The sequence below is a fragment of the Caloenas nicobarica genome, chromosome 6, assembly GCF_036013445.1.
Source record: "Caloenas nicobarica isolate bCalNic1 chromosome 6, bCalNic1.hap1, whole genome shotgun sequence".
Lineage (NCBI taxonomy): Eukaryota > Metazoa > Chordata > Aves > Columbiformes > Columbidae > Caloenas > Caloenas nicobarica.
The window spans coordinates 5,096,898-5,215,708 of NC_088250.1; the positions used below are offsets into that span (position 1 = coordinate 5,096,898).

Consider the following 118,811-nt stretch of genomic DNA (forward strand, 5'->3'; position numbering starts at 1 on the left):
GCCACAAAAAATGTTACCTCTTTAACGAATAAAATCAGTGTCAATGATGAAGCCACTTCAAACTTCTGACTAACGGCACCTAAATTTACTCTTGAGAAAAACTCCAAATATGCCCCTGGTGGCAGAATTGCTCGCATATGACAACTAGTAGACAAGGAGAGATAAGAAAACTTCTTCACTAAAGAAAGACAGAACAGTTCTAATAAGGAACTGCAGTTTCTCACGCCTTCTAGTGGAAGCAGAAAGCTGCGGAGATAAAAAAGAACACACACTCACCCCATTTACACTAAGGCCAAAATACACCAGCGATTCAAAAGGCCTTAATAAACAAGGTCCCTACACGCTGCTGAAATGGGATGAGAAGATCTAGCAATAAGAATTAAACCTCTAAGCGCTAAGACCTAGAGATCTGCCACACAGTAGTAAAACCAGAACAGGAATACGACCCATTTGATGACAAGCAGGGAAACAAAACATACTGCATGGCTTGCATGCCACAAAAATAATCACCTAACATCAGGTTTATCAAAAAGAGATTAGAACTAGAAATCCTGTAAAAAATTAGATGGGCTTTGGCCTGATTTTCTTATATGAAACTAACTGCAGCACCAGCCCCCAGCAAAGATCTGTACAGACGTTTCTCCGAGTACAAAAGCAACTACCAGTTAGTAGTAACTGGCAAAACCCAATGATACTCCAGACAAATACCACAAATGCTTGCTCATAACTCAAGCTGTGTTCTAAACTTAAGTGTCACAAAAATCTATGCATTCAAATCGTCTATAAATTAAACAGGAAATTAGGCTTCACATTCTAGGCATTAACAGCAATGAGAACATTGCCTTTTAAAGTTACAGGCAAGGACAATAGCTTAGAATCATAGAATGAATCATAGAATAGCTTGCTATAGCATGCACCAGGAAAGAAATACCAGAATGTTGCAGTTTATCACTGACTAGAGTTTAGCCAAAGAAGGTAACCAGTTGGAGGCACCAGCAAGCTCTGTTAGGTGAGATACTGAAGCCTTTTGACAATGGTGTTTCTATATGTTCTCACGGGGCCAAACAACAGCCGGCAACCAAGATCGGCTCTTGCTACCTCATGAAGACAGATTGAGGTAACTTGGTTTGTTGGGCCTGGTAAAGAGGTGGCTAAGGGATGATCTAAAAAACAACCAGAACTTCCCTTCAAAGAATTGCAAAGATAACAGAGCCAAAATCTTCTTAGGAGAGACATACAGGGGGTAATAGCCACAAATTAGGAAACTCAAGCTAGATAGGAAAAAAATTTCCACCAGGAGTCCAGCCACAGCTGACTTCATCTAGTGTTGCTTCAAGCAGCAGTTTGAACTCCAGGCCTCCATAGGACTGTTTTCACAAACAATTCTCAAATTCCATGAAACTCAAGAGCGCACAGAAGCACATCCTGGCAGAGGAAAGCAGCAGGAGCAGAGCACCACAAAGCCTGGTAAATCATCAGGGGCTGGCAGCCACAGGGTCCAGCTCCTGACCCAGAACTACCCTTCTCCTGCCTGTCCAACATCATCTTCTAGCTCCATGAAGGTGTTTCAGGTCATCACCAACAGTGTATAGCACTGAAGATTTCTATATTTAAGCAAGTCTATTTCTCCACACTTAGAACTGGTTAAGCTATTGTCCACTGACTTTCCTGCTGGCCATTTCAACAGAGAATAGATCCAGAGGGTTGTTTAGAGCAGTGTGGGGTCAAACACTTTGTGGCTGCAGATTCAATCCACCAGGAAAAAAAAAAAAAAATCCAAACCAACAAAATATTGAAGACTTAACATCAAAAGTGTAAAAGAAAAAAAGTTTTGATACCGGGACTTTGATATAGAGTACTTATCAAGAGTTACACAAGCCATCCTGGATGCAGGAGTATGGGTGTGATCAAAACATTTGGTGAAGAATTTGCTTAATTTTGGCCCTATTTCTACTTACAAAACATCAGTTTCCTGCTAATTCGATACAGATTGCTCACTATCCTATACGATTTCTTAGTGGGTTTTTTTTCCCCCTCAATACTCTATTTTTCAAACAAGTTCTGCGTTCAGAGGCTTTCATTGTTTTTTACTAGGCAGTGGTGTAACTCTGAGTCCACTCGGATTCCCAACTCAAAGCCCACATTTATCATTTTAAAAATTAATAAAAAATACCCACAAACAGACTTTGGAACAAGCATAAGTATTTCATTTCCAAGAAGCTCTTAGGTATATTTGTCATGGAGCCAATTTTAAGTATAGTTTAATCTCCTGCTTAAAAGAGAATTTGCAAAGGTATAAATGGGAGTCACATTCTCTGCTTTGCCTATGTGGATTTTGATGAAAAATCAAGTCTCTGCCATGTACTACAAATTTAGTTTTGCCTTTGCTGTCAGCCAGATTTCAGACAAGGCTGGGGTAATTTGTAACCCAATTCAGCAAAACAGAAACTTTCAGCTAAGAATGTCTCTGAAGTATTTTCTGGGTTAAGGCTTAAACAGGCTTCTTTCATCATACAGATCACTGTACGAAGCTTAACACTGGGTTCAGGAGTGGCTGCTTATGGAGGTACAGGCAAGCACTAAGTACCAATGTCACTTTTTTCTGTTTGCAAATGCTTAACTAGCCCAAGCAATCATAAGCCATTGCCTCGTATCTGCTGATGTTAAACCACATTTGGGGGTCTCCAGGGAGCAAATGCAGGAAGCAATGCTGCATATAGGTGTTCATGCCTTAAAACTATTCAAGATACAAATACCAATGAGATGGCCTCCTACTTTTCTCTCTTCCCATCCCCTACTCCTATAGCCTGATCATTTTAACATTTGCTTGTGGTTTATTTTTATGTTTTTCCTGGAAGAAATAACATCATTTCTGTAGCATTACGTGATCTGAAATCTCTTATCTAGGAGTTAAAGAATCAACTTTTTGGATAAAAATTTCCTTTTGCAAATGACTCTCTTCATATAGCCCAACTAAATTAAATTCATTCATAAGATATGGAGACCCACTGAAGATGTGAACATTGGCTGTCAGGGGAATAATACATTGTGCAGTGCAATGAAAGAAAGATTATTGATAGCCTAAAAAGGGCACAGAAAGCTTTACTGAGGGAGAGCACATGGAACTGAATGAGATGGCAAATCTTGCTATGTTTCTTCTCCACTAGGAGGTTAAGGTGATGAATCCAATCATCAAAAACCTCTTTCCCAGAAATAGAATGTGAGTGCTCTGGTTCAGAGGGAACAGAGTGTAGTAGGCTCAGGAAGTATTTGTGGAGCCAAGTATTCTATCCATAGCAGTATCTCCCTTGAGCAGTGTCTCCCATTTCCCTGAGAACCCCTGGTTCAGCACCCTTGAGTCTACCAGAAGGATTCTGAGTGGAATGAAACGAATGATGTTCTTGATCCAAAACCAGATAAAGTGCTCCCCCCAGAAGGGGACTCTATTAAATAAACTCACTTCTTAACAATGAATCCAGAAAGGTTCCAGGTCTGCAAGCCAAGGGGACTCCAGATAGCACACAGGCCAAGAATCAGCTCCTACAGAGCAGATTTTTTTAGGAAAAAAATGCACTTCAGGATCATTTTAGCCCTAGAACCAGGGAGAAGAAAGTCTACTGGAATAGTGTGTATTTGATAGCACAGAGAAGAAATATTGAAGATCCTACATGCAAGGAGAGGCTTCCTCCTGCCACATTGCAAGGGCTCCTTGCAAGGCATTGCACGGGCTCCTTGCAAGGCATTGCACTCTCCAGTTCCTCTTGAGGTCTGTTTCAGCAGCTGGTGCTCACTGTTCCCCAATTCCCAACTTCTTGGGAAATGGAAATTTAGCAAATTTGCCAAAGTCCTACAATAAAGTTACCTACATTGGTTCTAGTCAGATGTCCTCTCGCTCCTAAAAAGTACTTTTCACTTTTGTTAAAAAGTAACATTACTTACACAAAATACACTTTCACATGGATTGCTCACTGAGAAGAAAAACAAAAGAACGACAGCGTTTATTGTCATAGATGCATTGTAGGACCATGGGTTAGGAAAGGAACACTATTCTCCATGTACATGGACTGGACGCACATTTTGGAGGGTGCACAGCCCTCCAAGGTAGCTCTCTTTTACTTAAAGTTGTGTGAGTTGAGCTGCGCTGAGCAGCTCAGCCCCATTGCTGCAGTTAATGCCTTTACTGGCTTTCTTCTGAGACTCTGCTTTTCTCAGGGTCTCTGCTTCAGTTCCCAGGAGAGCTGGACGCGCTGCTGTCTGGCCTGAGCGCTAGCGAGCAAATAGCTCTAGTCGTGCCACACAGATTCCTGCTCTGGGGTGGAGGGACCTCCAGCAGCCAAGCACAGCAAAGCAACATGCCTGGGGGCTGAGCTAGGTCCGGACAACTTGAGCTCCAAGGAGGGGACTTGCTTTCTACCCTTGCCCCCCCTCCCCCGCTGCAGCACAGCTAGGAGAGGGAGCAAGGGGAGGGCTGCAGCTTTCCCAGGTGCCCAGGTCTGGTACTGTTCCACGGCCCCAGCGCACAGAGGCAACGCTGCTGCTAAGCTGGCCCCCAGGAGCGGGGAGGGATAGGGATAGGAGGATATGCGGGGTAGAGGAGCGGAGCACGCTTGCAGCGGGGGCAGCTCCGCAAAGGGAGAGAGTGAGCGCCGGGCGGCCGGGAGCAGCGGCCGGAGCCCCGGGGGTGGGGGCTTCTCACCCGAGCCCTGACGTAAAAACTAAGCGGGGCTGCCCGCTCCGGCTTCTTAAGGAGCGTAGCGGTGGCGGCGGGCGCGGAGAGCCCTGCCCGGCCCGCCCTGCACGCCGGAGCACCGAGGTAAGGGCTGGGGCTGCGGGCGGGGGCGGCGGAGCGGAGCGGGCGGGCCGGGCGCGGGGCCGGGGGGCCGAGCGGCGGCGCTGCCCGGGGCCGAGCGGCGCGGACCCGCCGAGCTCCCAGCGGACGCTCCGCAAACGCCGCCCAGGCGGGGACCCGCCGCTCCCTGAGACCGGCCGCGGCAGCTTTAGGGTCTAGGCGGGAGTGACTGGTGATAGTGAATGGGCTAATTAACTTTTTCAATTATTATTGTAAGGCACTATTCATGAGAGGGAGTGGAACGGCGGGTTAAATTGCTAGGAGAATTAAAAGTCAGAGCCAGAAGGTGTAATTAGTGCACACACACAAACTTCAATTTATGGACAGAGAGACCTAAATATTGAAGGGCAAAGGAGGGAAACAGATGGAAACATTAACCACAAGCACAGGTAAAACATTAACAAAAAAAGTCCTGGACCTTGTAGAAGACTAACAGCAAAATGCTGCCTGACTTTGACCAGAACATAAGGACTGGTGATCTTGGCTACTGGTCCTGACCAATACCATTCACAGCACACCTTAAATGGCGCCCAGCCTCATATTAATGTCCTGCCAGCTCCCAGCCCAGGGGAGTCCCTTTGCTTACACCTCTGAAAAATCCAGGACGCTCGCCTTGTCTTAGCCAGTTTTGTAACTTAGAAAGTTTCCAAAGGGTCGAGGGGGCAGAGAAAGCAAAGCAACCAGTTCAGTTGATACCCACGGCAAAACAGATAGCTCCTGCCCAAATGACAGAACCACCCTTAAAAGCCAATTTTAGTACTACTGCTTTATTTGAATTATCTGTTGTTGGTGAGATTTTTGGTTTGGTGGTGTATTTTCTTATTATTTATTTTTTATTCCGGTGGTCATATCTGAGATTACTGAATTGTTTTAAAAACTAGAGGCTTGATAAACAAAGTTAATTATGTCCCTTGAAAAAGTCTCAGTAAACAGATAGATACATGCATATCGCATAGCATATATGCACAGGTGTCTGCTGCCCAGTGGAAAGGCTCTGATGCACAAACAAGTAAGAATGGAGTAGTGACTCACAGGATGTCTTCGGTTTTGCTTCTACGAAAGCAATCAAAATCTGTCTTCTGCAGTAGGGTACAGAAGAATGATGCTTCTGGAGATCTTGGGAGCAGCATGAGGACAATCCCATTACTACCACCACTGTCATAAGTGACATCCCACCAGGCAGAGCTGTGAGGGAAGGGTGTGCTGTCCCTCTCCTATTCATTAAATCCAACATTCAAATCCAAGGCTGTCAAGCCAGTTCTCCTCATGAGATCCCAACTCAAAAAGTGACTGTAATCAGTTGGAGAGTAAAGTCTGAGTACCTCCAAAATGTTCCCAGAACCTGATGAGGTAGCCAGATAGAGGGCTAGGTAAGAATATCACTGCCAGGACTGAAATCTCTGAAGAGTCCTTTAGCTCTGCAATGAAATATGTTCCACAGAGCAGCCTGCCCTTCCCTGGTCTTGCACACTGGCTGTGGCTGGGCTACGTTTCACATGCAATCTGGCTGCACACACTTATCCTGCCTTTGGCATTTTTCTTCAGATAGAGAAATGTTGCTTGTGCTCTTGATGATCACTCATGGAAGGTGCTTTCTATACAAAAAGCCAGTTGACTATTAGGTTAAGCTCAGTAAGAGAGGTAGCTTTTCCCCCACCCCCAACACCCTCCAACAATCAAACCAAAAACATGACAGCATGAATACTCAACAGATCAGCACACACATTAAACAGAACTGTTTGTCCTAAAAGCTGATCTCAAATGTTGATTTCCACAAACAGGAGGTTCTCCATATGCCTAAAAACAACCCCCAAACCTGTTACAGGTTAGAAATGTAACACTAGAAATGTGTTAGAAACTGCACAACTGAAGGACATACTAGAAATGAAATCTGATGGAGACAGCTGAGCCTTTCTGTCCCCAAAAAGTTCTCATTCTTAGGACTTTTCCCCACTATGGCTGCTACTTATCAAGTTTCACAATTTTAACATAACAGATAATTGTTACAGTGACCTGCAATAAACGTGTACTTTTATATAAATCTCAGTACAGACAAGACATGGACCTGTTGGAGAGGGTCTTGAGGAGTGCCACAAAAACGATTAGAGGGGCTGGACCAGCTTTCTTATGAGGAAAGGCTGAGAGTTGGGGTTGTTCAGCCTGGAGAAGAAAAGGCTCCAGGAAGACCTTATTGTGGCCTTTCAATACTTAAAGGGAGCTTACAGAAAGATGGGGACAGACTTTTTAGCAGGGCCTGTTACAATAGGACAAGGGGTAACGGTTTTAAACTGAAAGAGGGGAGATTCTGACCAGATATGAGGAATAAACTTTTTATGATGAGAGTGGTGAAATACTGGAACACATTGCCCAGCGAGGTGGTAGATGCCCCATCCCTGGAAATATTCAAGGCCAGGTTGAACGGGGCTCTGAGCAATGTGATCTGGTTGAAGATGTCCCTGCTCATTGCAGGGAGGTTGGACTCGATGACCTTTAAAGGTCTCTTTTGACCCAAACTATTCTATGATTCTATATGCACGTATACATGCTGTACAAAACAGCTGCTATGCTGTGGCTTTACTATACCCTGTTTTCAGAGCTATTCTGCATTTTAGCAGGTAAAACACTCCTATTCAGTGGATGATTTTGCAACTTACCGTTAATTAATTAGAACACACTTTCAACAAATAGTTTTTCAGTTGCACTCTGCAGATCCCTCTAAGTCTGCAGACTATTTTAAAGGGCTCATAGAATTTTGAGGAAAGTAAGTCTGCCTAAAGACTTAAATTCCCTGTAAGAAGGAATGGAATTTTCTGAAAAAAGTTAGGGATCTGTAAATCAAGAATGTCCAAAAACATTCAGTAATAAGAAATTCCAGATAAGAGAGTTCATCATATGGACTTGAGGGTCAGTAACACATTTGAACAGGCGCTTCTGCTGCACAGAGTAATGCAACTCCACTAGCATTTATATTCATACATGCAAAAAAGCATACACAGAGTTTTAAAGAGCAGGAAAATAATTATCAATATCTGAAGTGCCTTCTATATCATTTAAGATACCAACGAGGGCTTTCTTCCTGCATCCAACAGTAAGTTTTTCAGCTTTTGGTTTTGTTACATTTCAGTGACACAATGGACCTTGGGAGCAGAGGAAGAATCCACTGCAACATGAGACTCACCTGCTCTCTGCTGATCATGGGAGCATTCTGTGTGACACCTTTCCTATGCCATAGCCAAATTGATCCACTAGCTCTTGGGCGAGCAGACCCCCAGTGTTGGGAATCCTCCTCAGCTGTCTTACTGGAGATGAGGAAGCCTCGCATTTCTGACTCTGTCAGTGGCTTTTGGGACTTCATGATCTTCCTGAAGTCATCAGAGAACTTGAAACATGGGGCCCTGTTCTGGGACTTAGCTCAGATCTTCTGGGATATCTACGTGGACTGCATGCTCTCCAGAACCCATGGCCTAGGGAGAAGACAGCTAGCAGAAGCTGAACAGAAGATCGCTACTCTACATTCTCAGTTCACAGGGAGAAACCAAGGTTACTACTCCTTTAATACATGTTTCATGGCCAATAGCTAGAGTCTAGTAGGAAAGAAAAGAGCTACAGGCTTATGGTGTTATGTGGTAATAATACAAAAACAGAGGACTGTGCTGCAACCGCCCCTCACTCCCCCACCAATCCAATATGGAGATATATTTATGTTCAAAGTGATCTCAGTAAAAATTTGACCTCCAAATAACTTGAACTCTAATGGCAGCTTTTAAGTTTCAGTTTGGTGGGGGAGGAGGGGCAGCAGAAAGTGAAACACAGGAGAATTCAAACAACAAAGGCAGCTCATCAACTGAACATACACAGATATTCTTCCACACCAGCATCTTTACCACAATTGTGCCATGGACAGGCTGGTTCTGAATTCCCCGTTCCAAGAGGTGCATCACCATGGGAATGTGTTGCACTGGTGCTGCTGGAGAGAGCGGCAGTCTTTCAGCAGAAGAGTAAGGATATATTTACTTGCCATCTAGCAGTCAACCACTAGATATTTCTTATTTCCATACTGGTAAGTTTACCCAACACCCAACAGAAACAGACCTAGGACTCAGATGTGTGCAGGCTTTCAGGCACAGCTACAGCTTCAGGATGAAGAACACTACCTGTGACACTAAGTGCTGCAACTCCTAATCTCCAGGTTCTAAGCCCCAGAGGAGAGTACCCAGGCTTAAAGTAAGCATCTCACACTTAGACTCCTCATCCCCAGGAGGAATATACAGCATAGCTTTTTCTAAATCGCAGTCTCTTCCAAGGCTTCAGTTCTGATACTGCTACCAACAGAAGCATCCTTCCCTTGATAATGTCCACTTTGAGAAAGGGGCAGGTGCTGTAACTTAACAGAGGGGTAGAACTGTTGCTGCCATCACCAACAGTGTAGCACATGGGGCCCACAGGGAGAAGGCAGAACCACCTTTCCAATTGAATATTTTCAGACTCTTATCTCCACTTCCTAGACCAGTGTCTCAGTTATTAAGATGTTTGGGGGGAATGTCCACAGAATAATGAAGAACCTCTCTGGGCAGTTATCCATTAGAGCATCTCTAAAAAAAGGACTTGAACTCAGGATTCTTCCACCCCAGGGACACTACACCACCAGTCCAGCTCTTGCCCACAAACCTTAAAATGTTTTGGTACACCAATATGTATTGAACGATAGGATTTGAGATAGGAAGGATCAAGAGGTCTTCGCCCCCATTACCTGCAGAGAGTCTCCTAGCCATTAAGCCAGGAGATAGGAGTTGTGTTTGAACCAACCCCTTCAGACTGAGGAACTCCTCACATACACAGGGCCAGATTCTAAACTCTGAGCCAAACAACCACTGTCTGCATTTTGAAAGCAAGGAGTGGCTCCTATCCTGCTCTGCAAAGCATGTGGGCTGTCACATAGATCCAAGAAGATCTTTGCTCTGTTAAGATACACTGATGGCAGGCAGCACAGAACACCCTTCTGGTTCCCAAATGGCCTTAAACATCACAAAAGCAAAAAGTTGCTCAGTTCTGACCAGACTGATGCACTTTCGGGTGCAAACGGAATGCAGCTTTAGACGCGTAAGGCAGCGGTAGTAGCAAAAGCTGAGATGCTCATCAGGCTAAAGCACTAGATGAATTTTTGTTTTCATGATTGCAGCTTTGAATGGGACTAAATTCCCTCTTAGCCTTTTGTTTACATCTAGCTCTTCATACCTATATCACACTGGGATTTTCCTAAACAAAGAGCTTTTGTTCCAGGCAAGATTAAGAGTAACATTATGGGTTTTGTGATTAATACTGACTTTTGTTTACTCCTATAGAGATATTAAGACACTACTAAGCATTCACACTGTAAGACAAACAAGGATTCATCCCCTTCTCTTTTACCCCTTTGTTTTGCAAATTGTAATCAGTTAATCTGTTTTCTCTGTGCAATTGATTAACATCAGTCACTAGCAGGCAGCTTATGGCATGACTGCCTAAGTTTTAGTTTTCGGAGGAGCTATCTAACCTCTCATCCAAGTCTCCCAGTTTCTTAACAAAGCCAGCTGGTTTAATCTTTGTAACCCTTGGCCCCACTACCTTGTTTGGCCAGTGAAAACAGAAATCAATTGTTAATAATTGCAGATAGAAATCACATCCTAGCAAATGATGGAGAATAGAATTACTGCTTCTTATGCATGAAGAGATGTACAAGCCTGCTTTCTCAGCCCAAAGAGCAGAACTAATGGCATTTGAATGACCTTTTGTACTTCACTCCATATCTACACAGGCAAGTATGAATAGCTTTCAGTAGAGTTGTTTTAGAAGTCAAACAATAAGGCACAATGTTTTGCTTTATACTGTTATTTTGTAACTGTTGATAAAGTCTTTATTACTCCATACTGAAGTTTTTCACTTTATTCCTCTTAAATATTCACATTTTTTAAATTGCAAACAAGATCACATATCAGGAGAAATCTGTAAGCTGCATTCACTGTAATTCCTTAAACATATCATTGAATTAGAAAAGAAGGACAGAGATCTGAACTTGGCACAGAAATGCTGATGTTAAGATGTCATTATTCCAGTATCAGACTTCAGAAGTAAAGGATAAATCCCATGAGATAATTATGAAAACTGAGGATCAGTAATTGAGCTTTTCTAAGAAAAAAAGTCCTCCAAGCCAAAATACTTAATGAAGTCCTTGGTAAAGCTTCTTAGTACTGAACAGAACTACTCCACCACACCTAAGAAGCACTTCCACAGTTCCCCATATCTCACCCTCCTGGGAAACAAGTCTGTTTGATTGTACACCAAGACAGCACTAGAAGTAGCCCACATCCAGACTTATAGCTTCAAGCACTGTTTTCTGAACCAATCCAGTCCTGCCACATTCCCCGTGGTAGTTACTGACATGGTCTGAAGAGATTCTTCAAACTCCACGCAAGCCATGAAAAACACAACAAAATCAGAACAGCTGTATATGAGTTCTCTAACAAACTGCCTCCATCCTGCTAGTATCCTGCTTAACTCAGCAACTTCACAACTTCCCTGGCTATCCAGCAGAGAAGCATTAGTCAGCTTTAAAGTGAGACAAGTAGGTAGAGGTAGCCAAGGTATCTTTAGCAACTCATCCCTTTCCTCTAATAAAACGCAAACACTATGAAAAAGCAGGTTTCATAAAAACCATTTCCAATATATTACAACATTGCAATTAGATACATTATGGATGTAACAACTCTTAATGAAGCAAAATAAGACTCAAGAACCACAAGGAAAACATAGCTTTTGTACTTACAGCAAATGTTCCTGAAGAGCAGCTGTCTAAGAAGACCCTCCTCACAAAGCCATATGGCACACTCTCAGTATGAACATCTGAGGAATACAAACACAAAACCCTCTGTGCCTCTTTTCTTCTCATCCAGCAGTCCCCCTGCTACCTCATCACTCAGAGTGGCCCCAGCTGTGCACACCTCTGGCACAGGTGAAGGTAATTGGGCTCAGATCAGCACTTGCTCTCCCAGCTCTGCTGGGCTGTACAGTAGTGCTGCTGGATTATGCATCTGAGGTCTGGTAAATAAACAGATGCTGTGTTAACCAGTTACTTTCTCAGAAGACAAATGTGTTTAAAAAGAAATAAAGCCAGTCTGCTCACTTTTGGAGATCATTGCAAAGAAAATGCCCTATAGTTCTTCAAGGAAATAACAAATGTGCTACTAAACAGTGTGAGAAATCTCAGCCACTGTGCAGGGAGGTTGATGACAAGCTGGTGAGTTGGTAAGAGTGTGAGGACACTCGAGTGCTTTGACACTGCTAATTACAAGTGGAAGAGTTTTATAGGAAGATTGAAGGAAAAGGTTCATGCTGGGGGAAGGATCAAAGTAACTTGTCACTGAAAGGCAACTTGCAAATGGAGGGATGTGGCTATTACCAAAACAAAAGTTTTGAGGGCAATGCTGCTAAAATGGGAGCCGGTAGCAGCTAAAGATGGAGTATTCAGCTGCTCTTTGCTGTTTGGAAAATTTTTACTTATATGCAATTTTATGTCACTTTTCAGGGATGTTTTCTCATATTCAGAGGTCACCAGTTCTGAAGAAGAAAGACTTATTCGAAGATTTAACAAGTATCCACATGCATAAGAGTAGATCTACATTACTTGGAAGAATTGTTGGAGAGCTAGGGAAGAAGAGGAAACAACACATCTAATCCAAGATCTTAACTACTTCTCTTTAATTTTTTGCATTTTAACTCATTGATGGTGGAAGAAGGCCTATAACTACAAGCGCTGTATCTCTGATTAACTTGGACTTGTGGGTTTTTTTAATTACCTATGAATTCAGTCTCCTTAATAAACTGCATGATTTATAAGCAGTTGCCTACTTTAATCTGTGTGTACAGCAGGTTTTTCGTAATGCACGTGGCCTATTCAAACTATTGTCTTTTGGGTGCCATACTGGGAAATAACAGATCCTTCAATAAGACATGGACAAGAAGAGCAGGAAGTTGCCAAAAAGCTCCACTGGCTCCAAGACAGGATTAGAGTTGAGATGATGATGTTCTATCGAATGCGTAGCTCTACACTGCTGAAAGACATCATCCTACTAAAGTAGTACATATTTTTATATTTAAAATACCTTCCAAAAAATCTCCAGTTTTCCAGCAAGAGTAAAAGGGTTAACAGGTTTTACTAGCTCTTCTGTTTGCTTTCACATATTTTTACAGTATTTTCCCTAAATTAATTCTTAAAACTGTCACTTAAAATGTTACACATTCTCACTTAAAGTGTTTAATCAAAATAATTCTCATACATAATTTGAATTTGCTTCTTTAGTTTGCAAGTGTAGACAAATCAGTTTTCTCTGACTGTTACTGATCACTCTAACAGGCAATTTGATATTAAACTAATACAGCATAACTTTGGGCAGGCAACATTTGATGCTTTGATGAAATGAAATATTTCTGTTGCCTGGCTGGCTGAATGCAACTACAAAATTCAGCTTTCCAGGGCAATGACATTTAGTTGCTCATTCAAAGTTTCTTTCCTTGAGCATGTAGCTCACTGGTTGCCTTTTTTTTTTTTTTTTCAAATGCCCAAAGAAAAAACTAATTTGCTGGATATTCATTAGCTTGCAGAAACAGGTTCAAATAGCAAAATGTGTAAATCAAATCTTAAAATGGTTATTGGGCCTGAACAAAATATAGCTTAAACATAGTTCCTATTGGGTGAAATCCTGATCTTATAGAAGCAAACAAAAAATTATAAGACGGTAATCAGCTTCGATGGCACTGAATTTGTGCATGCAACAAGCCACTTAAATGTTCAGATAGCAACAGAGATGGTGAAATTCCACTGTGGGCCAAGCTGATGTTAGGCTGAAACAAATTTGCAATACTTCTCTGCTTCAGCAGGCTTCTTAATTAACAAGCTATAGCATCATTTGGCCTTTGAGGAAATGGGCAGGAAAGGATTAGTAGGTGGAAGAATGAGTGAGAATACAGATGAATCTCAAGCATAGGTCACACTATGGAGAACATTTAGAAATCGGTGATGTAAAGGAGACAACCTGTGTTATTAATTGTGCTGAAATTAAAAAAGGAATTCAATTAATTACATGTAAACCTGCAAGTGATAAGAGTTCCTAAAGGAACTCCTACCTCAGGCAATTTCTTCTTTCTGAAGTTCTCGGAGGTCAATTCTATTTTATAACTCAGGTCTTGCTTGCTTTTAATCCAGGTCTCAACAATTTGGGATGAAAACACAATCGGATGGTGCTGATGTTTGCTATTGATTCACTCACTATAAATTGGGGCCTTCTAGCATGGCTGTGTTAAGAAAAAGCAAGTGGTGTATGAGATGCAAGTAGATCTGCTGTACAGGAATAATTCAAAGTGTCGCTGTGGTTACAGGCAGGATATTGCCTCCCACCACTCTCCTCTGAAAACTTCATGGCAGATCTTGGGGTGAGCTACGACTGTTTTTGCAGATACTGTTCCTGGCTTACTGTTTCTTAGTCTGAGTATGTCTGAAGAAGATTGGGATGAACATGAATGTCAGAAGTTGCTTCTTTGTCAGCTGAACTGAGTAACGACAAAATAAAGGCCTTAGGATTTTGTCTTTTTCATTTTATAGGGACCTGGCAGCTAAACAACTGCTTAATAGCAAGGGAAAACACTTCCTTGAGTTTTTCCATGCTGCCGTTAATTAAGAGTTCATGATGGTTCAGGAATATCTATTTGTAAGAATTTGTGTTCCAGACCTGCTCTATGTTGCGTTGGACCAAGCCAGTATTTGTTAGCTGTCACTGTTTCAAATCAATTTTATTTCAGATGCACTCACTTTGAAGGAGATTTAAAGCCTCATGAGAAACTGATGGATGTCTTCCCATAATCAACAGTTATGGTCCTTGGTTTGTTGTTCGTAGCTGTTGGCACTGGTATATTCCAAAAGCTCCTAAGCTTCTATCTCACACTCGATGTGATAATATTAGTGTATCCACATTCTAGTGACCTCATCACTGTTTGTCTTGTAGGGTCGTCCTCCCTCAATTAATTTCTTTTCACCCTCTTCACTCTTCCTTTGCTAGAGACAAACTGCTTGTTATCTTCCAGTTGCATACAATTATTTTTTGCTGTAATTGAGTGTTTGCATTATCTGTAATTAAGGCCCTCTGTGACCAAAACTAGCAGAAACATTCATTACTATCACTACCACAGTGTAAGGTCTTTCAAGAAGGTACTTGATGTGCTACCAACAGAAGATAAGTTTTCTAGCTATTTTAATAAGTCAGACAATCCCTTTATCTTGGTGATTATAATTCATTCTGAAAAATACAAGACCATGAAAATCTAGCTGGAAAATGAAGTGTTCTGATGAGCAGCTTTTCTTAAGTACTGCACTTTTCATTGGCCTTTTCAATCGCATCAGCCTAAACCTTGTTTGAATATACAGGAAACAAAGCTTCAGAATATGTAGTTTACCTGCCTTTTCTCCAAAAGCTTCCAAAAAGATTTTGCTTTTACCCAAACTAAATTTATCTTATTAGTAATCATAGAAAAATTCCTGTTAAAAATAGGACTATTTTCTCTCTTGGAAAGCTGGCATAATTCTAGTGATTCAACGAAAATCCTTAAAAGTATGCAAATTGTCTTGAACCATCACTGGTCTAGAGCCCACACGCACATACTCATTCACTACTTTTTATGTACCTCCTGCAGAACAATGATAGTAAGTGGCTGAATCTATGATTTTTTTCTCTGAAGTGGTGCTGAATCATTTCAATTTCTCAGATCTTTAAAATACTGCTGTGCGTTATCAGAAAAAAATGTTTTCCTTGTTACTGTCATCAACAAGAGAGCACAACTCCAAGGAAAACTTGACCATGGCGTATCGACAGTTAAGGAGAGAGAAACAGGCAATGATTTGCACTGCTGAGGAATCACAGTTGGTAAATTTGCCATTAGGTTACACTGTCACTTAACAAATAGTTAACAATCCAAAGAAGTACAACATCTGATAATATCATGCGAAGCATTAACATGCCATGTCTCAACTCTTTATCTCAACTTTCAGAGCTGCGGTCACTAAACCAATATGCATTTGATGACTCTCCCTATCATCACAGATTATACCAATGTATCTCATTGAGTTGTACTGCTGTAGGAAACAGGCAGCAAACAAGAAGTAATGAAAGGAAAGCAGTGAGCATCTATTATTTTTCTTCTAAGAATGATCTAAATTCTTTCTAAGGCCTTCACTCACCCATCATTATAAGAAATGAAGCTAGACCTTACGAATGGATCAAAGCAGTATGCAATGTTTCTTTTGTGTGATATCTTCCTTTCTTTTTAAATCCCAGCCTGTTTCCCTGCTGATGCCTAATAGATGCTTTCTAATCAACTTCAAGTACAACCTGCTACCTATAGGAATAATCTGTGTTTACAAACTTCTGCGCGGCTTATGTTTACTTACATGCATATATATGCCTGTATGTGTGTGTACAGGCTTGATAAGTATTTTTAACACTCTGGAAGTTTTAGATATGTTCCATCAAATACGAAGTACTAGTAACTAAGGAAAAATTTACTTTTCTCACATTTTAGATGCTGTAGGTAAAACTGTATTCTTATTAACCATTCTCTACTGAACATTACAATCTTATTAACCATTCTATACTAATATATAAGTTGATAAAGGAAAGGCTCTTCTAAAGTAATCAAATTCCTTTAAATGTTCAAAGCATCTTTTTCTTTAAATGTGAATTCAGTAGTTTGGAAAAATATGAATATGTAAATATCAAGTATTGAGAAGTCTAGCAGTTGAGAACTTAGTCCTTCCTTTAGTCTAAGAAACAACGATGGGATAGAAAATACATCACTGAAACCAGTTGACTCAAGCCAACTCTCATATAAAAAAATAAATGTTTCTGAAACACAAGTCATTACCAATTATATAGCAGTAAGAAAAGAGGACAGGGCAGGACAGTTGTGAAAGACAGTGCAATATTAATGAAGACATGCTGATTTTTTATCAGCTGGGCCAACATCTACCACGCAGGAGCTGGAAACCACCAATAGAAAAAGAACATTGTTCTCTAACACTATTTATGGTTCATGGTGAAGTTAGTAAATGCAGAAATCTGTTATGCTGGGTTATTACAATGCAACATTTGAGACACTTTACAGAATCTGACATGGCATCAATTACCTTCAGTAGTTCAGTTTCATCATTTCCATGTTGGTGAAGTTACTTGGTTGATGAGGTCACAAAAGGATCTGCAAACCCGTTCAGCTGTAGAGAAGAACTCCTGCTGCAAAGCAGACTCTTGAGCTGAAAAGTAGAACAGATCTTAAGTCTTTCAGTGCATTTGGATGCTGCCAGAGTCCTCAAAAACACTTTACAAATCTCTAATTTAAGATAACTCTGTAGAAACAGCAGCTTTTTCCATCACTCTCTTTATTACACTCTCATTATAAAAAGTGAGGCATCCTGAGTGTTGAACAAAGCTCTGCTGTGTATGGCCATTGATTACAAAGGGATTTTGTACTGCTGGAAGTCTGCCTGGGACTAGAGTCACAGTTACAGTGTCACAGAAGTGGCAATGGAAAAGATCTCCAGTGGTCTCATCAGTATGTTTGTTCCTTCATTGACTGGAGACTGATTTCCTCTTATGCGCTTTGACTCATCCTGTTTCAAGTTACTCCAAGATTAGGGGCTAGAGTCCACCTTACAGTATAGAGCTGGAATACTTCCACAATGGCAAAGGCAAGATTCTGAGTTTCCTCTGAGGATTAAATTATTATGAACAATATTACAGAGTCATGAAGGTGAGAAGACAGTGTCAAGATAACTGGGAGAACTTATACCTGATTGGGCTTGGAGAGACAATGCATCCTTCAGTTTCATCACTAGCTGCTGCAGTTCCACCTCCTCACTGACTTCTTTCTCATCGGGTGGTATCTGCACTGCAGTGGGAGTAAGAACTGTTTTTCTCTCAATGCCACTGAGGGAGTTTTCTGTCAATTCAGGCAGATACGTTTGATTCTCTTTTGCTTTTTTATACTGTCCCATAAAAGGCCTGTCACTCTGCAGGGACACTGTCTTCAGTGGGTCTTCTGAGAACATAAAGTTCACTGCAGTGGGAACCTCGGGTGTCTGTAAAGGCTGTGTTCTATCTGGAGAGTTGGGGGGATTCAAAGATCTCCAGTCTGCACATGTTCTGGAAGCAGGCCTTATCCTGGCAGGACTTAATCCACCCTGCATTCTCCTTTCCAGCTGGACATGTGGATTTCTTGGCATCACATTCTGACACTGTGTAAAAGGATGCTCTGATGACTGTAACATTGTCTACAATAGACAAAACACAGAAACTATGTTGTGAAAATAATTGATATTTTGGTTTGGTGATAGTACTAAAATAGGTAAGAAAATAATTTTGGTTCAGATTTTTTTTAAATTTCCACTGAACTAAACCAATTCTTTTCAGAAATAAAACAAAAAACTTTGAGTTTGGACAAACCTACATGGCCATTTTCCCCACAATTCCAATCTGAAGACATTGGCTTTACTGCCATTGAAAAGTGGGAATAATAATATTCCAAGAGAAATTTGCAGGAAAATGGTTCTAAAAATATTAAACGAAGGGAAAAATATGTGTATATTAAGCACATATCAGACACCTCACACCCAAATTCCAAAACTAGGTCAGTTGTCAGTGCCACAAATGTACTTCACATTTTCTGGACAGAACTATGATGGCAAATACCATCCAGTGTGTGAATGCTGAGTGCGATGTAACCGGAATGCACTGGGCAGTTAATGGTGTGTGCGCAGCCAGTCCCACGTGCCGTGGACACGTCAGTGTCACAGCACACACACAGGATGGTATGACATGCAGCTCATACTGAACACCATGTGTAAGTGGTATTAAGCTGACCAAGTGTGCACCGCAGACATATCTGGCTTTTCTCTATGTTTGACTATCCCTGAAAAACACTCTAAAAGCAGCATCGCAGAAAATGCTCCAAAAATGCTGTAGGTGGCAAATATGTATGAATTCCATGTGAAATAAGGCCTTTTTAGAACCTCAGAGATACTTGAAATTAACAAGAGCCAATAAAAGAAGAAATTAAAGAAATTAAATATTTTCTGTAAGAGGTCTACATTACATCCCAGTACAAGACAGCAATTAGGAATGACAAAAGAGTATTTTATCTATTCAATGCCAACACAGGATCCTTCTTTAAAGAAAAGACTGAAATGAAGTATCTAACAGTTCTGTTGGAAAGCATTTTCTCATTCTTATTGGAAAACCCTCTCATTATTTTCATTGCAGTAGTATCTAAACATCCCAGACGTGGATCTCTGTGCTAAATGCAAAATATATACAGAATGACAAGACAATCCATGCTGCAAAGAGCCTGTCTGCTTTCTCTGGAGACAAGAACCTAAGATGACGGAGCAGACAAGTGGAAGGTGCACAAAATAGTATCAAGAGTGCTTGTCTGCAGGACAAGGAGTAGCTAGTGTTTAGTAACTGCCCATAGCTGTGAAGATTCTTGGTATATTTATCACTATACCTTTACTTCTTGCTTCACTTGCTGCAGCTTCATTTGCAGGTTTTCATGGCTTGCTCGCAGGTTTTGGAGCTTTGCCTCTATTTCGCATCTTTTGTCTTCCTGGCAGCTGTGAAGAACTTGCATTTTATCCTTCCATTGGTTGAACTGCTTCTTCATGTACCTGCCAGGGACACAGAAGCATGGGAATTTTGCTGGATCACGCACACACAAATTTGTGCAGTCATGGAAAAGAGTAAACACTGTAGCACAAACCTTCTCTGTCAGTTCAGGAAAGTTTTGTCAGCTTTTGGGTTAGAGGCCAGTATTTCAGGAACGGGGCTGTATTCATGGAATGAGCAACAATGGGAGTGTTCTAGATGAGGAAGGATATGAGCTGAGAGGAACTCTTGGGAGTTTTCCCTTTCTCACAAAGGTGGCTGCAACAGGAAAGACACTATAGTGGTCCCTCTGTGTAGAAGCAAACTACTTACGGCAACACCTTGACCTGCAAATTATTCCCATCATTTCCCCCTGGCAACAAAGGAGTAAAAGCAGCCTCTCTGCCCCTTGGACTGAGTTGCTACTGGTATTCTGTGCAGCTCGTTTGATGATACCAATAGTTTCTGCACAGGTCACTTGTCCTTGAACGGAAACTGTGAGTTTTGCAATGAGAAATGCCACCCTTGCACGCACACCAGAGATTTAGAGAATACCTACTCAGAGCATAGTACGACAAAACTCCCACCTATTTCTCTGTTCTAGAGTTCTATCTAAGAAGTCAGGGTAGAAATACAGTTTTGTCTTCCTCACATCTGAGGTGGAGACAGAAAATCTTGTTAACACTACAGTAATAAACCAAATGCTTCATATCAGGCAGCTGAAATAGTTCTCTCCCTTGCTTAGTTACATTCAGAAGTTCATCTGATCCACTTTATTTTGGGTATGCATTGGCTGACAGACAAGAGCCCCATCAGTTTCACTGGAATTATGCAATATTTGTCTGAATAGGATAACAAGTCAGACCATTTAAAATTAAAATTAATATTACAGTGCTCCCTTATAACAGCATTTAATGGGTCTTTACTGTAAAATGCAACTACCTTCAACAAATTCAGAGCCCAGTTCTCTGAACAGGCACATAAATGCTGGAAGTTAGTCGACAAAGAAGAACAAAGAGCTTCCCATGAGTAATGTCATTCATTCATTCATTATATGATAAGCAGCAGGTCAGAGGATGACGCAGTATTTCAGGAGCAGATATCCCAGATATCCTCTCACCTATTGCTAATCTAAACTAAAGCTGAAGATCTTTGCCATATCTCTTTATTTTCCCATGTGAAAACAGAGAGTGAGGTAAGGACACAGACTTACAATGAAACTGCAGTTGCTTTGCCCTTGTCTCAGAGTGCAGTTGTGTGAATTTGGATCAGCAATTGTACATTGACTTTTTAGAATGAAACTAAACGGGAACAGAGGGAACTGAACATACTGAAGGAAAAGAAGAGAGTATATTCAGGATCACATTCTACACTTTGCTGTAATTCCGTTGGTTTCAGTGGTCACAGACATTATTATATCTACAGCACATTCATATATTCACAAAAATGAAGGAGGGGAAAGCAAAAGTGAACGAAAAAGGCAAGCATGGTTGCCCATACACCACCCCCTCCTCCCCGCAACAAACCATCCAAGAAATTTGTAGTTTAGGAATTCATATTTTCTTGTGTCAAAGGTTTGATGATCTAAGTCGTGGAATTTTTACCAATAGTTACTGTATTAAGCTTTTAATATCTATTTGACTTACAGGATGTTTATAGAAAGATATCCTACCTTGATCTAAAAACTTCCTCTGAATTATGAAATTTGTTTTGATTAAGCCCTTTTCAGAGAAAAATTTGAAAAAGCACATTATTCTGGTTTTTTTATGTGAATGAACATTCTTTCCCTTAAAAATTACTTTCACAAATATAATCTAACAATTGCAGAAATGCCAATGAAAGCAAACCAGAATGTTTTGCTTGCCAGAATTTTTTTTTCCAGTGATCTCCATTTACAGTTTTTGTTGCTGAGTTTTTATTGTTCATCCCTATTTGACAGGATTTTAAAAAAACCAAACAAACCAACACCTCAAAAACTCTGAAGTACAGAAAAATAATTTGTTTTCTAGCTCTTCACTGGAGCAGCATTGCCCACCAGTCTTCAGTCATTATCCTACTGCATTTACCTACCTGCTCTCATTGTGAATGCTTTTGATGGATTCATGCATTTTTAACACATCTGCTTCAAAAGAGGCTATTGCCTATAAAAAAAAAGAGAAAAGTATCTGTTTGTAACGTTATCAGCAATAGCATTTCATTTTCTAAGCAAATTTTGCTATAAGAGGGCACAGCACATTTGGGATTTGGTCTGTTTTACAGTTTTACCAGTTAACTTTTTTATTGAACTGACTGCAATCAATTGATGCATTAAAGTATTTCTAATGGCTATTAGAATGGACTGGAAAATTTACTCTAGAGTACAAATTCTTTGTTCTGCGGCAAATTCTAAGTGTATGAGAATTAGTTTTGTTTTCGATTAGGACAAAAACCTCATTCCCTAGAATTTCTGCAAAATAGAATATTCTGATTTGGGACCACTCTCTCCCAAGTCACACAACTGCTTTGGGACAAGAAGATGGAGGGAGACTGGATGTAAAAGAGAGAAGAAAATTCCTGGTCTTCGGATGGAAGGAAATAGCAGTCTGTGGGCCATGCAGGGGACAGTAGCCCAGAAGTCAGGGAGACAAACACTTTCCAGGTAGCTGCCTTAGAGCCATGGTATAAGGTGGGCTGGAATCAGGGCTGCCACGAAATTATGAGACTAGTAGCTGGGTCCCTGGGACGTTCAAGCTCATGGATTCTATTAAAAGCTATAACTGGACTGACAGTCTGCACCTTTTTAAGCAACATTGAAATAATCTGCAACATAAATGTTGGAAATCAGTATAAAACTGCTCAGAAAGAATTCTTAGTCCAGAAAGAAAATGAAGAAGAGAGCAACACATGTGACAGAATCCTACTACAGGGATGCAAGTCCTGTCTTGCTGTCCTCTAAACCAACAAATGCCAGCCATCAAAATGACATGCTTAAGCAATGTCTGCCCACAACTTCTTCTACGGATATGTGCTGGCTGGCACTATACCTCAAGCTGGGCAGCAGAGTCCTAAAAGACAGGTCTTCCAAAGGGCAGCACAGGAGTAGCAGTCAAAGGAGTGACTTGACATGCACAGGCTAGTCCTTAGTTACTGCACCCTTGGCTTCTGGGAAGAACAAGGTAAGTAGATGACACGAACTGGTTTGAATACAACCCAGTCTTCTCTATATTCCAAGTACGTGCAGAGCTACCAATCTCTCAAATGAATACAGAAAAAAAAAACCTGCTATGTAATTATTTTTATCTATACTCTTCTACCCACTCCTCTAGCATTGTTTCTATATAGGGAATCTGGAAATGGATTAGTGGAGAGCTTTTATGCATGAGATATTTTAGTTGGAGTGGACACCACTCTGGGTTTATCCTTAAGAAGGACCCATTCTGTCCTCTTGCTATTGCCATGGTGACAAAAATGGCCTGAACATAATAAGAAATAAGGCATTCTTCCTTGACATTTGCTTGCAGTAGGAGGACATGACAGCATATTTTACTGTCAGAATAGAGCAATGAATCCGGTCTTAGCCAGGCTTTAATGTGCTACTCTCAAACAACTCGTAAAGAAAAAAGTAAGAGAGCAAATATTCTTACAAATACTTCTACAAGTCACGGAATTCAAGGAGTTAGTCACTAATCTTGGGAGGGTATAAAAATCAAGCTTCATTAAGTTTTCAGATTGCACAGTTTTTTCGGTAAGTGAGAAATTAACAAGAAGGTGAAACTGCCCATTAAATTTATTTTTCATTGGTAATTAGAAGGCAATTAGATAGTTAATTTGGTAGCTCTTCCTCACAGCTTTAGCACTATTACAGCTTCATGTTTTGCTCACCTGAGCTTTTGGCTTGCCTTGCTCTGGTGTCCTGCTGTTTTTCTCACTCTTTTGCATTACAGATCTGTTTACAGATGTGAACTTGGGTGACTCCACGACAGGTCGGTCCACTCGGAAGGATGGGTTCTCAGGTCCAGGTGGTGGTGAAGCACTGAGTTCTGCAGGGAGACTGTGCACCAACAGAGAAATAATGAGTAGAGAAAGGTTTGAGCCCTATATGGCTTTGGTACCCAGAAAGATCAAAGCAAAACTAATGCACTGTAAGCAGACAGGCAGCTGTGCTCTTGACCAAGCAGGAAGTATGGTATAGCAATACCTGCTGGCATATTTGGGCTGAAAGAATGAAATTCCTTAAAACAAATTCCACTCTTTCAACAGAATCTCAACAACAGGTTCTTCTTTCCACCCGTGTAGTACCATTGCAATTTGCTGCTTCTCTTTTTTGCTTCTTTAAGCAATATCTTGGGAAATTCAACTACAAAAAGATAGCAAATGGCCAGACATCCAGCTGTTCAGTCCATGCTATGCTGGGAAAAGCCTAGATACCCATCTCCACAGTGATACCTGTAACAGCAAGCCCAAGTTCTCCTTTCTCTCATTGCTACCCAAGCATTAGGTAAGCAAACCCCCAGAGAATATCAGAAAAATCTTGGTTGCTCACAGAAGGATTAAATTACAGTAAAAATGAAGAAAGATTTTTCTTGTTGAATACAAGCGAGGAAATATTAGCAATGGAAAATGTTTTGCATTCCACCACATTGTAAAAAACTAACACTGAAATAATATTATCTGTGAGAATCACTGTAACTACCATCCATTGGTCTTACTGTACATGAAAAAATGGTTTCTAATAGCAATGTACTCACTTAGCAGTGTAGCACAATCAAGTTTTAGAAACAGATTTTTCTCCTCCTTCACACAAGAATGAAATTTATTCTCTTAGACAGGAGTGACCCTTTTTTCCTATTTCAGTCTCACTGAATCCTCATTTAGAGAACAAATGTGAGATGCAATAGAGTTGCTAGGTCTTCATACAACTAGGAAGGAATCTCACCCTTCATACGTTTGTAGTGCTTATCTCGCATAAGCATTCCTTTGAGTTTCTACACCTAAATATCAACCAAAATCTCAGACCAAGGAAGGAACAACTATAGGGAAAAAAATCACAAAACGATCTCCAATGCTCATTATTAACCACTGTGATCAGTGGAAATACAGTAGTGAATTTACACATTAACTAAAGGCACACAAAACGGAACTGATCTGAAAGAACTGGAATGGTGTGATCAGCTAGTCACTATTGCAAGTAGTCCCACAGGACTGCAATTCAGTGGGACTTGAGTAGAATAACTGTCAATGAACGCACTGTGGGTCACATGTGGAAAGTATTCACAGTTAATTTCCAGTGAATTTGTCACAGAGGAGGTGCTTAAAAACCCATGAAATTGTGACAAGTACAATATTTGCAATGCCTCACCCTAGACTGAGCATAGAAAATGGCATGGAGATAAAGAGATCACATACGGAAGGAGGGAAGGCACAAGCATGTTGTATTTTATAAGACAACTGGTCATTAGGTTGTCAGCATGGTAAATCAGAGTTAAGCTACAGAACAATGTGCAGCAACTTCCCATTTATGCTTTCCTTTTTTAATGGAAAAATCATTACACGGTGTCTGTCATAACAAAATCACTTACTCAAAGGACACAATCAAGGAATATCCCACAGCCTGACGTATTATTCAGAGACTATAAATGCATTGGAAACAGAAACTCACAAACTCTTTTTGTGAGTAGGGAAGTGCCTTTCCTCCACTATCTCCAGAGCCCTCCTTCTCTGAGCCTCTTTTCTTCTGCAACGCTCTTGAAACAGGTTGTTCCTGATGGTGCGAAGAAAGTACTTTGCATTCGCCTTTGGTGACATCTATTGGAATGAAAGATAATAAAGAAGGGAGTGAATTTTCAAACAGGTTGTGCCCGGAAGTAGACACAGTTCAAGGCAACGGCAAGACTTAAGACAAAGGTCCACCTATTCAACAACTGAAGAGGTTAACGGCTGCTGTCTGATCCCAGAAAGGGAGCTGAAGTGGATGATGATACAGGACCACAGGCAAGAATGGCTCTAATTCTGCTAAGTAAGCAAAACACCCTGCCTGGGCCAAATTCATGCAGCCTGGAAATGCTGAATGCAGGATTTTGTCAGTTGCAATGGTTAAGCTCACAACCATAATGATAATTCTGCCTGACTAGTATCTAAGTTCCCTTTTGACCAAAGGGAAGAAATACTTTTATACTTGTATGAAGTATTAATAGATGGAGCCTTCTGTGCCTCACATCCTCCTCTAATACAATACAGTAAAAAACACACTTCCATTTGTCACAGCAGTGTCAGGCTCAGGTACAACAACTAAGCTCAGTAGCTATATTACGGGAGGACACAAACCAATTCTGCCCCAGGACTGCCACAGAACATGGGGTGAGTCCTGACAGACTGAACAGGAAAAAACAAAGAAAACATACAGCATGCCTCCTGGTAATTTCACAACGTGGTAATAACATTACCACAAGGTGTCAGCACGGTAAGGAAAAACAGTGCTGATATTCCAAATCCCCACTCAGCAGCCCACTCTCTGATAAAAACAATGTGACAACTTACTCAGCCAAGGACAGCATCTGCTAAGAGTGGAAGGTATGGGAAAAGTGGCTTACTACTGATTCTTTTATGTCCCACACAAAGGATATCAAAATGGTATCTGTCATAGTGAGTAGCTTATCTTTTTGATCTTGGTATAGATTTTGGCCACAAAAGTAAAATTTACAGGGTTAGAGTAGGGCTTCACAAAGGAAACTGACGTTGGGTGATCCAGTTGCAATATTGCAGCAACAATGTGGGAAAGCTCAATGTCAAACAGTACAGGAGAAGAAGGGGACTTCATTTTAAAACAAAACCAATTTCACTCACTCATAAGCACTAACATCCATGTGTCCAAATCGTCTTTCCAGCATTCACACACCAAGGTGTATGTATACATATGGTGTGGCCATGATGACTTACAGTGACATGGAGGACAGGAGATGCCAGCTCTCCCTAAGCCCTCTGAGTTCCTCTCAGTGTGACCATGTGCTGGTTTTTGTATGTGCCTTTAGCTCCTTTAGGATCTGGCAGTGATTGTGATCTTTCGTCTCCTTATTTGAGTGTCTTATAGGTATAGGTCTAGTTCTGTATGTTCACATCATCATCTCGTGATGGTATCTTCAAACGGCACTTTGTCCTTTGTTTCAGGCTACCTTTTGTTTTCCTGATTTGGTTGTCCTGAGCGGCTGTGTGTGGAAGTGCTGTGATCTTGCTGACCAGCTAATCTAGGCTGCATCATCTCCTGCCTTGTTATATCCCTCCTGCCCTTCTTTCTGGTGCTTCCACATTCACATACTCCCATTTACTCTCCATTCACACTGATTTTAATGTCTCCATTAGAAATTTCTACATGAGATCAGTTGCCATTTGATTCTCCTACTTTCTCACAGACGGAGGGTGATAAAGACTATTTGGAGGAATTAACATCTATCTGTTATTTTTAATGCAGATATTGAGCATCCAGATACAGTTTCTCGCAGTTATAGCAACAGGATTTGGTTTTCAGAGAGGAGTGAAATGGCTACAGTTTAATGTTCCCCCAGACAAGAGCAGTCTGACTAATATTCTTTAGTTTTGGTGCAGACACTGGCTACCCAGATATCCTTCATGTTTAGTGCAGGTTTTCAGGATGGAGGCAATGAAGTACAGCTTACTAGGGGAAATTTCATGGGTACTTTTCAGCTCATTTACTGGAACAGAAGGAGATCCTGTTATATATATCCACAAAAAAGCCTGTCTGCTGCAGTGTGTAAGATCTGGACTCTCCTGCTCAAAGGAGAAGCTGATCTTCCAAACACAAATTCCCAGTGTTGGACTTTGTCATTAGTGTGATGAAAGCACAAGTTGTCCCTGTAATGGAGCCCAGGTAGGTAAGCTTAGCTGGGGCCATGCTGCCTCTGTGCTGCATCCCTAACTGACAGAGATAAATGACTCTAAAAGGTTTACAATAAAGTGGAAAAGATCTGGAATAAAAGAAGTTTCATGCAGGAGTTTTTACAACTTAAGGATGAATTAACTTCTGAATGAGTCTGCATTGGGGCTGGGAGGAAGGAGAACTGGGACACTCTGAGGGCTCTTTCCACAGTTTTAAGGATGATCTACAAATGGCAAACTTGCCATAAAACTCCTTGGGAAGAGGACTTACACTATGACATTTCATGGCTCTATTCAGTTATTTCAGAACAAAACAAAACACTCCTTCTAAAGCCAGAAGCCCCCTGTTTCCCTTTGCCTGACTCATTGTTCCCAGATTAATAATACTAATATGTCACGGCCATTATGGCTAACACACACATAATTTCATAATCAATGTAGTTCAAGAGTCTACTGCCTACGTGCTTACATGAAAAACCTGAACAGGGAAATGAATCAGTACAATGGGATCCTACCTGCACACAGTGTTCCACAACAGGATGTGAACTCTTATGTGGTTTGCTGAGACGGCCAGTGAAAAAGCAGACTTGGCAAAGGTCATAACTGAGGCACTTCAGACAGCGATACCTGTGAGGGAAAACAAGATTAAGTTACTTCTCTACAAGGAAAAACTTGGTGTGAGCTTGATTACTGGAAATCCAGATCCCTGGATTCAGAAATGCAGTGAAGCACCTCTGTTAGAATAGTTACTTTCCTCAGCATTCTCTGAGTGTAAGAGATTTTTTGTCCAAATGACAGTGGACTATTCTCCACATCTCTCTAATGATTTTTTAATTATTTATTTGCCGCATTGAAATTCAATCCAAGGAAGAAACAGTTGTTCTAGCACCATTTTTGAGATTACAGTTACATCTTCATATGCTTCTTATGCACCAGCTCATCTCTATTTGCTGCTCTCATGAAACTGTAATATCACTATATTATTGACATAGGATTTGCAACTTTGCAAAAACCTAAAAATGCAAAAAATAAACCTGCAAGCTTTCTATTAGTGAGAAGAGAGTAACAGCAAAATGCTTTTCTGAGCATTCTAGTCAGTAATGGATAGCGTTCCTTTTATACCATTAGGCCATTTTATACCATTACTTAGACGAATAAGATGCTAGGTGGATAACTTAACTAGCCAATTAATATACCTGCTTATGGGACAAAGAACTAAGAAATGAGATACACAGGTTTAATTGGTTTTACCACTGAACTGCCAGTTTATTTTCAGTAAGTCTCCATAATCATGTCTCTGCTAGTGAACTAAAGAGAAACAGGATGCAGACCTGAGCACTGGCCTGTGATGACTCTCTCCCTATCTTACTTGTTAAATGAGATTATGTCCAAAGTTTGTTGCTTAATACAGCAGCTGGAGCCTGTAAGGTATGCAAACAATGGTAAGAACTATTTATGTGGATGCTATAGAACTATTTATGTGGACTATAGCAGTTACTGACGCACCTGAGGCCTGTAATGGGGAAAATTTTGCAAACTCTACATCTAGCTTGGTGAGAAACCATTTCTGTGGCTGATAATCTGTAACATGTAGGGAGCCAAAGGAGAACAGCAGGCTCTGATCTCAGCCAAGACAGGAATTTTTCTTCAACGATTGCTGAATTCAAAACCTGGAAAAAATACATCTCAAGTTCAGCCATTTACTTGAAAAGAACTGGTGTCTCACCTACAATTCCTAATAAAAGCTCTGGTATCAGACTCTGCTAGCATAGATTCTCCATTCATGTAAAATGTTACTGGGTTCCAAAGGTTTTGGAATAAATGCAAGAATCTTCAGGAGTATCTTACTGAGCATCTTTTCTATAAGTATAAATCCTCCTATACTGTGAGACTAATGAACAGTCCTGCCCCTTAAAAAGTAGATACTGCTGGATGTTATATGGTGATACACTTGCAATTTTAATCAACAAGCAACATGCAAAATAATTTCCCAGGACACCAGAATTTCACTCACCCCATGGAAACAGTTGTGAGTTGCAATTTCCACACAAGACAGAGCGCAGCTTTCTCCCACAATGGCTGGGATCTGTATCAGGAAGAAAGGCTCAGAAACACCTCAGTAAAAACCAGATGTTCCCATAATGCTCTGCTGAGACAATGACAGCACACAGATGGTGAAGCATCTATAGAAATGCCATTTCACATACTGTTCTGAGGAAAACATGTTCATATTCATACCATCAGTATGCAATTTCATAGCTCAGTATGTGTCAGAATGATTTGCTTCCAGCTCAGTTATTGAAATGGATTAACATACTACGTTGCCATACTAGAATACTGAAGGATACCAGGTTTGAACCTCAGGGTTTGTTTTGAGATCCCATTTTCAATACCAGTTCAGCTGGAAATACCTGTACACTAAGACATTTTTCTGCAATTGCAAGCTATTCTAGTGCGTACAGACACCTGAAGTTTGGAGTCGCTTTAGGAATAGCTGTATGCAGCTGTTCCTACGACCTGTAAGCTCAGGCAAAAAAAAAAAAAAATGCACAGAGGCACTGATTGGAGGGGTTATTCTGACTAAGAAAAGCTATAGAATTTGATTCTTCTACCTACTTTGCATGATAGCTCCCTATGTCCACAGAGTGCCCTACTGACTTCAGTCCCACAGTGTAATCAAACATAAAATATATCAACCATGTATTTTTTTTTCTCCTAAATTAGGGTACTCCTACAAGATCTGCTTTGTAACAGCAATGCAGTGGCATTACCTGATTTAAGTCTGTTAGGAGGCTTCTCAGGTTACTACGGGTAATCAAGGCCACCTTCCCATCAGGGACAGCATAAAACTGAAAGAAAGCTGAAAAGAACCAGAGGAAAGAAATTAGAATCCTGGCAGAGCTTGAAGTGTTTTCTAGCTACTTATTCTCATACTATCTACATGACTGCAGCCTACCAAATGAACCTTTCAAGAAAGTTCCCCTTTCTTGTCTATCTAACAGGCACTCAGTGACTGACTGCTGTGACAATAGTTTCTTCCTACAGGCGGCGGGGGGGAAAGAGAAGGAAAGCAAGAAAATAATGGCAGTTCCTGATTCCTGGCATTTAAGACAGGTAAGGATGAAGGAAACAATGAGCTCATTTCCATTTCTACAAGGTATGCCCTATTTAAATTGTGAATTGTTACTTCCAAATTATAATGTGGAAGGAAATACGCAAAGTGCAATGGGAATGTACGAGGCCAATATGCCACTTGTGGTCCATTTGTTCTCCACTTTGAGCATTTAATTCAGGCAGAAATCTTTGTGCTGCACATTACACTGGACTACCTTTATCTGTTATACTTAGTTCTTTAAGCATTTTTGTCTAATGTTAAAATGCCTCTAAAAGCTTCCTGGATCCAATATAAAATTGTTTCCTAATCCAAGTAAGTTTAAAACTAGGGGTAATCTGTTATTTTCTGCTAGGCAAATGGGACTCAGCCTTCATTTTTAAGTCCTACTTATCTTAAACTTTACTGTGACTTCTTCTGAGACTGTTTATGCAAATACGGTTATGGACATTGAAGGAAAAGTATTCTTCTGCATCAGCCTTTCTCTGCAACTGAGGAGTCAAGAAAATTTACTTTTTGCATGGCAGAACTATATTCTGGTTTAAAGTAAAAAAAATCCAATGGAGATTTTTCTCAACATTCAGTATCTTAGGCAGTGTATAAAATCATGCATTTCCCACCTCTGTATTTAGCTAGTAGTGTGTCTCCTGAAAGGGCAATTAAGGCAGCTGCAGCAGATCTAGTTTTGATACAACCTGTTCCAGATCTAGGAAAATAAAGTAAGTTACATTACCTTCACTGATAATGTAAAAACTGAAACCTCTAAAGAAAAAAACATTGCTGTGTTGGAAGACAATTTAAAAACTCATGTCCTTTGATATGTATATAACTGATGTCGCATTTTAGTGATATTTTATACCTAGGACACTTTGTCACTGAACAAAAACTACAGAGTTAACTGTTCAAGATACCACGCAATCATAAATAAAAAACCCCACAGCATCTCCTTCAAAGACCTCACATTCCAAGTAAAATATAATTTTACATTTACAATATATGTCCTAAAAACTTTCTGCTCTTCATTTGTGGAAAGCCTTCCCAAATATGGAAGAACAAGCAGGATTACAATCTGGTTTTTGCATTATATCATCAGGCAGCTTCACTGCATCTGCAGATCTGCACTGAGCTCCTCTTGGGCTGATTCCCTTTAATTCTGCTGCAGGTCAATTTAATCAAAAGGATAAATGCAGGGCTAAGACTTTAGTTTTGACATAAAGAATGTAGCTTAATTTAGAACCCAAGTTTGTGACATAGGCACCCCATGAAAAAACATTTCTTTATATGAAGACAAAGCAGACGTCAATCAGAAACCAAAAATCATGAAAGCCTGGAATTCTATATTTAAAATATCACTTTTACAAAGCAGTATTGCACTTTAAAATATCATTACATAAAATTGTCTTCAAGAGTCTTTAGATAAACTGCATATTTACATATGAACTGCATGGAAAATCACTGGTCAAAAGTTTCTAGGTTTTTCAGTTTGTCCAGAACTTTTATTGAAAAAGAGGCCAAGATTATAGCTAAAGTATACAATCAAAACCCCTTATGATGTTTTGTGCAAGGCTGTTAAGTAAGCTATCACACAAACATGGAAAAGTCCTTATCTGGTCTTGCAATGAAATACTTTCCATTGTTGATAATGGGGAACAGCACTGTACAGAGAAAACACGATTAGAAGAAAATTGTAAGAAGCTTCTTCTGTCCAATATACATGGCAAGAAACTTGTGAACTTTTTTAAAAACAGAAATTACAGCAAAAAGAAAATGACACACTGTCCTCAGAAAAGAGAAGACCAAGATAGTCCTGTTAAGAAAATTCGTCTAAATGATTCCCCTACACTGCACACAAACTACAAAATATTCTTGATGTTTCTATCTTTTTTTTGTAATACACCAGTTTATTATTAGCCTTAATTGATGGTTTTAAGTACAAAAAAATTCATAACATGGGACCTTAAGCAGTTGTGATCATACTATTAATGAACAGCATATCAAGAAAAAGTCCTGCAAACTACTTAAATCTCACTCATTTCCAGTAAAGAACTTTGCTCTGATGTAGAAGGGAAGAAATTTCACCTGTGGAGAATAAATTGTACAATGAACTTAGCCTTTGTCTTTTAAATCTGATACAATCACAACCTTATTCTGCCTTTATTGTATTAATTCATTATGCACAAACAATACATTAAAAAAGTACACTCTGTGAGCTGCTTCGTTATTATTCCCAGAAAGTACTTGCTATTCATAGGAGCTATCTGATCAGCTTAGTAATGAGACAGTGGTTTTGTTTCATAATTGGTTGATGAACTTTTTAAGCTGGAGAAAAATGAACAATACCAAGTGACTGGCAAGCTTTTGACCTGTACATGGATACTGTCATTGAAAGGCAAAGATGGATTCTTTTCCAGGAGTGTATCAAAATATCTTGGCAGTCAAAAGAAGAGATACTCCCTGTAAAACTGTTCACAGAAAAAGTTAGCATGGACCTCCAGATAATTTTGGAAACATCTGACCACTGATAAAACCTTGTGCCTCTTATCTCTATAGCTGAATTACCCCCATGGTGTATACCAAGCAAAATACCATAAAAATGGGAGAGTTTCACACAGAAATAGTGTAAGAGCAATATAAAGACACTTGGTCTAGCAGTACTTCAAGACTGATTTACATTTTGCTTCCTCTCACCTGTCATACATGGCAGTTAGCAGGCTCAACGTGAATTCAGCGGCTCTTGGATCTACCTGGCCTGGTTTTTCTAATCTTGCCCTTTGGAACAGTTCTGTCAGCATTCCAGACAGCTGCTGCACTTTCAGAGAACTCTGCTTTTCCTTCTGGCTCTGTTCACTCGATAGAATGTGCTGAATCAGAGAAACATCAATCAAATCCACTGTGGGAAAATTAAGGGAGAAATGAATGAGGATCCTTACCTTGTCATGAATGGAAGCTCAACATTTTTTTATTAGTAGTGCCTGCCTAAGTCTTTAAAATGAAGTCTGAAACAGCATGCAACATAGAAAGGAAATAATCTGGGAAAGGTCTTACTGGGTTTAAGGATGTAGCAAAACTTGTGAGGCTACAAAGACAGAACAGCTCAACTAAAATTCCCTGGATGTGATTTTGGGATAGATAGGAAGGGAAGGAAAATAGCGTGATGAACTGCATCCAAATTATAAACCTAACTTTCATTCTACATATAGATACTATAAAACTATGCACCGTTCAGTACTTCAAAATAAAGCTCACCTGGGACTGTGGAAACAATTTGTGCTTTAATATAGGCTTTCTACTCATGCACAAAGAGAAGGGGGATGCTATGGCCGAGAAAGGGGCAAACAGGCTGTATTATAAATGTATCATGGAATAACTAATATCTGGTGGGAAGAGAGAACTACGGCTTCTTAAAAGTCACATTCAGTACCGAAGAGGCATCTAGCATATTTTATTTTGTTCTCATTAATACTTATAGTATTAATAATAATGCCTGTCAATGCATTTTCAATGATCCACAATTATTTCCAATAAATCATCTCCTAAGAAACACATGAGAATTTGACATTAAATGAGAATAATAATATAAAGATCCATAATTGCCAGTGATGTCTACATAGCAGTGTTGCAGATTGTAATAATAACTTGATTCTCCCATGCCTTTAAACTTTTACTAATGTATTTCCACTGACATTCAAAAGGGTTTTAAACCAGTTTGTATATGAAGTACTGTCTAGCTCTTAAGTGTTCATAATGCACTCCGAGATTCTCAGGTGGAAAATTAGAGAGCAAAATAGCATAATAACTCATAGTGACAACACCACAACATTTTTACAGGTACTTCTCCCTGTCTCTCCATCTACTAACATTGGCACAGACTTTGTACTGAGCGTAGTTTTAGGGCTGTTCTGTAGACAGAGTTCTGAACATCATTGAAAGCCTCTGTGAAAGAAAACGAACACACATTACAATAAATAAAACCAAATTGTTTAACAAAAGGGTGAAATAACCAAATTTGGACTTGATCAAAACCCACAGCACTCTGAAAAGAAAATTTTGAAAAAAAAAATACAACATTTTCTTTTTTTTCCCAATATCTTTGTAGGGAAAACAGTCTTCTTATGACCAGTGATATGATGAGTCATAAAAATAGTATTTATCACAGAGAGCACATCTGCTTCTTTGGGAATCAAGTCTATTCATAGACCAGAAAAAAGGATATGCACTGTGCATACTTTTAGTCAAGGTCATAATGAAATAACATTTCTTCAGGCAAAACAGTTTCCTGATCAGACATGACTCTACTACAAGGAACAGTTTGTTAGTCTGCACAGCAAGGTTATTGTTTGGGATGCATAGTGTTTCGAGCATTAAACAAATTTTCTGTCAAGATCAACATCTGGGACTCTCTCAGAAGAAGACAAGCGATTTACCAGAGCAACTGGCTTTTGACATCTTTCCTTAGTAATCCCACTCAAGCTGCTCGACTAAATCCTATACCCTTATATGACTTCAGCTCATTCCTTTCACATCGCTAAAGGATGTTTTCCTGAGTGGGAAGTAAGGGCTTCCAAATATGACCTATACCTGGTACTTTACACACACACCTAGAACTTCAAGACAAAAAAAAGAGGCTTGTTCACAACAGCTTTAGAAACTAGAAATTAATTTATCAGTTATCCTTCTGTCCTCTTTTTCCCTGGGATCTGTTACTCACAGGAAGAGTTACTCACAGCTGATTCAGGTCAAAGATAAGCAACAAATATGAATAACTGAGTAGAAATAACTCACAAAACTCTCTACCTATTTAGTCTGGATATAAGCCAATCTGTGTGCAATGGTTTCCCACAAATGTACCAGACTAATGTTAATAGTCAGCAAATTATGGGCTCTGCTGGTTCCCAGATGCTGCCTGAAATAAGCCAATATCTGCTATACCATCTGTTTAGTCCTGCTCTTGTCATACTATGTTTTGTGATATTATTTGGAGATGTAGTGTAGCATGTCATACAATGTGAAAAATGAGTTTTGACTTCCATGCATCATCAGTTTTCTTTCTTCAGTAAACTGATCCAAATCTCTTTTGAAAGTAACAGGAAGACTCCCACAGTTTTCACTAGTCTATGGATTCAATTCCAAATGCGTATTTTCAAATACAAATGCTAGAAACATACACATGATCCAACTCAAACACCCTCTATGTGCAAGATGACTTTCTAAGTGAAGGGAATCTGTTTTAGTAACCATCTGCTCCTCACTTCAAGGCCATCCTTACAGACAATGTGGCCTCAAAGCAGGGCATTCTGTGCCTGTCAGGCAACAGTTCCAGAATTAACTTCCAAGATTACACAAGTAAAACAGCAGACAAAGAAAAAAAAGCCCAAATAAAATACAATATATTTTAGGATTATTATTTATGAAGAGGCTATTTAGGGGCACTAAACTCTCTCATTTCTCATACGAATGGAGCTTCACCTTTGGACACAAAACCAGCATGTAATCATTCTGCAGTGGGTCAAATTTCCCTTCAAGACTCAAAAATGTCCTTTGTTTAGAAGCTGACAAAGGAATTCCTACACAGATAGAAGAGAGGGCCTTGTTTCCTGACATCTCCAGGTAGATACCTGCTAGTTCTGCATTTGCACTACTTGTTATGTTGCAGATGAAGTATCCATTAAGATTTTCCATGCAAAAAGAGAGCATATGGCCATCCTTCGTGCCCATCCTACAATACGTTAAAAAACCATCTCCTGTATTATAAATTAGGGAATGTGGCCCTTGTGTGCCTGACCACTCCATGAGCCAAGGTGATAGTGGCAGGGAAGGCACCAGGACAGATCAAAAAATAAAGGTAGGACAACACAGCTGTGTAATTTGTCATTTATGTGTTACAGCACAGAGATTCTGCAAGTGGTATGACTTCACTACAATTCATTAGTTTCTGTCCAAATGGACACAGAAATGCCTCTTGAGAAAAGTTGCAAAAAAATGAGAAAAATCCTTACCCTGCAAATCTGGATCCATTTGAAATGAACAGATGGCATTAGGCATTCTATAATGAAACAAACCAAAGTGTAAAACCACATTTTCTAGATAGAGACATATCAGACCATTCAAATCAAACCTTTTAATCTGAACAATTTACTGGATGCATTTCAGAGATGAAATTAAACATAATGACATAAACCAACATAATAGTTTTGATGCCAAGTGTAGAGAAACTCCAGAAAATTGCATGCTCTGCATGGTCTGTGCTCACGATAAAGTAGGTGTAACTCTAGTAAATGCAGAATTGCATCAGGGTGAAAAAAGTCCCCAACACAGTTTCGAGTACAGGAAATGGGATATTTCACTATTGAAGAGTGCAGTGTTCACGTACAGGATTACTACACAGTTCATAGTGTGTAATTTCAGGTCAGAGAGAGCATACCTTTACAACAGACTCTTCCCAAGATCTGTTGATTGCAATTGCTCACAAGTCTATTTTCTAGAATTTTCAAACTGAACTAAAGTTTTCAGCTGAGCTGACATTATTTCTTTTTGAGCTGAGAAGGAAGGGAAAAACAAAGCATAACTATGAATCTACTTCTTTACACAACCCTGAAAGCAAAAGTAATGATGTTCCAGATAATAACAGAAACTGAATGTCTCCTCTCAGGATTTATTTCATTAATGCTCTAAACTACATTATCTTTTTAAATGTAAAAATCTAAATATGAATTCATTAAAGTAACTTTCAGTTAATATTACAGTTGAAAACTACTAGGTAAAACAGATCTAAGTTACACGAGACTCCAAAGGCCTCATATATGACTTTTAGTGGGGAGGAAAAAAGGCAGTTTGCTAGAATACATAAAAATAGCTGGAAACTATCTAAAACTTAAACAATAAATTTGGTATTAAATCTGAATTTACCCACACTTTCACTTTATTACATATTTCTAGTGAGATTCGTTAATCATCTGTCATAAACATGACAGGATACTGGCCAAATATGAAGCATAAATATTCAACGACCTATAATTATTGAGTCTACCATAAATGTGCTGCTCATCATTTTAATTGGTGAAAGCTGCAACTTTGTGTTTCTGTCTCTAAATAACCTATAAATATTTTAAATGATGGGATACAGATTTGCTGTAATAACTTCTTAAAGACTACAATGCCACAGTTTTAATTAAAGTCCTTCTTTGAAAGAAATGCCACTATGTTTCTTTTTCACTATTGTTTTATTTTCTTCCTCACTAAGGTTTAGAGCTTGGACTTAACACCGGGTTCTGAAAGACTGCAGTTCTGCCCAACTTCTACATAGGCATGTAAATTTGCTTATACAATTACTCCTAAAATGGGTGCAGCAGTATATGTCTCTGCATAGCTTGACAGAAAAGTCAATGTAGGGATATCAATGAAATCAGAAGATTCTAAGCAATGAATTAAACATAAGTGTTTACTGAAAGCTACATGCAGCAAACTAAAAGATAGACTTACAAACATGCGGCTTGCCTCATGTCTTCCTCCTTTTTTTCTCTCCACCAAAGGTACATAAAATGCAAAGCAAGAGGATGAATGTAAAAATAAGAGGCGAAACTCACGTAAATTAGAACTCATTCATTAGAATTTGCTCATTCAAATAAGAACAGATCCACTGACATCACTGAGTTATACAGCATGCATAATCTATTAGCACCTGACACTTACTGTAAGATGACAAGCTCTCTATCCAGCACAGTGCAATGTCTAACCTTTAAATTACCCATATGGATAAGCACACTACTCTTGTACTAGGGTATTCATGGCCCCACAGTTATGTATGTGTTTATGTGTTTTACTGAACTGGCTGTCATTGTGCAGTGTCATAACATCGTACCTATGAACCCTCCCTCCATAAAGTTATGTGAGGCATTATTAACAAATCTACAGTCCATGTTTTTATATACAAAATTCTATGAATGGTCCAGATCTTGACTGCAGCATGAGAGCTTGGGTGAAATGAGCAGGATCTACTTCGGTGTTAGCACATCTACTTTATATTGAACACCATATGAAAGTAGAAGCAGCATCTGCCTGCCAAAACATCAAATCTGAACTAACTCTGCTCATTGATAGACTATTTCAGTCAGTGTGCTGTATTTCAGCTACACATGCCTTTTATTAATAATTAAAAATATTTACACACAAAAAACCACAAAAAACCCCCAAAACAAACGAAAAAACCACCACCAACAACAACCAAACCAAACAAACAATAAAACCCCAACCAAACAACCAAACAAAACCAAACAACAAATGTACAGGAAATAATTTTTTTACAATTAAGAACTCTGATCTGTTATGTGCAGAACAAGAGTAGCCTTATTCTTGAATCCTATTGGAATGTGCAAGAAAAGTAATGTTTGATTACTTACATGTATTTTGTTTGTCTGTACACATTCTCAGAATTTGTACTTTAGCAAATAAAATGCATTTTTAAACATGCTACATAATTAAGTTAAAGTACAGAGAAAGACAAACCAGATCAAATAAGGCAGAAATCTCCCAACAGAACAATTGACTTGATCACAGAGGCCTTCCTTCTTTTGAAATCAGACAACATTTCATCAGCATTTCAAATATGCATAAAATAAACTACAATTACTTTTGTTCCCTGTGAGGGGTGAAAATATTCTATGTTGTGTTCAAGTCAAAAATTATTGTCTCTTCTTAAATACAGTAATGACACTTACCTTTCTCTCAGCTACTTACTAAAAGCCCAGAAGTCAGATGACACCACCAGAGAAGTCCAGTAGTTTTACAGCACTTAAAAGTTGACTTCAAGACACAGTTCTAAAGGTTTTGCTTTTAAATGAATGCTGTTCACTACAAATGCCTGGCAAAGGCCCAGATCAAAGTATCAGGTAATTGTCTAAGCAGTCAAAACAGAGAACACTAATTAATTAGTAATAAACATCCTGAATTATTAAAGAGAAAACGTCTTTGATCTTTGTTTCAAAGCAATTTTTTCTTATGGTTGGAGTGCAATATTTCCAAATTGAGGGACCTTTACTAAGCATCTCCTAGCTGCTGAGAAACTGTTGCTATAGAGACTGAAAATGAGGTGGAAGCTGGCACAGTAATGCAGAAAGCACACTGTGCTGTAACAAACAGTTGGTGCAACTAAACAAAGAGGAAAAATAGTAAGTCATACTGGTAATGTCCTAGAATAAGAACTGTTCAGGCTAGCCAGAAAGCTTACACACTCTACAGTACACCCAGATGCTAAGGTTTATGCAGAAGATATATAACATTTGTAAGACACATACATTTATCTTAAAGCCCTTTTTCATAATTTTTTCCAGTTACACTAACACCCAGGTAGTAGGATTCATCAGTGTTATGAATATCCTGCATACATAGCATTACGCAGTAACTTGTGAGAAAATGTGTACCAGAAATTACTACTTATAGAAAACCCAAACTTAGTGATGAATAAGTCTATCAGTGTGTTATAACTGTAACCAGTTTCGAATATGTTACCATATTTTAGCTTTCCTATTATTTTTATTCTTTCTCTCCAAAGTAAAAGCTAGGAAAAGAAACCTTTGCATTCTATTACGCTTCCATGAGGAAAGACCTGAATTTACCTGCAGGCCATTAGGCAAATCTAATTTGAATAATTTAGGATAGAAGAGACATCCAAGACGTTAGTTTTGTCTTTCTCCTCCCAATCTCTGAGAAGAAATTCTTTGTCTGTGGTTTTCAGGTGGTGACTCAGAGTCTGGTAAGCCTTCTTATATATTGTAGAAACAGTTGATTTCCTTCTCGTTAACAGCTGTGCAGTATTGGTGCTGGAATTGCAGTCTGTTTGAACTACTGTCTCCACGGGTAGAATAAAAGAATTTGAAGAGTAAGACTGTCAAATCATATTCCGTATAGAAGAAAACAAATGGAAATACACATTAGAGAAGCTAACTTTTCCTCTCCTGTCTTCAAGGAGCTACGGAACAAACCGGGTAGTTTGTCAAGACTACTGGTAGCATCCTTCCCTACTATGCTCTCCTGAGACATCTGCCTGTGGATGCTCCTCAGAGACTCAGCCAATTTTCTGTGCATACAGTACTAGAAAAGAATGCCCTGGAGACCACTTCCTCATGAAATGAATGATTCCTCACCACTTTCCTCAAGACTTTTTACATCTTATGATGAACTCTTCTATAGACATACTTGTAACAATGATATCTCAGTTCCTGTAAATGTTGCTTCTCCTTTACCCATTTCACATAAGAAACAACACTCTTCCAACTCCCTTGTGATATCTCAGTTTTCTGCGCTCCTCTTTCTAAGACTAGTGAGACCTCCCCCCTCCTCATTCTGCCCATATCAGCTGATAAATAACAAACAAAATCCTCTTGGTTTCTTCACGTAAGATGAAGTCTATCCCTGTTCAGAGTTTGAATCTCCACTTGAATAATGAATTTATTCCAACTGTATGTATCTGACTCAAAGACCAAGAAACTTTTTGTTTTGCTTAAACACTTACATCTGATAAAAAATTAGGTAGTACAATAATACTTCATTTAACATAGTCTCCATCTTTTAAGACACCAAACACATGCAAGTGAAAGTGTTTCCTCAACAATCCTGTTTAGACAATGACTTAATTAATTGCATGTTTGACTTAACACATATAAGTAGTCCCTACAAAACTCAATAAATAAATAAAAAAGATGGAGACAAAAATTATGTATGTAGTCAAATTTTTTGGTTAAAAATCATTTTTGCCTGAGAATATCCATTCTTACACAAGTACTGTGTTTCATTATATCTGAAACAAGAATTCAGAGTTATAAAACCGCTACTCTATGTGTGACAATCTTGCTCAAAATTGTCTTAATATGAACGTTCTAGACATTAAATGATGTTTTTGAAACAGTTTATTGGTCCGAAGAAATAAGTTGTTGGATGTTAATGAAATCCTAGATTCATTAAAGTCAGTAGGAATTTTGCTTTGGTCTCCACATTAAGAATACTATATTCACACTCGTTTTGAAATATTTTTCTGTTTACAGATTTCCAGGTTTTTGATGAGGAAGATACTGTAAAAGCTATGACAATGTTTAGCCTTTCTTCGTAATTTGCTCTTTTGAGCAATGGAAACATTGTTTTAGTATGGGAATTTTCAGCATTCTCTCCTCCAGAGAACTCTGGCTAATGTGAGCCAGAAGGCAAGGTTTCCATCTCTGTAAAAAAAAGCAAAAAAAGCACATATTTTTGCTAACCTCCTAAAACGCTTATACATGCAAGGAGATAAACAGGGCACTCAGATAATACTTGAATAGTATGGCACCCGTACTAAAGTCACAAGAGTAGGCCACAACTAAGCAGTTAGCTGCTAGCAGTGGAAAGCCCCTCTGCTTAGTGTTTAAAGCAGCTACAAGAAGAATGGGACAGCTCTAGAGAAAAGAAGTGCCACACAAGTAGAGAGCAGGCAGGGAAGGACACTCCTATCTAATTGGGAATCTCCTGTTTGGGTTAATCAAGGTCATGATTAGTAGAATAATTAAACTCTGTATTTATCAAGAAAATATTATTGTGCCTGTAGTCCCTTCCTGAGAAACAAGCATGGATAACCAAAAGGCTTATATGCTCACTAAAGGCCCTGGACATTAAGCTCCAAATAGTTTCCCCATTCTTCAGCCTGACCTTAATGCAGAAGAACAGCTCATAGTATGGTAAGTGCTGATATAAAAGTATTGGAAAGAATGTGAAGGAAGGGAGAAAGAAAACTAACTAGGAAAAAGGCCCGTAAGACCTAAAACTAGAAAGGAATGGCTGAGAAAGTGCAGAGATTTGGGAACCAGAGAATAAGGAAAATGTGAGAAAAAATAAAGCACACTTAAAGTTCATCTGTTCTTATTTTGATGAATGATTCTTCTTTCCTTTATATAATCTTAAGAGGACAGAGAATTTGGAAAGCGAAATACATAGGAAAAGCAGCACAGAAAGACTTGGGAGAAGATGAGAGGGTTTTGTTCTGCAAGGGAAAAGCAGACTGTGGATTGAGGGGAGTTTTGCCATGGCAGTATCAGGTAGTCTATAGCCTTCCCACACGCCCCTGAATATTAGGAAAGGACATCGGAGTTGTTCTATAGATTTTTAGTCGAAATTTCTCATATCATTGTGCATTTAAAAAATTAAAGTCATGATAAACTTGGTGTGTCATTAACAAAGCAAAACAGCTTAATCATTTATAATGTAGGGAATCTCTAAAAGATCTTTCACCTATTGTAATTGCAAGAAGTGGCAGATGTGGCTGCCACTTACCAAGATTGCCTTCTCTACAGAAAGCAGGAATGTCTCTTTTTTTAGCCAACTGTCTTTGAGCGTCTCAACCTTTTCTTTTTCTGACTGACTTATAGACTAAAGATATTGAATGAACTGTTTGGTACTGTAACAAATTGAACAATGAGAAGTTTGAGTTCCAATTTACAGTATTTTTTTCTCTGTTAGAAATTAAACTCATTTCTAGTTAGTAAAGAATATTAGAGTATAGTAAAGAATAACTTCAAAAACATACAGTAGTACATATAGTGCAAGTGCTTTTCTAATAATAGCTACTTGAGTTTAAAAAATGTATTTACTCATAACCTAAGATAAAATGTGTCATGCTAAATGTATTATTTATGCTCAGCTTTTATATTCATGATCTGTGAATAGAAACTTATGAAAACAAGGTTGCTACCACGCAGGTGTGCTATTCCTATCACCATGCCCCATGCATGGTTAGCATACATCAGACAAGTACTTGTTATTTCTATTCCTTCCTAAAGGATTTTATATCCATCTTAAATGAAAGGGACATAAAATAAGAATCCATTACTTAAATTTTCATTTAAAACTTGATCTCATCTTTCATAGAGAGAAAAACCCACCTTGCTGCAAATATTCTTTACTAGCGATTTTATCAGCTCCATATGGAAGCATTTCTTTTATTTCCTTTAGTGCAACAAGCTTTTCCTGAGTGGAGAAAAAAAAAAAGAAAAAAAGGCAATTTTAACATCACCCATTCTTTTCATCCACTGTCATTCCTAGCACAAACTTAATAGATGTTAAATTAAAATAATCCTTACATGTTACTAGTATAACTGAAGATCACAAAATCTGACTGAAACTAGAATGTAGATTTTGGGACCAGTCTTTTTAGTATTTTAATATTTAGTCAAATTAAACTCTTTTTGTCTCACTAAGTGACAAGAAGCTCATGATGAAATTACTGCTCGCTGTTTCTGTATTTCCTGAAAAATCCCTAATTCTAGTAAAATCTGGCCTTCATTAATGCAGAATCACAGCCATAAGGATCCCAAAAGATGTCTCCTGGCATAGAACAACTCTGTATAATACACAAACAAAACCTACCTCAGCAGCACAAAACACAGAAACATTAAATTAAAGCTAATATTTCTGTTTTGCATAAAGCCTGCAGAACTTGGAGGTGCAAATTCTACACTTACATGGCTAAATTTATTTTATCATCTCCTTTTTGGACAACAGAACAGTTGTCTGTTCATTTCAATATATAAATACTACCTTACACTTATAAATACCTGGTATCTATCATGCATAAGTGCCTGTGTGCAGTTTGTACATCTAACATTTGGAGTCAATGTCTCAGTATTCAAAGTTATATTGCAACGTACCCATAGGTGGCAGAATGGGCATATTATTAGATAGAAGAAATCCTCACCTGAATCAGATCATGGGCTAAGCGGTCCAGAAGTTCTTGGGTCGTTTTATTCATTTCTAATTCTGTCATGACTTCCCAGTTACCATTCTGGAACCTCACTGGCATAGAGAAGACAATTCCTTCAGGAATGCAAAATTGACCTGAAGAAAAGGGAAAAAATGACTCATTATTTCTGCTTAAAAAATACATCCTCTTCAGTGTCAAAATTAAGTCCTACAGACTTGCAAAAATCTGCAGCTGTAAAATCTTAGTATAAATGGAGACTGCCTTTTCAGTGTACAGTTCAAAGACCACAGAATTACCCTTTTACTGTAACTTTGTATTTTAGTTAGATGTTCATGAATCATAGAACTGTAGAATAGTCCAATCTCTAGTCCAACCTCCCTGCAATGAACAGGGACATCTTTAACCAGATCAGGTTGCTCAGAGCCCCATTCAACCTGACTTTGAATACCTCCAGGGATGGGGCACCTGCCCCCTCTCTGGGCAACCTGTTCCAGTGTTTCACCACACCCATTGTAAAAAATTTCTTCCTGATATCTAGTCTGAATCTCCTCTCTTTTAGTTTAAAACCATTACCCCTTGTCCTATCGCAACAGGCCCTGCTAAAAGGTCTGTCCCCATCTTTCTTTACAGGCCCCTTTTAAGTGCTGAAAGGCCACAATAAGGTCTCCCTGGAGCTTCTCTTCTCCAGGCTGAACACCCGAAGTCTTTCAGCCCGTCCTCATAGGAGAGGTGTTCCACCTCTCTGAGCATTTTTGTGGCACTGCTCTGGACCCACTCCAACAGGTCCATGTCTTGCCTGTGCTACAACACAATTTCTGTAACAATTTTACATCTTTAAAAGGGGATTTTTTAAAAAAAATTTCATACAAGGGTTAAACAGCTGTTGTGAAAAATTCCATTTATTGGTTCACGTAACTACACAAAAAGAACGAGCTTTTATAGCTTAGGCTCTAAGAACACAGAGAGTCCTTGCACAAAACACATACACCAGAAAAGCAGAGATGATCTGCAACAAGACAATATTAACCTAAGATATGCTTGTAAGAAGTGACTATCAAATCACAAGCTTTGGTGATTAAAATTGCTTAGATTTGGAGGTTCTTATCCTGAAATAAACTCTCAGCCTCCACTTATATCAGGATTTGTCTTACAAGTTTATATTAAATTAAAAATCTTGATTAACAAGTAACATTATACATCCTGGGGAAAGCTACAAGAGAATATGAGAAGGAAAAGTATATTTACCTGCAGTAAGTATTCCCACAGAAACGATCTCCCCAGGAGGAGAGCCATGATACCAGTATCTCAGTAAAGTGGCTACTGCATGAGCATGTAACATTCCTGCACAATGAGAGACCTGGGAACTCAGTGAACTCTGTGCAGATAGAAATTCTGAATGGATCCATTCGCTATCAATAAAAAAAGGGAAAAAAAAAAAGACGACAGAAAAAACTAAGATGACTGCAGGAAGGATAGTTTTCTAGAGGAAAAAAGAACTAAACCTGAAGGAAGAAAATAGTCAAAACTTATTCAAACTTCACTGCTGAAGGCAAAGCACTTTAAAGAGAGAAAAAACAGGGTCTAACAAGTGGCTCAAAAGGTAACAAAAAGCACTACTTATCTATGAACATTGTATTACTTTTATAGGTTGCTCACAATACCACAGATGAGAAACATGCTTAACATGTAGCAAAATATAGTTATAAACAAAGTTGGCAGGAGAGTCAGAACTATGCTTAGCACTAGGAACCACTCAACTTCTTTTGCAGACTGAGTAATTCAACTTGAGTTTTCCTTTATGTGCAGCACTACTCAGTAAAGATGAATCTTGAAAACAGAAACCTTTCCTGATGTTTATTAAACAGTTCAGATAAGCATGGATTAAAAGCAGTTCTTTAGTTCTACTTTAAACAAACAAACAAACAAACAACAAATCTGTACTGTACCTATCATAAATCATATTCAACAAAGGACGTGAAAAATTAGCTGGGCCCCAAATAGCAGAGTCATATCCATAAAGTTTTGCATGTGACAAATCAATGTAGTTACAGCCAGTAATATTACCCCAAACAATCATGTCTTTAACTCCTGTAACAGAGGAAAATACATAGATGAACGAAAAGACAGAAAAACATTTTCACAATGTAGGCTGGATTAGGTGACCCTCAGAAGTCACTTTCAAGATGAATTATTCTTCAATTCAGCGTCCTGCCTTGACAGCAGAAATGACTGGATCTGAAAAATGCAACCATGTTCACCATAACACATGAAACCTCATCATAAGCTGAAAAAGGAATATTAATTCATATAATGTTATTGTACATAATAGAGAAAACCTAATACACACTTAGTTGTTAAAAACCAAAACAAATCATATTGCAAACATACAGCAACATTTCTTTTAAAATCCTCTACATATAAATATAGAATGCCTAACAGTAAAAAAATAATAATAATTTAAAAAATCTACCTGCTTTGGTGCAAAAGGAATTTCTCAAATAACCTGCTGATAGGCTCTTCAGCCTATTAACTGTTCTATTTTATTAGGCTCCAGAACATCTAGACTTATAATTGATGACCAGTTCCTACCTCTGCAACACTGAAAGGATCCTAGCGCTGTGCAGGCTGTTGGAGCACACCTTTGCTGTGCAGTGCAGAACTGTGCAAATATAACCAAGCTACAACTGACCTGAGAAAGAGAGCTAATTAACCTAGAAATAATATGACAACACAGTTGTACTATGCTCTAATTATCTGCACAGTAGAATGTTGTTACGTTTATTCACAGTGAGTTTGTGTGTCTCCAAAATAACAATGTGCTGCAGAGCGCGAATGCAATCTTGAAGTCCTAGTTTCTGATCTGCCACACAGCTCAGTCCTTCTTAGTGTATTTTCAGCATGAAATACACACCAGAAGAGCAGGGCTGCGTCCAAGAGTTAGCAAAATAATTTCATGGGATCAGGCACAGACCCAGATAGCAGTAGGCACAGAGAATGGTGGCACCTGCTAATCACACCCTGGCATTCTGTGTAGCCATGCACTTCAGTGGGTGCACTGCTGTGCTTGCACTTCTGCACACACATCAACTGTGCTCTGCAAAGAAAGAGATAGTCTCAAACACGTCCGTCCACTGAATTCCCCAAATGCTACCTGAACACATAAATATTTACCTGTTGCATTCATATTCAGCTTCCTGGCCAGCATGGCTTTAGCTGCACTTTCCCAGGATGTCGCAACTCCAATGACATTTTCAGGCTTAAGGGATGGGCCATATGTCATAATCATCATTGCCTTTAGGTTTACAAAGGTTTTTCCTGATGAAATTACTCTGACCTCACTCTTGGCATTCTTCTCAATCAGGGGAGCATACACTTGACAGATCTCACTCACTTCTCTCACGTAGTACTCAAGGGGCTGGACTTCACAGTTTAAGAGGACGTCATCAAGAACAATGACAACATCGGCTTGAATAAAAGCCTTATCTATTTCTGTGTGGTGTGAAATACTGCGGAGGAGTGGGAACGCCATGTCTTCAGCCTCCATCACAATACCACAAAGAACTTCCTTAAACTGGTCAGCATCGAGCAAATGGATACTGATTTCTGTGGTCATCCCAAACACTTCTCCATTTGCCAACAGAGGGATCAGCTGATAACAGATGGGAGCTGATGCACTGATAAGAGAAGGATATAGAAAAATTATAGTTAATGACTAACCACTACTTGTTTGGAAGGATTACATAAATAAACACAAAGATATTTCTTTCATGTTTGATTATGATTAAACAGACTATTAGCTTAGATCCTTTACTGTTCCTTCTGTCATTTTAACAGGTTAAAACAGTTGCGTCCTCCTTTTATTTGAAGGTTTTTCGATCCTACCCATTTCAGTCAATACTATCACTTAAAAACTGGTGTCTTTAAGAACCACACTTTTTTTAAGGTGTTCTGTTTGGACTACCAGAAATACAGAAATTTCTCAAATAAAAACTGCAAGATACTCTTTACTTACTTAAATGTTTCCAAAAACATTTAATGCAAGATAATTGCATTACAAAATTCCTAGCTTATTTTGTAAATACTTGCTTTTTCCTAAGGCGATCTTCAGTCTAAATGTTGCCTGTTCACATCCCTCAGTTAAACTGGTGCAAAATGTAACAAAAGTAGAAATAATTTCTAAATTATATACTGAGCGCTCATAGTGAGGGCTCCAGAACCTAGTTCAAATCAGCAAATTAAGGGGATTTGTGCATAATTTCAGATGGTTACACCTGTTATATGTGATAGGAAAAAGTGCATTCTTCTGAAGCTGAGTGAAACTTCATAGATGTTCTTTTTACTCTCACCTTGTGATCCAGATCTGCAAAGGCTTGATAAGACTTTTAATTTCTTCCTCTTCTTTTTCAATTTCAATATGCACCTGCAGGTTCTCCTCAGCAATAGCTAACATTTCGTCACTCAACATTGTTGAGGTGACACCATAATAGTGCTAAGAACAAAAAAAATGATCTCTAATCAAATGACGACCCAAACACAGGTAACATTAGAAAGGGGGGCTTTATTTTACATTTGAAGGAGGTATGTAGAACAACAATCTTCTAAGAAAATACGGGTTTATAGTCATTACCTGAGCATATTCCAGAAAATCATTAACACCTCCCAGAAGCAGGCCCTTCCCTCCACGGTCCAACAGCTCTCTCCAAATGATAGGAGACTGGCTGTGTTTCCATCCATTCGTTTCACAAATGTCACGAAGCCACTGCTAACGTAAACATCCCCAACAAAAGGTTTTAATACTTTTTCACATTTGATAACACTTAAATGTTACAGCTATAAACATTACTTCATAATTACAAGGTGCTTCACCACTTACGTACCAGTGTGCACAAAATGGAGGAATGACTTAAAGCGAGGTATGGTGATACACTGTGATACCTCAGCGAAAGAGCAAAAGGTCTTACTTCTGCTTGGTTTTGCTGCTGTAATTTTGCTCAGTTGTCTTAGCAGTACTAAAGATAGCAATGTTGTGAAGTATCCAGTAATCTGAGGATTGCTATTTAGCTGCAGAAGGTACGTAAGCTGCAGAGGTTAATTGCTATTCACTTAACTAAGTTACTTGGCTGAGCTACCAAGCAAAATGGATATTAGGAAAAAATTATTCCCAGAAAGGGTTGTCAGGCATTGGAACAGGCTGCCCAGGGTAGTGGTGGAGTCACCATCCCTGGAGGGGTTTAAAAGGCGTTTACATGAAGCTCTTAGGGATATGGCTTAGTGCTAGAGTTGGGTTATGGTTGGACTCGATGATCCTGAGGGTCTCTTCCAACTGAAATTATTCTATGATTCTATTCTAAAATGTTAAGAGGTAATAAACATGATAGTACTGTCTATCTCATGAAGTAATACTGCAATTTTTTCTGTTTCTTATAAGAACTACGGTGCAAACAAGGCAACATGTCTACAGCAAAAGTACTCAGAAAGGCCCATCCACATTATAAACAAACACATCAGATTTAATTTCAGACTTCTATTGTAATTCAAAGCCCTTGAATGCCAGAAATGTTCTTGACAAGTAATAACTCTGAGGCATACATAATCACAGTGCGCTAAAGATTTACAGGCTGAGCAGTCACTTATACATAATAAAAAAATAATAAACTTCAACTTCTTACTAGCAAAATGGGTTTAGGCTGGTGCTCATTTTGTGCCCCTCTTCTGTGGGAAGACTCACGAGAATGCCAGTCTCTCACAACATTCAAACCCTCCCTCTGGCTGGCTCTCGTAGCCAAAGCTGCTCCCGCAGCACCATGATCATAGAATTATTTCAGTTGGAAAAGACCCTCAGGATCATCGAGTCCAACCATAACCTAACCTAACTCTGGCACTAAACCATGTCCCTAAGAACCTCGTCTAAACACCTTTTAAACCCCTCCAGGGATGGTGACTCCACCGCTTCCCTGGGCAGCCTGTTCCAATGCCTGACAGCCCTTTGTGTGAATAATTTTTTCCTAATATCCAATCATCTAAACCTCCCCTGGTGCAACTTGAGGCCATTTCCTCTTGTCCTATCACTTGTTACTTGGGAGAAGAGACCAACTCCAACCTCCTTTCAGGCAGTTGCAGGCAGCGATCAGGTCTCCCCTCAGCCTCCTGTTCTCCAGGCTGAACAGCCCCAGCTCCCTCAGCCGCTCCTCATCAGACTCTACCCACATATCAAAACACTAAAACAGAACAAGAAGAGGCATACTATAGATAAGCACTTTACTTGCTTTGTAGAGCACTGGGACATCTACCACCCCTTACCTCCCATTTGTCAGGGTGCTGAGTGATCTTGTGGACCCTGAAGTGCGGCAGGTTCGCCTGCAGGTAGTCAGCCAGGAGCTCAGCCTTGGCATAGTAAGGGCAGTTCGCCTTACCTGCGAACACAGCGACAACACCGCGTATGGAACGTTTGATGACAAACGACCGGTAAGGGGCTTAACGGTGCAAAGGTCTCTAACGGCGCCTCACCTGCCAGCACGAGCTTGGCCATGCGCGCGCCGCCCCCCAACGGCCGCCTCGCCGTTGCGCGGCAACGCGCCGCGCGCCGCGGCAGTTTGACCCTCGGCTCGCGCCGTCTCCTCTCGCGAGGCCCGCCGAGAGCGCGCGGGCTCTCGGGGCACCCCCGCTGTCATGGCGCCGCCGCCGCGTGCGAGGTAACGGCTACCGGGCGCGCGGGGAGCGGGGGCCCGCGACCCGCCCGTCCCCTCCCTTCCCCGCGCGGCTGAGGCGGGCGGCGCGGGCCGCGGGTTCGAGTCCCGTGCGGAGCCGCCCAAAGGGCCTCAGTCCCCTTGGGGCCGGGCGGCCGGCCGGCCTGCGGCACCGCTACCCTGCACCCTACCCTACCCCCCGGGCAGCTCTGCCAGCCCCGGACAGGCGGGGTTCTGCTAACCGGACCCACCGGAGCCCTGCCGGGAGATACGTCTCCTCGGAGAAACGGCAGTTGGGAAGAGACTCTTCCTCCCGGCGCAGTTTTTGGTTAAAACAAAACAAAGCTGACACCCAGGATGAGTTAGACTTGTGTGGAGACGTTTGACCTAAACGAGACACAATAAAAGTCCTTCTACAAATCACTTTGCAGAGATTTTTTTTTTCCTTGCAAATGGTGTGCGTAGATTTGGCGGTTTGCTTTATGACTTGAAAATCTGGTAACTCTGTAATTTTCAATTCTCTTTACAGATAAGTGATCTTATGCGGTTTCTCCAGGACTGTTTCCACCGGTAGAACTTCACTGAACCCTCACTTTGAGTTGGCATTTCAAACCTATGCACGAGACATTAGCAAAAATGAATAATAAAATAAGTTATTTGTTAAATACTGCCCGATGCGTGCATAGATGCAATTTTGTGCTCAATCCGAAATCTTCAGCTATAACAAGAAAACACATTCTATGGATTGGCACATACAGGGATCCCCTGGAAAATGTGAACTTCAGGAAATTATTTTTAAATGTATTTCCTTCTCTGCATGGATCACCTCTGCGATTTCTGTCTCAAAAGATAGATGTTTTTAGCACAGATGCTAAAATACAACCAGAGAAGAACACAGAGGCTTTGATGAGTGAGCAGGTTCCCCAACACTCCTTGGAACTTGAAAAGCTGGATGATTCTGGGAGCTTCAAAGGGAAGCACGTAATGGATCAGAGTGAACCGTTCTTTAATAGTCTCCAGAACTGCACCTGCCCTTGCGATGTACTGGACTTGGCTTCAGAGTCTGCTGTTTCCACTAAGCACTTCACCAACTGTTTAACGACACTCTGGAGGCTCTTCAAAAACCTGTCGGAAGAGCAGCAGCGTTACGAGAAGCAGCTGATCTTTGAGCACCCAGCTTTCGTCAAGCTTTGTCAGCAGCTGCTGCGGGACTCCCGAAAGATGACGCGGGGTGACCTGGTGTTCAGTCTGCACGCTGCGGTGAAACTGGGCATTCCTCAGAACACTCTCTTAGTCCAGACTTTGGTGAGGGTGTGCCAAGTAAGTAGCAAAATCCTTCTTCCCCAAAACTTGGGCTGAAACCTCAGGGCTCATCCTGGGAGGCTGTGCAACATCGGAGAGAGTTGGGGTGCAGGCCTCGCTTAGTCTGATGTTCCATGGAAACAGGGCTCCCGTAGTTAATTTGTGTATACTTCTAATTTCCTTCATCTTTGAAACCACTGCCTGATTTCAGACAAATTTAACATACAGGAGAAATCTCAAAAATCATTACCCTTTCCAAATCAACTCAGTTTGACTATGTGAGACCTTGGAGGTCACTGCAGAATTAAAGCTTATGAACTGACTTCTGGAGGAAAAGATAAGACAGTGGGTACAGATTAAGAGTGGTCAGTTTTCCTTACCTGAAACTTTTACTGGTTTGAAGTAATCTGACATTGTGAAAACTCTTTAACAGGAGAAGCTCAATCAACTTGATAACCGATGTCTCTCAGTTTTGGCAACTACTTTAGCAGGGCTGGAAAAAGACAAGAATGTGAGCGCTCTTCAAGCTGGATTACAGTGAGAAAAATACATCTTTTGCATGTTCATATTTAAATATTGTTTAAATATATATGTCTTTTAGAAATCCTGGAGGGAATGTCTGTGCATAAAACACGTGTTGTGGTTTTAGTACTTAAATGATCTTGAGATAACTTGAGATAACAGCTGTACAAGACAGTGATTTTTGGCATTGTCTTTGCAGTTTAAAACTGAAAGGCTATGACTGCGTAGGGTACTAGACTGCTCTGCAGGGGATTCATATGCTGACTGCGGCTCTCCCACTGTGGTATTTTTGTGATACCGATCAAGTCACTTCACATATCTATGCCTCTGTTTTACCTGTGTGTAGAAAGGAGGTAGTGGGACTAGCTTATTTTGAGAGATGTTTTGATTTGTCATGATGAAAAATGCTATTTAACAGCAAGGGAATATTGTCTTTTAATTTATTAAGTAAAAATTAAGACAAATTTAGACTTTGTGTCCAGCAAGGCCGCCTGTGTAGTGCTTTATCAGAATAACTTCTTTGGCTGTAGTGATTTTTTTTTTCTGGGCTAATGAGTTTTATACGGCTAACCAGTCTGCTCACTCCTGGGATTTTTACTGAGGTTGTCACAAAATTTGCCATGGATTAGTACTTCTGGTCCTGTGTCAGGTCCTGCTGTGAGAAGGTGGATGTGTTATGCAAAAATCAGGTTCTCCTGGAAGCTCAGGTAGACAGTTCTTGTAAGTTGATAGAAAGCAGGAGATCAATCAACAGCTTTTTCTCTGTCTTGATGTCTGGAGCTCTTACCCATTTGCAGGAAGCCACATCTGCAGGGATGAACTTCAGAGCAAGTGCACTGCCTTAGAAAGTGACACTTCATATATTTGTAGCTGTACAGGGTTATTTACGGGTGATTCACACATAACAATTACCTCCCTCTGAGCCAAAACAGGAGGTGCTGGGAATGCAGAACTCCTTCATCTTGTGCCTATCATTCCTCTGTGTTAGGATAACCCCTTCTGTTCTGCAGCCCACAGCACTGCTTGTTTGGTTTTTTTCCCTCAGTTGCACTAGGTTGTTGTCAATGTCTGTTTCCAAGTTTCAGAACTTGCCAGCACATAGATGATTCTGTGATACAAATATCCTTTTTTTTTTTTTTTCCTGCAGAGTAGAATTAATTCCTTGAGGCTTAACAGCACTCATATCTGCAGAGTCACATGTGCAGACCGGAAAGGTGCCCCTGCTGTTAATGTATCAGCAAAAACACTCATCTATCAGGATAACATTAATAAAGCATAAATAACTATTTCTGTGTGGGAAAATATCCATGCTGCAGCTATATCATGTAGAGTTATGCCAGCCTTGCAAAAAAGAGGGTGGGCGAGGAGCAGAGAATTACAGATTTAACTTGGGAGTCCATCAGTGAGGGAGAGTGGGGGTACCTACCTGTTTCTGCTGAAATGAGGAAAGCTCTATCAAACAGTCACTCTCTAGCTGAAGGCTTTGTGTGTGTTTCTTCATCAGATTACTAGTGGAGCAGCGCATTCCAAGTATCAGAGACATCTTCATGCTGCAAAACCTGATGAAATGCATGGGAAAAGATGCTCCAGTCTTTCTGAAAAAGCAATTAGAGGTAAATTTAGTTGCAGGCTCATTTTTACTTCCACAAAGCCTGTGCTCTTGCATCGTTTATAAATTGTGTGTGGTTCTTTCCAGACACTCAAAGAGATAATCTCATAGTTCTGAACAGCATTTGCTATATGAGTCATAGTCCAGTTTTATCTGCAGGAGGAACTTAAATTTGGACACTGGGGATACCCCACCATGAAAGGGGGCAGAAAGCAATGGAGATGGTAGAAAAGGAATCAAGGCAGTAAAATATCAGCACCCTCACCTCTTGTTTGGGTTGGCAACTGGTATTTCGTAGAAGCAGTTACAGGGTGTTCCCTGATTCCCTTGCCCAGCTTGTGGCTGGAAGACCAGAAGACAGCAGACTAGAGGACCGATGGGAGTGAGGTGCCAGGAGAACTCGTCTAGCTCGTGGCCTTCTCTTTCTCTGTGTCTGAAAGGTCCCCTGGGAAATACAGTGGCTGGGAGAAGGTTTTATGGTAGGGTGTACTGGGTTTCGTCCCCTGATTATAGACACTTTTTGAAACCTTCTTTCAAACAGGGCCTGCTAAGGTTTTCATCACATAGCCGAAGGGCTCTGACGTCAGAGTTCGTAATAGTATTAGTGGGGAAGTGAGGGAAGATAGCAGTGATGGGAAACTGGGCAAGAATAGGGCAGTGCAGGGGGCTCACGCAATGTGTTAGACTTAAGTAAATCAGGAAACCTCAGACAAGGTACCACTTCTTACAAGATGATGAGACACTGGCAGAAGATGTGGTAGAATGTGGAACCAAGAGAAAAGTAACCTTTCCATTTGTTAACTGAAGGGAGCTCTTAATTTTGTGAGCCTACAGGGTGCTATTTGTAATACTATATAATTTCTATTGTAGATGCATTTTATGTTTAACCTTTGATAGGCATGCAGTAAGAATATTGTGTTTTAATAGCCAATATACTTTGTAGTCTCATTTTTACTGTCATTTATATCAATCTAATTACTGCTTTGATAAATGAAGTCTCTTTTGTGGCATCAGAGCTGACCTTCTGTGCCTCAGTCTGCATTTGTAGCTGGGTGTTTGTATTAAAGGTACAGCACTCGGTGTGCTGTTGGATCACTTTGAAGGCTTACAGCTTTCATGTGCATCCAAAACAGTAATTGGAGCACTATTAAATAAGTCAACTATGCCAATTATATTTTTGCTACATTTTTAAGAGTTGGTAGAAGGTACATATTCACAGTATTTGGAAATAAGCTCTACTGAGACTTCTTTCTTTTAAAAATCCATATAAAGGCAAATTTCTGGGAATTTGCATGGCGACATGGCTGTACAACAGTTGATCTGCTATAATTGTGTAGTAAGAAATTGAGAGTAGTTACTTTATGCTTTTGTTGTTTGTTGCTCCTTTTTCTTTCATATAAGTCTGAACAGGCTAAGAAAGCAGTGATAATATACCTGCAGAAGGAAGGATTAATAAACTCTAATTCACTTTAGATGGCAGTTCTGAAGGAGATAGACCATCTGACTTTCTCGAATGCTCTGCGTGTGTTTTTTGCTCTTGCTGCAATGAATTATTGTTCCATTCCAATCCTGAATGCCTGCAGTAAAAAGATCCAGGGTAAGAAAAAACATGTTTATTACATTTCCCTTCTTTATACTAAATTCTTCCTAATTATTGTCTCATCTCCCTTTTCTGATTTCCTTTAAAACTTAGGAAACATCTTTGCCTTACAAGATATTATAGTAATGCAGAGCCATTTGAAAAGCGGCAAGACAGAAAATTACTTATTGATAATGAAAGCAAATAATTCTTGTCATCTCCGGCCTTCTTAACATTTACCTGAACTATATATTTTTCTTTACATTTTTCTGTATGCAGAATTTAGGAAAAAGAGTTGAATTCTAGCAAGAAAAAGTAGATTTCAGATAAACTTTTAAAACAAATCTGAATTGGAAATGGACATCTTACAGGATGGATTGGTGGCTTAGTGTGATTAGTTGATAAACTAAAGGGAACAGAGTGTTTCCCTGATTAACTGGATTTCATTATTGAATGTTGCTTAATTGACCTCATGCTGCAGCCCAGAAAAAAAATAAATAAACTAATGCTTTCACCTCTCCATACCTTTAGAATACATTTCTTAAGTATATGTGGTCAGTATGTATTGATTCAGACTTAAAATACATGTGAATTCGTGTCTAAAAACCATTAAGATAGCAAAATAGCGTTCTTAACATAAATGAAGCAGGAGTGTTTGGGCTGCCTGTACGGCCTCTGTTTGTCATAGTTGTTCATAATGTGTTAGGACACTGTCTTTAATAACGTATACTGGGTTTTCCACACTCAGTACACAAACTAGGTGGCATACACAGAGTGAGCAGCTACTCTATTTTTTTTTGCATTTTTTCAGTGCATGTTTTCAGGTCTTACATGCTGCACATCATGTAAATGATGCTCTGAGGACAGTGCAATTAATTGCTGGACAGAAATGACCCCTATCAGAGGCTGGAGATGGATTAGGAAGAGGAAGGAGAGGCACGCTTTGGGGGCCATGGGGCAAGGGAATTCTCCAGCAGGTTCTCCACATCCTGTGCTTGGGCTCTTAAGAACGTAGCCCTCTCTTCCATAGCTGGAGACCTGACCAGAATTGTTGTAACTGTGTACTTCATGGGTACTTATTGAGATAATTTTTGCAGCAGCAAGGGAGTGACCTAGTGCTGATACTAGTTCTCTAATTCTGCAGAAGAGAGAAGTTAAGGTCAAAGTGTCCAGTAATACGAATCCTGGAACAGAAGATGTTCTGGGAACACAATCTTCTTGCTTCTGTTGTTGATTTTTCCCCTTTTGGTGATTTATCCTTTCTAGCTTGGTCCTGACTCGCTTGGTTTTCTCCTATCTCTCAGTTTCTTCCATGTGATTTACTCAGTTGATTTTGCCTAGCCAGTCTGTCTGTTCCACAGTTCCTTGTTGTTTGGGTTTTTTTCCCTCTTCCATCCTTCAGCCAAACTGTTCCCACAATATCTCCAACCTACAACTCCCATTGCTTTGTATCATTTGTCCTTTTTTGCTCTTCTGTTACAGAAAATGTCCATGATGTTCCATTTCGGCCGTTAATTCTCATTCTGGAAGCTTGTTACAATCTCCAGTACCGTAATGTAAAACTGTTCTCAGCATTAGCAGACTATGTTCATTCTGCTGCCTGCCTTTGGGACAAAAGACAGGTGAGTTTCAGACCAAATAATTTAGAGTGGTACAAGTAGCATAAAACATTTCTGGTGCTTTCTATTTTACCTTACTTCAAGTTTGTGTTTGGTCTTTAGAGAACAGATTTTTTATGAACACCAATCTGATGAAGTTTATACAGTTAATTTTTTAAAATGCTCTTCTGTTTATCGATGAACAAGTAAATAAGAAATAAAAGAGGTGTTACAGTTTGAAAAAATTGCTTTCATTAAAAATGCCTGTTATGAAATCAACAGATAGGATCCACTTTACTGGCTTTCTTGACCTTATAATTCTCTGTTTTCTTTTAGATTGTCCTTCTCCTTTCTGCCTTTGAGACACTTGGTTTTCAGCCTCGTGAGCTGATGGGTGTTTTTGCTGAGAAGGTGACACAAGACCCCGAATTCCTCAACTTGAAAAACCTTTTGATTGTTCTCCGAGTGTATTCAAGACTCTACTATGTTCCCAGAGGCCAAAAGAATCTGTAGGTTTTCATTTAGAATGCCTGATAATACGTTATGTAGTCATTATAGAGTAATGTATGGCAACTAAGTTGTGAAAGAATTCATAATCCTGTTTTATTAATCTGTAAGGTAAATTTGCTATGCCTTTTCACATTTTTTCTACATAGGAATTTTTCTCTGTAATTGAAAATTGAGACCTTGGTTCTAGACTGACCAGGCTACTAAATCTGTTAGTAGGCAGCTGTGTCCTCAAAGAAGAATCAAAAGCTAATGTTAGTTTATGCAACATATGATTATACAATAGAATAAAGATTTCTGAGTTGTGTTTTTCTTTGAAATCTGTATTTTCTATAGCCTTATTTGTGTAATTAGATACTTTTCTTCTGCTTTTGGAAAAGGTTTTTTGAGACTCTTCATAGCTGCTTGATTAAGTACCTACCTCAGATTTCCAACACAGAACTGCTGAAGGCAGCATATTCACTTTGCATCTTAGGGTATCTTCCTCATCAGGCACTTGATGAGCTGCTGCAAAAGGACAGCAGGAACGAACTTCTACTATCAGGTCAGGCCTTACTTTGTAATGTTCTTTTTTTAAAAAGGATAGTCCGCCTCTGGACATAACTTGTTGTAATTGTTTTCAAAATTTAGAACTTAAAGAATGCAAATGTGATTTATATTAAAGTTGAAGTCCTTAAGACAAAGCTAATGTAGGTGATCTAAGTGATCTGTTTCTGTGCTAGGGCATCCAGCTTATTGTCTTGGGTCCCATCGTGGCAATAGTTTAATAGTAGATGTATGCATGGAGAAAGGTGAATATGAGATTTGTGGAAATGGTAGGAATGTGTAAGAGCCAGGGGTTCTATCTTCGACAGATGTTCAGGAATTTTTAAAAACACAAGAAGTCTAAACCTTTGTAAACCAACTTTAGTACCTGGACTCATGAGTAAAATGGATTTTTCGACTGCTTCAGGTTACAATGGGGAACTTGAAATGGTTTGTAGGAGAATTTGGTTTCCATATTACAGTTCTGTACAGCCAGTAGAGTAGTTGAGCAGAGGAGAACTGCAGTGTACAGTAAAACACTGCCTGCTGTGACTGAACCTGAAAGCTGCAAAGCTGTAACTGCTTAGAGTTTGTACTTAGTACTCTGGAAGTACAGTTTCAAAATTATGGCCAAGTCTGATATCCTTTCTTTGTTTTATAAATACCCTTCTGCTTGTCTGGATTTTATAAATGGTTTTTATACATGCTCTCTCATTCCATGTTCTCCTTAGGTTTCCTGTAATAACCGATAGCATGCACAGAGCTGTGTACAGTAGGGGGGAAAGACTGAATGAATGGGCAGGTTCCAGCCGTGGTCTTTAATATTATAATTAGTGAATTGATGGTGTATATTTAACAAGATATTGAAGATACTCAATAATATTCAGTAAAAAAACAATTGGGTTTTGATTTCTGGATTGAAATTAATTTGCTCTGCCAGAACAGACTAGAAATGACAGTAAAATGAAAAATTCTGTGAAATCACAGAATCATTTTGGTTGGAAGAAACCCTCAAGATGATACATTGGATGTAATTTTTTTTTGTATCCTTTTTCAGATGATCTTTACAAAGAACAAAAGGAAATGATGCTTCGCTGTGTGAAAACATGTATGGAACTTGACAGCCCTTCCTTCACAAAGCCTGCATTGGTACCAACTGAGAATGGCTCCTCATTAGTATCTCTTAATCTCAGAAAGGCTCGGGAGGCACTGATACAACTTCTGGGAGATGAGAACATGTTTCGGCAAAACGTTCAGCTACCATATAAATATCATATCGGTATGAAGCCAAATTACTGTCATATTGTTTTCAATATAGATTTATAATCCCTAAAATAATAAGGTGGTTAGAAATTTGCATAGGGTACAAGTGCTTTAAAGTGCAACACTTTGAAGACACAGTCTTGTAACTAATGATGGACTTGATTGGTGAATCTACTTTCTAGGATGCTTCTGTTAAAGTATTTAAGTCAATTTACTAAAACATTATGATTACTTTTATTTACGAAACTGCTTTGGACTTTTTGTTAAGCTTCAGTGGGCAGATGTTAATTGTATATAAATCCAATGTGGCCAACTGCTAAACTATGATTTCACTCCCATAAAGTCAGATCTACAGTTTTGAAAACTGAATGTGGTTTTGGTTTTGTTTTTTCTGGAGATGTGCAAGTTGTAGCTGTCTATACTGGTTGCAGGGAGGGAAAAGCCATCAGTAATATATAAATTATTAGAGAACAGCAATTAGAGCAGTGACGGTATGTGTTAACTTTTTCAAATGAGCTGTACATTTGAAAACAATTTGAACAATTAATGTTCAAATGAGAACATTAATTGTAACCTCTTGCAATGCTGAATGTTTTGTTGTTTTATTTTCAGATTTTGAAATCAGAATGGATTCAGTCAGAAAGAAAGTGCTTCCAATAACTGCAACAGATGATGGTGCTGACTCAAGTGTTCAAAGGTGTCTTTTTTGACTGCGTATTTTTTCTAGCAGGGTAGTTTTATTTATGTGTATTCCATCCAGTTACTACTTTGATTCATGGATTTGCAGAAGCAAAGTAGATAACTAACTTGTTATTTGTGCTCACTGAAATATACAAAAGTTGCCATGCTGGTTCAGAGCAACAACTCATCCAGGTCACTACCACCTGCTAAAACTTAACATTCCAGAGAAAGAGGCAGGAAACATCCCAGTAATCTGATACTCTTGTAATGGAGACAGGTTTTGAAGTATGACTGAAATCCCTTCAAAAAAATTGCTGCATTATGGTTTTAAAATTCCAAGTATTTGTGTGTCCAACTAAAGTGTTCAGTTATTCTCCTGATGTTATGGCAATTAATTCAGCTGCTGAAATATATTTGAATAGAAAGGATCATCATATCCACATTTTAGGTGATTAATTTAATCTTGTGTAGAAGAATGACCTCTCAGTAACTGAAGTGGGACATACATCATTGAAGTAACACTTAAATAGAATTGGGTAATACTTAACATTTGTGTGCTGGATCACTGCACAGCAATGTGTTTTGTATACTTTGCTTTTTGGGAGAAGGAGAGCTAGTGAATTGTGTAACAAACTCACTGTCAGGCTTCCAAAGCATTCAGCTTTCCTCTCCTTTCCAAGTAGGTTTTTATGGCAGGAACTAACTAATTCTGAATATTAGCAAAGGATCAAAGTAAATGCAGAAGCTGTCAAAATAATGTAGCATTTTGAATGCTCTATTTCCTTTTCATTGTGGGAGAAGTGGACATCTAAGGATTTAATTCTGCTGGAGGAATTTGGGTAGATGCTGGTACTTGTGTGAAGTCCACAGAAGAAGAGAGGCTCTAAATTACTTAAGTCTGGAAAAGGATAATGAAGTTTGTGCAGTCCTAATATTTTTGCCTACCAGAAAGACAGCTGTATATTCTGCAGTGTTAAAGGACATCATTGAATCATTGTCCTAAAAATGCTTATTCTGCATTTGTACAATGGAGTCTTCCCTACTCTTCTTGGTTGCAGATTGGCTTTTCTCTTTGTTCCTCTGTCTGCCTTCTGTGTGGGTACAATGCACCCCCAAGGGAAGCTGGCAATGAAGCAGCGGCACCTAAATAAACTGGGCTACCATGTGATTCTGGTAAGAGAGCCCTGTTACTCTCTCTGTTTCAGTCCTGTTATCAGCACGGTGCTGAGTATGTTTGGTAGAACAGACCTTGTAGGGAATGGTGACCCTTCTCCAGAGTGGTCATTGTATATCGTCTCTACTTAGAAGGTGGTGATGGTGGTGTCACTAGGGAGAAACAACAGAGGAACTCTGAAAGATAAGCTACCACTCAGCATTATCAGCAAAATAAATATAATCGTAGTTCAGGAAATAAAAAGAAGCCACTGAATTGCTTTGTACTTAAAAACCTATGTGACTTGGGCTGATTTCCCTGATTTTTATAGAATGAATGGTTCAAGTCAACTTGTTTTCAAAATAGAACTCCCTATGGCCTTCCCATGACTAAGTGCTTGGTTTGTGGGACAGGGTAGTTTGCTAAAGACAACAGAACTAATATACCTTTCCCTTTTCCTTTCTTCCAGGTCCTGAACAAGAAGTTTCAGGAAATGACAAACGAAGATGCAGTTGAGTTTTTAAAAGGAAAAATTTATTCAGAAAATGCTTTCCATTTTTCTGAAGTCACTGTGCAGGATAATTATTAAAATAAACCAGCAGTTTTGGATCTCCTGATCTCTATTTTCCTGTGCAATTACTGTAAGGTTTTAATGGAAGAGATAAGCAGTTTTATGAACAACTGCCTACTCCAAAGTATTACAGATTGAGAAAAGTTTGTAAAGTATCTGCTGATAGCGAGGGTTTTCTTTTGTGAAGTGAGAGTGGGTTTTCTTTAGTGGAAGGAACTACTTAATTAATCCACAAAGCATCCTGGTATCTATTGCTGTTGGGTCAGGGAAAGGATGTGACCATTTCAAGTGCTGTTGGAACCTGGTCTACAAAGATGCACTAGAAGGATTCTCCCCAACATCCCCCCACCACCATCTCCTGTGTTAATCTTTATGCAGAACTATAGAAGGTAAAGCAGTAAATAACACAGCCTAAGGGCTATATTAAGGAATCCGAAGTTACGTGAAAAATTTCTGAGGAAATCAAATCTCGCCCAGTTTTCAGAAGTTCAGGCCAATAATGCTTCTGTTAGCTGTGTGCTTTTACTGTTGAACCTTTTGCTTCACTGCTACTGTAATAGATTTCGGTACTTCTCACTAGAAGAACACAGGTCTGGTATATATTTATAAACTGACTCTTGATCTCTGTTTCTGATACTAGTGTCTCCACAACTATTTCAATACGCGGATTTGTTTATTACATACTGTGATGCAACTCCACTGGCCTGTTATGTAGTGGTAAACTTGATTATGTTGGCAGTCCTAAAAGTTCAAACCAGTTTTGGGCCTTTGAGCTGAAGGACAGAGAAAACTGGTACATATTTCCATTCTTGGTAACATTTACTGGTAAAATCCATTTGTTGTGCTGGAGTTGCTGAAGTACTTAGCAAGAGCATTGGAATGCTCAAAATACATACATTTCCAACAACGGCTTGCTTGTTTCTGCAGTATAACCAGATCTTGAGTCACAATTTTGCTGTAGCGTTGCCACAGCCCCATCGGCACGAAGGGAAACAGCAACACTTTCTACAGCGACTGTGTGCTACCTAACGGTGGTGCCCTTGCTTCACTTGATAAGTCACAAGAACTGCGTTCTTTGTCTTGCTGAAGTAGCGTGGACACATGGATAAGATATTACAATGATGAGATAAAAAAGGTGTTGCAGTGATGAGAGAAGGTGAAAAGAAAACACGTGCTTAAAATCACTGCTCAACTTCTTGGAGAACATGTAGATGGAATATGGTGCCCATTTATGAAGGACACTGCAATCAAAGCAGCATTGTCACAGCAGTCTGGCATAAAAAGCGAAGCAAGCTGGTCAGCATTCCAGTGTCTGAAATGCAGCATGTGCAGAAAAACAGATTTGATGCAATTATAAAAAACCAAACAAAGCAGAGTTCCTCTGCTCGACTTGGATGAGAACTTTGTTGTGCCCCTTTTTGGATCTGCTACTTTAAGAAAGTGTTTTCTGTACCAATTCATCTGTGAAGCGGACTGGACAGAGCCTTTCTGGTCTTCTGAGCTGGCCAACTGACTCATGGTCCCGGCCCATGCAGGAGGAGGCCTGAAGTACTCTGTGCTGGAGAGTCAGGTAGTGCTCAGAGATGTGTTTGAGAAACCATTTGGTGCTGTTCAAAGCTGAAGTGCTGCTGACGGAGCTAATGCAGCGTCAGATTCAGTTCTCACCTGAGCTGGGGAACTGCTGCCTCTGCTTCGGGCTTTTCAGTCAGGTCCTCAGTAGCAAGTGCGTAGCTCCCATCTCTTCAGGCAAGGAATTGTACTGTCCTCTTGGGTGCCAGCAGCATGGACAGAGTTAGCCAGCAGTGGGCACGAAATGGCATAGTTTGTTACATTAAATTAGCTGGTCACCATCTTTTTTAAAAAGCACCTTACGAGTAGGTGGAAACTTACACAAGCAGTAGGGAAGTGTAGTAGTCTGCCATAACAATCACCTTGCTTATTAAATATCTTGCTTTATGTTACCTCAATAATTTGTCACCGTATCACCTACACTGATTCACAGTTCCAAGCAGTGTGTAGCTGCTGCCAGAGAGACTTTAGAGCTGTTGGTTTCTTGAATCTTTAGATCTGCTGAAAAGCTACTCTGCTGCAAGGTCTGAAACAAACTCAGGTTTCTCAGGTGTCCAATTCATGTCACAAGGGAGATCTAATCCCCTGTTTTGTGCATTACAATCTGTATTTAGAATACCATTCTCCTCTCTCTCCTGAATCATGCTTATTAAAATTAGTGGGAGACTCACACTGAAGATCAGCAATAGAGATTTTTCCTGTAATTTTGGGTTTTGTCACTGCATGGATTGCTGAGTGCAAAAGATGTGAAGTCTCCTTTTCTAAGTGAAACAGATACTAAATAAATGTTTTTAGCTGACCTGCCAGTGAGGCTGACAGGGGATGCAAGCTGCACCTTTCTCTACAATTTTCCCAGCCTGCCTGCAGACGCAGGAAAATGTGTTTCTAACTTTTATTCACACTTGAAACACTTTGTAAGTGCAGTGGCTGGAAATGTTTTCTGAACAAGGAGTGAGGAACCAGGAAGCTGCATAGCCTTTTTTTCCTGGAGCTGTGGGTACATCTTTTATGAACAGATAGAACCCACACGTGCTGTGGTGTTCGACTCACTAAAGGTAGTTCAGGGTGTATCTGATCTGCAGCAAGGCCAAGGTTCTCAACCCCATGTAAAGTGAAAATACGTAATTTATTAAGTAAACTAAATTGCTGAGGGAGGGGAGGATCTTCAGTGAATTGGAGGCTTGCTAAAAAAGATAAAGCAAGTATAGGGCTATTAGAGTTAATTATGTAGCTATGACTTAAAGATAGTAGACTCAGCTGCACAGAGCAACCATATATTTGACCAGATTCTTGTATGAAGGCAGCGTATTTTATTCCTGGGCCACAAAGAAGTCTGAAAAGTAGAACCACACAAATTTTTCCTTCATTCTGAGCTATGAAGTACTAGACTAAAGGATTTGTCCTGCTAATCTCAAAGAAACAGATACTGCCTTTTATGATTCCTGGTTTTTTACATGCTGCTCACTGTTAGACATTTTTTGATTCTTAAATCTTATCTTATTACAAAACAGTAAAATGCCATGGAAAAACTGGCTCATCTGGTAATTTTTTCCTTGAGAATAATGCATATGCTGTTCATCCTTTGAATTCTCCAGGTCATCTGAAGGACATCCACATACAAAAGGGTGACAAGCTCAGATCATTGTCATGTATCACACAATCAATAAGAAAACATCGTGGGAAGGACTTACAAATGTAGGTTATATAGTGAACTTCACTGGCCCAAGGATGATGTTACACATTGCAGGATGTGTGAACAGATCTAAAATCAGAGCAAGAAACAAAAAGGCAGAAGACGTGGGCTGCAACGGTCAAGAAGGCTCTTGTGTGAACAGAAAATAAACTAGTACCATCTGAGCAAAAATGAAATGAGTTTTGTGAAGTAATGCAGAATGAGAACAGTAAGAGTTTGGAAAAACAAATTGTTTCCATAAGCAGCTGGATTTGCAGATTTGCTTAGGTCTAAATCTGCTTAGATTTGCTTATGTCTAAAACCACTTTTAAGGCATAACTCCAGCATTCTCAGGGTATGAAATACCCCAGTGACTCATTCACAAGAAACATCCAGGAACTCTCTTCAAAACTTCCACCTTGCTCTCAAATTGGCCAAGACATTCAAAGCGACCGGGAAAGAGAGGCTTAAAGTACACTGCAAGAGTTGGAGTTAACTTGTTAAGAAATCAGAATCTGAATAAACCAGAGCTTGGAATTACAGAATTAATGTCTGTTTCTCAGGTATTGCATCTATTTCTGCATAGGCAAGAGGTTGAATAATGATAAGTAGAGACCAAAAAATGTGGCTCTGGTCAATTGCTAAAGTGAAGAAAATACCAGGACTTCCCTCTAATGCTTCCCCCTGCCAGCCATTGCAGTAGGTGTCATTTTATGTTGTTGTTTGTTAACATAACGCTATTCTGTTTGCACACAAACCTCAAGGCACATAAGCTTGCATGCATGACGTTCCAGTTTCAACATACCTTTACTGACACCAGAATATCCGAGTTAAAAAAGAATTGCAGGTGTTTTGTAGATCTAAAAAAGGTGGAACATTCACTCCTAGGTGAAATGTGCTGAAATTAGTTAATTCAGAATAAAAGCAGAGCCATAGTTATCTGTTGTTCTCTACATGCCTACTTTTAAAACAATTATGGTTCTTAAGCATAGGTTTTACCAAACATGTAATCCGGTGGTTTCATTCTTTGCTAGTAACCACAGCGGTTGTAGTAGTTCTGCATTGTTCTCCTAAGTGATGCAAATGGATCTCGGAACTATATTCAAGATCTGTCATTCTAGTTGTAGCAGGTTTTTCCCTTCTTTTATTATTTCTGGATAACCGCAGTTACAAGGTGAAAGTATGAATGTGGTGGCAACTGTAAATAGTCATCCAGGAGGAAGAAGAAAGAGATTCTGTCTTTTGAGAGTGCAGCAAAAGTCCTTGTGTCCACAGATAACCAGTGGACTTTTTGTTTCATCCTGTTCCCTCTTTCTGAAAATCCTCCTCCGCTCTACTCCAGAAACATTGTTGCCATGGCAGCCATCAAAACCCAGATATGCTCTGGCTTTATGTAGCAAGATGCAAATTTTTATGAACAGGAGACTTTCTTTTCACTACTATAGGTAAGGGATTCTATACACGCCTTCAGACAGAGGTGATTTACTGAGTACACTTTGCCCTTTGCCATTCCTGAGTACACACCATAGTTGACTCTTAACAGTTCAATCCACGCAGGGCACTTGCTATTTGCCTGCTTGATTTTCATGGTCCAGATTCTGCTGCACACCAGATGTCATCTGGACTTGACCACCCTTTAGAAAGGTGGGGAAGTGTGTGCGGTAAAGAGAGTGGCTCATCAGCTGCTTTAAATTAATGTCACGGCACTACAGCAATATGTACCAGCTGAGGCTTTGGCTCTGTAACTTCAAAGGAGAAAATTTGAACTGTTACGTGAGCTCAGTTTTCTCCTTCTACTTTGACTGCACAGAGGTTGGTGTAAATGGTGAGAACGGCCACTGAAGTCTTGATATGTATCGGCACAGATGAGATTTAGGAACTATACAGCAGCTTGTAGTGGAGAGATTGTATATTTGTATGTTAAGATGTTATTGCACACCACAGTGAGGGAGGAGAGGCTAAGCATGGACCCCACATCTGACATGTTAGTCACATAATAAAAGACTACTTAACTTTTTAAAATATACATATTGAAGAGCAATACTGGCTTGTTCCTTGCCCTTTGTGCTGGCTCAGCAGCTAGGTAACAGCCTTAGCAGAACAACAGACAGTCCTGTGACCCAGGGAATTCTCCAGAAAATACGAAAGCAACCTAACCCCCTTGTATGCTGCAGTGTATGAGGCAAGAAGAGGGTAGCGCCTGCTGATGTATTTGTCTTTGTTGGTTTAAAATATGCTCAATTTTGCCAGTGAACAATTTGTCCCAGGAGCAATCCTTCTTCTGAAGGAATCTACAGGCTGGGTCACTTCTGTATAAATCTAAGAAAAGTGATAGAGATCTGGAAAGTTAAGCAGACAAAAAAATACGTGTGTGCGTATGTGTTTGGGCATCTCCTCTGCTCCAGTCTATGCACAAGGAACAGTACAAAACGGTGAGTGCTTCACAGATGTCAGCAAGACGACTTAATTCTCAGTAGGCAGTACTCCCCCCAAAAGGTAGTACTGAGGAGGATTAGGGCTGGTTTGGTTTCTGCTGATGCAGAATAAAACTGTAAAAGAAGCAGCACCTTTTGCTGAAGAACCCCAAAACTTGTGAGCAATGCAAGCCACGTCAATAGCCTTATTGCAAACCTATCCAGCCCTGTCACAAGCGCTTCAAAGTTACGCTACCCAGTCCCTTCCCCAAATACTACTAGCAGCAACGATTTTTACAAAACCAGACACCAAAATACAAGCTGTTTCTACTGTGTTGTCACACCCACACATACAGAGCACACTTTATAAATTCTTTAAGGCTCATTTGCAAAAATACACCAGAAATTCTACTGAGTATGTCACACAGAATGGACTTGTTTGGCTCAGACAAGATGCACTTTGAGATCTTTTGTCAGGTACTATTGATTTCATTAATAATCACTGAGATTCCTCAGGGACATCATAACCATTTTCAACAGATCCTCATGCTGGTTGAGGGGTTTGGAGTATTACCCACCTTGCATAGATGCACATATATAACTGCAGGCCATACTGGTACGCTCAGCAGTGCTGGTATTAAACAGAAAGCTAAATATGTGTATCGTTGACAGAAGGGAGGCCAAAGGTTAAGATGAACCTGTTTTATAGCTGCAAAAGCTAATTACTTAAGTTAAAGTGGACATAGTGCATATTGTTAGGTCGAAGAAATTGTATGCGAGCATATCCACGCCTAATCATAAAGTATGCCAGTGTTTGTAATAGAAGTCATTAAAAATAATGTTGGTTATTCTAGAATATAGTGCAGTAAGCTTGTTTTCTAAACATTAAGCAATAACAGAAACTTGTGATCCATCCTTTACAGTTCTGATAGTAGAAATAAAATAATGGTAGTTTATTTACTTACAAAAGTAATTATTTTATTTAAAAATACAAGATAGGTTTCTTTAAAAATGCCTAATTAAAACAAACTTTAGCTTTGGCAGCTAAAGGTTTACAAGAAGTTTTGTTTCCTCACAAAATCGAGGATTCTTGCCTAATTCTTGCCCACTCAGAACATCAATATAGGATCAAACACTTCTGAAAATCCCTTTCCCCCAGAGCAATACCTTTGAAATGACAGGTGCTAATCATGTCATCAGAAGGTATTCTTATGAAGGGAAGTTTTTTCAGGACTGGAGAAGGTGAGTGAGAAAATCTATCTGGTCTTTCTGACAGTGGATTCAGGCACATTAAAAACTGTCAGCAAATTGAACATCTCTTTTGATCAAATTACAAGAGTGACATTTTGCAGCCAGCTTGTATGTGTGGACTTTGGGTTCAGCAATTTACCATTGCACCTGAAATATACTACTACTATTTTTTTAAGTTAAATTGCACAATTCTTACATAAATTCCCATATGAATTGTGTTTACATAAAGACAGTAGGATTTTGTGCACAACTCCTCCTAAAGGTGATCGCCAATCAACTGAACTGAACCAATTTTGTTTGTTACCTTTTCATAACAGGTGGTAAATACAATCTTGATTTTAGATTGTATGTTAAAGGATCAGCTCAGGGTTCCTTATCAGTGACATTTTGCTGTCTAAAGGATGAAAGAAAAATAACCACCCAGACCATCTGTTATTGAGGAAAGACAATTCCCTAATAATATTCTCCTTTCATGGTTAAAGAAAATGGTATCTGAGGAAGCTGCTCTGCACTGGTATTTCCAGTTTGGGCTCAAAATATTTGAGTATGCATGTCTACAAATGCTGCAAAAACTATGGAGAAATCTTTGAAAGTATCTGAAATGTGTATCTCTTGAAATTACTAGATCATGTACCAACTGTCAAAATAGTTCCACTAACCTAAAGCTTAAGTACCCTATGTCATTTGATGATCTGCAGGACACTTAAGGTTGGCTTAATGCAACTAATTTTAAGATTAAAATACTAGTAATGCCATTCTAATCTCATGCATGTTGACTGGAATTCTTTCTGGTTTACGATTACCTACAAATCCCAAATGTAATGTTAATGGGGTGTTTTGAGTGTAATCTCAGAAAGAGAGTGAGAGAAAAGCTCAACGTGCGGCGGCAACGTGCGCTCAACAGCCCAGAAAGCCAATCCTGTCCTGGGTTGCGTCCAAACAAGTGTGACCAGCAGGTCAGGGGGTGATTCTGCCGCTCTACTCTGCCCTGGTGAGACCCACCTGAAATACTGCATCCAGCTTGGCGGCTCCTGACATAAGCAGGACATGGACCTGTTGGAGAGGGTCCAGAGCAGGGCCACAAAGATGATCAGGGAGCTGGAGCAGCTCTCCTGTGGAGACAGGCAAGAGAGACTTTGGGTTGCTCAGCCTTTAGAAGGCTCCAGGGAGACCTTCTAGCAGCCTTCCAGTACCTAAAGGAGACCTACAAGAGAGCTGGAGAGGGACTTTTTACAAGGGCATGTGGTGACAGGACAAGGGATGATGGCTTTAAACTGAAAGGGGTACATTTAGATTAGACATAAGGAAGGAATTCTTCACCATGAGGGTGGTGAGGTACTGGAACAGGTTACCCAGAGAAGTTGTGGATGCCCCATCCATGGAAATGTTCAAGGTCAGGTTGGCCAGGGCTTGGAGCAACCTGGTCTAGTGGAAGGTGACCCTACCCATGGCAGAGAGGTTGGGACTTGGTGATCTCTAAGGTCCCTTCCAACCCAAACCATTTTATGATTCTATGAAAACTCAGCAAGTTGACTCTGGAAGAGAACTACCATAACTCAGCATAGCTTCCCGTGTATTCCCTCTTATGCTGGGATTGTTGCTGGAGCTACTGAGCCTTGAGAACAATTCGCACTGTCAAATCACAATGAAGCTCAGATAATTTCAGAAAAACCTTTCTCTCATAACGCTGTAAAAGCTGAAGACTTGGCATTCTGAGAGGAACAAAGATTCACATTGCAAACCACACAACGGATTGCTGAATATTCATATGCTACAGAATTAACACCATCTACTTAATATTGTAGAATGAACTGGAATATTTTGAACACTGCTCAGAAAGACAGAAATATCTTTTAGTACTCATAGGAAAAGACAATACCTATAGAATAAGCTATCTCCTATGACCAGTCAATGGGAAACAGAACTGGCAATTCATTGTGTGCTTCCTCCAAGTAAAGCCACAGCGATAACCAGAGAATATTTTAGTAAACCAGCTAAATTATTCAGCCCCCTTCTTCAGCAGAGCAGAACACTAGGACTTAACATTAGTCAGCATGCTACTGTACTGACCCTAATGAGTGGTGATTCTGTCTTGGACACATACCGTGAGTTTTCTGCATCAATGAAAGAAGGAGATTTACTGGAGGATGATTTTCTTAGAATCAAGGTGATGATTTTAAAAAACGTTGATCATGTTGAATTCCATCTAGCTCTAGTTTGGTTTTTAGTTCATATGGAGTCAGCACGGGATTTGGCTGTGAAACTGGGAAAGCTTAACATGATGAACTGACATTTGTGGAGGCACAGAAGTGTGTAAGTTTTTTATCTTTTTAATAAGCTCTTTGTCCTTGAAAGTTACATGCGGCTCAGTAGGAAATCTGGGTGCAGGCAGCTACCAGGATCAAACTCACCGCTATATGATAGTTGTTTAAAACATGTGGTATGCTTCAGTATGGAATCTTTAAACAAAACAGTTCTAGCCTGTGGCTGTTGCTACACAGACTGTATGCAGATAAGTCACAAATAGCCAAGCATATGTGTGGTGCAAGGTTAAAACAATAACAAGCAGGTCAAATCATTCAAACACTGGAAATCAGTTTGACTCCAGGCCAAAAGCTTAGCTTGAGATATCAGTACGGGATAAAAAGAGGATAAACCAACAGGCTTAGCAGCCAGCTTGTTGGAGTCAGCATATAGTATCTATACTTCCAGCAGGAGAGCAGATGGTCATATATTTAAGGAAGCACCAGACAGGGAGTCAGGAGATCTGAATTCTATTCCTGGCTCTGCAGCAGTGCTCCTATGTCACCTTGGGGAGTCACTTTTTTCCCCTTTTTTCTTAATCTTTTAAGTAGCGGAAACAATATTTGCTTGTCTCACAGGGCAATTGAGAGGCTAAACTGATGCTGAAAAAATGTTCTGAAGCTCTAAGCAGAATGTATGGAAAAACTGCAAAGTAAACTTGTTTGGAAGAAAAGACACAGCGTGGTTTCATGTGGCATGTTTGTGCCATATGTTTATGCCCTTTCCTCACCCCAGAACATCCCATGCCTTTTTGAACACAGTTTTCAAGGAGGGAATAAATGGATTAAGCGGCCTTCCACATTTGCTAGAAAGATAAGCAGCTGCCCATAAGAACCTGACCGAAGAACAGACTTTATTACTGAGACATTATTTATGCCCAAGAGGGCAATAGGCTTGTTGAAGTTAACTGTTTGTCCCAAGATATTTTTGCATTGGTAGCAGAATGTCTCTAATGGCTTTTCTTCTGAATTCAGTAGTGCTGCTTGCAAGCTGAATGTTAAGTACATACTTAAGTATTGTCTTTTATGAACAAATCTTCTGCTGAAGTCCCAAAAGAAGTCCATTTTTTAAATCAGTGAGAAATGTCCATGATTATTTGCACAGGACTTTAATCTAACACCCATTAAAATCAACTAGACTTCAAAGGAATTTGAATCAAAGACCTAGCAAGCAATTGTCATTTCTTCTGAATCCTATGCCCATTAAGCAAAACGACCCCATCTATCTTCATAACTATTCAGCATCATTGGAGTAATGTTCCCACCACAGAATAAATAGCTTCTGCTTTCAGTGTGGAGATGTAAGCTTCGGCTTGGAGTTACATATCATGATTTGCTCCACTTGTGCATATCTTTTTTTGCAAGAGGGGAAAAAAAAGAAAAGATGAAGCCTTTGGTTTTTTTCCTCTATGCCTCCATTTTTCTTCCTTCTAGATTGAGTCCCTGTGAAGGGATTGAACCCTAGTTCAAAGAGAGCTCTGGTAAAAGGGCACAGACAACACTGCAGAAGACTTCAAAACATTAGTCCATAGCAGTGGTGGAGACAAAGCAAGCAAACCCAAAGGTTATCTGAGTAGATGTCCTGAGTGTCAATATGCAATGTGCTCTTCCAACATGAGTTGGGTTTTCTGATACCTCACAAATGGAGCTGCCTCTAATCCTGTAAAAAGAATTTCCTCCACCTCTGCTGGAAGTCACTGTAGGTTGGATATCTACAGAGAGGAAAATATTCCCCATTTTCAGGTTCAGGCTCTTGAGCAGGTTATAGTGTGTGGCAATAAAATGGGAAGGGTCTGGTGAGAGTTATGAAGACAAATATACTTTTCCATTGCACACAGCCTGGATTTGTGAGAACACATTTCTGAGTTAAGCTGTTCCTCTTTCATACTGGGACAATTCTGCTGCCTGTTTCCTTGAGACAGCCTCAATAGTAATGTAAGAGAACTTCATACTCTGCAGAGATTTACAAAGATACAATAATTATCATTAGTATCCATTGCACGTGTATACAAACTAACTGACTTACTGGACTCTCGTCACTTAAAATCCATGCAGTTTGCTGCATTAAATCACCATGGGATACTTTAATCCAAGAGACAAGCCGGGTGAAACAATTTCTTTCTGAAGAACTGTGTTATATGTCTAACTGTAGTCTATTAAGGAAAGAATTCAACTGTTTATTTTTGATATATGAACTAAGCAAGAAATTAAATATTTCAGATAGTAACCAGCCCACTGTTTTGAGTATATAACAAAAACACTCTTTATGACAGTGTAAAGTTCATAGTCTGTGGCCAGAGACTGATCTGGTCCAACTGAAAGTGGTTCAGATGAGAGTCCAATGTCCTCATCTTTCCCTTCTACAGGAATGTTAGTTGTTTCTTTCATGTCTCCTTTTTGGCAGCGCAGGACTGCACTGAGAGGTCAAAGAAGTGCTCCACAAAGACACAAACACAGGAAAGAACAGAGCAAGGATGGAGCTTGTTTTACCATTGTTCTCTTGTTCTTCCCATCCTGATGATTTTGATAAGCTAATCTTCACTAGTTGCCACGGTCCTGGCAGGTGAGCCTTTCTCCAATGACTACCAACTTTGTCACAAAACCTCTTCAAAGATTTGAAGGTGACACATAGAAAAATCTTCTTACTTCCTAGAAGTGCTTCAGTGAGAATGTTGCTATTTGTATGCGTGTTTTGCGGTGTGGAAGACAGCTTGGAGAATTAAGAAAAAGTAGAACTATTTAAAAGTGAAGTTAATGATTCAACGAGGGCAGGTTCCCTTTCAGGATGAGTCTATTATCTTTGTATGATTTAAGTGTTCAGTCCAGATCTATCTTCCTCCTCTCTAGTCCTGCCCTGCTGGGGCTGGGTTCTTTGAACAAAGATGTGGCGTTTTCCTGGGATCATCTTTTGGCTGGCGATGCTGATTCCTGGAAAACTCAGCTTGAAATTGCAATACGATGGGTGAGTGTGAATGGGGTATCATGAAGTATTGTGCATGCAGTGAAATTCCCAGGAACGGTGTAAGAATAATAATAACAATTATGAACTGGAGATAGGGTTACTAAGCTGTAAGCTTCATAATATTTGGAAAGAAAACATAAAGATGGGAAATGAAGAAAGAGTGAACCAGATCCAAGACAACAAAGATATAGCTGCAGTCGCAGGATGCACAGAATGCCCCTCAAATGCACCTCAAGATACTTTGCTTCCATTAGCTGAAATTTATTTGGCTTAGCCTCTCTCATAATGAACTATGAAATCAGATGCTGCAGGAATAAAATGCTTTGTCTGAGTATAAAGCAGGGGGAATGACTGAGCAAAATTCTATCCATTAATAAAAGACAGCTGAGGTTATGTGAAAAAGATGGTCTCTCAAGAGCAACTCAGATACTGAACCCCTGTTGGAAATCTGTAACAACAACAAAAAAAGGGCTAATGGAGTTGATCCAGACAATCTTCCGCTCAAGGTGTTCAGAGAATGAGACTATCACATTTTTTTATTACTGATTAATGTTTTTGATAAGTATGAAATGTCTAGTTTTGCTCTTTAAGATGTGTTACTTGCCTTGGATAATATTTAGCCTTTAGATTTGTACCAGGGACACAGTCAGACTCTGTCCATTTCACTGGATGGAATTCAACAGACCCTTGGCAATGGAGTCTTTATTTTTGTTTCTAATTGCTGTCCTGGACTGAACCTGTTGGGTACTTCCATGGGATTTAAAAACACAGTTAATATTAATAGTAACATTAATGTTAATATTAGTATTAATATTAATATTTATTAGTAGGATGGTCAGTGTGACTTTGGGTGGGCAGCATCTGCACAAAGATGAAATGCTAGTAAAGCCGCTTTTATTGTCATTTGTTCTGTTCAACAACTTTAATGAAATACGCAATCTATGAGCATCCAAGGAAACACAGCTTGTGCTGAGAACAGTCCTCTAATTTGGTAAGAAAGCTAAACTGTAGCATTTAAAAAACTGTTGTTCTCACGTAGTCACATGGGCTGACTTTGCACTTCTCCACCGAGAATCCCAGGCCATAATCATGAACGAGTGTGTGCTTTCTAATCTTAGTTTACTATTAAAACTGATTTGTCTCCACACTGGCTATTGTAAAAGGTTTATCAGTAAATAAGAGCTGGCCATCTGGCAGCAATCTGACTGTCTGGCATTTCTTTCATTTGGTGTAATTAAGACATAATGTCAATGAGGATAGAAAGATATTACAGGATATTGTTTCCCTTCCTGACAGACAAAGAGCAAAGCAAGCCCAGGCATTTAGAGAGAATAAACTCTGAACTGCAGCTGAGATGTTTATTCTCCTAGCAAAGATGTTTATCCTGCATCTATAAGGTTTTATTACAAAGATATCATGGCTGTTGTACCAAATCGTTAGCAATGCAAATGTAATCATTTTGCCCCATAGATGAGGGTCCTATATGCTAACAGCACCTCTTGAACAAGTAGTAAACAGCCCATTTTAACTATCAAGTTCTATGCTTCTCTGTCAGCAAAGGTGATATTTCCAAGAGGGATGTAAAAAAAACCCCAAAAAACAAAACCAAAACAAAACTCCTCTATTTTTCAGTGGATAATGTGAATGAATCAAGAATCCTATTTGTATGTATATTAAGCTGATAATTGTACATTTGTGTATGGAAGCACAAATGGATAGCAGTTGCAGTTCAGATGACGACAGCATATTACAGTGACAACCATGATGACCGTGGCTTTAATAAAAAGCCATGCAAGGCTTTTGCAAAAAGAATTTCTGTTACAAAAGCTTGAAAATATTCTTTTTTTGTACTTGTCCTGAAAAGGCTCCAAGACCCATCGAAGCCACTGAAGGAGACTATGAAGCAGTAGTTATTGGCTACTAACAAATACGAACATTTCTCAGGTTCCCCATTCTATTACATCAGTAGTGTAAAACTGCTATCTCACCTTTGAGTAATGTCATGTAGTTGTCAAAATCCACTTCTTATTATGAAACCCTTTCATTAGAAATGTTACACTTGGTGTCAGCCCTGGAAAGGTGATCTGAATGAACACTGAAAAAAAAAATTAGAAAGGAGTTACTTAATGGAATATACAGATTTGCTTTTTCTGCATTTCCAACCATTTAAATTTGTTCTTTGTAAACTCTCAATGTTTTTTTCAGATTAAGCCTGCAGTAAATGAAAGTTTCATGAGGCCTCATGAAAATATGTACTCAGACACTGGATCTGTGTGTCTTTTCTAGAAATATAAAATGATTGATCCTGTATTAGAAATTTTTGTTTCCTGAGATTGAGTAAGAATATGCCGTTCTGAAGACCACACTATTCGCTATTTGTGGAATAAATTAGGTATTCTCATGACAAGTAGTTTGAGAACATCTCAGGCTCTCAGCAATGTTCATTTATCATGGCTATCTAATGATTTTGCATGCTAAAGTAGATCAGCAAAGCACCAAGTCTATCTGGAATAATTGAATAATTTCCAAAACAGGAGAAAAAAAAAAAGTGACATCTCATCAAATAAATAGTTTATTATATATTATCAATGATCTTGTTTTGGCCCTGGTCCCGCAAAGGCAGAAACACACACCAGGGCTCATGCGAACAGCTGGCTTCAGTGAAGCTGGTATGGTCAATAAAGAATTGCCGCTAGCAAGGAAGCACAGTTAACATAACACTCTAGTAACAGCAAACCCACATAATTTAGTCCTGTTCGTAGCTAAAACATTGCAGGAATTCATCACTCAGACATGTTTTGGTTGGAACAGAGCATGTGCTCTATCTTCCTTCTACACAACAAAATACATCCTTTTGATTTATAAATCATGGATAGTCTAACGGACATTAAAACTGATCTTATTCCTCTGCTAAATTTCCAGGGATCAGGTTTTGCATATTGTGCCAGAAACATTTCAGCAAGTCCAGCACCTTCAGCATCTTTGCAGCACTTTACTGGTGAGTAGGAATAACTATGTGTGCCCAAAAAACAGAGTGGGGCTTTGGGCTGTAAAACAGATTTGCGTGTAACTTTGGAGAGGAATGAAGGTTAAAGTAAACTTCAAAAATCTTTACCTATTTTTTTTTTCTTAGTGTAGGGTGGAATTGTCCTTCCACTACCTGTAGAACTTTATGGCAAGAAGTTAGTTTCCTTGCACGGCTCCGTGAGGGTGCTGCTCCTTATCCGTGGTGCCTGAGTCACTGCAAACGCTCAGCCTTTGCTGCATGCTCTATGAACACATGGCTGGAGAATGGTTAAGGGGATAATTTGAAGGAAAACTTCTTCCATTTATTGATATGCAGCTACACTACCTTCAACATATTTTCTCCTGAAAACAGAGCTTGATTTGTACATTTCTTTCTTCTCTGCACAGCTGGATTTGTGGAAGCCCTGGCTGCCTGAAGACATCCAGGCTGGAGAAGACCTGCACATAAGGGTCCCAGCCACTCTGGTGCAGGAGGTGAAAGACAGCTTAGATCAGCATATGATCTCTTACAAGTATGACCTCTAATCTCCTGATGGGAAAGGCTGGCTCTAACGATCTTCCTTGCTATCACAAAAGGACCTAGTCCTTTCCAACAAACAGTCAGCAAGTGCTGACGATAGGACATAACCTTTGTTTCAAGCGCCTCCAACTTACCCTGACCTGCCCAATGCACAGATGCTTTTGATAGATAGATACACTCAAACATATCTTTGAGTTTTAAAAGCACATTCCTCTATGCCATGTTTATTCACCTTCCAGCTAGCCTGGACTGAGAATTTAGAGCTGAGATCTGAGACAGCCTAATCTGTCTTGTGTCCTGCTGTTGCCTTCTCAGTGGCAGGGGATTACACTCAGATGTATGACTCAGTTTTTTTAGTCTAAAGGCAGGAAGCTAAGTATGGTACAACCGCTACTTACAGGAGCATGCTTTGCTCCTGGGAAGTAGAGATACTTGAACACAGGGTCCTCCTTACTCTGGAGAGCCCAAAGGTTTAATCAGTGTCACTGCAGAGGAGCAGTCTCTGTGGCTCTCCTTTTCCCTTCCCTGCCCTTTGTTGCCCCTCTGGTTTGCAGAAGAGCCCTTTCAAAGTGAATATTCAGTGGGTTTCTTCAAAGCTGCACTTTCTTCCCCCATCCACCCACCTGCCAGGCTGGGGAGAATTTCCTGGTACCATCCAGCCAAACAGGGACATCCCAGCCCAGGACAAAGGCAGGTCCCCACTGTGCACACAACTGAGAGCCATGAGCTGCAAGTGGCCCATGGTGCTTTATCACACCTGCCCAGCCACGCATCGTCACTAATTGCCATGCTTCTATTAATATTTGCAACCAGAAGATCTAATCCAGTTACAGAGTCTTTATAAAGCCAAATTGGATTAATTAAGATCTATTCCTCACACGGTCCCATTTCCAGCTGGAACTGACTTTTTCAGGTAACCAGTTGCTAGCTGTATTTCATATGAACAGTCCTGTAGTGATTCAGGACTGGTGACAAACGGCCTATGGACATTCACTGACATTTACCAAAGATAAGTTAAAGGAGGATTGGTGCCACTTCAAAGCTGTTTAGAGTAAAAGCTGATCTTGACATCCTTGCGTCTTGCCTGACGAATTCTTTTTAGTAAGTGTGATGCCCTGATGACAGAGATGGAAACAGATGAGGTGGGAGCCAGTACAAACCATCTAGCATTAGGTTTAGGTATTCAGGATTTAGACCATGATCCAGAATATATTTAACTTCTTATCTGTATCAAGGCTCTTCATTTTCTAATGGTTTCAAGTGATTCTAGTGGAAATTTAAAGACTAAACAGAAGTTGGCAGCTTAATAGTTGTTATTATTGTTGTTGTTTTTCCCTTGGATTGGTACCACAACTGTATCCACCTTGCGTGGGGTCCTAAAGAAAGAGGACTTAAGAGTCAAGCTGAAATTTTGGCTTTGTACTGCAAAAGGGTTGAGATAAGTACGGCAATGTCAGAGTTAAAGTTCCTCTAACATATTCAAAGCAGGAACCACATTTTAGAAGGCAGCTGACATGCAAGGAAGGTGACGTGACAGTTAGGTATATAATATTAGAGACATAAATGACAAATTATAATCAGGACATCAATATTCTGACTGTGTCAGACTCTGAGATTTCACTTCTCCAGAGCTCTGAGAAGGCATTTTGCGTGTGTGGTTTCAGTTCATGGGAATTTGCACTGCCTAAATTTTAGTTTGAAGTTCAGATGAGAATAAACATCAAAGCTCAGAGTGAAAGTCAGCTGCAACTATTCCTAAAAGGTTCTTACGTGCAGTTTCCAGAAGTGATGAGTTCTACCATCAGCAGAATAGCCTATTAGCACTTCAGTGTTTGAAATCAACCATGTTTAAGCTACCTTGGCAATTGTCTTATCGCAAGTATTTACAATGAGCACAGATTTGTAACAGCGTTACAAGTGACTGACTGCAGTGAGAAGGCACAGGGTATGATCCAAAATGCTCTGAAGCTGAGGAAAAGGTTTTATTGACTCCCTTGATCAGGGAATCAGGCCTGTGCTGTACTCATTTCTGAACTAATTTGTAGCCAAAAAGCAAGAAGAGCTTTTTCAAAGAAAAATGGGGTTTGTTCTGATTTTTGCAAATTGCAACAAATGCTTCTGTGAAGTCTTTGCAAACTGAAAATGTCTCCATAAAATACAATGAAACACTAAGCTTATTTTTTTCACTTTCCCCTCCTTTTCCCAAAAGGTGGCATTTTAGAGTTTTGCTCAGAAGTGGTGAAGAAAAGAAAGATATCAAACAACTTTCTGCAGAAACTTTTCAATCTTAAAAAAAAATCTAGTAAAATTATTACGTTATTGTTAAAACCCAGTGAAAATCTCAGTACTTTGAACATCCTCTTACATGAAAGTAACCATTATACTGATGGTGATTAATTTGCCAGACAGTCCACAACAGAAGCAGCTAAATCATTTCTCTTGTTGATGTAAGCAATGGACCCACCGTGATAGTTCCACACTAATTGTTAGGGATTGTTTTCTTTTCTATCTCTCCCTTTCCCTTCCCCTCAGAGTACTAATACCTGACGTACAGGAACTTGTGGTTCAGAGCATGGCAGGGGAGAGGAGCAGCCAAAGGCAGGTCCCAGGAGATTATGTCTACACCCAATATCATCCAATGGAAGAGGTAAAGAGGAGCCCAGCTCTGCTTGCTTCCTTTGTTGCTGCTATTTTGTGAATGCCACAGCAAACAACTCTGTACTTGCAGAAAGCTCAGGTGAAGCCAGCGGAGCTCTTTCTGGCTTTCTTCTTTGCAGAATCAGTCCTTACTCTTTGACTAGAATCTTGGCCTCGTTGAACCGAACATGAATTTGCCATTGATTTTGATTAAACCTCGTTTCTCCCTGACCAAAAGTTAAATGCGCTGCATGAAGCAGCCATATTGGTTTGCAGATAATATCCTGGGGTTCAGTTGATCGGTTTGCTACCTTTCTACTCTATTATGCTTCATCACCATCTCTAGTATTTATTCACTTAAGCCTCAGTATATTTGATGCTGAGCCAAATGTGAAGTGCAATGACGGAAGAAGAGGTGAACAGCGGGAGACCTGTAGAAAGAAGTGATTTAAGGGCAGGTTTTTGACACTTCAGGAGAGAATAATGTCATGAGGGTGGGTAGTGAAGGCTTCTTGGTGCTGTGTTTCACAGCCCAGTGGGTAAGCCTGGACAAAGGCAGAGCATGGTGCTGTTCTTCCTCCTTCCTGACATAGTAAAACAGCAGAGTCAATCCTCAAGCTTATGTTGTTTGAGCTGCTGCTGGACTCAGACATGGAAAATCAGTACCGATAGGGAAGAGGCTGTACTACAGTTTTGAAGATTTGATGGTGTGGCTCCACAGCCAGTGAAGTCAACAGAAAGATGCCCAATAGGATGGGCATGTTGAAAGAGATCCAGACTAGAGCATCAGTGTCATACTGCCATGATGTTATCTTTTAACACCCAGTGAGACATGACCATGCCTTTGCTCAGAGGCCACTGAAAAGCCTTTCAAGAGTGTTAAGTGATATCACAGATTGAAATAAGCTATGAGGAAAACATTGCTTGTCTAAGCAAAAGAAAATGCTTTAATCTGGAAACAGAGCTGGGAAAGAGAAGGCAACTCCCACTTTGTACCAAGAATTCTCTGTGGCTATTTCAGATTTATCAATGGATGACTCAGATTCAGCAGAGCAACAGTGAGCTGGTGACTCAGCACTACTTGGGCACGACAGTCGAGAATCGACCCATATATTATCTGCAGGTAAAGTGAGGAACTGTCTTAAAATGAATAACATTTACCTTCATTAAAAAGTAGAGAGAAGACAGGATTCAGATCTTCCCTAAGACAGTGCTCATCCCAGTCCACTAAAATAACAGGAGATGGTTTTACTCCTCTACAGCACAGGAAGATTTGCCAACTTCCATATAGACTATCACCATAATCTTGCTATTGCTATTATGCAGTGAGAACAACAAATTTATCTGAAGTCTTGTTTAGAAATACAAATCAAGCTGAAACTAGCCTGGCAACAGCTGTGTGTGAGGATAAAGAGTTTTGTTTGTTGTTTCTATTGCTTTTTCCAGCATACAATCTTTCTGCTAGGAGTATTCCACAACCTTTTTTATCAGAAGCTCTAGTAGAAAACGTAGTCTTAATAACTGGGTTAGTTATTGTCTAATCTGTTCCTACCATTGAGTAGAAATAGACTCCCTGCCTTTTTGTGCTTCCCCTTCTAAAAAAAAAAATAAAAAGGAGAATCTCCAAGTAAGAACAACCAGTCCTGTGAATGACTAATATAAATGAAAAAGAAACTGTTTTATTGACACCTGCTCAGCAGACACTTTAAGACTCTTGCCCTGCAATACTAGAGAGACAATACAGAGACAGGGTTATTAGGAAAGAGAGTTTGTCATAATGATGTCTGCAATAATAATGATCTCAGCTCAACAGCATATCAAGGCACATCCTTTTTTTTTCCTGTATTACGCTAGGCTATTTTATTGGAAAGGATCAGTTTTTCAAATGATCATTTTTATATGCTCTTTCAGATCAGTCAACCATCAGATAAAACCAAAAAGATCATTTGGATGGACTGTGGGATTCATGCCAGAGAATGGATCGCTCCAGCCTTCTGCCAGTGGTTTGTGAAAGAAGTGAGCCCTCACTTTTCCACTTAGATAATTAAAAAAACCCATCACTTTGGATACTTCAGTTCTCTTCTCTATTGTGGCACCAAGTATTATGCTTTTTCTGTTTAAAACACGATTTCTGAAACTAGTACCTGTGGAGACCTAAGTCAAAATCACAATTTGAGATGAGATACAGGGCGATATTTGTTAGCACATTGTTTCTTCCACCTGAAATGATTCCCAAACCACTGAACTTGATAGCAATCCCTCCGTTTCCCACAGTGGCTTTTGGATCAAGCCTCTTTGCATCACAAAGCCATAGTCCCCCTGGACTAAACCCCCAGATACGGTATAGCAATGTTCCACATGTACTGAAAGTACCTGGCGTACAGGTAGGCTATCACGCAGCTTTCATACCTGCAAGACTGTATCCATACGAAGTACACTAGAACTGGATACCCTGTCGCTTTGTTAATGGCAAAAGGTAGATATCTCAACATATCTGGGGATCAAGCAGACCTCGGATATCGTGGTGATATCCAGGAGTGAGCAATTCCCTGATGATAGTTCTAAACTGGCTCTTTCCAGCGATTACCACTAGATTTTCTGCTCATTTATGTATTTTTTCTTTTCAGATTCTTCAAAATTACAAATCTGACCCAAAGATAAGCAGATTTCTGCAGAATTGGGACCTCTATGTGTTGCCAGTCCTCAATGTTGATGGCTACATCTATTCCTGGGAAAACGTAAGTAAGGAACTAGACTGAAAGTTAGATGTGCACAATACGCTTTGTTAATTTTAGATATAATCATACCAATTACATTTAAACACAGAACAGTGACAGAATCATTACTCACACAAATCTTCTCATGGCAGAGAGGTTTTGTTCCTTCTGGTAAATCAACAGTCACTTGAAATTACAGGCCTAAAAATTCCTGGCAAATGTCATGAGCCTTGGGAAGACAGAAGGACAAATCTGCACTATCAGTCACTTTTGGGTGTCTCAGGATGGACTTACTTGCCTGCTAAGAGCTTGAGGCTTGGCTGATGGAGTTAAACACGTCTGGAGGAGTCCATCATTCTTTGCAAGAGACCTCAAGTAGCTTATGGGTCTAAGTACCTTTGCAGCATGAGACAGAATTGGTCAAATACTGGGCTGTTTGGTTTTGAAACAGATGTACCCTCCCAAATAATCTTCCTTTTCTGATATGGAGGATAATGCAAAATGTTGCTCTTCAGCAAGTCTCATCATGCTTCCAGGCTCCTGAGCCCAGTAGAAACACCTTTTAAGGCAGGACCTCAGCATGGCCAAGAGGTTCAGCCCCCTGCTGTGCGGACCCTGCTGTCCCCAGCTTGCTCCCCAGCAGGTTTGGGCCACACCACACGTTGCGCTTGGGTGCACAGGTAATTCAGATCACACAGGCATTGAGGTCTGCAAAGGATCAAGTATGGCTGGGAGTATAGCAGAGAACCAAGCAACAGCAACAAGATTTGCTGACAACAAAGCATTCATCTTCTTGAATCTGAAACAAACCTAAGCTCAGCTATCATTTCTTGGACACAGAGCCAAGTCTTTCTTAGAAATGCAACACTGCATGGAAGCAGTTGAGTATTGCAGAGAAAGCATACTTTTTTTTTTTTTTTAAAGCTCAGAAGGCTTATTTCAAGGTGCATACAGGCTTACGGAATATGGCAGCCTGGCTGTAGTAGATAAAATGTTCTATCATTAAGCTTTATCACTCTTGCACACAGAGTTGCACTTCTACAATGCAAGAGTTACTCAAATGCAGAGGTCTAAAATAAAGGAGTCTTTATACCCTATTATCACTATGCCCTATGGATTATTGAGTTGTTGTTATGTATCTGAAGTTACTTCTGTTTAGGATCGCTTGTGGAGGAAAAACCGTTCTCCGCATATGAATGGCAGCTGCTATGGGACAGATCTGAACCGAAACTTCAATTCCTCCTGGGGCAGTAAGTTCCAAGTATTTTAGATCAGCAACACAAATGTAAAGCAAGAGTAATAACTAGTCTCTGAAATAAGATGAAGTCCTGTAAGAAAGGAATACTCATCTTGTTGGCATCAGGACAGATGTAAAAATAAAAACCTGGTTTGTAAAAATACTAAGTCAGTGACTTTCAACTGGCATTTATCACTGTGAGCAGAAAAATTCTGCTTATATGACTATACCTCTAATTCACAGCATCAGCTCTAGGCAGCAGCATTGGGGGTTAGTCACTTAATAGCCAATATTTGTGTTTACCATGAATTTCAAGGAGTCTGCAGAGCTTCCCTGGCAGGTGGCACACTGTGGTGGTGTCAGAATGGTTTTGTTGCATCCAAGCTGTAAAAGTGTGTTAAGTATTTCAGTCTTGTAGCAAATTTTAGTTGCTACCAACAGAGTAAAATGTTAAAGTGCCACTGAGCTGCCTAGTCTCCTTGCCCACATAAATACCTGCTATAACACTCCAAGGTAGATTTCCCTGTTGTCTCTGAACTGGTGTTTTATGTCTCTCCTTTGATTTGATTTTGTATTCTTCTCCAGCTATTGGTGTTTCTTATAACTGCAGCAGTGAAGTCTTCTGTGGATCTGGACCAGAATCAGAGCCTGAGACAAGAGCTGTGGCTCAGTTTATTGAAAGGAAGAAGAGTGACATTTTGTGCTATTTAACAATTCACTCTTATGGACAGTACATCCTCACTCCGTATGGTTCTACAACTATACCTCCAAGTAACAATGAAGAACTGGTAGGGCAAAACATTCATCATTTATAATTGTGGAGAACAATTACAGGCAGTAGCATGTGACACAGTTCTATTTGCCCTCATATTCAGGGGTTTGGCTCTCAGAGTTACAGCCACTCCACATAGTATCAGCAAGGTTTATTTACCTCAGAATTAATCCTAATCCTTCATTTTAAATCAGGGAAATTGAACTATTACAGAGAGGGTGACTGCAATGCATGGGACGTGGAGAAGAGCAGCACATTCTTGCTCCATACAAGAATGCATTTGCACTTTATGATGCCAGCACATTGTACATGCGTTTTTATCATGATTTTGTCCAGAAAGGGTATTCCAAACATGGACATTTTCACTAGGAGAATGGGAGCAAAGCAGGCAACTACTTGTTGGTTACTGCTGCCCAGAGTTTCTGAGTGTTCTAATTAGAGTTCATTAATATGTGTGTTTATCAACATTCCAGTAGCTGGAGCACTAGTCAAGAGCACAAGGGACTTAGGTTTGGACTTCACAGGAGTTGTCGGAGATGTCATTTAGTCTGTCTATGGCTCAGTTTCTGAAGATGGTGGGAAACAGAGTCTATGGCAGTATAAAAAGTGTAAGAGATCCATCAGTGCTGAAATCAGGCTCAGTACGCTATACAGCATGGACTCTCATTCTCCAAAATACAGCCTTCTAGCTTTACAACAAAGCATATGTCTTCTTTACCTATTAGCAGAGTCATTTCAAAAATTTAAACATAATTTGCATTTAAAAAATCCAGAACAATTTGCCCAAATGTTTGTAATAGGTTTCTCTCAAGTCCTGAACTAGTAATATCAAAAGTTAAAGTTGATAAATGTAGAGCTGAAAGAGACAAAAATTTTGGTGCACTCAGAATAATTGCCAAATGTGTTGGCACTGATGACAATGCTGTTCCTGTTTTGAACTTATAGATGCATGTTGCAGAGAAAGCAGCTGCTGCCCTGATGGGAAAGTATGGGACCATCTATGAAGTAGGATCAACCTCTCTAATTTTATGTAAGTTTCTTTATGTTTCCCTTTGATTGTTCTGTTTTTCAAAGAAGAGAGTCATTCTTGTGTCACAGTCATCAGCAAGTACTGTTTTGCTGAGTTTCCTCTTTGAGTAATATTTTATGGGCTGGTTCAGTGGAACATCTAAGCAGCAGTCATTTGAATACAAGATAACACTGTATGTTACAAAGCTGACTGCGGGAAGGAAGAAAGCATTGATCAGAAGCTAGTTCCTACATGAATTCCTCACAGATCCATCACACAGGACAGGAGGAGATTGGTGATAGATCATCCTGACTCTGCTGAAGTCAGCAGCAAAACTCCGATTTGTCTTCACTGGAGTCAAGCAAAAATTAAAATCCCAATCAGGTCTATCGTTACTCCATCAGACATTATCACATGGCAGCTGCTTGCAATTCTATGTGAAATATGTTGGTTTCAGCCTTGTTCCAAACAGACTGGAGAGCCACATCACGAACACACCGGCATGGCTGATACCAGTTGACAACCTTTACGTAGAGACCTAGAGGGCCCTAGAGACTGCCTGGTAAACCAATTTTTTTCCCAGTAAGCAATAAGTCATGGTAGTCAATCAGAATAGTAGGTAGTTGGCTCCAGCACCCATGCAGTTTTGCATATTCACAGCATCTGTCTGTGCCAGTCCCTGAGTCACACAAGTCACCTATTGCATGAGTAATGCAGTGTGAGTATAATACAAGGTATCATGTCCATGTTACTACATTTTGACAGAGTTTGTACTTAGACTGAAAGGTAAGAAAGAAGATCCATGAGGCAGATGATCAGCGATGCATTGAGTAGCCAGAAATTTTTCAGGCTTGTCCAAAATTATGCATAAAAACAAATATACAAAGAAATTCCAGGCAGTGTCATTGTAGGAAATGAAGTACCAGAACAGACAAATGGCTATCTATCTTTTACTCCACACTTATCACAGTAAAATGCTAAAAACACAGAATCCCTGGAACTCATCTCCTTTTATTGTACAATACCATCTTATGGAGGATTGTTTCACCTATGAAACTCCATGGAAGACTTTTAGTATAATTAAGAATTGCAGCACCTAGAAACTCTGTTTTCCATGTCATAGTGATATACAGTTACTGCTTAGTTCCGAGATTCTGAATATATAATCTTGCATTAACGACAGCAAGAAGTATTTTCAAAGAACTGTGCTTAATACATTTCTCTCTCCTCTATTTTCTAATTCACAGACAGTAACTCAGGCTCCTCAAGGGACTGGGCTCACATGATTGGCATTCCTTTCTCCTACACATTTGAACTGCGAGACAAGGGTACTCATGGATTTGTTCTGCCCCCTGAACAGATCCAACCTACATGTGAGGAGACTATGTTGGCTGTGACAACTATCATAGACTACATTGATGAGAAGTACTTCCCAGATGGGTCTGCGACCCTGACCTCCGGCAGCCTGGGCCTGAGCCTATGCCTGAGTGTTGTACTTACATGGGCTGTTGCTTAAAAAAGGCTTAGAGAACTCAGCAAGAGACTCCCATGCAAAGTATAACGTCTCTTTGAAAACACAAAATTACATGAGTAGAGGAACTAAATGTCAAATGTTTCAATAAAGGCTCATCCCACAAAACACAAGCATCCACTTGTGCTTGTGATCGCTGTGTTTTAGGGAAGGAGGAAAGGACTGAGATCTATGGCAATTTCCCGAGCTTCACTTGCTGGCTCTGCAAGAAGCCAGATGAGTACACACAGGGACAGAGCACTATTATTCCCTGGTTTTTGAGCATGTTTTCAGGGACTCACCCAGGCCTGTGCAGCCCTTCTGTCAGCCACAGTCCTGCACTGTCACAATTCTCCCCACTGCCTGACCCTGCTGACTCCTGGGTCTTGCTGGCATTAGCAGGATGCCTGTGAGACTGAAATGTCTCCAGTTCCCACAGAAAATCGGACAGCTTCCTTGATGTCCACCTTCCTTCCCTAAACTTCCACATTGGCATTTACCAGAAAATAGAGGGCCTCAAAAGCTGGCGAAGGTCATAATCAGGCAACCATCAACATGAGCCTGAAACAACCTGAAGAGTTGAGCTAATGCAAGTGTGTGGGGACAGAGCTGTGGCCCTGCTACTTGGATGCAGTCAGGCTAGTGAAGGTAGAAACTGCCCAAATCCTTCAAAAATACAAAAGGGGAAGGAACAGTGATCCTCATGCAAACCTGCAAGCTCACCTGGGTGCCAGAGGAAACGTTTCAGCCCATTGAGCAGGGACCCTCCACCTGAGCCACCCAAAAGGAAACACCAAGGAAAGAGCTTCTGTGTTGTGACAGCCAACACCAGAGGGTGCAGGGCATTCATTGAAATAGAGAACATCTAGTTTAGCCTGTATGCTGTCTGCTTTTGAATCCAGGAGTCTTGCATCCCAGAAATAAGTCCACCAGGCTTGGCTATTACAGGTAATAGGATAGATTATTTTGTATGAAATGTCTGATTTTCTTAGCCAATTTCATGATTCCACTTAAAAATTGAAAATGTTCTAACCAGAGATTTTTGACAAAATACTTCCAGCTTTGGGGAAGAGAATGCTCTTTTTCCCCCGACTTCTTGAAGGCTAGTGATGGCAAATGCAGATCAAGAGCTTCTGCCAGAAATCTCACATTGAGAGGACAGAGGGTGTGTGGCAGAACCTGGAAAATTATTTTGTCCAGTTCTCTTCCAATGCTTCCAAGAGAAGGACACATAACACTTGACCACGGTACTGTTTAAAAAAAAAAAAAGAAAGAAAAGAAAAAGATAAAACCTTGCAGTATTTTTCCAAAGCTCATCTTACTGTCATTTTGTCTGTACCATTACTTGACAAATCTTATCTCCTGTGTTCATTGCCCACAGATTATTACCAATTGGTGTAGCTAAATCTGTCTAACTCCTGTAGGTTCCCCAGGGCTTAGTCCTTCCAGACCAACCACTCATTTACAGTAAGTCCCGTCTGTCACTGGGCTCTGTAACAGAAGGTGTCACTAATTAGCACTTCTCCCCACAGGAGCATCACTCCCCAAACTTATGTTTAGTTTAGGATGGGACTTGTGAGTTTTTATATTTGTATATTGTGTCTTTGGAACTGTAAGAAACAAGACGAGTCCATCTAGCCCATGACTGTGACCTCTTCTTAAGCAAGTGGGGTTTGACCAGGAGTGTTTCGTAGCCATTTGCTGGCAAACAGCAGTGAAGTTACCCAGTGCCACCAGCAGCAGATGGCAGTGCCCTTGGGGACCGATGCCCACACGCTCACCTTGCCAAAGCCAACCCGAGCTTGGGCTGCCACAAAGCACTTTCCAAAACTAACCTGTGACTACTCTGGTACAAAAATGCTGCCTGTCAGGGCTTCCTCACTGGATTCAGAGATGCCGCACATCCTGTATGCCTTGAGCCAGAGAGGAAGGGAGCTGCTCTTGCTGATCTTGTGTATCTTTTGATAAAATTGTTTACCACTACAAGACACAATCAGGTGTGTCCCAAAGTTAATTAGCAGGTTTGTGTGGACTGGCTCAATCCCTCATTAGCTCCTCTTGTAATAACCACCATCAGGCAGGGGAAGACACCACTGCACGTGTCACTGAGGCAGGGGGATGAAGGTAGATTTTGCCTCCAGCATTCCCAGCATCCAAGAATCACCGAAGCAGAGAAGACTTCGCCAGAAAAAAAAATTATTATTCAGTAATAATCATTATCTAGAAGAATGTCTGCTGCTCTCAGCTCCTTGGATCTGTCAGCAATGACTCACCAGCTTTGCACAATGAACCCACAAATGCAGGTTGTATGGAAGCAACACCTTGCCCCCACTGCCAGGGCAGCCCAGATGTCCTGCCCTGGGTGCCGGCAGCCCCTGTCAGGGGCTGTCTTTGCACACACAAGCCACGATCACTAAAAGGCCAAGGCTGCAGCAAATTGATCTTCGCAAACATTACATGGGGTCTATATTTCACACACCCTCCCAGTTTGCTGAGGTCTCTGTGTGCCTTTTGCACTTGTGGAAGAGTGATATGTATGGCTGACAAAACTCACTGCACAGAGGATGTATTTTATCAGCCATATTTTTGCAAAGGAAAATTTTAAAGAAAAGCGTAGTGTGCGTATCTCTATGAAACTCCCTTTACTTCATGAATCCATTGTCTGGCTTTATCTCTCCTGCATTCCTTTGTTGCTTTCTCTGACCCTTGTCGGGTTTTGCTTTATGAAGAAGTATGGAAAGACCTGCGTTCTGATTTCTTGCACATTCGGAGAAGCACAGCATTAGCCTACTTAGACGACAGCGTGACTTTCAATTTACTCATGTGTAAATGCATGCAAAAGTAAGTGTTAGCATGCAAAACTAAAATGTTCTTTTATTCATTGCTGTTTCTCCCCAATAATTTTACCAAGACCAACGCCCCTTGCCTTTCTCACAGTTTTACACCCAAATCATGCTTGCTTTGTTATATAATTAGTATTGTGAAAGATTAATTACTTTTGGTTGTTCAGGTTACTGAATAAAAACAAGGGCATCCCTTTTCTGAGTAACAGTGTTCTATATTATCCTTGTTAACATTTTGTCTGTAATACAAAAATAAAGATTGAAGAAAGAGCCATCAGTGATGTCATTCCATTTCACGCAAGGAGCTCTTCTCTGTTAATTTCTCCTCCATGCTATGTTAATTTGATATAGTCCTCAGGCTCCTTAACAAGTTAGCAACAGTGCCCTCGTTAAGGAAAGCGAAGATATCACAAGGGAACTGTAATATTAAACGAACGTGTGTAGCCTCATTTCTTACAGCATCACATGACGGAAAAGCAAAAAACCTGAAGTTCTGAGGGGAGTGTGGCAAACACCTCTCTCTGTTGGCCTTTCTGGGGAATCACTTGCAATGCAAGTTGTTACTTCCTGATAAACTGCTTATGCTCCAGAAATCCACTCAAACATTATTCTTTTGTGCAGATTCTATTCCAGACAAAAAACTCTCAGACTGGAACATCTTAGACTGTGTCTGAAAACTGGAAGCAGTCTTAACCAGAACAAACCTGCTCAGAAACACAGAAGGATGTTCTCAGTGTGTTCCAGACATTATCGTAGACGGAAATGTATTGATTTACAACAGCTGAAGACCTAACCATTTGTGTCCCGAATCCCTTTCGCCAAAAGCCCTGTGTTTTCCAAAGTAGCCTGGGACCTACTTCAGGCAGAAGGGTCAGGCTCAGAATGGGATCAAAGTATCCTGAGCTGGTCTTGGGTTTCCTCAGCCTACAACCTGTAGGTATTCACAGTCCTGATAAACTTTGTCTCGCTCCCTGTGCCGTCCTTTGGCTTCAGTCATGACTAGACAGGATGCCCAGTTATACTGTACACAAGAAACACAGCAGAGCCCACTGCTTTGATGAACCACACTGTGCTCACAATTTCCTTCCACATAAACGGCTGGCCGAGGCTGCTTTGTTTTCATGACCACTACGCTGAGAGGGGACCAATAATAAGAAAAAATAAACCAAGGTTATGATTGGGCATTAGAATTAGCATTAGCATGCATTTTGTATTTCCTGCATTCTCCTTCCAACGAATCCAGATGATCCTTGTTCGTATAAAATATAAAGGAATAATTTGGTGACAACCTGTCATCACTTGATCCCGTCTGCCAAATCTCACGGTGTCTGTTTATGTGCATGGCAGGCATTCATAAAACCAGCTTCTTTTCTGCAAGTTGGCAAACAATACAAGTGTGCTGTTCACAAGGCAACCAGAAAGAGCAAATGCAGCGTCGTGCTCACACCTTTTAATTCACCTCAGTGTCCTGACCCAAAGTATATCCCAGCACAGCTGTGCCCTGTTGCGTGGGAATGCCTCAAGTGAAGGCGATGTCATTTAGAGAGAGGTGGTTAAGATTGCGTTGTACCAACTGCAATGGAAAATCCCTAGAGGAGGGAAAGCATTTGTGAAAATAATGAAAATTTATTGTGCTGACAAAGATGTAAGTAACATTGGCTTTAGCAGTGGGAAAGAGGAAATGGGTAGGTCACAGGTGGACTAATCATGCCATTTCTCCTAGCTTCAGCTTTTTCTGTGTGAGTGTCTAAAAGAGACAGCCCTTGTTTTGAAAATACAAACTATTCCTGTCCTCCAACAACCATAGAACTTTACCTGGGAGAGGGCTGAGGAGGAAAAGGATTACTGATGAACGTTACGTAGCTCTGATTAGTGAGGCACAGGGCAGAAGATGGACTAAAATTAATGAGGGAGATCCGAACCACAAGCATAACTTGGCAGCAAGGAACAGATGGGTAAGCAGCACACTCTGTGATAATTAGGTGTAAAAGTCTATTTGCCGGAGTCACATAACAGAAGTTCCATCCTGAGATTGCAGTATAGGCTTTTAAGTCATTTACTGCTTGTGTCAGGGCAGGTCAATCAAGTGTAGCAAGGATCCCTCATCCATTGCCATCATCTAACACACAAAAAGTGAGTTTGCATTTAACGTCTGTGTTCCTAGTTTCTAAACACAAAACAGAAACCCATGAATCTATGAGAAAGGCCACCTTACACCAAATTCTCGCTTCTCACTTCAGTCATTGTTTCTTCATATTCTTTAGATTTGCATGTTACAACTTGGTTTGGGGGTTTTTTTGTGTGTTGCCTTTTTTTTTTTTTTTATCTTCTTCCCCCCCCCAACCGCCTCCCAAGCTACCTAGTTAGAAAGAAATGAAGGGGTTTTCATTGTTGTTGGTTGGTTGGTTTTGATGAGCTTATGCTTTAGCTTCTAGTTGAAAAACGAATCTTCTTTGGGATAAACAATGCCCCCTGTGGCCGAACACTTACAATATTGGAACTGTCTCTGAATTTGCTGTTGTTTGCTTCTCCAGTTACCTGTGACATCGACCTGACCCAATTATGGTGTGATTCTGAAAACACCTAAAGGGTTCATTACCTAGAGGCAGAAATCTGGGAAAGCCAGCTCTGCGCCAAACAGTTGAGCAGGAAATATTATAAAAGGGTCATGCTCAGGGGTGACAAAACCATCCCACCCCAGGAGAATGTAATTCCACTGGGGAAATGAATGCACAAGAGTGCACAGCCAAAATGCATTACTTGGCACTGCTCCCATCTCACAGGCAGGTATCAAGCTACTCGTGCATGGAGAAATCCATCCAACTGTCTTTTGTCTGCTACCTGCAGAATCCCATTAATTTAATAAACTTGTTAATGCCTTAAATCCCCAAAACATTATCCAAGGATGTTCTTACATGCGAGCAACTGGGAATCAATAATAGTCTTGGGAAGGGGCAAGAAGGGGAATAAGGGTTAATAGCAATTATTCATGGAAAGCAATCTAAACCATTTTTTAATTTAATTTGGAGTGCCGACTTTAAAGGATCCTTGAATGCTAAGGGCATTTTCACCATGCTGATCCTGTGTCTTACTGAGTAGGACCGGAGTATTACTCATTTTTTGTGACCCTGAGTTATCAAGGACATGCTGGGCAAACAGCCAAGGTAATGCAAGCTCAATAATAATAATCTATACTTAAAGCTAACATGATGGCTATTACATGACGGCTGTGCCAATTGGAGGAAGGTTAGATCTTCCGGCTCGGGTAACTGCTTGACTTAGCACTTTTTTTAGTGCATGAGAAACATTATAAAATAAAGCATATATCTTACAAGTGGGAGAAAAGTCATGCAATGTAAGCAGCAAAGGAATGGGAAGTGGTAGCAGAATGACGGGGGTGGAGAAGCAGTGAATTCAAACGCAGTTTGGACATGTTTTTTAGAAGAAAAAAAAAAGGCAGTAAAAGTCCCCTGCTTCCCTCTGCACATGGGACTGTCATTGTGTGTGCCAGGAGTATAGATCAAGAGATTGATACGAGCCCTGTTCTATTTAAAGGACATGGAAATGTGCAGAATCAAAGCAGCTAGAAATGAGAAAAAAGGCTAATGAAAGACTATCCATCTCCTAGGATTGCCCTCTGGGGTACATTTCTGGGAGTGGTTGTCTAGTTGAGTCATTAAGTCTCAAGCTCTCCTCTTCCGTGTCCCTATTCAAATTGTGCAGTTGTACTTTTACCTTCAGTTTTCAAACTTCTCCAATATGTATGACTCTGTTCAGCACAGGAAACATGTATTTCAAATATCTATGTATTTTATATATATATACCTGTTTTGTTTAGTGAGTCTTACTTGTCTTAGTTACTTCTATGGACGCCATGGACTCTCAAGGATCCAGAGACAGCCACTGGCTTCACCTATTAATTATCTATCTCGTGACTCACGGTGTCCCAGGGACTGAAAAAGAAGTAGGTTCCAGAAATGGTCACTTCCTTTAGAATGTATGGATAGGATGTTCATGAAGTTTGTTTTTTTTTTTCAGCTGTAACTTGTGAGTTCTGTCCAGGTTACCAGGAACCTGAGGTCCTCTCAGAGGGGCTATGTGATGCAAAACTGACCAGAAAGAACAAGCTCTTTCTTTTCTGAATAGGCTAAAATGGCACTTTCCCACACTGTAAACTTTCAGGGATAGACACCATTTATTTCACCTCCCTGTACAATCAAATACAATGGCACCTACTGCAGAACTGTTTTGGAGTTCTGTGGTTTTGAACAGCAAAAATATTACCTTTTCTGTGACCATAGTGCCTCCAGTGAGGCCCACACTGGAAGCCTCACTCTTAGGAGCAAGAGAAAACTACTCAACAAAGCGTATGTAAACTGAGAGGAAAGAAAACCAGCTTGTGTAAGGGTACCTAAAAGATGGACTGCAGAACACAGAACAGGCTTTGGAGTCTCAGTCAGTGACCTACTCACTACCCTGTAGTGTTCAAACTGAGCCACAGAGCTTTTAAATGAAAAGTGGCTTCAAAGGAAAAGAAATTGTTTCTAAGTACAGGTCTACTTTTAAAGCACATTGCATCCTAGAGATAATAAATGTTTTTTGCCTGTCACAGTTCTCTTATACAGTATTTTTAGTAATGTAGTGCAAATTTATCATTTTGCTTTTCTACAGAAAAACCATGAAAAGCATTTGATAGTATTTTCAACAGGTATTCTAGTAAAATACACCCTGTTTAAAGGTCACATATTTTTGAGACAGACCTTAGATTTCTATACGAAATGCAGCAGGTTTTACTTAGAGGACTAAAACCAAATGTTGACATGGTGCTATAGTAGTCTGAAATTACTGACTCCACCTCTTCCTCAGCTTCAAAACACACACTTCAGAGAATTCCACCAGGAACATCAAGAGGATGATGTGTCAGGAGCAGACTGCAGCAAGCAGGTGAGGAGTTCTGACCCCACAGAAAGCTGGAGTGTCTCAGTGGGCTCTTCACTAAAGAACAGCGGCATTTTTCAAACACAGGAGTGGAAACAGAAGCTGCTTAAAGGGAAATCATCCTCTTTGTTAAGCTGTCATTTTTTTCTAGATGAAAAAGAGAATATGCAAATCCACACTGTTCCTCCAAGATGTAAATATATATATTATTTAATACATTTTAGTAGAAAACATAGTTGGCTATAATTTAAATGGCAATGTTAAACTGGCTGTACAGACTATTCCAAATTTAAGCTTGAAATTAGTCCAGCACACCAGCAATGTCTCAGAAATTTCTAAGGTTTCTGTCACCATGGTAGCTGAACGGCAATGGGCTTAATCCTGCTCTCATTGAGCCTACAGTCAAAACTTCTGCTCGCCTTAGCAATGCTGGATCTGACCCTGTAAATCTGAATGTGCTTGAGACCAGAGCTTGATTTCTAAAAGCTTTTCACCCAGTTTCCCGTGGCAACTTGGGGTGGGAATTCTGTGGAGACTATTCCCTTGAAAGATGTCTGGGGGAGATTTCTTTCATCCAGCAACAAGTCCCTGACTGATTTAAAGAACTGTGTTGACAGCCAGACAGGAAGCCATGTCACCCGCTCCTCAGGCAGCAGGCACTTTTGGCAACACGTGCCAATTTAGAAGGCAGAGAACAGTAAAGGAGGGAAACCAGGAGTCAAACAAGGTCCCTGGAAACTTCCAAGCTGTTTAAAAAATAAAGGAATTGTTGCCTTGGTTAAATGCAGTTCCCAGTCTCTCACAGCCAACTAGACAAATTTACTAAAACATTTCTATTGTCCTCAGTGGATGATGGTAAGATATAATGATTAGATAATATGCAGGAGTATATACAATAAATCCTCAACAAAATCACCAGCTCTGTGAGATAAAGACGCCTCCAAAAACCTAGGTCCATAGACAAAAGGACTTAGGCTCTAAACACCTTGTGGTTTTGTCCTCTTTTCCTGAAGAAATAAGGCCTGAGAGATCATAATGTCTATCTCTCAGCCTCCTCTCGGGAACGAGTTGGCTGCCTTCAGTCAAACTGTCAATGTGAAAGAGGCCAGAAAAGTAACATGTTCCCACAAGCTCTGCCTGCGTGGAGTAGAGACCTCATGTTAGTGCCTTTAAGAGGGAAAGGGGTGTGCGATGAGGTCAGTAATTAGGTCTTGTTTGAAAAGAGCAAGGGGGGGCCTCTTCAAGAGGAGAGCAGAGGAAATTGAGGGTGGTTTTTGGCACACTTATGATGGAAATTGAGGAGAAGTGCATTACAGGCTGTGTGTGGGCAGAGACACAATTTCAGAGGAAGACAGACTTTGTTAATTCTGCTGCTCGGTTGTATTATTGTTTTCTGTGAAAATTATGAGGATTATTAGACATAGTTGACTCAATTACATTACCAACATGAAAAGGCCTGAACCAAACCACAAGAGGATGATGAGAAAAGCTCAAGTGCTGAGAAGCCATGTACTGTATAGTCATACGCAGTAAGAGCCAATACCAGCATATAATTCACACTGCATATTAATTAAAGCAATGCACATGCCAAAAGCCCTCGAAGATAGGAAAGAACCTGTAGGGCATTTAGAGCAAGGGTGGCACCTACATAAATAGATGTGTATTTTTGGCCATACCTGAGTTCTGCCAAAGGTTGTTCTGAGAGTTCTTTGATCCTTTGGGAAGTTGGACAAACCAAAACACGTTATTATTGCACTTCACCTTCCTTTGGAAGTGTTAACTCAGAACTGTCTGTTGCACTCTCTAGGAACCCACTCAAACAACTTTCTGTTTTGTAGGAATATGGTTAGAGCAACAGCATAAACGCTTAGAGATTAAGCAAGTGTCAGCCCTAAAAAACACACCCTTCAGATAGAAGAGATCTCAGACAAGGCCCGTGTAGAGAAATGAGGAACCTATACACTATGCAGGAGCTGCCCTTACAGAAGCGATTGAAGAGTCAGATTCTGCTCCCATTTGTGGCTTGAAAAGGCAGAGCAAGCCAGGCTTTTTTCCCATTTAAAGCCAATCTGGGAATAAAATCTGGTGAATTTAGCTCCATGCTGAAAAGAGGACTGTCTCACTCTTGAATTGTTAAAACACTGCTTTTTTAAAAGCAAGCAGAAAGCAAGGCAAGGAGGGAGTTTTGCTCCACAATTAGGAAGATCCACTAAGGACATACCCCACATCTGCACCAGGTGACAGGATGATAATCTTGAACAACTTTTTCTGTTGAATAAGCTCAAGGGGACTGCTAATTCCCTTCCCTACAATGACTCAGGCTGGGATTTCCCCTAGTTTTGTTATTAGCCTAGTTGCTATTTTTCCTCCTACCCATTTTGTTGCTTAGGAGACTGCTAGTCACAGGGCAAAAAAAAAAAAAAAGACAAACCAAAATAAACCACAAAAATAATAACAAAAACCACCACACACACAAACAAACAAAACCCACAAAACCCCAACCAACACAAAACAATAACAAAAACCCCACACAAAACACAAACCTAAAAAGCACCAAAATAAAAAACCGCAAGGCCCAGATTTGCCACTGTGATCCCAGGTTCTGCTCTGTTAGTAAAAAGACTTGCCAGGTAAGTAATTTTCCAGGCATAGCCACTGTTTGCTCTCCAAAAGCCAGGTAGTACAGATTTATTTTTTTATATTTTCAAAGCAGTAGCAGAAGTTTCTCCAGCAGAACAATGTAACCGGGCAACAATTTATGGGGCAGAGGGTGGGTTACACAACAGAGTCATAGAACAGAGCAGCAATTTCCCTGTCATTACATCAGGACTCTGCAGTCCTATAATAATTATACTTACATCCCTGTGTAAATATAGGAACAAATTCAGGGACTCTTTTTCTTGGGGAGGCTCTGCCAAGCCTATTTGTGCACATTCTAGTCTGGTATGAATATGGTGCTCCACAATAACTGCTGCCTCTTCTGTTCTGTTTTCATCAGGAGATCTCAATCTGCTTCCTAAATCTGGTCACCATAATTTCTTCTTTTCTCCTTGTATTTTTATCCTCCCTCCCCACCTTTCATTTTATAGAAACTGTAGCCAAGAGAACAAGTCAACAGTAAGAGCTGCTGAAAATTCCTGGAACTTGGTCCAGTCCTCTAATGGATAGATACCACTCTAAAGAGAAACGAGTGTAAAATGCTGTAGAACACTTCACAGGCTAGAAAATGAGTCCTGCATTACAAGCCCTGTCTCTTTTTATTTTCTGGCTTTTCAAAAGGACAAAATACATCATTTCTTGATGTGAGGTTGAAGATCTTTAGATTTCAACCCCCTTGAAAATTCTGGTTCTTATTTTTAGGATCTCAGCCACAGGTTTAAAAACTTAATGTCAAGCTCCCGTGCTTGACATGCTGAATGTGTGGGTTTCTGGCACATGTATTTAAAAAGAGATGTGTTATAAATTGGCTTCCTAGGGCCTGAGGACTTTGGAATAAGACTTATTAAAAGATACGCAGCATTAGAAAGAAGAACAACTTCAAAAACTGCTGCTGTACAAGATGACTCATAAGGCGATACCACCGATTTTGCTAGTAATACCAGAGGAAAATTATGCCCTAGATCAAAACCACTCAGATGTTGCGGACTTATTCCTGGGGAAGACATATGGCACGTTTCACCAGGCTTGCTTCCTCAGCTGAATAAAGTGACTGAGAAAGTAGATAATACCAGCATGTTCAATGCAAGCGGCAGCCGATAAGGGGATAAGTTCTCATGTCTTGATCTTGCTTTTATTTGTAGATGCTGACACATCTCCCTTGGACTTCAAGGGAAGTAGGACTGACACCCATGTAGCTGTCCTTAATTTCCTGCTTTCTTGTCCAATCTGTTGTTCCTACTTCTTGCTCCCTATGACTGGTCTTTTTAGATTCCCTCTCTGGGAAGCTTATTAGTGCCTTCTTATCTGTTTGCCTAAGCCAGCAGAGCAGTCTGTGTAGCTCTTCAGCTTTACGTAATGTTTCCTTACTGCCCAGTGGTACCTTAGGATGAGCTGGCACTTTCATTGATCTATCTGAAGCACATATGAAATGATAGACTGTTAAAGCCATTTCAAAATTATTGCCCTCACACTGGCAGAGGTGAGGACATAAGACGGGCTGTGTATGAACCAAAATGTATGATCAAGAAAGAACAAAGAGACAGAGGCACATTCCCACAAGGAGAAATCTGGTGAGGTTACATTCAAAAGACGGTAATATATGTTCCATCATGGAGTGATAACCTGGGGTGAAGACCCTACAGAGGGTAGGAATGTGCATCGTGGGGTCATGACAAGCCTATCCTTTCTTTATTGCTAAGGGGGGAGGATTTATGTATTAATTTATATTTCTGTCACTCTTAAGACCAATACCAAGAGGTCAGGGCCATGCTGGACAAGGTATGATGGTGACATTTAAAAGAAAGGCAGCGCCTCTTCCACAGTGCACATACCTTGCTACCTAGACACTACACAGCACAAGAGTAACACATAACAGGGAGACAAATGGGGGACAAAGTAAGAGCCAAGCCAGGGGCACCAGAGCAGACTTGCTGCTCAGTCACAAGCAGAGGGAAACATCCTGATTGATGGCTGCTGCATGCTAACTGGGTCATGCTGGCTGAGGGTGTGAAGAGGGTCTCATTTTCAGGGCCATCCTGCTTCTGCTACAGCCAGCAGCAATAGCACAATTCAGACTATGTGAGCTGAGGAGCCCACAGATAACTTCCCAGAGCCCCCAGCAGAATCTCCTTGTCTCCATCAAGGGGAGGGCACCTCTATCAAGTAGGAGTGCTTTAATCCCCCATCATTTCAATGTGGGTGAGAATAGCTGAGTCAGATTTGAAAGTCAGGTCTTCTGGCTCGTGCTCCTGGAGTTTGAGCTCTCACCTGTCACCTCCCCGAGTTGGGAACTGCTCAGCTCATCTGGGAATATTTCACATTTACTTTCTCCACTGATTTCCTTTGTAAACCTTTTGTGCCTCATCTCTTTAGGTAAAAGCTCTTCAGTAACCTTGTGATAGTCGTACAGCACCAAGCATGACATGGCACCAGATCCTTGCTTGGAGTGTCCACACTTTACTAAAATCCAAACAGAGTCATAGGAAGGGCAGAGCAAAGAGAAACACCTCCAAGAGGTTGTGGGGAGCATAAAAAGGGCCCAATTTACCAAGATCCCATTAGCTTCTGCTATGAGGAAAGGGGCAAGGGCATCTGTGGCAGCAGCTACCAGGAAAGTCCTCGGTGAGGCAGACGCGATAATAATTGCGGTTGCTGGCAAACTACAGGGACCAGTATATCTCACAGCAACGTTCCTTTTCTATCTACTTTAGCTTCTCTTTTGACAGCTTCTAGCTTTTTTCCTTTCATTTAAATCAAATAGAAGCAGTTGGAACTGGGGCCACTTCTGAGTGCCCGATGCTTTGGTTTGGAAAGCTGGGGAAATACAGTGTCACCTCCATCTTGTCTGAAAGGGATAAAAGACATCACAAACATCACATAGGCTCCTGAATCCTTGTGGACTGTTATTGCAGGGTTAAGCCCTGTGTTTTAAAAATAGAGGAAAACCTGTATTAAAAGTGCCTGGGGGCTTTTGAACTGGTTTCTAAAAATAGCTGCCTGAAGAAGAGAAAAAGAAATCTGAACAACAAATTCAACACCAAATAGTTTCTAGTGTGCCCATGTATTTCAACTAGTGTGATATTAATAGAACACACAACAGCAGGGAGTGGGAAAATAAACGTATCTTCACTCACATAAAGGGACTGCCTAAATGTCTCACAAATGCAAAAATAAATAAATGGCTCCCCATTATAATCTGAAACTATATTATATCCATGGAAACAGCTCAGCTTCTTAACTGTAACCTAACATGTTAAATGCACTCTCTTTTATTTGAGGCCATGGACAGATTGAGTGATCAATCTCTATTACCCTGAGCTTTTTTTTTTTTACCACATCCTTACAGTGCCATTTTTCTTCTCACTAGACATTTCAGTTCATTTCCCTGAGACTTCTTCAGCTTAATAGCTGAATTTCAGACTTCCAGGGGAAAAAAAAAAAATAAAGGCTCTCAAACTTCCAGAGGGAAGTGAGCAAGTAAGTGCATGTTGTGCATGGAGGGGGGGAAATATAGGAGGGGGAAAAAAAAAAAAAAAAGGCATTTTGTTAACATTGCATGTTCTGCACTTAGTGGATAAAAGTCATGTATTCTAGCTTCACAATGGAAATGTCCAGGGTCAAACAGGGGCTTCAGATGCTGGAAAATCAAGAGACTTTTTTTTTTGTCTTGTAGAATTGGCAAACAGGTATTCCCCTAGAGAAACAGAATGAGGACACAGCAATTAACTCTCCCGTTCCTGCAATTGGAGTGCTAATCACATCCTTAGCAACTGCATGGTCACTATGGTGCTGACACATCTTCTGCTCAAATCCTTCCTGATTCATCCTCCTGGTAACTTTGGTGATGGTCAGAGCACAGGTTACACACACTTGCTGACACTGTGCTGAATGGTTCCATCAATCTCCATTTTGCAATACTGGACTCTGTTGCAAATGAAAATCAGCTGGGAGGCTAGAAAGGAAGCCAGTAAGTGTCTGGAGAATCTACGCTGTTTGCTTTTCAGAAACACTGTGCAAATGACAAACACAATGCTTCACTCCAGCCTCTCTGCTCTAACAGTCTTTAATGTGAGGCTAATGAACTTTAGCTTTCAACTCCATTGAACCTCATTATACTGTAAATACCCTTGGTGTAACATATTCTTGTGACTCAGCTGCCAAAACCAATAACAAAGCTATCAGAAAAGAAGGAAAAGAAAAAGCTACAGTCTTAAAACCAATCTAATAAGATTCATCTTTCCACAGCAAATATTTGTCCTGGGAGAAGCAGTGACAAATTATAGAGACTGTAATGGAAAAATGCTAGATGTTGAAACATTTGTGAACACTAACCGAATCAGAACATCACATACAGGAAACAGACTAACGAGCTATTCCTGATGGAGTTGCCTGGAACGGTCGCTGAATCTCTTCTGTAAGAAGTTCCATCCCATGCATTTCAGAGACAAACAACTGGATCCAGCTTTCATTCACTGAACGTTTAGGGTTGGAGTCACTGATCTCCTCTAACTGCTTTGAGTGCTCCAGCAACACAGAAGAGCTGGAGCTCCAGTCCTCACTGGGTGAAGAGGGACTGTCGCCTCCCTTGCCTCTTTGGTGGTATAAAATGGTGAAGAATTTACTCCAGATCCCAACCCTTTATCTCAATGTTTTGCGACCCAGGAAGGCTGACCTTAGCATCAGTCAAGCAGAGAGAAGGAAACAAGTGTTTGCAGGAAGATGATGGATGTAATGCAAAGTATATTAAGTCTATGTCAGGACACCTTGTGGTTAATGGGAACAGTAGAAAACATTCCCTGGGAGCATATTTTCACTATCTCCTAGCTGCACGATCATGTCCTCTGATAAAGCCGGTACTGGTCATTTTTGGAGGCAGAACAGGGTGTTCCAGGGTTACAAACAGCTACTTCCACAAGTGGGAGATAATGTTAAAATGGAAGGTATGGATACTGGGAGGTAGTCAACTGTAGTGGGAGTTTCAAGTGGTACTGGCAGGGAAGCAAATAAATGCATAGCTTCAGAAAGATTCGCAGAGTGACGTTTTCAATAATGTCAGTATTTATTATACACTTCTAGTTGGAGGACCTCAGTTCTCCATTTTCCTAATTGATTCCTGTAACAAAGATGCCCTGAGAGCTGTATACTGCTCACCGATTGCTGGGCAAACATTACTGGAGTGTCAATATTTGCTTTTTCCTAGAGCTGTCATTGTTTGAGAGGGTATAAGTCATTTGGGATAACATTCTACTGGTGTTGAATTAAACACATATGAGAAACATCTGGTGTGTTCAATCTGTTTTTTTCCACTTTTTGTTTTACTTTGCAGTGAAAACAACCACTAGTCAGTTGATAAAGCCAGAAGACAAGACAAGGTATTTCAAAGGAACACAATTTTACCTGTCCTATTGATACCCCATTACTGGGGCCTTAGGTTCAGAACGGGCGAGAATTCAAAATCTTTACCCATTTTACATTCACAAAGCTCATCTCTATAACCATGCATTCCGTTAACTCCCCATCTCCTTCTATCCTGGGTGCTGACGCTTTCTCTTAAACTAGAAGTCGACATCTTTATTACAGATAGTTTAGTTTGCACAGTACCTCACTTAAGGAGTATCCTACCCCTAACTAGTTCTTCTTGGTCCTACCATGACACAAACCTATGTTTTCATGGTAGAGGTGAAAGTTCTATTTCTTGAATGTGTACAATAAAGCCTGACCCTGTATCTGGACACAATGAGGAGAAAAGTAGATGGAGGTTTCCTGTGAAACAAGAAGGAGGAAGGATTTTCTGCTCTAGCCAGTATACAACGAGGCCTTCCAGTTCTTCCAGGGGCTCATCTTTTCAAATACCACATAGATTCTTTCTGCAGTCCAAGAACTTGAGCAATAACCAGTGTACTGGAGCTGGAGATAACCCCATAATTGCAAGTTTGGCCAGCTTATCCAAACCCTTCACCACGAACTTTATGAAAAATACTGCTCACTATTTACATGAGAGTTGCAGTACACAGAGTGTGGTACTTTTGACAGGCTGACCGAGCTGCATAGCTGTGGAGTAAAACTTCAGATGATCCTATGGGTCCTTTGGTCATTCAATATATAAGTAACTGCATTTCATGTAATGCTGTCCCAAGGTAGACAGAAGATCACTATGATTTCTAATAATGAAATGCCTGGGGAATCTCCTGCTGTGTTTGGAAACAAGGCAGAAGAAAAGTGGATTGCAAAATCCAAACGCTATGGTCTTGGCTCCCTGACAGGGGCCATAAAGAGTTTGGTTGGAGGTTGACTGCAACTTTCAGATCTAGAAATCCACACCACATGACCAGAAGGTTTGAAAGGACAACTTTGTTACTCGTGGTTGTTTTGCTAACTTCAATGTTTTCCCTTCATCCTGCTCTATAATCAGGATAGAACTTGACCTTGTATATAAAAAATGTGCCTTTCAGTGGGTGTTTAAATTAGATGATTTTTCTTGTCCAAGTCAATTGGGAAGGCGACTAAATCCACTGCACATGTCTTTTTATATGTGCTGAACTCTAGTTTCACGAATAAGAACTCCAGGCATCTGGAGTAGATAAAAATCTATGGTAAGGATCTGAGAAGAAACTTTTGCCTGTTCTGTGCTTACATTTATATGAAACATCCTGCTGAACAGGAATTTGTCTATTAAACTGACAGTTTGGTAACTGCTGGTCAGTGTAAGACATGTTTCTCCTTTCTGCATAATCTGAAGAGAGTAAGAACCTCTCACAGCTCCACTTGCAGAGGAGAAGTTCCAATATAAAAGCTTACATTTTCAGCCCTCTGTACATTCTTGGGACATTCCCCAATGGATCAGCTATTTCAATGGCCATCACAACACCACAAAGCTCTTTGCTTCCTCTTCTTTCACTTCTGATGAAACTTCCTCTATCACAGAGCAGAGCTAATGGTCCAGATTTAATCAACAAAAGCATTTACATTTCAACATAATGAGACCTACTGAGCTGGTAACTTGTTAATTAGTTGTCAAGCATTCTCCCTTTATCCTCTTGTGCTGCAGCTCCAAATAGACTGTGGCTGCAGCCCACAGTCCTGCCAATAATAAGGGATTTAACTTGAGCAAATGCTATAATATCTCAGCATCCTATCTTGCTCCAGGCTCAATTTACACCAGCCTGTTGATTTCAGGAGAACTACTCCTGATTTACCGAGGGGCAAATGTCTTAATGTATCACACTGTCTTACTTTTCTTAACAAGTTTTTTCCTTCTATTTTTGCATTATGCATGTCTACAAAGCAATTCCATACCTCAACTTAAGCCTCTCTGCCTCTTTATGTTTTAACAATACTATTCTTTCACTCCAGAGCTCCTAATACTTGAGGTCAGTTTCACATTTACAGAAAAGCTATTTATACCATGTCATAATTCAGTGCATTTTTTTTTTCTTGATTCTAACATGAAAGCCCTTCTCCCCAGCTATACAAAGGTACCAGAATAGAAATAAGAATCTATGCATTTTTTTTTTGTAGCATCCAGATACTTGCAAGTAAGGATGAATATTAAGATCGAGGATCTGTTCCCAATTTCTATGTGCCTGTATTAATAAAATGCAATATACCTATGTTGGGTTTCACAGCCTTCCCCAGCAGATTCCATAACAACTGGAGAACACCAATTAGTCCTCAGCACTGGACATGCTTCAGCTCAATTGCTGGCAATCAGTTCCTCTGGAGCCTACATCGATTTTGTCCTGTGATTATCAATTCCTCCGTCAGACAAAACAGACAACATCTTAAAGACAAGATGACGTTTTAGGAAATAAAATCAGGATGTTCTACTCAGCACACAATTTCCTCCTATATCCCAATTTCGCAAGGCACATAAGTGTGTGGTTAATTTAAAGCACATGATTAATCACCTCTTTGGGAACAGGAAGCCTTTCCTGAACTGGAGGCTATGTCTTCTGCAGCTCTATAGATTAATACCTTTTTTCCCCTCTTTTTCTTTCTTCTTTTTCCCACCTCCTTTTCCCATTTCTCTTTTTTTCCCCCCCCCACCTTTTCCCTTTTTTTTTTTTCCCCCATGATCTATGATGCATCTGTGCAAAGTTCTTATCTTTCCTAAATATGGTGGGTGGGTGAGGTACAGTAGGAGGGAAATATTTAAATAATAAGACAGGAAAATAGGTTGTAAAAATAGCAGCACTTTTCCAGTTTTGAACAGGAATTTGTCCTCCTGAATAATTCCAATTTTTCTGGAAGACTGAGGCCTAAGCATACATAAGACTAAACCTGGCTTTTTTATTGATGTTTGTCTTGTGTAAATGAACTACTTAACTATGTTTTTGAAAATCATGAATTAGCACCAAGGAGCCAATAGCAAGCAAAACAAAACAAAAGAGGAAAAAATAAAACTGTCATGCAAAACTTTACCCTTCCTAAGGCTCCAGGATATCTTTTGAATATCCACCTGATTTTATGTGTTTGTGACCATGGCAAAAAACATTCCCACTTGTTGCAAGTGTGGAAATATGTTGCCAAGACTTTAAAAATCATTTAATAAAGAGGTCTCATGCTTTAATCAGACATTTAGAGCCTGCATGTGTTGCCTGTAAAGCCAATGCAATGATCCTGGTTTTCATGGAAATATGATCCAGCTCTAAGGTTGGCAGCAGTTCCAATTTTGGGAACAAAATTCTAGGAATGCAATTAATGAACTGGAGGATCTCAGGCTGGCCGTATTTCACTTGAAATACTTGCAAGGAGTCTGGTCACTTCCTTAAAGATAATCTCATGTGCTTATAAGGGTTACTCATTAAGGTTCATTCTATCACAAGGTTTACAGCTTGATAATCCACAGGATGCATAAAACCTGAAGAGTATCACTTGATAGCCACACTTGTGACAGCCAATGGATTAATTGCCTGTATCTACAAAAACCACTCATCTGTTTAAAACTCCCTGATTAAATAGACAGTCCCCTAGAACAAAGTAGTAAAAATTGGGAGAGGGAGTTAATTAATGATTTTTTTTTTTGTGCTATTACCATTACTTTTCTTCCTGACTCCTTTTTCTGTACTTCAAAAAAAATATTCATCCTCCTAGAATCAACAGGACAAGCGTTCACAACTGATTAGCCCAGAGGGGACTCTGATTCACTGCTAAGACAAAACTTTTGCTGATACCACTGAGTTTGACCCTGGAATATGCATTTGTAGTTGACTTGTCAGAGCTCAGCTTTGCTGCCCACTCGGCGTGATTCACACCAAGCACCTGTGCACTCAGGACCCAGCAAGAGAAGTTATAGTTACAGAAAATCTCTTCTGAACTGCTTTAGTTTAATTTGGATATTCGTGGGATTCAGCAGGGAGCCAGAAAGGCTAACCTAGCTGTGGAATAAAAATATTAGCCATTGCAAGTCAGGCGCTGGCCAAATTATTTTTCAAATACGAGTAATCTCTGCTGTAACTTTGAATTTACAGGTTTGGGTGGTTTCACTGGTTGTTTTTGGTGTTATTTTGGTTTGGGTTTGTTTGTTTGTACTGTTATGGTTTTGGGGGTTGGTTTGTTTGTTTTCCACCTTTGCATGCGATTTAGAGGCTCAGTATAAAGACTTGTGCACACATTTGACCTAAACCTCTGTGGAGTAGCCTACCCATTCCCTCCTGTGCCCAAACTTTAATTCGATTCCTTGATTTCAGCAAGTCTAAGGTTAAGCAGCTCAGGGATGCTTCGAGGCACTCTGGTCTATCATCTGTTCAATGGTGTGGGAGTCTTCTGCATATATCCAGAGAAGCAAGAAAACAGCTGGATTATTGCTATAACAGTTTTGTGGGAGGGAGATTTAAAGGGGAACAGCAGAAGGAATAACATAATGGAAAATATTTCAGTGTAATATTAGGGTGTGAGGCGAGAAGGTAGGGAAGCAGGCATTAGATAACAGAGTCTTTAAAATCAACTGTATATGGTTTGTGATCACTGTGAATTACTCAGCATAAAACTCCTTGCTCAGCCCAAGACTCTAAGTATCCTCACAGCTCTATGGCTTGTTCATTAATTTCTGTTTGATTTTGTATTTTTAATAAGAAAATTCCTCCTTTCAAATTTTAATACTGGCAAGCTACTCTTCAGTATGCTTCTTACCCAGAGGAGGTTATGCTGTGGTCCCTTTTATTTACTCCTAATATATAGTTGCTCCTTGTCAACCGTTAATAGATAAATATTTTACTATCTGGTTTTCTTCACCTACTAAAATCTTATCTATATAGATCCAATGGTGTCTTGCAGCTGCAGAGTACCCTTCCTCCCCCTCTCTCTGTGACCTAACCTGTCCTTGGTCTAGAGATTATAGTAAGTATTACAACAAGGCATTGATTTTTGACACTCCCTCATTCTTCAGAAATACCCATTACATCAAGTTCTCCTTCCCCTGCCATACACTTTGCTTTCACCTGTTATTATTTTTAAGCTTTTTTTTAAAAGACATTGATAGCATTTTCTTTTTGGCCATCTACCTATTTTTAAACAACTCCCCTGCCTCACTGCCTGCTTCAGAATATACCACTATGATTTCAGGTTAGTTATCCTCAAGGTCATCTATCATTCCCCCTTACCATCTTTTAGAACTGGATACACAGTCAACATGCTAATGGGGGAAAAATAAGGTATGTGAAAATGCCAGCACTCTTTTACCCAAAGACTTGACTATTCACACCCTCCCCAGTGCAGACAACGCGCTGCCTGATCCTGCATGGTGCAATGAGATCAGCGCTGTGTGGCTGCAAACCCCTTTCCATAATTAGATCAGGGCTACATTTTCCCTTGGAAATGCTCTCTCTTTATCATCAAGACATTTCAAAGCTCACTTCTTTTTTTTCTTTTTAAAGCAGTGGGACAGCTGATTTTTTTCTAGCAATTTTTTCCTGTCACAAAAATGATAATGAAAAACAATTTCTACTTGGAATTTTTTTCAGCTGTTCCATTACTGATCTTTCCATTGGCTCACTGGAAACTGTGAGAGAGGGTTTGATTCTTTTCTGTGGAAAGAACATGGGAAAACCTTGTTAGGCTTTCTGTAGAAAAAGAACAATTTTTTATCCACCATTTTGCTTGCAATTCTGTATAACGTTTCTTTGAAAATACACGTCCCAGTATCCTTTTAAATTTCTTCATTCTATTCTGCTGCTGAAAAGGCTGCAGATGGAAGGGGGGGAAACTAGGAACTCCCTGTGTCAATCAGCTCTATTCATTCGATGGCTGTATTTATTAGTTTCATTAAAAACATATTGAACAGCGCCAGTTCCTCATCTCTGCACGCCTACGCAATCCCGAATGCATTGCCGTCCCCCTGTCAGTTAGTGCTCTATCCTGAGGCCTCTCTCAGCTTGAGATTCCACATGAAACATGAATCCAAGAGAATATCACATGGTTTTAGGTCTTGCTGGAAAGATTTCACACAGCTTGACGGGTGGGGAGGGGGCTGGGGGCAGTTGGATGAGAAAAAAAAAAGCAGTCGAGGTGGACTGATAATTAACTTTAAAAAAAATAAATTGAAGGAAAAAGTCCATGCAAAGTTATTGTTACAGCCACTTGGTAATCTGTGACAGGAACATATGTGTAACATCTGACCAGAGCATTAGTCATAAACCATAGGTTTGTAGGAAATATAGCACACTGGGCTGTCATCATACAACAGAGGAGTTCTTAGACTGTTAATTTGCTACATTATTAATGCTGAGCATGGACTAGTCCCCTGCAGAAAATGTTACGCTCTCTATATGCCTCCTCCTGTTCTTATTAAAATCAGAACTTTATGGCAGAGCAGAACCATGACAGGAATCTGCTCCTTTTGGGGCCAAAAGAACGGGTGCAAACAAATATTATAATGAGGTTGGCTGTCTTTTAGCACCTTTTTTTTTTAAAATCTATTTTATTGTATGGCAAAATAAAAACAGTTTGGCACGAATCAAAACACCTCCATACTCAGGACTGAGAATTAAGGTTGCAGCCTAAACTCTATTTAAGTTGAAAACTTGCCTAGCAGCTTAAACGGTCTTTACATCAGACACCAGGCTAGGGTTAGCTTTTCAGAAAAAGGAATCTCTTTCTGTATTCAGTCTGGAAGACTGATCCATAAAAACCTATCTGCTCAGACACTGGGACTTAACATCTTCCTCTCCTTGGAGATGATGTCTCTTTCCAAAACAGAGTCACTAACTGCTACCTAAATATTCTAATTTCCTTTTTCCTCCCCTATATATCTATAGACCATGAACTTTAACATCTGCAATCTACAATTCTCCAAGAAAGGAAGAGACTGGATTATGCGCTGATTCTCTCAAGCGCTCCCAAGGATGTATAGCACACAACCTCTTCCACACCTATCTGCTTTATTTTCCTAAGTGGGTCACCATGTATTAGCATTGGTCTCAGCGTTTCTTACAGAATCAAACATTTTTGTCTTTTGTGGCAATAGAGATTCAGGGATACAGCAAAAAAATCCTCTTGCTACCAAACAAATAATATTCATAGCCGTTACTTCCCTGCCTTGAAACATCTGATCCCCACAGTCACTCTTGTCAAGGAATTCTTAGTTTTGCTTCCAGTTTCTAGATGGGTGTAAAGGTGCACTAGCATCACAAACTATATACAGTATCACATCAGTAAGGCCTCAGCCCAGACTCAAATACATTATGTTCCCTTACATTTACATGTCTCTGTGTGAAAATAAACAAGTCCTACCCAGATGGAGAACTCATTCAGTTCACAAGCGCATGCTTGGCCCTTCCCAGAATACACACAGCCGCTGTGTGATGCACCACACAAATCCAATAACGCACACGATAGAGAACACGAGGCGGGGGGAGGAAACCTACGGTAACACAGCACTTTCACCTACTGCATTTGAATATCATGGTATCGCCACTGAAGCTGTCACTTCATGGTTTGGCAGCCAACGAAGGAGAAGTTGGTTTTTAACAGGGTATAACTTGATTGAAGGCGCTACGAACCAGGAACACCACGATGTTATAACAGACTAGCAGACAGGTGAGACCAGGGAAGTCAGTCTGGGGCCTCTGTCTCTTTGCAATCTGATAATCTCACTCCTGCGGGTACTCCCACCTGGTGGGGGAATGCTATCGTTCCTGGTTTAGGGAGTTGTTGGGAGACCAAAGCCTCCCAATACCAATAAAGATATTTAGTCATTGAATTCCACCTGTGAATTTGGACCAAAGTGACAGGTTTACAGTGTCAGAGGACTATCTTGTTTGGCAGACCAGGCGTCTTAACACCATATTACACTCAGAAGAGCTTTGTTCCTCTCCTCCTCTCACATCACCAAAGTACAGGTAAGAGAATGTTCTTAAGGATTGTATTATAGTACCACCACAAAGCTCAGGAGGGAACATAAGAACTTGAACATCCCTAAATACATACATATCTACACATATATAAATACATACACATATGTGGGAGACAATACATAAAGCAGCAGTCACACTGATGGCAATTACGTGTTCGCTATGACAGTTGCCAGCACACAAAATAGATGTAGGTCTGGTTCTTAACAGATGTGTATCCACCTCCACAGCTGGGGATGCCTGGCACAACTAAAGGGAGTTAGAATCAATAAGCCTTGAATTTAAGTGGTGCATAGACTATTCTAGTCCTCCATTTCAAACAGTTCTTCTGGGTCAGAGATGAGTCACATGGCACGTGAAGGAAGAATTGTAAACATCCTTGATTTATCTAGTATTTTCACCATCCATAATTTTTCCCCAAACAAAGCAAAACCAAAACAATAATGAGCAGAAAGTAATTTTGGCATCAGATGCTTCTTGTTTTCAGTCCCATCACACTGCTAGATAAATAGCACCATAATCAGACAAATGAATTATGGAGCTGTCCGAGGGTCATATCCTTCTACTGGAATAATGGATTTTTCTGAAACTAATTATAAATTCTTTGCAGAAAAATCAACACACAGAATAATGAAGTCACTCTCTGTCTTAGAGAAAACTGGTTGCTGCACTTAAAACAAAGGGTATTGTAACCAATGGCTATAATTACATGGATTTGGTTTTGACACTTATTTTGGTGCCAAAGTAAACTCAAGTCCTCTGCAGACGAGGCTGTAAATTCCTACATCTGGATTTAGCACAGAATTCAGTAATAACAAATGGTAGTTCGCACCGTCCTCCTTGGGTTTGGCTACTGTCAGCAAAAATCCTCTCCCCAAAACTTATTGCTAATGTTTGAACTTTTGTTAAGTGGACCATCTCCACTCTTCTCAGGGAACGAGGAAACCAGAATTAGCCTTTCACAACAGAATCCCCCAGGCAAAATGTCTTACGCAGATATTAACGCCTTGCTGTGTGCCTCCTGGAGACATGGAGCAAGTGAATTCCATGGGTATACTATACTTATGCTACAGAAAAGCATACAGAAAAAAAGGGGTGCACGCTGATAAAACTGAGCCAATACAAGGTGATGATATTTACTTAAATTTACCTGAAATGTCTGCTGAGGTATAGGTACAATCTGGCACTTCCAAATCCTGGTAGAGTTCCTCGCCACACAGCTCCACTGACATCTTGCTCTAAAACCAAACTGGAGTTGAGGTGCTTTTTTGCATGTTTTGTCTTCAGCACCTTTTACATCCTCATCTCTTCTGAAAAAAAAAAATTAAGACATTTAAATCTGAGTGTACATTTCTCTACTAAATTGACACAAACTTACAGGCAATTTTCTCAGAGTTGTTGGCTATTTTTCATCTGTTCAAGCTGCTTCCAAGTCCTTCCCTGTTGGGAAATGGGGCCCTTCCGAAGAGTGAGGGAAACGTGGCCGAAACCCTTTTGACACAGTGACTCACTGCCAGTAATTTCTGATTAATTAGGGGTGCATTCTCCCCTTGGTGTTCATATGGACAACTAAACACACCTGGGGCCTTCCCTGGCCCTGAGGCTGACTGGCTCAGCATGGTTTATGTCTCACACCACCAAAACATCTTACCTTTGCTCACACAATCTCCCAAAACAGTGTCTATGTCTGGGCTGTCCCTGGGCACCTGAGCCATACCCACATCTAGCGGGGCCACACCAGCAATTCAACAGTGTGAACAACTACTCCTGATTTTACTAATGAAAATGCAACCTGTGGTACCAAGGCGGCTGTTTTTATCTGTGCTATGGCTCGGGAGGGCAGGTATCCAGCACTAGAAATGCTGAGAGAAAAGGAGACGCGGGGTTAATAGCAATCCCCACCATGAAGAACATGGCGGCCAGCGCTGTGAAAGGACCCACCTGACGGGAGGAGAACATTTCCTCCTGCGCTTCCCTTCAACCTTAAAGCTCCTGCCGTCACTCCTCAGGGCCGTGCCTAACTTTTCTTGGTGTGTTCCTCCATGCCTGGACAGTCTGCGCTGAGCAGGGCTGCCCTTGCAGTCGACACAAAAAGGCGCCCGAGGGGACTGGCAGCAGCCGCTGGGAAGCGTGAGGGGAGACAGCCGCCATTTTGAGGGCCCCGGTGCCCCCCCAGCACCGCCCCCTGCGGCCCAATGGCGCCAGAGCGTCCTCTGGAGGCCGGGACGAGCAGCTCGCTCCCTCCCTCCTCACATGGGCTGTGCCGGGGCCCAGGTGCAGCACATAACTCATTTTTTTTAGTTAACAGGGCCCCTGAGCAAGGAGAGGAGTATATTTGACAAGTGCACACATTCCTTGGGTGTCCTACCATTGGCTCACCAGTTTGTAGTTACACTCTGAGGAGTGACCCGGCCGCAATTTTATTTCTTGGGTCTCTCAACAGTGAGCAGTTTAGCTGCCAGTAACTCATCCTTCACAGTGAAGAACATTTAATTTATCATTTAATAATAATCATTAAATATCAATCAATTACATGTAAAGGGGTGAGGACAGTCTTGGGCTAAGAAGGGAAACTGTCCACGTAAAAACCTGAAACAGGAGAAAGATGAGGAGGTTCAGAGTGGGCTGAGGGGACTGAGAGAAAATGTTTGTAAGATAAGCTTCAGAAAAGAAAAGCGGAAGAGAAACAGTTAAGGTTTTTTAATAACGGTTACTTGGGATTTCAGGGTGTTTGTGGCGATGCTTTGGAGCTACTCACGTGAGTTTACATGGAGATGAAGATCTGTATCTGAGGCTTTCCATTCTGTGCCACAGCTTGTGAACCGCATTTACGTTACGCTCTGGCAGCTCTTGCTGATTCCCAGAGCATTAGTGATTGTCCTGATTACGAGGGCTGTGCCCTCCTTCCTCTTCCAAATTACCTTCTTTGTAGCATGTCTTTCTGCATCATCAGCTAGCCACAGTATTTCAGAGTCACAGGAAAGAGGTGGAAAGAATCATATATTTTAGGGACCAAAATACTCACCTCAGAACGAAAAGGTTCTCATCACTTAATTTTAGGAACTTGTATTTATTTTACAGCTTTCTGTCAAAAGCGTAACAAGCTTTTGTTGAAGGAAAGTTTGTGTTTCTCAAAGATCCTTACTAGATATCCCAAAATACTTTTTAAATGGTATCACTCAACCATACTTCTCTTTACGTACAGGGTTAAGTAAAGTTAGTTGGTACTGGTTGTACTGGTTAGTACTGGTAGTACTGGTCTCAGGTTTGCTAATATCAGCTAGACCGGATCCTGAGGGGCAAAGTGCCTTCTGATTACCTCAGTAAATTAGAAAGATAGGAGCTGTGGACCAGAAAGCATTTGCCTGGATTGGGACTCTGGCTTTCAGTCCACACTATATATCATTTGAGGAATTCAAGTTGAATTTGAGATACAACGATTCTGTTCCACCTGTTTGAGATGATTTTGGTAATTTTGCACCTCCAAAAATTCCAGGAGAAATCCAGCGGATAGAAGTAAATTTGACTGAGTTCAGAAAAGCCTCAAAAGCTCTGGAATTTTAAACTCAAGACCAAGTAGATACAGCACAGCTTCATCTTGCCCAGTTTTAGTGCCTCCCCATCACTGAACATTAACCAGGCAGAACAGAGGCAAACAATCTGAAATGAAGCGCAGGGGTACATAAGGAAGGGCCTCTGAAAATAGGATATGTCCCTTACAGTTTCAGACAAAAAGGCTGCAGAAAACTGAAGTCAATGGACAATCCATATACACAGAAGGCCCCTAGAAGCAATAGTTCCAATAACCCTCGTCAGCTTTCAGCACCACAGAGGTACACGATGAGGCCCACAAGCTGTCACTCAGGAGATGTGGTTTGTGACTGGGCTTCTGGAAAGACTGCCAGCCGGGTGGTCAGAAACTGTTAATGAAAAACTGTTTATTTCCTGTCAAAACTGACTGACATCTTTAAAAAATAATTAAACCCAGACTATTACAAATATTTGTAAAATCAGGCAAACTTTGCGTGACTTTTCAGACATAGTTTGCACATGATGCGTTTGCATCAGATGAGCTCAATAAGATGGTCATATGCAGTCTAACCCTAGAAGTGAAGAAATTCTTCTTTTCTTCCCTTAGAGAACTCCGCACCCTGAAAGTGCGAGTTGCCCAAGGTGCGTGGCTGTGTGCTACCTGAACAATTTCAGAGGGAAGCAGTTCTTTCACAGTATCTTTTTCCCCTGGCCTCCTGCCCAGGGAAGCGTCTGACAGCTATTCCTGTAGACCAATAACCTAAGAGGAATTATATGCCAGTAAAGCATTGTATTTTCTGAAAGTTCCTGGAAAACAAACTGGTTATATGTTTACCTGTAATTGATAATCCTCCCTCCAATTCATACCAGCTGAATACAGGCCAAAAAACCAGCTGTGCTGCCCCAAAGTTTCCTTCAAGAAGGATGTTCCAGAGCTCTCTGGAAGTCCCTCTCTCAGGTGGAGAGCAGAGGACTAAATTATACTAGAAGGATCTTTGTCTAGACGTATGGACATATAACTGTCAGAAAGCTCAAGGTCAATGAGATGCTAAAAGCTTCCAGAGGTTTTCAAGGAAGAGAGAAAGTGAAGGAACCTGGACCTTGTATTTAGAAGATGAACACTATAAAGTAAAAATTCTATTGGCAGGTAGAATTCTATGTCGTACACAGCTCCATTCATACCTACATCATACTTCAGTCTACAACAAAGAGACCATTTTTTTCAACCTTGTAATTTCATGGTAGGGTTGCAAAAACTCTATGGCAACTGACTGCCTCACTCACACTAAGAATGACACCAAGATATCACTGCTGCACTGAAGCAGCCAGAGCACTGTGCTTTTGATAATTTAGAACACAATTTTGACCTGTGCTGAGCCCTTTTCCAGTGCTCAAGAGCTATATATACCCAAACACTACAAATTATGCCCATCATCAAACACCTGGTACAACCTGAGTGACCAGGGCAGCCATGGGCATCACTGTTACTTTTTTCCTTCCAACTCACCATGTGGCTTTCCAGAAATGCTTGACATCACCTCAGATCCTTTTGCATCCAACTCATCCCTGGAGTGAGTCCCTTCTGGAAATGTCTCTCTTCATTAGCTACAGAAGGAGTATAAATGAGTAGGTTAGAATGGTCATCTGGCTTCTAGACACAGATGTCAGGAGGGAAATCCTACCTTCTGTCTGATATAAACAATCCTAACAGGCTTCCCAACAAGGTGAGTGAGGCCTGTTGTCCCAGAAATAAAAGCAAGTTTGTGTCAGATGAGCCTCACAGGATGTCCCTGTGTAGCGCCCGTTCATGTTGCTGCAGCGTGCGAGCACAAGGCAGCAAAAAGCTAAAGGGATAAGGGCCTGACTTGAAAAACTAATTTCATTTTATGCCATGACACTGCAAAGTAACTGTGCTCGGAATGACTGTTTTTACTGCCTAAATACATTTTTAGTACTCGAGCGTCCGGGTGGGTTCAATTGTGCTTGCAATTTTGCAGACGTTGAAGAGGGAGATCGAACGGCTGAGGCGGGGGAAGGAGAACAAGAGCGCGCTCCTGCAGACACGCTGATGCGCGGACACGAGCACAGCGCTGCTGCTCAGGAGCCTCCAAGTCTAGTCCCGTTTTGAGCACTGACCGACAAATGTTTTCAAAGCGTGGCATGGGAAATGCAATGCAAGTGTTCTCTGTTGTCTTTTACAAAAATAACACTGCCTAAAATCTTCAGCCAGTGTAAAATGTCAGATAACAGAGGTCACTGACTCCAACAGAAGCAGGATTACAAACTAGATGGAAATCTGGTCAGCTTTTAGGAATAAGAACTTACTTCTTGAGCATCTTTTCCAAAAGCAACATGTGATATGGTATGAATACAAGCTACACTTAACTGCTATAAAATACATTAAAACCAAATAAATTATTTAAATGAAAAATGTAATTCTGATAAGCTAAAGCATACTTAGAAGTCATGTGTTTTATGTCAATGACTGTTTACAGAACCACAGCCTTAACTGATATTCAAAAGCCATTTCACTGTTCACAGAAGTTTTCTTAAAGAAATAATATACAAGGCACACTGAACACTCTCGGGCCAAACACATTCTACTGTTTATTACACATATTACATTCTTAAATAAAAATGCGTCACATAACATTTTTGCATAGATATCTTACAATATACCAATTTAAAAAAGAATTATGAAACAGACCAGTAACAAAAATAAATTTTTTCTTCATTAATAATTTTGTAACATTAACATACCACCATCATATAATACAAATAATATTTTTAAATCTTAAGACTTTTTGTACAGCAAAAAAACTGACAAAGTAATATATTTATATATATATATATAAAAAGCTTAAAAAAAATAAAATGTCAAAAAAAGGCAGAACTGAGGGCTACAAGATTGGGTACTTCTGTGATATATTAGAAATACCAGAGTAGGCCTGAGAGAACGTGACCGAGGGCATTTCCAAAATGCACTTATCAGACACATCTGGTAAAAGAAAAATTATAGTGCAAAATGAAAGTCCTTCAAGCAATGTTGTGTTGGGGTTTTTTTTGTTGTTTTTTTGTTTTTGTTTTTTTAATAGGGAGCATTCATACTTTGTTGTTGTTGTTGTTGCTTAAAAAAATCCCCCGAACAAAAATCTAATGTGTATTAGAGAACAAGAAAGGTTTCAAAGCAGAAGGAAGAAAACAGGCCACTTTGCAAAGCAAGCAAAAAAAAAAAAAAAAACCAGCCTGCATTGTTATTTTTTCAACTAGATGAGCAGACATGCTAAACTAAGGCCTTGTTTCTAATGGAAAAGCTGTCACAGTTTATATGCAGTGAATTCAAAACAGGTACTTAAATTGGTGCAAGAACCTTCCTGTAGAGGTATCTTAATTGGTTGAAGCATTTCTTACACTTTAGCTTAACTGCATAGGATGCCAACGCAAACTCAATCCAGGCAATCGAGTAATAGGTGCAGCCACAAAGTGATTTTGGCAGATTATTTCAACATAGGGCAGCTTCCCTGGTAGAGACATGGCCTTGGTAACAAAGTAGTGTTTAAAGCAGTGTTTTGATGTACTTCCAGAATCCGACAGGCCTGGGGTTTAAAATACAGAGCAACAGGTAAAATGGA

The 118,811-nt window shown here is 40.2% G+C and overlaps 5 protein-coding genes across 6 annotated transcripts; 3 read left to right on the plus strand and 2 right to left on the minus strand.

Annotated features, from left to right (window-relative positions):
• Nucleotides 1–7,980: 7,980 nt before the first annotated feature.
• On the plus strand, nucleotides 7,981–12,559 carry FAM237A (family with sequence similarity 237 member A). The gene is made up of 2 exons (XM_065638210.1): nucleotides 7,981–8,389; nucleotides 12,411–12,559. The coding sequence occupies exons 1-2, from the start codon at nucleotides 7,981–7,983 to the stop codon at nucleotides 12,557–12,559; spliced, it is 558 nt and encodes a 185-aa protein (XP_065494282.1).
• Nucleotides 12,560–17,076: 4,517 nt separating this feature from the next.
• On the minus strand, nucleotides 17,077–36,577 carry DYTN (dystrotelin). The gene is made up of 14 exons (XM_065638224.1): nucleotides 36,544–36,577; nucleotides 34,406–34,480; nucleotides 33,236–33,437; nucleotides 31,168–31,253; nucleotides 30,207–30,295; nucleotides 29,450–29,521; nucleotides 28,942–29,105; nucleotides 27,951–28,062; nucleotides 25,205–25,350; nucleotides 23,428–23,596; nucleotides 21,637–21,707; nucleotides 19,430–19,589; nucleotides 17,717–18,197; nucleotides 17,077–17,180 (listed from the first exon to the last, which is right to left on the minus strand). Exons 1-14 carry the CDS (start codon nucleotides 36,560–36,562, stop codon nucleotides 17,077–17,079), a joined length of 1,950 nt encoding a protein of 649 aa, XP_065494296.1. The 5' UTR covers nucleotides 36,563–36,577.
• Nucleotides 36,578–39,348: 2,771 nt separating this feature from the next.
• On the minus strand, nucleotides 39,349–50,802 carry MDH1B (malate dehydrogenase 1B). Its single transcript, XM_065638017.1, has 10 exons — nucleotides 50,772–50,802; nucleotides 50,565–50,677; nucleotides 48,892–49,026; nucleotides 48,611–48,753; nucleotides 47,436–47,938; nucleotides 46,211–46,352; nucleotides 45,510–45,673; nucleotides 44,259–44,398; nucleotides 43,447–43,531; nucleotides 39,349–39,404 (listed from the first exon to the last, which is right to left on the minus strand). The coding sequence occupies exons 1-10, from the start codon at nucleotides 50,791–50,793 to the stop codon at nucleotides 39,349–39,351; spliced, it is 1,503 nt and encodes a 500-aa protein (XP_065494089.1). The 5' UTR covers nucleotides 50,794–50,802.
• Nucleotides 50,803–50,896: 94 nt separating this feature from the next.
• Nucleotides 50,897–62,306, plus strand: FASTKD2 (FAST kinase domains 2). 2 transcript variants are annotated; one of them, XM_065637856.1, is made up of 12 exons: nucleotides 50,897–50,956; nucleotides 51,480–52,270; nucleotides 52,686–52,789; nucleotides 54,279–54,387; nucleotides 55,857–55,980; nucleotides 57,445–57,584; nucleotides 57,897–58,069; nucleotides 58,448–58,611; nucleotides 59,650–59,871; nucleotides 60,468–60,552; nucleotides 61,595–61,709; nucleotides 62,159–62,306. In XM_065637856.1, exons 2-12 carry the CDS (start codon nucleotides 51,566–51,568, stop codon nucleotides 62,276–62,278), a joined length of 2,061 nt encoding a protein of 686 aa, XP_065493928.1. In that variant the 5' UTR covers nucleotides 50,897–50,956; nucleotides 51,480–51,565; the 3' UTR covers nucleotides 62,279–62,306. The 2 variants fall into 2 exon arrangements, with proteins under 2 accessions (XP_065493928.1, XP_065493929.1); XM_065637857.1 differs by having other exon boundaries at nucleotides 51,480–52,255.
• A 12,033-nt stretch (nucleotides 62,307–74,339) lies between these two features.
• Nucleotides 74,340–87,866, plus strand: CPO (carboxypeptidase O). The gene is made up of 11 exons (XM_065638087.1): nucleotides 74,340–74,431; nucleotides 77,354–77,429; nucleotides 77,846–77,970; nucleotides 80,511–80,625; nucleotides 81,637–81,738; nucleotides 82,527–82,631; nucleotides 83,243–83,353; nucleotides 84,492–84,582; nucleotides 85,155–85,357; nucleotides 86,287–86,371; nucleotides 87,598–87,866. The coding sequence occupies exons 1-11, from the start codon at nucleotides 74,352–74,354 to the stop codon at nucleotides 87,864–87,866; spliced, it is 1,362 nt and encodes a 453-aa protein (XP_065494159.1). The 5' UTR covers nucleotides 74,340–74,351.
• Nucleotides 87,867–118,811: the final 30,945 nt, after the last annotated feature.

Coding starts and splice junctions, on each gene's coding strand:
- FAM237A (XM_065638210.1), top strand. CDS start 7,981: ATGGACCTTGGGAGCAGAGGAAGAATCCACTGCAACATGAGACTCACC. Junction 8,390..12,410: donor GTTCACAGGGAGAAACCAAG/GTTACTACTCCT, acceptor GTCACTTTTCAG/GGATGTTTTCTCATATTCAG.
- DYTN (XM_065638224.1), bottom strand. Junction 30,296..31,167: donor ACTACTAGCTAAATACAGAG/GTGGGAAATGCA, acceptor GGTTCTTTTCAG/CTTTCTTTCAGTTTTATGCT. Junction 23,597..25,204: donor CCTACTCACAAAAAGAGTTT/GTGAGTTTCTGT, acceptor GTTGGTGCACAG/TCTCCCTGCAGAACTCAGTG.
- MDH1B (XM_065638017.1), bottom strand. CDS start 50,793: ATGGCCAAGCTCGTGCTGGCAG. Junction 46,353..47,435: donor GCTGAATATGAATGCAACAG/GTAAATATTTAT, acceptor CCTCTGTTACAG/GAGTTAAAGACATGATTGTT. Junction 44,399..45,509: donor TGTGGGAATACTTACTGCAG/GTAAATATACTT, acceptor CCTTTTCTTCAG/GTCAATTTTGCATTCCTGAA.
- FASTKD2 (XM_065637856.1), top strand. CDS start 51,566: ATGCACGAGACATTAGCAAAAATGAATAATAAAATAAGTTATTTGTTA. Junction 52,790..54,278: donor GCTCTTCAAGCTGGATTACA/GTGAGAAAAATA, acceptor TTTCTTCATCAG/ATTACTAGTGGAGCAGCGCA. Junction 60,553..61,594: donor GCTGACTCAAGTGTTCAAAG/GTGTCTTTTTTG, acceptor TCTTGGTTGCAG/ATTGGCTTTTCTCTTTGTTC.
- CPO (XM_065638087.1), top strand. CDS start 74,352: ATGTGGCGTTTTCCTGGGATCATCTTTTGGCTGGCGATGCTGATTCCT. Junction 74,432..77,353: donor TTGAAATTGCAATACGATGG/GTGAGTGTGAAT, acceptor CTAAATTTCCAG/GGATCAGGTTTTGCATATTG. Junction 80,626..81,636: donor AATATCATCCAATGGAAGAG/GTAAAGAGGAGC, acceptor TGGCTATTTCAG/ATTTATCAATGGATGACTCA.